Source organism: Sminthopsis crassicaudata, chromosome 6, assembly GCF_048593235.1.
Source record: "Sminthopsis crassicaudata isolate SCR6 chromosome 6, ASM4859323v1, whole genome shotgun sequence".
Taxonomy (NCBI): Eukaryota; Metazoa; Chordata; class Mammalia; order Dasyuromorphia; family Dasyuridae; genus Sminthopsis; species Sminthopsis crassicaudata.
Genome location: NC_133622.1, coordinates 15,571,224 through 15,715,402, shown reverse-complemented (window position 1 = coordinate 15,715,402; position 144,179 = coordinate 15,571,224). Strand labels below are relative to the sequence as shown.

Genomic DNA, 144,179 nt, shown 5'->3' with positions numbered 1-144,179 from the left:
AGACGCCTACCATGAGTGACTATTTTTGTCTGAGGAGGGATCGGCATGGTGACCAAAGACTCTGCCATATTGAATGTTTTAATGCTGGAATTATTTTAGCTTTGCTTCTTTAACTTGATGTATTTTTTCCTCTCTATCCTCCCATTGAATCCTACAAACATCAGCTATGCTTTTATGCTCTTCTGAGTAATGCTCTCTATTCTTCAGACCTTACCCTTTTTACCTTTTCCCTTTTTTTTTTCTGAGCATATCTAATAGCAAATACTTTAAGAGCCTGTTGACATCTCTTCAACAGTCACCTCTGACTCTACCCCCTTCAGTCTTCTCCAGCAGATTATCACCCCCATTTTCTCTAATTTTCAATCTTAGCCTTTCCAGCGGCTCTTTTCCTGCTAACTACGAATGCTTTGAATCTGACATCCCCATCAGTCACCTTCATATAGCTCTCCTCACCTTCTTGGCTAGAGTCTGTGAGAAAGTCACCTATCCTGGGTACCTTCACTCCCTCTCTTTTCAATCTCTTCTAAGTCTTTGACAATTTGGCTTCCAACTTCATAACTCAGTTGAACCTGTTCTCTTCATGGTTAATTGATGACAAATCTAATGGCCCCTTTTTTTTTTCACCGTCATCCTTCTTGACCTCTATGTTGCATTTGACACTATTGATCTTCTTCCAAATACCCCCCCCTTTAGATTTTTGTGACATTGCTCTCTCCTGCTTCTCTTCCTATCTGTCTGACCACTTTCCCCCAGTCTCTTTTATTGCATGAATATCCGTGTCTCACTCAATAATATAAGTGTACCATATATTGTATCTAGGATATTCTATAACATATTTAACATGTATAAGACTGCCTGCCATCTAGAGGAGGAGGTGGAGGGAGGGAAGAGAAAAATCGGAATAGAAGTAAGTGTAAGGGATAATGTTGTGAAAAATTACCCAGGCATATGTTCTGTCAATAAAAAGTTATAATAAAAAATAATAATATAAGTATACCCCAAGTTACAATTCTGTCTTCTCTTTTCCTTCTATATTATCTCACTTAGTGATCTCATCAGCATCTAGGGAATTCAGTTATTGCTGTACAGATGATTCCCAGATCGATCTATCTATATATCTAGAGAGAGAGAGAGAGAGAGAGAGAGAGAGAGAGAGAGAGAGAGAGCCTTTCTTTCTTTCTCTGTCTCTGTGATTGCATGTCTGTCTCTCTGTCTCTCCAACTATCTGTCTCTCTGTGTCTCTCTGTCTCTATCTCTGTCTTTGTCTCTTTATCTTTCCTGAGTTCTAATTCACTATATCAACTAAATCTTATCATCTTGAAGTAAATATCCTTTAGGCGTCTCACCCTCAAAACCAAACTTATTTCATCTTTCCTGGGACTATTTAGAAGTTCAGGAGCTCCAAATAGCATAGTGATATGATTTGATGTCATCATGATCTCAGTTCAAATCTTGTCTCAGGCATTTAGAAAGCTGGATGGCTAAGGGCAAGTCACTTAATCTCTCTTAATAGTTTCCTCCTCTGAAAAATGAGAAAAATAATAGCTAATAATAAATAATATAATAAATAATAGCTAATAATAAAGTAGACTTTACCAGGGTGCTATAAAGATCAAATGACTTAACTTATGTAAAGAACTTTCTCAGCATTAAAGTACTATTTAATATTACTTATTATTATTAATAATATGATTGATATAGAAGGCCTGTTACATATACTATTAATATCATCTCCATTAATGTAGACCTGACTTTATTCCTAAATTGTAAAGCATCTGGGAGGTTCCAAACATGGAGAACCTTCTATGCAAAGACAAGAAGATGGGTAATGGGATGTCTTGTGCCCATCTTGGGCCCCTCAGGTCAATGTAACGGGCTGATATCAGTCCTTCACAAGCCAAAGTGAGAACAAAATCATCTTTATTGACCAATACATCCACCACAACATCCCAAGAAGCATTGCACTCTCCTATGTGGGGTGCCGGTGACACAGAGGAACCAGCTGCCCCCCATTTCCCATTTAGAACCCAATATCCTGACTGAGTCAGCTGTACATGAATGGGAACATCCCAGAGAAGCACATAATACCATGTCAAACACCATAGTAATCCCTGGCACACCGTGATTGATCGTTAAAAGTGGGCACCATCCACTCTGCTCACAATGTTAAGCCGCCTCTATTTGACCCATCTCAGAGGTATAAAAATCCAGCTAATTTACTAGTTTAAAATATTTGCTCACCTATATATATTTTCTAAAAATATGGGTCTACCTACTTTACAGGGTGAACGAGTGAATGTATTACAAAATACTGGGAGCTCTTCAAAGGGAAGATGTTAGGCCAAATGTAAACTCCATTCAAGTCTACAAATATTTATCGAGCTTCTGCTCTGCTAAATGTCAGTGATAATGCAGCTAGCGATAGTAGGGTTGCTATCTGCAAGAGTAATAGGCAGATTTGCTTTCTATTACCTTCTATTTGGAGTGGGTTGAGAAATAGCTATTTGCAGTCCCAATAAGGCACTGAGCATTGGTTCTGGTAAGCCCTTTGACCTTTCTTTGAAATCCCACTTACACCTGGATACCTAGAAAGTGATAAATTGTTGGGGGAAAGGGCTCCGCCCAGGGCATATTTGGCTACATCCACCACAACATCACCGCCATAATTGTAATTAGTCCCCAATTTACAGAGGTCAAATTGCAAGCATCCATCACTACTACTACTGGGGACTTTGGACTTCTAAGTGTCAGTAAAATGGAGGTTTGTTCGTTGAGCATAGTATCCTTCGCTGGGCCTTTAAAACATCCCACACAGATGACCTGCTGTACTCATTAACAAGCCTCAAATATAAAGATGTGTTGATATAATTTTATAATAGAGTAGACTAAAAATATTTTTTATTCTCTAAAGAGATAGGAATTAAGGTTAGGAAAGGAAGGACAGAGTATGTCTGATGAGGGGTTTAAGTATCTGCTGTTAGCAGGACTTCTCATAATTTTTCCACTTGCAACCCCTTTTTGCCTGAGAAATGTTTATATGATCCTGGGTATATAGGTATAGAAAATAGGTATACAAATCAAAACTTTATTGCTAATAAATCATAATTTCATGATGCATTTACTAGACTCTATATAGGGCCATGAACCACCGTTTAAGAAGCTGGGTGTGAGGGCAATCACCAAAAGGGAAAGAGAAGGGATTTTGAAATTATAATAATCTGGAAAAAGGAAATATGCTCAGTCAATTTGGAAGTTTCTCTTCAAGTGCTCCCGGTGTTTCCTTCCCATGGTGGCCTGATGTTCTTCTCTCAAGGTTTTGAGAGAACTAGGTTCCGAACTCAGTTCTGACGCCCACTAGAAATGTGATTGTGCTAAGTAAGTTCTTTAATCACGGGGAGATTTACTTTCATAGCATCTTAGAATTACACTGAGATTTTGAGAGATCTTAGAGGCGAGCTCATCTGACCTTCTGATTTTAGAGTGGGCCGTAGGTCTTACGTAAATTGCCCAACGTCACCCAGATATTAAATGGCCGAGGATCCCTGACTCAAGATCAAGGTTCTTTCCTTATGTGAATAATCATGATAATCATATTTGTATTGACTACCTCACCAGAATTTTGTGAAGAAAAATCCTTGAAAACCTGAAAATGCTACATCAATCTGAATTTTGGTCATTATTTCAATTCACTCAGAAGAAAGGATCCAATATACCTTCATGGGAATTAAAGGCAGTGTCTCTTTCACTCCAACAATATTCTGCTCTAATATTTTATCATGAAAATAATGTGACAGGACCTACCAAGCTGGAAAGTGTTCAAAGGCCAACTTGAGCCAGATATTTGTCATCCTAGGACAAACTTAAAGGATAAAGGTGGGGAAGCTCCTCACAAGAGGGTTGGCAGCTAGTAATAAATATACTGCAATGGGAGGCTGCTAGGTGGCTCAGTGTATAGAGCACCAGCCCTGAAGTCAGGAGGACCTCAGATACTTAATACTTCTAGCCGTATGATCCTGGGCAAGTCACTTAACTCCAATTGCTTCAGCAATAAATGAATGAATGAATAAACATACTGCAACGGGGGGCTGCTATGTGGCTCAGTGTATAGAGCACCAGCCCTGAATTCAGGAGGACCCGAGTTCAAATTTGACCTCAGACTCTTAATACTTCTAGCTGTATGATCCTGGGCAAGTCACTTAACTCCAATTGCTTCAGCAATAAATGAATGAATGAATGAATAAGTGAATAAATGGATGAATGAATGAATAAATACACTGCAATTACTGTAGCTTTGACACTAAGGCAGAGTGGCATAGTGGATGAGGTCTGAAGTGAGAATCCAAGAATGATGAAGGCCTTAAGATAATGCCATGAGAGGCTGAAAGAAGGAGGGATGTTTAGTCTAGACATAAGACAACTTAGAGAGGAGCACCATAGCTGTGTAAATATTTGAAAGGCTGTCATCTGGAAAAGGGATTGATTTGAGCTTTTTGGTCCCAGGAGCATACAATTAAGAGGACCGGATAGAAGGGAGAATGATATAATTAGAGTAGGAAGGGGAGGCAATCAATAAAACATTGAAAAAAAGAGAGAAAAACAAGCAAGTTAATTCTGGAAAAGAGCTTAGTGGTTATCTCATTCCTCCCCATGATTTTATAGACAAGGGCACTGAAACCAGGCCAGAAGTGTGCAATCCAAGGTCACGTAGCCAAGTTTGGCCTCCAAGCTTCTGATTCCTCAAGTTTTCTTTCTAGTACCCTAGAACGGCAGTCCTAGAATGGTAATGCTGGAAGGAACTTGAGTAACGAACTGGTCAGACCCCCTCATTTTCTTTACTTTTTTCATAGTGTTATTATTGCTACAGTTGTTTTAAAATATAGAACTTTCATTTATTTTGAATTATTATTTTTGATGTGTTTTTACATCAAGGACATTTCCATTTACTACTTACCAACCCCCTCCACAAACACTCTCCCCTTTCCTGGCAAGAAAGAGTTAAAACCAACCTATCATAGCCGACAGTATATGCAACATATTATAATTGTAGTTTCCCACATTTCCAAGGAAGAAAAGCAATACTTCCTTATTTCTTATTGGGGAGGTCAAGACTGATCATTTTGTTACAGATCTTTATTATAAAATAAAACTTTGCAAATATAAGGCTAGTCTTTGGAAGAAACAGACTTTGAAATAAAAGTTTCTCCTGAAGTTTCCTGGCGTCCGATCTGACTTGTCAACTCCTCCTTGGATCTAGTTCCAAAGATAGCATTTCTTCCATCAAGAGAGGAGTATTTTGGTGGGGGTTTTGATGATATGGATTTGTTCTTGGAACTTTAGACTGAATTCATTGCAAATATGCCCAGTTCTCTCTTTCACATTCAAGGTGCAGAAGAGAGAAAATATTTCTTCTATCTTCCTCCTTCATCCTTCCCTTTGGTCATTGACCAAAAGGGAGAAATGTTTATCTACAGAAGACCCTTTGAAAATGAACTTGCAATACCCCTGCAAGAGTTCATAAGGGAACCAGAGGTTCTCTTTAGACTGTGTTCCCTGGTTTCCATACCTCCCCCTCCCAAATATAGCGAGTCGCCTTCCTTTCCAAGGCTGCAGGAACTAAACGCAAATCTGCAGGATGTCTCTGTACTCTGTACGCTGAGAGGAAAAGGAGGATTGCCATTCTCGTCGCTCAAATAAATGCTGGCACAGGATAGAACTATGTTTTAGGCTCACTTTCCTTCCTTCCCCCTGTAATACCATATCATCTCTTCTTCCTCCTCCTCTTCTTCCTCCATCATCAGCACTCTCTGCCTCACACATTATCATCGAATATATCAGAATGCTTTTGCGAATGCTCCAATCATTCCCAGAAAGCTTTGTTGGCATAGTAACATAGTAGACTGCTAGGAATGATGGGCACATTATTGGTCTTCTGATGTCTCCTGACGTCTGGGATTTCATTTCTTTGCAGGGTTTGGGAGAACACAAGTTGCGCGTCTGACCTTTATCTTACCCAACATGTAACTAAGGGGAAAGGGGAAGGGAAGATGTTTTCCTTTCGCAAGCATCAAAGTCAAGAACTTCTCATTCTGAGATCGAGTTAGAAAAAAGAGGGAAGGAGTTTGGAGGGTGGGGGTGGTAGGAGGGAAGGAAAGACAAAGGGAAAGATTTTCTAGTTTTACCTACTTGGAATTAAAATGAAACAATGATTGTTCTAAAAAAGAACTGGAACACCATTTTCCATAGTTCTACCTTGTTAGCTATCGTGTTCACATAGAGGCAAGAATCAAATTTCACAATTAGGCCATTAGGTGGGAAAGACTTTGCAGACCCTCAGATGTTTTTAACCAGCTTCATATAATGTCCCATAGATCTAGGATGTCTGGGAGGTCAATATCATCCTTAAAATGTGGGATGTAGGATTTCAAAGCTAGAAAGGACCTGCAAAATCAGTGAATCAGAGGATTATCATAGGTCAGACTTGGAAGGGATTGGAAAAGTCCCTTAGAGATAGGATTGTAGATTTGGGGCTGGAAGGGATCATAAATCTCCCTCATTTTACTGAGGAGAAAACCAAGCCCACCTACAAGGGCTAAGCGACTTGTCCAATAGTAGACAGACTATCAGTGGCTGAGCTGGCATTCAAACTCATGTCCCTAATGCCAAATCTAGTCCTCTCTACTAAACCAATGGTTCCCAACACTTTTTGTTTCTCTAAACGTTTTTAACAACAGCGGCAAAACTCCCATGGTAATTTAATAGACTATTCATCATGCTCTATTAGATTTACTTAATACTTCCAAAAATAATAACTTTTGCCCCCCAAAAGTTCCAAATTTAAACTTATATAATTATAAAATATAAACTTTAATGCTGTGTATAATTGTGAGAATTCTGAATGTTTATCAAATTATAAAACTATAATATTAACATTTTATTGGAGACATTCTTCAAGAATTAAAAGAAGTGATACAATAAGACTTCATGTGGTTACTATTACGTGTAAGAATTTACATTAAATTTCTAATTTTTATAAATTTTGTTTAATATAAATAATAGTTTAGTGAAATAAGTTATAACTTGGAAGATATTTAATATTATTTGATTATATATAAACTTAATTTCTGGACTTTTTTATTGAACAATAGGTTGGCAATATCTAGCTTAATACCAAAAATATTCTCTCTCTTTTTTATGAGGTTCTTGGTATAAAGTGACTTGCTCAGGGTCACACAGCTAGGAAGTATTAAGTATCTGAGGTCATATTTAAACCCAGATCCTCCTGATTCCAGGGCTGGTTCTCTATCCACCTTACCAACTACCTGCCCCCAAACACATTCTTAAATTTTAATCTGTATTGAGTTTGCTTCTGAATTTTTATTTAAAACAAGTAATGTAGTGAAAATGCTTACTCACATAAATAGATGAGAGAAAATGGTTGGAGAATTTTACAAACTCTCTTGCTGAAAAATAGAAATTCTTTTGTTTTTTAATTTTTAGCCAAATGAATATTGAATGATGATATAAAATCTTACTGTTCTGCTTAATGACAAGTGTTGTTATCAAGTGTTTTCAAGAAAGTGGTAGAAGTCCAGTTCCCTTCTAACATTTAAATATGAGTGGATAAAAGTGACCCTGGGCAACTCACTGTTTGCCTCAGTTTCCTCACCTGTAAAGTAAACTGGAGAAGAAAATGGCAAAACAATATCTTTGCCAAGAAAACCCCCCATTAAATAATTAATGTATATAAAATTCAACTTCCCACATTACATTATTTTAAACAATGATTATCTATAAACTAAACTTTTGAAAGAAAAAGTATCATATCAGACATGACTTTCTCCTCTTCTATTAACATACTAACTACTTTCTCACCAAAACTCTACTGAACTCTCCCCCCCCCCCCCCCCCCCGAGGCTGGGGTTAAGTGACTTGCCCAGGGTCACACAGCTAGGAAGTGTTAAGTGTCTGAGACCAGATTTGAACTCGGGTCCACCTGAATTCAAGGCTGGTGCTCTCTCCACTGCGCCACCTAGCTGCCCCTTATATTGAACTCTTGACCAGTATTGCTAATCAGTTCCTTTGAAAATCTACCAGATAGAAGAATAGTAACATAAGTGAGGAATAAGTTTAAATTAAATCTAGCCTTAATACAGCAATGAGAGCAATATAAAATTTATTTCTGTAGTACATTTCTGATGATATGTGAAAGGTTCAAGATGGTTTATAATACACATGCCCAGGGATTATGATTTTAAATTACTTGACACTTACCCTGGAAGAATCCAAACACTGGACCACCTTGATGATGTGAGGATACAACTAATAAGATACCATTATCAAGTAACAGAGGAGAACCTTTCTTTCTCTCTTTCTTTCTTTCTTTTTCTTTCTTTCCTTTCTTTCCTTCCTTCCTTCCTTCCTTCCTTCCTTTCCTTCCTTCCTTCCTTCCTTCCTTTCTTTCTTTCTCTTTCTTTCTTTCTTTCTTTCTTTCTTTCTTTCTTTCTTTCTTTCTTTCTTTCTTTCTTTCTTTCTTTCTTTCTTTCTTTCTTTCTTTCTTTCTTTCTTTCTTTCTTTCTTTCTTTCTTTCTTTCTTTCTTTCTTTCCTTTCTTTTCTTTCTTCCTTTCTTTCCTTTCTTTCTTTCTTTCCTTTCTTTTTTTTTCTTTCTTTCCTTTCTTTCTTTTCCTTCCTTCCTTCCTTCCTTCCTTCCTTCCTTCCTTCCTTCCTTCCTTCCTTCCTTCCTTCCTTCCTTCCTTCCTTCCTTCCTTCCTTCCTTCCTTCCTTCCTTCCTTCCTTCCTTCCTTCCTTCCTTCTTTCCTTCTTTCTTTTTTCCACGTGACCATCTTTAGGATGAGTTCTCTCCCAAATGTCCAATATTTAGGGCAGTTTAGAAACAATCTGATGACAGATTGAGAAATTGTAAGAACATGTTGCTTAGTCAGAAGTATCTAGAGTTTGATGTAATTGGTGGACAAACACCAAAATCATTATAATGATCATGGGCTCAAATTGCAGCAGAAATAAACCTTTAAAGCTTCAAATATGTACTGGATTGTTACCAAAGAGAAAATATCTTAGCAACGTAATTAGGCAATTATTTGCTGCTCAAGGTGCCATTAAAGAATTTTTAGCATCAGTCCCTTAGACCATGAGCATGAACCCTGGAAGGATTATGGAACTACTAAACTAGAACTAACTGGATTACAACCTCTGAGTTTACACTTCTGAGTCCTTCCCTACTCACATCACAAATGAAGAGCTGTGAGTAAATGACTTATCTTAGGCAATTTGGTGCAGTGGATGGAGCACTAGACTTGGAATTAGGAAGAGTCCAAATGTGGCCTCAGATACTCATTGAATTAAACTACTTAGTACATTTTTCAAGAAAGTGGTAGAAGTCCAGTTCCCTTCTAACATTTAAATATGAGTGGATAAAAGTGACCCTGGGCAAAGTTAGGTTCCTTACTAGGTGCTAAGTCAGTACTTAACAATTCTCTAGCTCAGAGTTCACACCTTTAGTTCAAACCTTTAAAGGAGTTTACACCTAGTAAGGAACCTAACAGGGCAACTCACTGTTTGCCTCAGTTTCCTCATCGTAAAATGAACTAGAGAAGAAAATGGCAAACCGCTCCAGTATCTTTGCCAAGAAAACCCCGATATGAGGTTACAAAGAAACTGAATGATTGAATAACACTAAGGACATGTAGCTACTTGGTGGCCTATAAAAAGTCACTTGGGGAGGACAAGACTTTTTTTTTAAGTACACCAAACTTACTGTAGACTGGGTAGAGACAGATAGCCCTGGTCCTATGTTTATGTACATCTGCTTGAATTTTGTATCCAAAATATAGGTTGTATTTTTAAAATACTCTACAGCCTTGTATTTCTCAAGCTCCATCTCCCTCGTCTACCTCACCCCACTCTTGATCCTTGGAGGGGGCAGGAGGAGGATGGTGCAGGAAGCACTTTTAAATGTGCTTTAAACGAGCAAGGACAGTTCAGAATAAATCCTTGTGTGCAGCTTGAAAATCCACCCCAGGTCACGTGTAACCCCATCACTGCTCTCACCCCCTGGCCTTTGCCAACCTTTGGTCACAACCTTGGCACAGCCTTGAATAAAATTAGAAAATAATAGCTTTTCCCCTACTCCCTTTGTCCTATTTTTCATTTGACTGACACTGATAGCTTTGCACCATTTTTAAATGGAGACTTTTTGAAGTTCCAGCAGGTGACCTCTATTTACTACAATAAAATTAGTGATTTATAGAAAGTCAGATTTCCACAATCCCCAGAACTCCTTTTATCCCTAACTACTATGTCAACAAAGCACCCAGCATCAAAGGTCTGGATTAGGTGGCAAAATAAATCACTTTGAAAATCCCAATAGTGATGTAGAGCATAAAAAAAAAAATCTTAACTGGAAATGTGTAAAGAGGAAGAGATCATATAGGAGAAGCAGATGCAGCCAACCTTGGCTGTGCTATATTACTCAAGTTGCTAAGGGGCAGAGAAGATTGGATATTTAATGTCAATGTTACTATAGAGGGGATAAAAAGCAAGAACTCCAAGACAAAATAAAAAAGGGAAATAGAACCTTTTGGACTCTGTAGACTCTAGCTCTCCTCTCGTCTCCCTCTGTTCTGCATTTCTCTCTCTTTTCATTCCTTCTCTTTTCTCCTTTTTCTCTCTACTTCTTTCCTTCTTCCCCTTCCCTATAGAAACAGATGTGAAATGATAGAAAAACTATTAGACAGTGTCAGAAAGCCTGAGTTTAACTCTTCACTTTGACATATATGAATTGTTTTTATCCTTAAGAAGGCAGTTAAGCTACCTGAGTCTGTTTTCTCTCTTTGTAAAAAGGAGATAACTTTTCATCCCCTACATCATGGGGTTAGATGGAGAAAAGCACTTTGTAAACCTTTAAAAATTATGTATGTGTATGTATACTTGTATAGTACATATGTGTGTATGTGTGTGTGTATGTGTGTGTGTGTGTGTGTGTGTGTGTGTGTGTGTGTGTTGGGAGTTTTTTTCCTTCCAAATGGTAGCAGACGCTTCCTTTTTTACTTTGTTTTCTTCCGTAGTCTTCATATTCATCTACAACCTAATTTTAAAGAATTGACTGAGGATCAACTAGTTAAATGCCAGAATTAGGATCTAAACTTAATCCACTTAGATTGGATCCAACATTTTTTACATTATAGACTCTCTAGTTTTTTCTACTACATGAGAACTTTTTTTTTTTTTAATTCTGGTGTCATTGAATTAAACCACTTAGTACATTTTTTCAAGGAACTGGCAAAAGTCCAATTCCCTTCTAACATTTAAATATGAGTGGATAAAAGTTCTAAACTTTGATCTGTTCTACTTGATATAATTTTAGGTAGCTATGTGGTGTGGGAAAGTGCTAGAGCTAGAATCAGAAATCAGGAAAACCGAGATTCCAATCTAGTCTGTGTAAGCCCAAGCAAAACACTTAGTCTCTGTAGGCCTCAGTTTGCTCATATGTTAAAATGGGGATAATAATAATGCTTATCTCCCTGGGTTGTTGTGAAAAATATTTTAAAGTCCTGTGAAAATCTAATGGTGCTATAAAAATGCCAGCTTATTACTATTAATTATATTATCTAATATTCAAAGCTAGAATTGTGATGACCTCATGCAGAAGGCTCTTCCACACTCAAGGAATGGACATCAGGTTTTTAATACCAAGGACTGCCCTGAAATTCAGAAATGGAGAAAAAGCCCAGAGAGACTACTTTTTTAGCCCCACATAATCCAGAGTTCCAGGTATCCATTTCTGAGTCTTGGAAGGGAAAATGATGAAGATGATGCATTTGACATGTCACAGGAACTGAGGATGGGCCACAGTTGGGACAATAGGAGTCTATTCATAAGAAGTAGGTAAAAAGACCTCTTCTTAGTGAGTTTCTACTTGGGGTTGGATGATTTAAGTCACTTCATATCCATCAACAATCTTGATGTGTAATCTCAGGTACGGGCTGGGGGTAACTTATTTGTACCTTTCAAGGCATTTCAAAATGGCCCCAGTAATGTCCTTGCTTGTGATGAAAGCCACACTGCCAGCTCTCTTCTTGATGTGGTTCTCATTCTCGTCTCCCATTTTTCAAAGTGGAAAACATTCACTTTCCAATTGGAGTTTTTGAGGGCAGATTTTTTTCTTCTTCTACACATTAGCCTACAAAGTTCATTTTTGTTCTATATAGTTCTCAATCAACAAATGTTAAACTAATTGAACCTTCTTTTTGGATAGTCTCTTTCATTTTATAATTTGTTCAGTTGTTTTCAGTGGTGTCCAACTCTCCATGAACCTGTTTGCAGTTTTCTTGGCAATGATGCTGAATCAGTTTGCCATTTCCTTGTCTGTCTCATTTTTCAGCTGAGGAAACTGAGGCAAGCAGACTTAAGTGACTTGCTTAGGGTCAGACAGCTAGTAAATGTCTGAGGCCTGGCCAGGTACTCTATCTACTTTGTCCCTTCCATCTTAAAATACATTTAATAAAAACATAATAGAATAATTGTATTAAAATGTTATAATAGTGCACATTCACCAAGCTTTCTATGCTTTACCAAGCTCCTTCCTCCCAGCACCTCTCTAAGACAGATGGCACAAGAATTTCTACCTCCATGAGAAATCTGATCAAGGCCCTTACCCAAAGTCACATGGCTCAAAAGGGCAGCAAGCTAGGATTCAAACCTACGTGTTCTAATTTTGAGATGAGTTATTTTGTAAACTACTCTATTTTGCTTCTCTCAATACAGTGTTTCATTATTCCTTACAAATTTTCCTGCTGTGGCAGGGGGACTTACTTAACCTGATCTGTGTCATGAATGAAGCCTATGGACTCTTCTTAGAATAATATTTTTAAACACAGACTATGTAGCACTGTGTCCTCTGGCTCCCCCATCTGCCCTTAGGCTTCCAGGGCATGTTTCAGGCTGTTTTTCTCCTCGATGGAGCAAAAAATTGGCTATGCTCTCCTTTTCCCTCCCCATTCTTAGATGCCAGTGACTATTTCTAATTTCCATTTGGATTTCTAGAAGAATAAGATTAAATTTTAGTTTAATTCCTACATGGTATTAACCCTACCAAATTCTCTGCTTCCAATGGCTTAGGTCCAGATTTTTGCTCCTCGAGATTTTTCATGGTGAGCTGGCTGTCACATTGAACTAGAACACAGATTCTAGAATGCTGAGATACTGATATGCTCTTTGGATATTTTAAATTCACAGGGTTGGAAAAAACTATTTTCCTTCCCTCTAGAATAGATAGATCAGACAAAAAGGGGAGGGAAATGAGGTCTGTTTATCAAGACCACATGGTCAGAGAAGGGAAAAACTCCTGAAACTCCCCTCTTTGCTGCAGGGATTCTCACCAGGCAGAGTAAGAGGATTGGTTCTACTGAAAAACAAAACAAAACTAAACTAAATGAGATGATAAAACAGAGTGAATTGAAGCCTGCTAAGCTCTTTTAAATGTTTCTGCGGCCAATCAGAAAGCCTCTTCTTCACCACGTGCCAGTTCTATGCGATCTTCACAATCCCTCCAAGATCCTTCCCTTAAACATCATCATGTTACTTCCCAGCATCCTCCATGGGGAGAGGTTGCATCAACTAAGAAAACTAATACAATCTGTTCCTCCACCAGATCCCCCCAGGATTACAAAGAAAGCCAATTACATCAAAGTACAGTTATAAAAATATTTATTAAAAACAAGTTCAAGGAATCCAGGTTAAAAATACTTATTCTATAGCTTCTTTTACAATTCTTTCTACCACATCCAAGAGATCTTTACTTCAACTCTTATGTAGAAGATAATTTCTATTAGGCACTGATTGGGTAGAATTCCTCTTGGAATCAGTGACTTTCTAGTCCCTAATACTCCAAGTATATGCTTTCATATATAAGATCAGAGTTCTTTTGCTATTCCTAGTTAAGCTGATGCAAGCAGCATCCTCTAATACAGCAAATATCTAGCTTCATCTGCTCCAGCAAAGGCAGAACAGCTGCAGAAAAGTCAATAGAAAACAAAGGCAGCTAAAATAATAAGCAACAGAACGATTCCCAACAATTCTCTATTCATAATCCACATTTAATTCAAAAATACAAAAGGATTTGTTTAGAGTCTGGCAGGTTTTTTAATGGCTCTTCTCTACAGCAGCATCTCTGAAGTGGTGGAGATGTCAAGCAATTTTTGACTCTTTACCAAAGTAAGGAATTAAACACACAAGAGAAACAAAGGGTAATGATACAGCAAATGGCAATGCGTCCCATTGTTTGGCGGTGTCTAGCAGGGTGCCACAGGGATCAGTTTTCATTCTGGTCTAATTTAACATCTTCATTAATGATCTGGAAGAGAAAGTAAACAGCACATTAATTATAATCACAGGCAATGCTAAATTAGGATTTACTGCATGCACCACAAAACAGGACGCAGAAAGGGCTTGCAATGGAAAGAAAAGAACAAAATGAGATTTAGCTTGGAAAATTATGAAATTAATATCCCAAGACAGAACCATGGAAAGAGTCACCTAGAAAGAAGTTATAATGCTAGACAATATATATTACATTAAAAAAAAGACTGCAAAGTGTTTTTACATCTATTATCACATTTGATTCATCAGAACCCAAGAAGAACTTCGATAGCATCAATTCCCTTCTTGGAAACCACAGTTATTTCCTCAAGATTACCCAGATAGGCAGCAAACAGAAGAGCTGAAAATCGAATTCAAGTGCTCTGCTTCCAAATACGTTCTGCTTTCAACTTCACTGCAAATTTGAGTCTCAGAGGTTAAGTTCCTTATCCAAAATGACATGGCATAGACCCGAGTCCAGAATGTGGGTCTCCCAATTCTTCTCTCTGGGCTTCCTTCATCACAAGAACACAGCTCACTACCTGAAACCCAGTAGAGTAATCCACAACATACAGAGACATTGGTGTATGTCCGGAGAGACAGATGGAGGAGGTAATTTGTAGCATGATATGTGGAAATATCCCTGAAGGCTCTAAGAAATTGCCCCCACTGAAAGTATTTCTCTTGCCTGCCTAAAGTTTCACCTTTAGCTCATTCTTAAATACATCATAAGAAGATGTATTTTTAAACTGGTTTAAGGTGTGGTGTTATTTGGTAGTTAAGCAAATACATCAGAGAGGAGAAGACAATGGCTAAAAAACTGGAGTGGGAATCAGAAAGATGTGGGTTCAAAGTCTGTTTCTGGCTGAAAAAGGGCAGATCATCTAATGAATCTCTCTGTGGTTCTTGATAACTTTCTAAACCTAGAGGTTTCTCAGATAGAATCAGATGAGCCCACAGAGGCCATCCAGCACAGCCTTTCATCTCCCAAATGAGGAAATGGAAGACAAAGGAAATTATGATTTCCCAAGTAAGAGGGAGTGTTAGAAGGAGGATTTGCACCCAGGTCTCCTGACCCTTGCACCAGAATTCTCGCCACTGAACCATGTTGCTGATTGCCTTCCTTGAATAGTTTCCACAGTAGGACTTCCCCATGCTGATGAAATCAGCAGTTCCACATCTGGACTGCCAGGAACAAAACAAAGATACCGGCTCCCAGTTAGGGAGAGTTAAGGGGGAGTAGGGAAGGGTATGATTGGCATTGTCCCAGTCTCGATTCAATGCTACATGGTCAGGCCGTGATCAACTAGATTGACCGGATGGTAGGTCGTCTTAGATGTCTGATGCAAGTGTCACAAGGTGGGACACTGGCATTGGTAGAAAAGCAATGGAAGTTCAGTATCTGGTGCATAGGAAGCACTTAATAAAGGTTTAATGATTGACGGATTGACTGACATCATGGTTCTGCCTTTGGCTGAGCCTGGAAATACGGTTATTTTTTCCTAAAGGAGAATGGGATTACACTGATCCATCCACACTTTGTCACCTGGTTCTTCTTGTAACTAATGGCATGCATTCACAAGACAGCTGGCAAGGGTGAGGGTTACAGTTCCGCAGTGGAACCCAAGACATCGAGAGATCAAGCCATGACCTTGGACACATTAGGGCTCCACTGGAAGCAACCGAGCAAACAAGGTCATGTAACTACAGTAGGCGTAATGGGATTAGAGGATGCTAAATTTAGACAGCAAAGACTTTCTAATGATGAATTCTGTTGCAGGGCATGGCAGCATGCTCCATGTAACCTTTGAAGCTGGTAATGGGTATTTCTCAAGCACAGAACCGAGAAAAGGCCCTTGGACTCTTCTCTTTGCCCAAATTGTGGATAGTTAGTTCAGCAATGGCAGAGAAGACCCTTGAGTTTGCTGCATGGGAGAGTGGGAAAGAATGCTGAAAGAAGGGAGCTGGGATGGTTGGGCAAAATTATAAACAGGCTGTTTGTTTCCAATGCCTTCCAAATTTCTCCCTCACTGAATCTGTAGTCCAGAAAGATCATGATCACAGATGACCGTCTAAGTCCTGCCCTAAGGATGGCTTCTATTATAATAAGGGAACGCCAAAGAGCTGTCAAGATATATAAGAATAAAGCTATAATGGTGGAATGACAGACACAGGGTGTTATCCAGTACCCCACCTTAATCTAGTCATGCATTAGGATTATCTCCTCCCTGAGATATTAAACTATTGAGTCTCTTCATTAATTTTTTTTAATCACTCACACTGAAAATCTTTAAAAATATTATATAACTCTTTAAGTGGAAAACAGGATTGTTCTATTATTTAATTTATAAGATGTTTTCATATCTATTTTAACACTGAAATAATCTTTGTACTTTTAGAATATAAGGACATAAAATCATAAAAGAAAATACAAAATTATATTGAATGTAAATTGAAAGATACAATAGCATATGAAATCCACTTTGATACTTCAAGAGATGTCCTTTTTAGGTGATGCAGTGGATAGCACAATGATCTAGGAGTCGGGAAGATCTGCATTCAAATCTTGCCTCAGATACTTACTAGTTGTGTGATCCGAAGTCACTTAACCTTTCTGTGTTTCAGTTTTTTCACCTTCAAAATAGGAGTAATGATCCCAGTGTGTTTGTAAAGATCAAAAGAGACAGCGACATTCTATTTGTTATAAACTGGAACCCTTCCATGCTTTCATATTCTGTGTGATTCTCAACTCCGTTCTTCCATAAGTTTTCTGTGAAAGACCTAGCAAACACCCTGAAAAACTTCATCTGGGCCTTTTACTATTGGGTACCAATATTCATGACATTCAAACTGACTTTCTGTTATCTTTTCTGCTCTCGATGCAGGACTAGGTCACCTTCTTTTCTTGTCACACATGGCATTGATGACATTTTTATGATAAAAAGGAATCATTGGTACAGTGCGGTGTCCTGCTTACATCCACAACCAATCAATTCATCAGTCAATATCATTTATTTATTAGGCACTTACTACATGCCAAGTCATGTGCCGAGCATTAAAGATACAAAGACACTAATGAAATAGTTGCCGCCTCAAAATTTACAAATCTATCTATATATTCATGAGTATGTGTGTTTATGTGTATACACAATATGTATGCAAAATAAATACAATATTGATTGCAAAGGTAGGATTCAGAAAAGGCGTTATGTAGAAGCTGATGCTAAAACTGATCTTTGAAGGAAAGTAGCAATTCTAAAAGTCAGAGGTGAAAACAGACACACAGACATATATATACTAGGTCTGGGCTCCAGTGTGTGCGAAGGGCGAGTGTCAGTGGCTTGTAAAAGAAACGGCAAAGGGCAGATTGGCTAGAACAGGCTTTATGTGAAGGGAAGTCATGCAGCAGTCTAGAAGGGTTGTGAAGGGTTTAAAATGCCAACAGAACAGTTTATATTTGAACTTAGAAGTAATAGGGAACCAGGGGAGTTTACTAAATAAAAATAATTTGGTCACACCCGAGCTTTGGGAATATCCCATTAGTGCCTGTCCTGTGATCTTTGGCAGTTCTGATTCTTCAGAGATCAAGGTATCCCTATGATTCCCAGTCATAAAACACCAGAAGGAAAATACTCCTATTAAGCAGGTGACCTTTGAATGCAATGCATACTAAAACCATACTAAATGCACTTCACATTCTCAAATGGGATCCCACCCTATAATTCTATTCTTGGCCCAGCTGATTATCCATGGACATTGCTTGACCAAAATTAATATATTGAGACTCATTAAATGGACTATTCACTCAGTTGCATAGAATATAAATGAAAGAAAAGAATGCGAGGAAATCTGACAATAATTAAATGAAATACAAAGTCTTGATGATTTAATGCCTTTCCTAAATTATTTAATAATTATAGTTTTGCATATTAGATATAACGCTATCAAAAAAAGAAGAGGAAAACAAAATACATAAAGCACATTAATGTAATAATAATTACTATTTTCCTTCAAAGATCAGTTCAAGCATCAACATCTACATGAGGCCTTTTCTGAATCCCACCTACCTTTCCAATCGACCTTGTATTTATTTTACTTTTATATTGTGTATACATACACACACACACATGAATATATATAGATAGATTTGTAAATTTTGATGCAGCAACTAATAAAATGAATCCATAACATTTTTAATCCAATTTATCACCAAATGGTGATCAGTACATATATGAAATTCTATAAAATCATAATATGGAAGTTAGTGAGCACTGTTTATACTTTCTGCTTAAATTTTAGCACAAAAACTTTTTAAAATGCTAAGATTTCTTTCTTATTGAATGAATCTTCCATTTTTCTCTGTGATGCTGCTAAAACTGTCATTCTACCTACTTTTGGACTGCTAGACACTGTGTCTGGGGGGAACCAAACTATTCTGATCTGTTCTCCCTGAAATCACAGGTTCTGTCTTCATCTTTCCCCTTTCCCCTCTCCATTCCCACAATCAAATCAATACTCTTATTACCTCTGGAAAGAGCATGTCCAGAAACTGTCCTATTGCTCCACTTATTAGTTTTGCCACTTTCCAAACTATAACTGCCTTCCTTAGCCACCTCTCCCTTCCCTGTGCAGTCTCCCTCATTAGATTATAAGCTTGTTGTGGTCAGGGAATGGCTCTCTTTTACTATATGGCCAGATCCTAGCCCAGATACTTAGCAAATAATATTTAATAAGTATTTTCCATTCATTCATGTGTTATAATTATAAAATATCTATATGAAGGCATAAACAGAACTAAGCTAGAGAAAATGAGAGTTATGTGGACAAAGGGGATCCATGACAATACAGAATATGGAAAGTGTAAGTAGCATAAGCGTGGCAACAATGTCTTATCTCCCCGTTTCCCCAGCTTCCACTGGGTCTTAGTAAAATTCTACTCTGATTCTGATGTTAGTGTCTTCCCTCTAAGATTATCTTTGATTTTCTTATTTATATCTTGTTTCTTGGATTTTAGGTTATTTTTGTTTATTGTTTTGTTTTGTTTTTGCATGTTGTCTCTTCTATTTCACTGTAAGCTCCTTGAGCATAGGACCAGTTTTTAACCTGTCATTGCATTCCCCAGAGCTCAGTGTAATATCTAGTAAACAGTATACAGTAGGTATTTAATAAATGCTTACTAAATTATGAGCCTAATAGCCTAGAAGAATGATGAAACTTTTAGCAGAAATAAGGAAGTTTGTGAGTTTGGGACAAAAGATAATAAATGCAGTTTTTAAATTGTGCTTGAACTGTATTTGGCACACCCAATTTGAAATGTCCAGTGGGCATTTAGTGATGGAAAATTCTCTCTTAGGAGAGAGACTAGAGCTAGATATGTATATCTTTGGACCATCTGCAAAGAGATGTTTATTAAACCCCTGAGAACTGATGAGGTCACTGAGCAATAGAGTATGGAGAGAGAAATCCCAGTAGTAATTCATGTTTGGCTTTTGAATTGGTGGAATTTGAATAGCAATGTGAAAGATAAATATGTATTTAGCTAGAAAAAAAAAAGGGAAGAAGGGCATTTCAAGTATAGGGAACAGTGTGATCAAAGGCTTGGAGGTAGGATAGGGAGTCTACTAATGAAGAATACCTGGAAGTGATTAATATGAGACAAGGGTGGAAAGACAGATGGCACCAATTTGTGGAGAGCTTTAAATGGCATGTAAATGAATCTGATTTTTACTTAATAGGCCATTGGGGGCCATTGAAGAGTTATAAGCAAAATTGTGTCTATATCTATGCATAAGGGAAATAATTGTAGGAGTGATAAGAAGACTAAATTGGAGAGAAGAGCAGCTAAAGGTAAGAAGGCCTGATAGAAAATTATTCCAGGAGTAAAAATAAGTACAAGGGTGGCAGTAAGAGAAAGAGAGAAGAAAGGATACAAAAGTAGAATTGATAGGACCTGATAGCTGATTGGATAGAGGAGTGAAGGGGAGAAGGATAAGATATAATACCAAGATCTTTAGCATCAGAAACTGACAGGAATAACAAATTAGGAAGAAAGAAAAAGCATCATGGAAAAATCCAGAGAAAGAATTAATGGAGTCTGAAAACAGATCAAAGCATACTTTTTAAACTTTCTTTAGTGTTTAGTTTGGTTTTCTATCTTTTCTTTTATTATATGTTTTCTATATTTTATTTTATAAAATAAATAATATAGAAATATGTTTTACATAACTACATAAATTAAATTTCTTGCCTTCTTAATGATAAGGATGGGAGGGTTGGAGAAAATTTGGAATTTGAAACACTTTAAATTAATGTTAAAATTGGTTTTACATGTCATTGGGAAAATAAAATATGAAATTAATAATTTTTAAAATATAAATATATATTTCATTTTGAATACATTAGATTTGAGGCTTTGGTAGGATATCTTCTTGGAGACATCCTGAAAAATTTTGGAGTCTAGAATTGAACTAAGAGGTTAAGACTGGAGATGTAGATATGGAAATCTTGAATATAAATAAGTCAGATTCATGGAAGTGAAGAAAATTGTGAAAGGATAAAGTGTGGTATGAGAAGGGACCAAGAATCAATATTAGGAGAGAGGTTTGGAAACTTAGGGTTCATGTATGGATAGATAGATAGATAGATAGATAGATAGATAGATAGATAGATAGATAGATAGATGATAGATAAAAAATAAATATACAGATACATAAGTATATAGATACATGGATACATACAGAAAGAGAGAGAGAGAAAAAGAGAGAAAGAGAGGTGGATACATAGATGATACATAATTATATTCTTCATATAATTGGTTTCCTCTATAATCTTATTAATTTTATTTTTTGCATTTAAAAACATTATTCTGGGAAGGGAGTCCATAGACTTCCCACGATATGAAGAAGCTTAAGAATTCTTTTAGAAGAATATATCCATCCTAAGAGATAATGAAGAGAAAGAAAAACCAGTGAAGGGAATAGAGAAAAAGCAATTTGAACAATAGTAGAAAAACCAGGCAAGTAGATTTTCTCAAAAGCCAAAGGAGAAGAAAATATCTTCATGTAATGACAGCTTTATCTTATACTTTTTCACCATCTATACTCCTATTCATACTTTCTAGTTAGAACATTTTTCTTCCTGACTCAAGAATATATTGTCACAATATTAAAAAGGAAAAAAGCAAATAAATATGGAAACATAAAAACAGGTGTGTAATATAATCTGAGTTGAAATGCAAGATTATGTGAGTTGTAAACATATCTTCAGTATTTATTTCTTTTTTTCTCTTTTACAATAGAAATTTATCATTTGAGAAGAGTCTTTCAAAAAATCATAATATCTGTAAGATGCTTCTTGGTCCCCATGAGATCTTTTCTTAAGAGACTTTATAAAGGCAAACTAAATGCTTCCTGGACAGTACCAGAGTTATTCATATATACAATGTAGAAAGCAAGGTAAGAAAGTACTAAAAAATATTTTATAGAGCCAGAAAAAATAAACAAAACTCATGTGGAAGAACAAAAAGTCAAAAATATCAAGGGAATCAGTATGAAAAATATAAGGGAAAGTGGCCTAACAACTATATCTCAAACTGTTTTATAAAGTGGTAATTATTAAAGCAATCTGGTACTGGCAAAGAAATAGAGTGATGGATCAGTGGGATACATTAGGTACACAATACATTGCAGTAAATGGCCATAGTAATTTAATATTGATAAACCCCCCAAACCAAGTTTTGAGAACAAAACCTCACTATTGAAAAATTTTGGGGGGAAACTAAAACAGTCTGGCAAAAATTAGGCTGAGTCACATTTATAAGAATACAAGACATTGCACAGTTGAAAAATGGTCAAAGGGTATGACTAGGCAATTTTTAGAGAAAGAAATAAAAACCAACTTTACTCACATGAAAAAAATAATCTTAATCACTATTGATTAAAGAAATTCAAATTTAAAAACTCTGAGGGTACTGCCTCACACTCTCAAATTGGATACTATGACAGAAAAGGAAAATTATAAATGTTGAAGGGACTATGGAAAACTGGGACATTGTTGATGGAATTGTGACCTGATCTAACCATTCTGAAGAACAAGTCTGAATTATGCCCAAAGGGCAACCAGGCTGTGCATACTCCTTGATCTAGCAGTACCACTATTAGGTCTATATTCCAAGATTTTTTTTAAAGAGAAAAAGAAATATTTATTGCAGCTCTTTTTGTGGTGACTAAGAATGGGAAATTAAGGGAATATCTTTTAATTAAGGGGAATGACTAAATGAATTGTGGTATATAATTGTGATGGGATATTACTATGCCAAAAGAAATGATCGACAGGATAATTTCAAAAAAATCTGCAAAGATGTACATCAACTGATGGAGAGTGAAGTGAATGGAACTGGGAGAACATTATATATAGTAACAACAACATTGTGTGATGATCAACTATGATAGACTTATCTCTTCTTAGCAATACAATGATTCAAGACAATCCCAAAGGATTGTCAGACAATCCTGAAAAATGCTACCCACCTCCACAGAAGAAACTGAATATTGACTAAAGCTATCCCCTCTCTCTCTCTCTCTCTCTCTCTCTCTCTCTCTCTCTCTCTCTCTCTCTCTCTCTCTCTCTCTCTCTCTCTCTCTCTCTTTGTCTCTCTCTCTTCTCTCTCTCTTCTCTCCTCTCTCTCTCTCTCTTTCTCTCTCTCTCTTCTCTCTCTCTTCTCTCTCTCTCTCTTCTCTCTCTTTCTCTCTCTATCTTTCTCTTTCTCTCTCTCTTTCTCTCTTCTCTCTCTTTATATATATGTGTGTGTATATACATATGCATATAAATATAAAATACATGAAATATACACACATATATATGTACTTCTTGCTCTCTTCGAGTCTTCTGCCCCCCAAAATGGAAATATGTTTTATTTTTTATATGATTGCACATGTATAATCCATATCAGATTGTCTACCATCTCAGGTAGGAGAAAAGGGAAAAAAGGAGTAATAGAATTTGGAACTTCCCAAAAATGTTAAAAAAAATTATTTTCACATATAATTGGGAAAAAATAAAAAACTATTGAAAAAAGAAAAAGAAAGTAAGGTAAGACTGAGTTAGATAAACTCAACTAAACAGAGCTTTAGCTCATCATCTAAACAATTGCAGTTCACAATCTTAAGGTAAACTAAACATCTTCTATCTCAAATAAAATTGATTAGGAGAGGTTTCTGGTAAAAAGAGATTTTCTTACCTTCTCTTTTGACAAAAAAGGTCTTATCCTAGGGCCCAGCAACTTTTAAAAATATATAGATAACTATTTGAATATAATTGGTTTCCTTTGTAACATGTAAAGTGCTTTACAAATCTCAAAGTGCTATATAAATGCTGTCTATTATAATTACTTTTTTTACTTCATTCTTTTCCCTTTTTAAAATTTTTTTGAAAAGAAAAAAGTTGCCATGTACATACAGAACATAAGAGAGGATTTAAAATACAAAGCAATAAATTTCTATTTCAAGAAAGCCTATATAATAAATACTACACATTGTGTTCAGAACTCTCCATCTTTTCTTTGCCTTCTTGTAGATTTTCTTTTTTCTGCTCTGCACTTTTTACTTTATTCTTTTTTTCCCTCTCCTCCTTTTTCTTCCTCCCCCACCAAAGAAAATTATAATTAAGCATGAATATATTTATATGTAATGTATATATACACTTATAAATATACATATATATATAATCCACATATATAGATATTTATAATCATACACACATATGCATTCATATGCATCTATTTAAGACTGTACTATGCTTTTTTTGTCTTCTGTTTCTCTGAAGGATGGATATCTTCCTTCATAGCTTCAACTCTTTCCATATTTTTCTAATTCCACCAGCTCATCATTTTCTGTTATCATTATTCTTATCACTATTGTTTAGTCCAAACATCAGCTATACCAGATAAGTAGATTTTTTTTCTTTTCAAAAGCAAGGTGCATATACATAAATCACAATTTGACTTTGTAGCTGGCAGTCCTGTTAATTAAGAAGCCTGTAATTGCAATATCTGAAGGATAAACTACCCCTGTGTTTGATTCCCTCATTTCCTCTCTGTCCTCTCTGAGTCTACCAACTATCTTATCTATCTCTCTAATTTTCATTTTTAGCTATCTTTATATGTTGGGTACCAGTGATTTGGAGATTTAATTATTTAAAGGTTCTCTGAGTTTAAAACTTCCTTATCTGAACTGGAAATGGGAAAAGTACTCAGCTATCAGGCTAACAGATTTAATGCAGATATGCTCCTGCCAAGGGAATTTGAAGGATCTAATTTGTTTATTGAAAATCCAGGAGTAAGAAGAGGATATTGGGGTTTTTTTTAATTGTTGAAAATCTTCTCTTTTCCCCCATCACATTTTATTTATTTTATGCACATTTGACCTTTTTTTTATCATTAAGGATCAATTTGTTATTAAGAAAAGCTCTATTATTTTCAATTAATACAATAATTCAGACATAAAAACAAATTTCCAAATCTCAAGTGTAGGTCAAAGAAGACTTGTAAAGAAATTTAAATGCCACAGACCATGGAAAATGCATAAATAGCCTTGGCACTTAGATTCTCCTCAAGATGTATGGTACAGGTGATTGTCTTGGTGGGGGTGACAATTTCAGATGATCTAATAAAAGCCTGATAAAAATGGGGATAAAATACAAAAAGAACTTGGAGAGTGGTATATTATACTGAGGAACAGCATTATTAAGATATAGGAGAGCAAAGAAATTCAATTCAACAACCATTTATTATAGACCTACTCTTCCAGGCATACGAGACAAGAAACTAAAGAAATCCAACCTCTATCCTGGAAGAGGTACCATCCTAATAATAAGATGCAATATGTACACAGACCCAAAATTTGATGAGCTAAAGCCCTTCTCTCAAGTGGGAAGAGGTAGGAGTAAGGGAGAAGGAAGAAGGAAAAGCTTCCTCTTGGAAAAAGCTAACCTAAGTTGCACCTTAAAGAAAGATGAGGATTCTAACAGGCAGAGAAAAGCAGGGAGTCCATTCCAGGTATGGAGGGAGAACCTAAAGTGCTTAGTTCTGGCCATTTAGTGTAATGTTCTGTGGACTCTCAATTATAATCCTTCTCGAGGGCAGCTAGGTGGCACAGTGGATAGAGTACCAGCCTGGAATTCAGGAGGACCCGAGTTCAAATCTGGTCTGAGACACTTAACACTTCCTAGCTGTGTGACCCTGGGCAAGTCACTTAACCCCAGACTCAGGGGGAAAAAAAAATTATAGTCCTTCTCTGGGAGGAGGTTTCTCTTCTGTAAATCCTTTTCTCTGGGAGCAGGTTTCTTGGGAGGCTTCTGGAGCCTCCAGCCAGAGCCAAGGTAGATATAAGAATGAAATCTTGACTCTGAATCTCCTAGAGTGTGGGAATCAGACTGCCTTCAAGAGTGTGGGAAGTCTTCTCCTTGACCTTCACCAGACTGACTCTTTCCAGACTGCCTTCTCCTTTTATCCTCCCAGAGAATGGGTTTGTGGGTACTCCCAGGAGCTTGTGGGAACTCCTATAACCAATGAACTTGCTCCTTTTAAAGGTGTAAACTCCTTTTCAGAAGTCTAAAGGTGTAACTCTTTTTGAAGGTGTGAACTAAAGGTATGAACCCTGAGCTAGAGAATTGTTAAGTACCAATTTAGCACCTAGTAAAAACCTAACAATTTAATAATAATAATAACACACATTTATATAGCACCTAATATGAGCCAGATTCTGTGCTGAGCACTTTGTAAATATCATCATTCGATCCTCACAAAAACTTGGTATTATGTTCATTTCACAGATGAGGAAACTGAGACAGAGAGTAAGTGACTTGCCCAGGGTCTCACAGCTAGTAAGTGTCTGAAGTTGACTTTGAATTTAGGTCTCCCTGACTTCAGATCCAATGCCCTGTTCACTGCGCTTAATGTCAGGAAGACCTGAATCTTGATCGAGTGAAGAAGATGTAAAGAGAAATAAATCAAAATTACTCTGGAAGGGTAGATGGGAGTCACAGCATGAACAACTTTAAATGACAGGCTAGAGTATTTGCATTTTATCCTAGAGGTAACCTTGAGCCATTGAAGATTCTGAGTAGGGAAGGGACCTGGTTGGACTTATGTTTTAGGAATATTAATTTAGGAGCTATGTGGAAGATAGATTAGGAGACCAGGAGCAAGGATACCAAGTCTGATAGGAATCCTATCTCCCAGGGTTCCCCCTGATGACCTCTGGCCAGATTGATGTGTCTTAGTGGCCAATTTAGGCCCATCCTCAGGGGATCAAGGCCCTTCAGCCTTGGGGGATGTCCAGAGGCCGTTCAATCATCACACACTTGTCTTGCACCTCAAGTGCTTCCAGGAGAGCAAAGTCTACTTGATTTCTTCAGTGCTACAGTATCCCACTTAAGTATCTTTTCCATGTTAGAGTTCTGAAACTTCCTTTTGGTGCCTATTAAATGAAAGAGGAGTCTCAGTTTATATTGTAAGATCTTGCTTTGAGATAGATCCACCCATTACACCAAGGAAACATTGTTTAGACAAAATAATATCTGGATTCACATTGATAACTAACAGAATGAGAGATTTTAGACTGATCATTGGTAATGTGAGGCATTTAGGTGGTTCGATTAGAGAGGGCCGGGCCTGGAGTCAGAGATGACTCAATGTCATGAGTTCAAGCCTGCCTTCAGATACTTAACCCGGTTTGCCTTAGTTTCCTTATCTGTAAAATGATCTGGAGAAGGAAATGGCAAACCACTCGAGTATGTTTGCTAAGAAAAACCCAAATGGGATCATGAAGAGTAGTCCAGTGAACAGGGCACTGGATCTGAAGTCAGGGAGACCTAAATTCAAAGTCACTTACTAGCTGTGAGACCCTGGGCAAGTTACTTAGTCTCTGTCTCAGTTTCCTCATCTGTGAAATGAACATAATACCAAGTTTTTGGGAGGATTGAATGATGATATTTACAAAGTGCTCAGCACTTTGATTGAAAATGTTTGAACAACAACAAATTACAGTAATATCCCCAGGGGAAATTCAATTGTCACCAGTTTAGAAAAGGTATCTTGTAAAGAGAGAGACTCAAATGAAAGGTAAAAAGCCCTGAGCATGATAATTGTATAAATACATATGCCTATATTGGATTTACATATATTTTTACTATTTTTAACTTATATTTGATTACTTACCATCTAGGAGAGGAGATGGGGAGAAGAGAAGGGAAATTTGAATACAAGGTTTTCCAAGGAGCAATGGTAAAAAATTATCCTTGTATATGTTTTGAAAATAAAAATCTTCAATAAAAAAATAAAATAAACAAAAAAAAAAGAAGTTGAACAAGGTATAAATGAGTTTTCTAAGAAAAAAATTCCCAGACCAGAGAGATTTGAAAGTTAATTATATGAATTAGTTAGTTAATGATATAATAAAAATAAAAATAAATAAAAACTAATTCTATTAAGCATTGATTAAAAAAAAAAAAAAAAAAAAAAAAAGCTGGGCTTGGACCAATCCTCTTGATGATGGCTATAGTAGTTTCTGAGGATTCCTTCTTGCTGCTCCTCAGCTCCAATACAATGGAACCTCAAAATCCTAAATTGCATTCAAGTCAGGAAATGTTCACTGTAATGGGCCAGAATTCTGGAGAAAGATGTTAACTCAGTGGAATTGATAAGACAATAGTTTAGCATGGTGATTAATGGTTCTCTAGTTAAGTACTTAGTACTTAATATAGTTCTACAAGATTGACACCTATTCTACAAGACTCACACCTAAGATGATGAAATTATAATAAGTGTATAAGCTGGGACAAACTCAGCCAGAGACATTCATTCCATGTGGCAGCTGGAGGCTAGAGCACGAGCCCTCAGACTCAGGACTTCAAGACAGAGACTGTCATGGTGGTCCTCCTGCCTCCCCCACAGAAACCAAGACACATTCTGGAGGACCTCCAGAAAGCTGTCCCGGGGCCCCAAGCAAAAAACCTAGACTTTGAAGGAGATAATAAAGAATTTGGACTTCATCCCTGGCTATTCTCGTGATGATTACTCTGCTGAAACAAAGGCTGCTCCAAAGACCTCCAGAAAACCAACCAGAACATTACAGTTCATCTCAGGATAAATAATCATTTAGCTATAAGATCATGAAAAGACAAACACAAAAGCCAAAAAAAAAACTTAATAACAGCCAAGGATTTAGGAACAAGCTCATCTAGAAGCTTCACTGTACTAGAAGTTCCACATGAGAGAGATTACCATGAAGCTAGAATGAAAAAAAAAAAAAAAAAAAAAAGGCCAGTTCTTCCTCACTGTTCCCAGGATTCTTATAATGCTGCTTGGAAAGAAAAAAAAAAAAAAGGCTAAATCAGAAGCTATTCCTTTTTTGTTGCTGTTGTTATTGTTGCTTATTTTATTTTTTATATTTATTTTTTATTGACCACTTGGGGTTTGCCACCAAAATACAAAATTCTTTTACTAATGAATCAATACATAGACAAAGAAGGTCCAAAAAGTTCTCATATAGTCCATAAGTATCAGGAAACCCATGTGCTTTGGGGTGAATCTTATAAGCCAATTTTTTGTACTTCAGAGAACAAGAAAGACCAGAACATATTTTAGCAAAAGGAAAGGAACTACTGGAAAAGAGATTGGGAATTTAAAAAAAAAAAAAAAAAAAAAAAAAAAAAGACAAGAGATTATTGTTGCAATAAGTTCCTGATAGAGGAAGCTGAGTAAATGGAATCAAGGAATATGTGGACAGGAAGCAAAGCCAAGGATGAAGGCTGCCTCTTCCTCTGAGATAAGAGAAAATGAGTTGAAGATGTAGACGTTTTTAGATGTGGAGGAGAGGAGTTGAGTGGATTTATTATGGATGGTCTCAATCTGCTCATTAAAGTAGGAAAAGAGGTATTTTTCTTAGTCGTGTCCATTTACCTGCCTTTTTCATATCCAAGAGTGAAAATATTATTTTAAAGAAAAAATTCTCAGGGGAAATATATTGTGTTTTTCCATAAGTAGAGAAAAAGCTACATTTAATGACTTCTCCCCTTTATAGGTATATAAAATTATTTATGTTGCCTCTGAAGTGGGGAAGCTCTAATGACATTACCCTTGAGGATATTCAAAAGTTAACAAACATGAAATCTGAAAACCCAAATTTACCTGGAATCCAAATTAGTTTGTCTTATTTCAACTCTGTTTTGCCCCATTTCATCCTATCTTTCTTTCTTTCTTGTAATATCAACGTATTTGTTAAGTACTTATTATGAGTAAGTCACTATGTGTTCTTTTTTAATATTCAGACTTTTAAACAAGCAATTGTGAAGAAATAATACTGCCACTTAATTTCTTTGGGTTTCAGTTATTTAATCCATAAAATGATAGAATTAGATTTCAGATGGCCTTTCAGGTTGAAGTTAAAAGAGACTATATGTTGCATGCACTTCCTCACTACTAACTGATTCAACTCTTGCAACCCACCAACCACAGGAAGAATAGTCACAATGCTAACAGAAAGAACACAGGACTTGGAGACAATGGAATGGGATTCAAATCCCAGCTCCAATATTCAAGGTCACACTACCAATGTTTGACCTCAAGTGATCACTCTTGGGGCAGCTAGGTGGCGCAGTGGATAGCGCACCAGCCTTGAATTCAGGAGGACCCGAGTTCAAATTTGGTCTGATACTTAACACTTCCTAGTTGTGTGACCCTGGGCAAGTCACTTAACCCCAGCCTCAGGAAAAAAAAAAAAAAGTGATCACTCTACTTGGTACTGGTTTTCTTGTCCATAACATGATGGTTAGAGTATAAAGTTTCTAAAATCCCTTCTAGCCTTAGCCATCATCATGAATGATGAATATCTATATTGGTTTATAGTTATAAAATGACTGAGCACTGGCTTAGAGTCAGGTACATTTTGGTTCCAGTCCTACACTCACTGGCTGTATGACTGGGCATATCACTTAACCTTTTGTGCCTTATTATTGTCATCAGTAAAAGGGGGAGAAGGGAATTAGATTTAGTGACTTCTATGGTGCCTTCCAGTTCCACATCTATGATCTATAATTTGTTTAGCCTTTACATAATCATTAGACAGGTAATTTGTTTCTAGTCATTTGTTATTACAAGTAGCTTTATCAGGAATGTTTTTGCATGGATTTTTAAAATCTAGTCAACAACTTCTTCTGGGTGTAGTCCTGGTAGCAATCTTTGGGTTAAATCCTGAAGTAAATTCTGGATTAAAAGCTCTGAAGAATATTATAAGAAAACATCTAGGATTATTTTGCTTTCTGATAAGATTGAACCAATCTACAATTTCATCAGCAATATAATAGTGAACCTATAGTCATATTTCTGCTGAGGGCATTTTATTATTTTTTTGTTTATCATTATCATCTTTGCCAAAATGACAGGTATAAGGTCCTATCTAAGTTATTTTTGGGGGAGGGCCCTAACTTTAGAGTTGCAAATCTATTTTAACATAGTTATTGATAATTTTGTTTCTTCTTAGAAGAATTCATATTCATTAATCACTTGCCTTTTGGTAAATGGCTCTTACTTTTATAAATTTGTATTATCTTATAATGATATTGATTGACATTGTATTAAATTGGTATATTAATGTTATAATGTTATTTTTTCTGCATAAATGACCTATCTGGTTATTAAATTTTCTTCAATTGATTAATTTCTCCATTATCTCTATGACAATTATCTTATAGTTGTCTTTATGTAGATTCTTTGCCAGCCTTATTAGGTTAATTCACAAGTAATTCATTTATATTTCTGTTGTTTTCTGTTGTTTGTAATATTGTTGATGTTTCCTTGAAGGGAAGGTAGATAACCTTATGTCCCATGATTTCTGAAACTTTTTTTTAAATCTGAAACTATAATTTTATTAGTGTAATTTATTCCCAATAAGAAAACTCCATCCACTAATAAATATCAGATAATGTTCTTCAACTTATAGTCTTAGATAAAGGTGCTTTGGGCACCGAGAGGTTGAGATTTGTTCAGAATCCCATAGTCAGTACATATTAAAGATAATATTTGAACTCACATTCCTGAATGAAGTCAATTCTTTAGTCATTATGTTGTGCCAACTGTTTCTGAAGTTATTACCTTTTTTAAAAATTTCTAATTAAATTTTAAAATTCATTTAAAAAGTGAGTTCCAAATTCTCCCTCCTATTTATCTCTTCCCCATCCATTGAGATGACAAGTAATATGATACTCATTGTACCTGTGAAGTCATGTAAAATATATATTAATATTTCCATAATAAAAAAGGAAAGAAAAAAATGAAAGTTAAAAAAAAATCATGTGAAGCTATTAATTTAATGGGTTTTTGAGTGTGTTGAATTCTGGGGGTTTTGCATATGAAACTACTTCATCCATAAATAGAAATATTTAGCTTCCTCTTTAATGATGCTAATTCTTTACTTTCATCTTCTTGCCTTATTCCTCTATCTAATATTTCTAGAATTATGTCAGATAGTAATTGTGAGCCAGGTGGTTCAGGCCAGTTCCAAAGGCCTTGTGATGGAGAGAGCCATCTGCACCCAGAGAGAGGACTATGGGGACTGAGTGTGGATCACAACATAGCATTCTCACTCTTTTTGTTGTGGTTTGTTTGCATTTTGTTTTCTTTCTCATTTTCCCCCTTTTTGATCTGATTTTTCTTGTGCAATATGATAATTGTAGAAAACTGTACAGAAAAATGATACATGTTTAAAATATATTGGATTACTTGCCACAAGGGGAGGGAGTGGAGGGAAAGGAGGGGAAAAATTAGAACTCAAGGTTTTGCAAAAAAAACTTTATTAAAAAAAAACAACAATTAGTAACTGTCAGAGTGAACAGCCTTGTCCTAGTCATGTTTTTATTAAGTTTCTAATGTTTCTCTGTTTCACAGAACATTACCTCTTAGACTCAAATAAATACTTTTTGACTTTTTCATGTAACAAATTCAGAGTTGGAGGCCAAGATGTGATATATTGCTGGGGAAAGTGGAATAGAGTTTCAGAATCCCCTAATTAACACAAATGTTGCTATTTTGCATAGAACAGAGGAGCTGCTTGGGGAAGTTAAAGATAGTTTCTTTACCACAATGTCCCAAAATCCCCTTTCCATTTGAAGAAATTGAGCACTGGGGAGATTTACCTCAGCTAAGGGTTGTGATAAGACCTGGAACTAAAATGAGCTTTGTTTTGTTTTGTTCTGTTTTATCTCATGTTGGCTGATAGTTAAATTGAGAAACCCAGGAGTGAAAGCAGAAGACAAGGCATTTAAAGGATAATTAAAAAAAAAAAAAAAACTTCACCAAAACACTTAAGAACCACTAAGGAGTATTGAAAGGGCAAACCTGAACTCAGTCTCAGCCTCTATAATTTCTGATGCAGCCTGGATGAAGAGAAGGGAGCTTCTAATCACCATTTAGTCCAAAGCTAAGCTGATTCCACTAAAGAGTAGAGAGCTTTAAAACCAGTGGCTAAAAATTCTGGCAGAGGAGAGCGATAGTCCTATCTGCCTATGACAGATCTGTCAAATGTAGCCCTTCCAAAGGGAGGACTGTGTAGCTTTGTAGATTGCATCTTACTGAGGGGCAAGCTGATGGGGTTATGGTCTCTCCTCTGCTTACAAACCAAAGGAGCTTTAACTGGGAGGGAGAGGTAACTAAGACAACTGGTAAAAGAATTATCCCCACTGCATCAGTGATGAATGCTGTATGAAGTATTAGGTGACACTGACTAAAATTGGAGCTGATGGATGACCAGCAATAGCGGAAAACAGTGTCCAGCAAAAAGCAGCTGAGAGCAATTCCTGGCTTAGAAGAGTGGAGAGTCAAACTTTGCAGGGAGTAGGGCTGGCAGAGAACAGCTCGGTGACATCAGCAGAAGACTTTAGCAGCTCTGCATTATTGGAGGCATGACTTATCACTAGGCTTACTTGACTGCTGACAGTTGATCAGTAGATGGTGAATTTATAATCCTCTCAGATGGATAGTCCTAACTTCAATGACTGACCTCATGTATTGACTTCTGCCCTGTTTAGAGGCTTGAAATCTGAAACCCCATTTCATGGCTTGTTGTCAAATGATCCTTGGGATAACCTGGTTTTGATTTGTGGGACCAACTGCTCTTTACCTTCTAGTTTATTTGGGTGACCTCTCTGTTTGATATTAGTTCTCCCTGTTGATCTCAAAACCAAAACCAAATTGGTTGATAATGTCTCTTAGCTAATGTCTCTAGCAAATACTTTTATCTAGGTCCTTGATAAAAATATGGAAAAGAACAGGACCAAGAACAGAAGAGAACTAAAGTTATCCCTCAAAGTTTATATTAGTCCATTTTTCAGGATTCTTTTAGGTCCAGTCAGTAAATCAGTTCTAAATCTACTATACCGTTCTACCATTTTTGTTGTCATTCAGTCATTTCATACAATTCCTTGTAACCCCATTTGGGTTTTTCTTGGTGAAGATACTGAAATTGCTTGTCATGCCCATCTCCAACTCTTACAAATTAGGAACTGAGACTAACAGTTTAAGTGAATTATCCAGTCACATGGCTAGTAAGTTACATCTAAACTCTTGATAATGACTTCCTGACTCCAAGATCCACTGAGTCACCTAGCTGCCACATCATCTACGTTAATCCGTATTGTCCACGAAATATTTTGGGCGAATTAGTTAAATGCCTTGTATATCCATAAAATTAATTTGATCTACCAGTTTAGTCATTCCTCTATCAGCTGAGTACAGTCAAACCTGAACATTGAACTGTTCAAAAGAAAAAATCAAAATTAAAATAAAACTAGAAGAAAAAGAGTGAAGAAAAGAGATGTTATATGATAGAAATAGCTCCAACTTGAACTTTTTGATCAAGTTATTAATAATGAAAAATAAGTAATGGTAGAAAGGATATCATCAGTGATTACAACAATTATATAAGATGTATGTGTAACAGATATAATTATCTGGGAAGCAGTTCTCTTTTTTTGTTTACACTTTTTGTGGAAGGAAGCCGGGATGGTGTCCTTCCCCCGCTCTGGCAATATGGCAGCTGCAAAAAGGTGAGCTGCTCCTGATCTTTGGTTGCCTTTTTTATTTTGTGTTTTATCTGAGAATAGGTGACTGAATGGGTAGCCTGATATGACCATTTCTCAGCCTTGGAAGCAAAGTGATGAGTTTAAGTGGTTGGAGTTTCTGGGACTTCCCAGGCTTAGTTGATTGGCAAAAGGAAGTTTCCATATGAAAGAGGATGACCACCAACAGGAGGCAGAGCCCAACTTGTGCCCTGGTTTATTGGAAGCTCTGGATGTGGAAGGAATTATCTAGATAGTGAAATTTGAATGCTAATTTAGCAGTGCTTTAAACTGTATAGAGGTATGCTCAAATGGAGTGCATATTTTTTTTCTGTCAATGTGCAGTTTTGAGTCCTTTGAATTAGAATTTATTTTTGTGTGTGAAGGAAATAAATAGCTATACCTGATTTCCATTTTCCATTTAGTACTTTCTATTCAGGTTAGTCAAAGGGCATTTAAGCACTGGCTTTACAAAGAAAGTTAAAATCAGTTTCTGCCCTCAAAGAGCTCACATTTTAATGGTGTATAGAAACAAGAAAAGAATGAGATACATAAAAGATATAAACAGAGCAAGATGAAAGGTAATCGCAGGTGAACACACTAGCAGTTTGAGGAACCAGGAAAGGTGTTCTATAGAAGGTCAGATCTGGAAGGAAGCCAGGAAAATTAGAAGTGAGTAAAGCATTCTAAGTATGGGGATACAAAGAAAGAAAGAAGGGAATTGGGGTGACGTGTGGGGAATGGCAAGTAGGCAACTATGACTGAATTGTAGTGTCCTTTTTTGAGAAGAACCTAGACATGAGCCAAACCTACTCTTTAAAGTAATTCGTGGATGGAATTCTGGGATAGGAGTGTAAAAAAACCAGCAAGTTCAAAGAGCATAACCCCTTGAATTAGAGGCCAGGATGTTCCCAACTGAAGTTGGTGTGCATGGGTCTAGGTTTGGAGGAAAACTGAGAGAAGAGTCCTCCTGGTTCCAGGAGCTGGGTTCTTGTTGCTACACACAAGTATCACTCAAAGAGGAAGGCAAAGACACATGGTGGGTATGAGCAGGCTGCAATATAAAACAACTGGGGATTTTTTAAGAACAGGAGTAAAGGATATGATCAGGCAAATGTATTCCAGGAGAACAAAATTTGTTAGACCTATTATGAGGGTGAGGGATGACAGATGAGAGTCTGGATGTCCAATGATATCTCTGCAATGTCAAGAGAAAGTAAGGAAGACCTCAGACATATTGGGTCAGTCCCCTTTGGAAAACTCATGAGAACACAGGACAAGTGGCACATAATTTAGGCAGACATGAATGGGTTTCAATCTGCATTGTTGTAGGTATTATACAGATTGACAACATCCCTAATCTGTTTGAGCATTTGAGAATACCATTCTAGGGAATATCTCCCAAAAAAGTGGATTGCTATGACTTTTCTTAATGAACCCATGGTCTGTAAAAGTAGACTTTAAAATGACAATTCCTGGTGATCATCACTTCCCTTTCCTCATAAACCATCTGTCTAATAACCCATTCTAGAGCTTTGCCTGGAATTGACATCAAGCTAATGGTGGTAGTATGGAGACATTCGATCTCCCTCTTGTCTCTCCCAACCCTTGCCCTTGTTCCAGCTGCTGTCGGGCTCAGAGGACATCTTCCAACACACTTCAGCCATGAGTCTCTAGACTAAACTAAAGCCAGTCTCATCTGTGGCTGCCAACAATCTGACTAACAGGATATGCGTCTGGATCCATCTACACTTGCTCAATATACATGTAAAAACAAAACACTGAAAAGGAATTCTACTTTCATAGAATTAGAGAATGTTAGAGCTCAAAGGGACTCGAAACTTAAATGAATTCCTTCCTTTTGCCAATGAGGAAATTGAGGCCCCATAATATAAGATGACTCACACAGGATTATTAGAGCCTGGAACTGGGCCAGCTCTAGAAGTCAAATGATCAGACTCAAAGTTTTGGTTTGTATTATGATTTTGGCCTACCTCTTAAAATCATAGACTTAGAACTAGAAGGGATTTTATAAATCATTTCTACACATCTTTTAAGTCACAAACACCATCCCAAATCCTCAGCAAGTGTTGTTCCATTTGAAGCCCTCCAGTATTAGGAACTCACTGTCTCTGGGAACAGACTACATTATTTGGCAGCAGCAGCACTTGGTTTTTTCCTTATGTCAAGTCAACATCTGCCTCCTTCTAATTTGTACTCAGTGACCTAATGCTCCTCTCCAGAACCTAGAAGAACTAACCTAATTCCTCATTCACATGGTGAAAAACCTACAAATACTTTGAGCAAAACATCATATTTCCAGGAAGTCTTCTGCAAACGAAATATCTCCAATTCCTTCAATTGATCCCCAGATGTTGTAGTTTTTAATTCCCTTTATCTTCTTAGTTATAACCTTCTGAATAAATTTCACTCTATTAATGTACTTTCTAAAATGTGGCATCCCAGACTGTACACAGTATTCAGAATAAGGCCTGAGCAGGGCAGAGCATAGAGTGGCTACTATCGCTTTCATTTTGGACAACATACTTTTATTAATAATACAGTCTAAGATCACGTCAGGTTTCTTGACTTCTGCCTCATATATTAAGGTTTTATTATAACATAGTGAATGAGATGAGGTGAGATCTTTCAAGACAGTTGTGAAAATCGAGTAAAGCTTCATCTACTTCTGTGTTTGAGTAGGCCTGAAGGACTCTGAACATCGAGTCAGATAATTGCGGTCCCCTCTCATGATATCTCCTCCCTATTTCAGCCAAATATGGGCAACTGTGTACTTATTGGTCAAATTCAATTTTGTGGGTAGTTCTCGAGTTTAGAATGTAAGACTCTCAGCCAATGAGGATGAGGGTCAGTGGTGGGAGGGGGTGTTTTGTGTTAGGGATTAAAGGTGCTGTCCTGCCCACAGGAGGCACTTCCTCTCTTAGATTGTCTCAAGAGAATGTACAATAAACTTTGCTTTTCTCTAGAGCTCTCTCCAGCTTTTTTATTAAATGGTGACCCCCTCACCATTTCCGTACCACACAATAGTGACTCTGAAAACATTTTAGCCACACGTTCCGCCATACATGCTCAGAAAATTGTAGGTTTTTTTTTTTTAACACAAAGAGAAAACTTTAAATTTCCTCCCCATTACATTTTATTTTGTTCTCTTACATTCATTCTTACAACCTGTCAAGATGTTTTTAGTGTCTGATATTTTCTATATTAAGATAAGTAATCATTCTCATTTTTGTATCATAGACAAATTTGACAAATAAACCATCTGTCTGTTTCAAAAATATCTTTTATTGATAACTTCTGTTTTCATACTGCCAGGTTTTGTTGCTGGATCTCCTTCTCTCTCTTGAAGAGTCAATCATATAACAAAGAGTTTTTTAATGGAAAAAAGAATTAGGAGGGAAAAACACACACAACAAACCAATCAATATATCCCCCCCCTAAAAAAAAATCTGAAATTCTATGGAATGTTCCATGTCTGTAAATTGTTCCACATCTCTGAATCTCCCCTACTCTGCAAAGGAGGAGCAGAAGTATCTATACATAGCCTATCTTTGGGGGCAAGCTTGTTCTTTAAATCTGCTGGGTTTGAACCTGTTCTATGTCTGCTAATAAATCATTGTTGCTCAGAAGAGACAATAGAACTGAGTGTATGGATCTGCATAGAGTTCATAATTGAGCCCATGGGAACTGATTAGATCACCAAGAAAGAGAATAGAGTAGAGAGAAGGTATAGGACAGAGTCTGGCAGTACACTAGGGGTTAAGACAGCTCTAACTCACTATCATATGGTTTGTAAAATTTACATTTCCTTTAAAAAAAAAACCCCAAAAAACTAGGATAAGACTTGTTCCCATTCTCCCAGACAGGGTACACCATTCCCCACACTCCCCTTTCTATCAGCAAGTCCATACTGTGGACTTCACATATCACAGATCTAGAATTGCTATCTCTCATCAGTTTCTCAAGTTTCTCTAATTTAGTGGGCCATGAATGTGAATGGCCCCAGTGTGACTAGTTTCAATACCTAGTTCCCCTTCCAAGATCAGGCTTATATTTTTAAAAGATTGGCTCTGATGTCAAATTCACATGACATGAATGGTGCAAGTATATTTTGGAGAATTTCCTAACTTCTCCAGCTCCAAGGCCCCAAACAGGAAAAGTGGTGAAATGTACAAATAGTGCTCTTCAGAATTCATAGACTGACTTAACTTGGATCCATACTTCTTGATATTTTTGAATCTTGTTACTATTATATAGGGGCCCTGAAATGAACTATTAAAATCACAGATGTATAAAAATCCTCACTCATTTATGTTCCTGTGTTTGAAGGCTCCTGTGGCAGGTCCCTCTCTAACCCTGACAGCATGCTTCAATTCTTCTAACCTTGGCTATTGCTCTGTAGTGGATGGAGAGACAAAAGGCAATCTTATTATTTTTTTTTTTCTGTTTCCTACCAATTTTCATATCTTTCTTCTTTTCTCTGGGTTCATGCTCCTGGCTCTTCTACTTAGAAAAGATCCCATCATGATATTACATTTTTATATGCTATGAACTGAGATTATCAACAAAAATTTGAAAAGCAAACAGGCATTTTTTGCACAGAAGCTTTTATAAGAGATCACATGTTGAAGGTCATACAATTGACTGAGAAATATAGACTATAAGATGTTGTCATGTTTATTATTAAAAGATTTTTTAAAAAATTAACTCAGGTAGCAGCTAGGTGGTGCAGTGGATAGAGCAGCACTGAAGTCAGCAGATCTGAGTTCAAATGTGACCTTAGTCACTTAATACTTCCTAATTGTATAACCCTAGGCAAGTCACTTAACCCCAATTGCCTCTGCAAAAATAAATAAATAACTCAGACAAAATGTATATAGGTTCTTTTTAGACAAGGTGTATCACAGATGTGTAGTATTTAAATTATATAATATTTTATGATACATCTACAGAGATAAATTAATTCACAGATCTCCTCAGGAGTGATAATCAAATGAGGTAAAAACAAAACAAAACAACAAAAACAAGCCCAGAGAGGCATGCTTATTTGAATCATTGAAATGATCATGAAAGCTTTGAAAAAAAAATGTTTTTAATTACAGATGATTTTAATTGAATCAACCTCTAGTACACTGAAAACACACACACACACACACACAATGAAAAACCTAGTAAGTAAAATTATATAGAGTACAAATTATCTGTATTTGGGGGAAAAGTGCTTGAAAAATATCTATTCATACAGCCGGATAGACAGTTTATCAATTTACAAATAGGTTCCAATTAGTGCGAATAATGAATCCTACAAAGCAGTTGCATTTATTTGAATTCACATGATTCCAAGTAATAATTATGTAAAATGTAGTAACTGGTTCCAGCTCAATGGAAATATGCAGTATGAATTTGAATAACCTACCATTTCACTGGATTCATTATTTTTTTTTTAATTAAGATTTAAGTTGTAGTGTTATTGATAGCTAGATGGCTCAGTGGATAAAGTGCTGGGCCAGGAGTCAGGAAGATCCTTCCTGCTCAAAGCTGGCCTCAAATACTTACTAGCAGCTACAGCTGACTAGCAGCATGTCACTTAATTCTGTTTGCCTCAGTTTCCTCATCTGTTAAATGAACTGGAGAAGGAAAGAGCAAACCACTTTAGTCTCTTGGCTGACAATACCCCAAATGAGGTCAGGAAGAGTCACACATGATTGAAACAACTAAGCAACAAAAAGAAGTTGTAGTCCACCAATAGGTAGATATACGACTGCTAGAATATGTTAGACTCAACTCCAAATACCCTCCCATCCCATTTACTCCTTTAGCTAGGAGAAGAGTAATCAAATAAAGCTTACTACTCACCCAACCAAAGCCCACTTTCCTGCTCATCACTCCCCTATATCTGATCCTTGAGGGCAGGGACCATCAAGCTTTTTGTCTTTGATCCCCTCAATGCTGGACAGATCAGATTGCAGATCACAGCTGGAAAATAAATCAGAGAGTATTTAATCCAACCCCTCCTTTATAGTTGGGGAAATGTCAGATCTAAAGAGATTAAGGGTGGTGCCCAAAGTCACACAGGTAATAAGTAGCAGCTCCAGTTTTCAAACTTGGGGCTTCTGATTCCAAATGCAGAACTTCTGTGCTGTGCCATGCTGCTGTCCCACTGAGAAAATGTTTAATCTAAAGCTAGATTGTAAAACAAGGTAAAGACCTTGGGGAAGCACAAGCAGGCTCCAGTATGTTATCTACTAGTATATCATATGTTATCATAGTATAGTGGAAAAATATTAGATTTAGAGTCAGAGTAAGTGAGGTTCAAATGCCCACTCAGCTACTTATTCCCTATGTCCTTGGACAAGTAGAAACAGCATCTGGAATCAGCAAGACCTGAGTTCAAATCCAGCCTCAAACACTTACTAACTGCCACTTAACTTGTTTGCCTCAGTTTCCTCATCTATAAAATAGGGTTAGTAATAGCATCTTCCTGCCAGGACTGTTGTGAAAATCAAATAAGGTAATAATTATAAAGCACTTAGCCTGCCCTGCCATCTGGCTCCTAATAAATGCTATATAAATGTTAGCATTATTCTTATTTCAACTCTTTGGACTTCAGTTTCTTCATCTCTCAGATGAGGGATTAAATTACTGCCAAGATCCAGCTATAAATTCAAGGATAGGCTGTATCCAGAAGTTGTGAGTCCCTTTTCTTAAATTTAGAAAGACAATAGAAGCACCATCTATATATTACAGGATTATATCCAAGTGACTACAAAGTCAAAGGAGGCCTCCAGCAGGCTGGGATTTGGGGAAAGAGATACAGACAAGACTTGCTCAGGATGAAAATTCAGGAAAGGTTTGAGATCCATCTAAGTGGGAGTGAAGGCCCATGTGACAAAATCATGGATGCTCCCAAGTACCAAAATACGCTGCCTCACAGAAGTATGGCCTGGGAAAATGAAATCAACTGCTGTACTTAGGTGCATCTGTGATCTCATCAGCATGATTGTTCCTTACAACATGTAGTACAACCTGGCTATCCTTCTCTTCTGCTGATATTCTTACTCACGTCCTTTAGTGGGTCCTCTCAATCGTTCTATATCTCTTGACATTTTGTGGATACCATGGTGGCTATCTCTTCCTCTTGCTATATGATCTGTTCACTCTTTTTCCAATAATACATCAAGGCTGTTTCTCCTGAACCTCTTCACTGGTTGTAAGTTGGTAATTGGTTGTGGGCTATGTGAAGTGCATGGTGACATGCACTTATTTATCATTCTTTGGGGGACCCTTGACTTTAATTCTTTAGCAACCTTGATATTTCAGGAATTGTAGCCATAAAGGAACACTGGAAGAACAATAGTGTTAAAAGAGGTGTTTATATTTCAGGCAAGGCACTCAGGGGCCATTAAAAGCAGTTTCCCAAATGTGATCAGGTTTGCCTCCTCTCTCCCCACTCCCATTCAATTCTGGGTCCAGTTCATCCTCCATTCATATAATATCTGTCCAAGATATATGTACTGATAATATAGCTCTAGGGTAATCCACACAACTGCATGTCAGAACCTGGATAATAAGCGTTCTCCAGCCACTTAGTCTTTCCTGTGTGGAGACTTAGGCTGAACTTTTTGATTCCGGATCTTCCATAAGAGACTCAGCAAAATGCTGGGCCTTGATGCTATCAAGAAAATACAGGTGACTATTAATGATCCATAAAAAATTCCTCTACCCATTTATGTTAGGATTCTTACAAGATGCTAAGTTACTGGCATGAATAGAGACAATAATTATCTCATTCAGCACGGTTCGGTAGGATTGATCTGATCCTACAAGGAGATGTTATGGGCCAGAACTTGAAACAAGGTACTGAGTGGAATTGAGACAATGGTTAAATCTCATTTAGCATTGATTTAATCCTACAACAAATAATGGTTTCTTTGATCTAATGATTGGTGTATACTCAGTGTGGAAGATATAAGCGAGAAGCTCTCAGAACTTCAGGGAACATCAGAGAACTTCAAGGAAGCTCCAGGATATTCAGAGTCAAGATTCATTCCCACTTCCAAGTTTGTGCTGGCTGGAGACATTGGGACAAGAGCTCTTGGGAACCAAGGGGAGAGGAAGGCCTCCAGAGAACTAGCTGAGCCCCAAGTGAAGGAGATGAGATTTTGGAAGAGATAATAAAGGAGTTGGACTTTAACTCCTGGCTGCATTTGAGGTGATTATTGAAACTGAACTGAAGCCAAGGCTGCCTCCAGAAGCTCCCCAAGAAATCTGCTCCCAGACAACGATTACAATTTAGAGAAGAGAACATTACACATTTAGTCTATGCAAGTGTACATACCCTGACAGTGGCAAACACGTTTGCTAAGTACACACCTCCTTATTTTATGTCTTTCTGGATATTAATAATCAAATAGTTTAGAAACAAAGTTATCTCTTTTGTTACATTTTTCAAGGAATCCTATGTACTTTTGACAGATAACAGAGGATACAAATCCTGTCAGAGGAAAGCCTTTAAGATAACATTTTATCCCCTAGAATCATGTTGTTTTCTTTTTTAAACAGTCAACAAACAATAAATCTAGTAGGATCTTAACTGAAAGGAGGACCTTTTCATCAGTTGTGAAAAAATAGGCTGCTTCCTCACTGCTCACAACCTCAACAAGGATTCCCTGGGAGGTAGGTGCAGAATATGCTCAGGAAGAATTGTAGTGGTGGAAAAGTAGGCCTTTAGATGAGCAGTCATTGAGATTTTTCTTAGTTATGTATTTTTGGTAATAATTTTCCCTCCCCGTTTGACACGGTCCCCTTTTTCAGCTATCTTGAGAGTCAGTCCCTCAATGTTCTCAAAATTGTGTTCCTTCTAATTTGAACCTCTTCCATGGATTCTTGGACTACCAGGTGGCACTGTTCTTCCCAACTTTGTTTTCCTTTGCACTTGCCATCTAATTCTAGTAATTAATGGAAATCAAAGGAAGTTTGGTCAAGAAGTCATAGAATCTCAGAGTGGGCAGGAACCTCAGAAGTGTGCTGGGAAGCATACCTGATAGGTGGTCATCCAGCCTTTGCTTCTAGGAGAGAGGTAAATAGCAATGCTCAAAGCATACATTAGAAGGAACTGACAACACAGACTCACTCAGCAGCATAGAAACAACTGAGTTTAATACTGATCTAGCAAGAATGGACTTAAAATAGGAAATCACCAAATGACCGGCTTACTGCTTTTCACTGCCACCCTCATCTCCAACCCAAACTCCAAAGTGATGCTTTCAGGGATCCAGGGTGCCAGCCAGCACAGAGACTTTTGTCCTGGAGTCTTTCTCCTGACTCCAACAAAATTTATTTTTAAAAAGCTCATTTGAGGGGGCAGCTAGGTGCGCAGTGGATAGAGCACCAGCCTTGAATTCAGGAGGACCCAAGTTCAAATCCGGTCTCAGACACTTAACACTTCCTAGCTGTGTGACCCTGGGCAAGTCACTTAACCCCAGCCTCAGGAAAAAGGAAAAAAAAAAAAAAAAAAGCTAATTTGAGGGCACATTTTGTGAAGCTTGCTTTAGGTCCCCAAATTGATAGTGTCAGGGGCTTGGCCTGGTCATACTCAGATTGCCCATCATGGAAGCATCCTGTGTTTTCACATAGTAATATGAGTAGACTTAGCCTCCTTTCATTGGCTCTGTAGTCAGAAAAGGCTGAATCTGATTGACACAAGGCAAGCGCTCCCAAGGTGGTCAGGAAAAGTGATACAAGGACTCTCAAGATCTGTTAGGAACTTTAGAATGCAAAGCAGAATTGAATTAACTCAGAAGAAATGCGAGATGCACAAGTTAGAGAAGCACCCCCAATGTTCAAAGAGACTATTTGTGGCCAACTTGTGACAGAGCATTCCTAGCTTATATCACTCTGATCCGCCACAACCAGACACACTGTAACTTGACTCTAACATAGTGATATCATTTTGGTCCTCTTCAACTACAAAGGACAACAGCCAATGACTCATTTTTTCCTGCTGTGTCCAAAAGTTGACCAAAGATTTGGACACAATGAACTTACCTAGAAAGAGGGAAAGGGGATATATTTTCCATTTATTCTAGTTTCAAGAAATAGGCCTAAGGTCTCTGTTCAGTATCATTTGTTTTTTTTTTTTTTTTTTTGGCTGAGACAATTGGGGTTAAGTGACTTGCCCAGGGTCCCACAGCTAGACAGTGTTAAGTGTCTGAGGTCAGATTTGAACTCAGGTCCTCCTGACTTCAAGGCTGGCGCTCTCTCCACTGCACCACTTAGATGCCCCCAATGTCATTTAGTCTTCTTGGTTGATTGTTGTCCTTCCTTCTCCAAGAAAACCAAAATGACATTAGTACTTTTGTCCAATTAGTGTGTCGGATTGTGGCTGATGAGACCGATCTGAGCTCCGAATGCTCTGCTGCAAGTCGGCCACAAAAGTCCCTGTGGACATTTAGAGTGAATTGTCTAACTTTTCACACTGCACATTTCTTCTGAGCCAATGATGATCCCTATTCGTGTGAGTGCTCAAGCCATAGTTACCCTGGAGCCAAGAGTCCAGTCAGCCTGGTAGGGAAAATCTGAGAAGCCAGGGCTGGGACTGGAGGCTGAAGCAGGTTTGGACTTGAAATTGGACTGTGCTTTACCGGAACTGAGCTAAGCTAGGAATCTAATCTCCTTCTCTCCCCCCTCTAGGAGGTGGTTCAAAGTGGAGTGGAGAATTGTTTTCTTCTTGTTGGAGAGCGTCTCTGTAGACTTGCTATTATACTTTGGAAGTAAATATTTCCTTATAATAGAAGACAAATCTGGTTGATATGTAATTAAATGGAATTGGGATACGGGGGATCAGCCACTGTGCTCGTGGAAATGCCATCGGTTGAGATTGGAGTCATTAGCCAGGAGGCTAAATGCCCTATACCTTTTTATTATTAATTATTTATTATTATTTTATTATTTAATTAAGTTATTGCTTAACTGATGCTGACGTAACATTCTTGGCCTTCAGGCCAGGACAGACAGTGTCACATTAGTAATAGTCTTTCTAAAGTACTTTAAGGTAAAAAAGCGTGGGAGGAAACAGCCAGAGCAGATCTCCTGTGCTCGTTGACAATAGATATGACGCGGGAATAGCAGTAGATACAACTGGTAATTCATTGGAGAAAGGGTCCGAGAAAAACGGAGCACCAGCACGGCTGCCCCGAGAGCAGGCCATGCCAGACTAACTTCATTTTCCTTTTGGGCAGGATTACTAGACGGGCAGATGCGGAAATACTTAGAGCATTTACATTTCTCCAAAGCATCTCAGCGAGTCTCTCCTCCACTTCCTATGGATGAGAGAGGAACCTGCTCTTTTCCACTTTATTAGATGTTCTTTCTTTTAATGTACTTTTAGGTTGTATGAGTATTTTGGGGGTTTGCACCTTATTTACAGATCTAACGTTCCTCTCTCAGAACTATTCCCTTTAAAAATTATCTTTTATTTTTACATCGCCTTCATGTTCAAACATCTCTTTTTACTCCTCTTCTCACAAAATTATTCTGTTACAAAAGAAGAAAAAACGCTCCAAACCCAGTTTTCCAAAACTAACACATTAACTGAGTCCGGCGGGATTTAAGCTCGTGGAGATAAAGGCTGCTTTTGCTGTTTTGCTTTTCCTTTGCCCCCGGGCCCTTAGCCCTGCTTAGAACAGATCAGCACTTAACAACGCCTCGTTAAGTGACTAAGAGTCCATCCGGATGATCCATGAACTCTCCCCTGAAGGAAGTCAGGCTGGGCCCTCACACTCAGAGCATTCGTTTCTTCTTTCTCGTTTTTGCAAACATTTTCACCTCCGTTGCCCCTTTACAGCCGTGAGGGATTGTTGTCCCCCTTAGAGTAGAGGGGGTGGGGACGGAGAGAGGCTGGTCCCCCCTCCGTCTCAGACCGCCCGTCCGGCTTTCCCTGACTTTCCGCCCGAAGCCGCTTCGCTCTTTCACTCTCCGCGAGGTCTTTTCCAGGTTCCGCTTCCTTCATTTTCCGTCGGGTAATTTAAAAGCTTCCGAGGTTTCTCTGTTCTTCCCGTCAACTCTTTGTGCACCAGGCCGTGTCCCACCGTTTGTAACTGCGTTTCCCGGATCAGAACGCCTCTGACGAGCTGGGGACCCCCCGGCAGACACTTCAGTCAGCACCGGAGGCCCCGCCCTTGGCAGTGGCCCGTCGGCAGCTGCACCCATTATGTAGAGGTGTGTGTAGCGGCCGTAGCCCCCACGTTTGTTTCCATCTACTGTCCACTTTTAGATGTCGGCTGGGGGTGACGTGACCCACTTATCACGAGTGACTTCTGGAACATGTTCATGCTTATTCGCAACTTTATTATTTTATTTTTCTTTTGGAGAGTCACTTCTCGGAGTAAGAGGGGGGGGAGGGGGAGGGGAAGGAGAGTGTCTGCTTGGTGAGCAATAAGTTGCCCATCCCCCAGCACACAGCAGGCGGCTAATAAGTGCTCGTTGATTTATTGGCTGGTACGTGAGGTCCTTTCCAATCGGGAGGTTCTAATGGAGGGGCACTGAGGCGTCTAGGGTTCCTACTCCCGGCAGCAGGGCCGGTGAGCCTGGGAAGGCCTTTCTTTCAGACCCACTCTGCACACCACGTGGGGCTCTGCTCCCGCCACTTCTCCAAGGTTTCCCCGCTCTTCGGGGGAGGGGGGAGGGGCAGCGGAGTAATCTTCCCAGCAGCCCTCTCGCGTGACGTGCACCATTACGCCGAGCCCAGAGGGCGGGTGACTTCTCGCCCCTCCCCCTCCTCGCCTTTCCCCAGCTAAAGGCGGGAGGGGCGTAGAGCGGGAGGACGGACGAATAAGCGAGGGAGAAACGGCGGGGAGCGGCGCGGCGCGCGCGCGTCTAGGCACGCACGCACGTAGCGGGGGCGCGCGCGCAGGCCCGGTCCTCGCCGCCGCCGCCATTTTACCTTCTGGTCCTGGCCGCACGGCGGAGGCTGTTGTAGGTGGGGGGGGCGCCCCGAGCCGAGGATCGCCCTTGTCCCGTCGCCGCCGGCCGCGCCTCGTCGCCTTCCCTCCCTCGCTGCCCACATCCCTTCCTCCGTCGCCGCGGCCTCAGCGCGACCATGTCCAAGCGGCACCGGCTGGACCTCGGGGAGGATTACCCCTCCGGCAAGAAGCGTGCGGGGACCGATGGGTGAGTGCGGTCGGGGCGGGCGGAGGGTCGGGCCCGGGGAGGCCCAGGGGAGCCCCGGGCGGGGAGGCCGCGGGGCCTGCCGGGGATGGCGGCCTCGTGGCTGGGGCAGCGGTGCTCGCGGAAGCGGGGAGGCCGCGTCCGGGAGGCTGAGGGCGGCGCGTGGGCCCGGGGAGGCCGCCGTGGGGGAGGGGCGCGCGCGTGGGCCCGCCGTGGGGGAGGGCCGGGCCGGGCCCAGGCCTTCCGAGATTCCCCGTGGGGATGGATGCTGGAGTAGGCGACTGGCGCTCCCGCGGGGCCGTAACCTTGGGCATCCCGGAGCCCCCACGGGAGGCGCCCCGCGTGGAGGTCATGCCGGCCCTGGCCGCTGGCTCCTCCTCTGTCTTGTGAAGCAAAGGGGAGCGGACTTGCCCTGGAACCCATTCCGACGTGTTTATTATACTTTGGGACTGGGGACTCAGGCCCTTGCGCTTTTCGGGCATTCATGTGCTCCTTGCACTTCCCGGGGACTCGTGCTCCTGCACTTCCCGGGGACTCAAGTGTGCCTTAAACTTTCCGGGGACTCGTGCTCTTGCACTTCTCAGGTTCTCAAGTGCTTCTTGCCCATCCTAGTTACCAGTGCTCTTTGTTCCTAAGGGACCCTTGAATGTAATAGATGGAAATGTTTGTGGGATGAATAGTAGTCTACATCCCAGAGCTAAGGTTGTCGGTACCGTTAAGACACCGAGTTACTCATCTGCTGGCTTTGGGGCCTACCTTTCTTCCCTCCCAAGTCTGCTGCTCTTCTCCCTGACTTCGGACAAGTTACTTGAGTCATTTCTTCAGCTTTAAAATAAGGGGTTTGTTCTCGGGTCTCTTCCAACTTTTAATCCTGTAAACGCCAAGGTTAATTACCCCCAATTAACTATTTCACCGAATTTAATTGCAGTTTAAGGCAGATTACACTTTTTCCTCCTCTGAGCTCACTGCAGGTTGATAGTAAGTAAGTAGATCTAAAGTGTAGAATGAAGTAGAGGGGGATTTCCTGCTCAAAAGTTTTTGCTACCCAGCTTTTTTGAATGTTAAAAACAGACTGTCACATTTAAATATTTTTCAGAAGTCTCACAACTCCAGACTAAATTTGCATGTCTTCCTAGTTTTTTTTTAATTATTTCTGAAAACTTAGTTTCTTAGAGGTCTATATCCTGAAGTTCTGAAATCTTAAGTTAGCTACAACTACAGCCATGAAGGAGAGCAGTAGGTTCTTAAATTCTTTAAAGCAGCACAAACTGCTTCTTTCATCTTGAGGGATGGAAGTGACTTTGTAAGGAGAAAGCCAGATATTGTTAAAGTATTTTAAGAAACTAAAACTAGCATTAGTTACAGCTGAGCTGAGTTTATATTAGAGGGAATGTTAAATTCACTTCCTCTTTATCTTTTAATTTTTTTTTTTTTTAGAGTGGTAAATGCATCAGCAGTTATGTCTTATGTCCATGTTGCTAAATTGTCTGATTGAGGTCGTACTTGGACAGTGAATTTTCAGAATTCAGCCTTAACATTGTTGCACTTGTAAGTTTGAGTTACTCAGAGTTAAGTTGTATATGTGTAAAAATTTAAGTTTTTAACTCTTGGGATCCAACTACATAGTAAATCTTTTGATCTGTGCAAACAGGATCTTTATGAAATGGTCTTATAACCCACATGTATATGTGACGTAACTGGAAGGGCTATCCAGTCTTACATTCACTTTGAAGAATTATGTAATATAGTCAATTGTATTTGAAACCAGAAGGCGTGGCTTTGAATCCTTCACCTACTAATTTTAACCTGAGTGATATTGGACCATGAAGTTGGAAAGCACCTATTATGCAACATGCACAGTTGTTACAAGTAGAAACCCCAAGTAGCTCCTTCCCTCAAGAAGCTTCTGTTCTATTGGTGGGAATAGCATACATACAAGTAAATTTATCATTGAGACGTAGTAAACACTGATTTTGGGAGTGAGGAAAGTCAGGAAACTTGTCTTGTAGGAGCCGGCGCTTGAGGTTTGAAGAAAATAGGAATAATCAGAGGTAGAACTGAGTGCATTCCACACTTGGGACATAGCTTACGGAGGAGAGGTTTAACCTCAAAGGCTCTGAAATAGGAGGTGGGATTAAGGCTGATAGTGAGAAGAGTTCTGGCTCTGATGTCACAAGCCCTGGGTTCAGATTTAGCTTCTAGTCTAAAGCTACAATCCAACATGATGTACAAGGGACCACAAGGAACCCGGTTGGACTGGAAAGTAAAGTGCACGTAGAGGAGTTGTACGAAATATGCTTATTAGGTAGGATAAAATCAGATTTTGGAAGGTTTCTAATAGGAGCTCCTCTAGAAGTATATGAACAGGAATGGGGTGTTGTGAAACCTGTGCTTATCTAAGAGCATGTTGGCTCCATGAACAGTGTTGATTAGAGAGAGATTGGATGTGAAGAGGCGGTGAAAATCATGTCCGACCCAGGTGATGGCTATGGAAATTGGGAGGAAGAGATACTAGAGGCTTTAGATAGTCAGAGTTGACTGGTGCCCAGTTAGAGGTGGGGAGTAAAGGAGAATGGAAAGTTGAGGATGACCCCAGGCTTACTAAGCTGGGTTCAGGAAGGATGGTGCCCTAGATGAAAAGAGCAATGGTAGGGAGAAAGACAGATCTGTTTTGGACATGCTGCTTTTTAATGGATTGCATACTTACTAAGGTCGTCCTGTGGGAAATGTCCAGTATGCAGCAGGTGATATGGGACTGAAACTGAGGGAAGACTTAGCTGAGTACTTAGATCGGAGCATCAGCTGTGTAGAGATTATAATGGAGCCCGAGAGAATTGAAGAGATCACTGGGAAGAGGGTATAGAGAAAGGATCTTGGGTATCACTGTGGACTGCTACCACATTTAAGAGGCTGAACTTGGGGGAAGGGAGCAGAGATCTAGTAAAAGAGACTTAAGGAGTCACCTGCTAGGTGTAATATACCGTGTTAGGCACTGAAGAACATAAAATATTAATATTCCCCTTGCCCAAGGATGCACTTTTATTATTCTTTCCTGGACAAATGATGAAAGCAGTTGTATTATTTTTCTATTGTGGCTGTCCAAAATATTCTAACTGGATTTTGTAATTTAAGGTGTCATTTCTGAAGCATCATGAGGAATTTTCTGAGGCAGTCATTTAACCTCTTTTAAACTCCATTTACATTCATAGTTAAAATGTGGAGTTGACCTTAAATGATTTTTAAGGCCCCTGAGTTCCATCTGTTTTCTTGGCTCTTTCCAGGGGAGTGGCAGCTTTTGTACATTGTCTGTTTACAGCCCTGTGATAGTGCTCAGGAACTTTTCATACTTGCTAATTGACTTAAATGCAAATCTGCAGGTTTGTTTTTAAATTCCTGGCTGTTGGTGAGTGAATTTTCTTTTTAATGGTTCCTACTTGGTAGCCTTGTGAATACCACTTCCAAAAGTCTCTGTCAAAATAGCTACAGGTACTATAGTTTTCTGTTTCTATGCCTGGCATCATAAGTTACTAATAGTAGATAATGTGTATTACATCCCCTTCTCTACCTCCACCTCTACCTCATCTGTTTAGAAACCCTTGGAACATAGAATTAGGAAGAAAGATTAAATATTTGAAATAATGTGCTATTGCAAACCAAAGAAACATTTTAAAAATCAGAGCTTATTAAGGAAATGTTGTTTGTCACTAGTTTGTCACTAGGCTTAAGACATAAAATGAGACGTAGCATTTATCTTTAAAAGAAAAAAAACAACTTAAAATTAAATTACTTTGAGAAAACTTTACATAGCATTGATTCTACTTGAGTAAATTCATAAAACACAACCTACCCTATTTTCAGTTCAGTAGTACTCATCACAATGCACGAGTAGAAACTTATAATTTCCACTGTAAAAGATAAAAAAATCTGAAGTATTTTATACTTGAATTAGTTGTTTGTAATTGCATAATAATGTGGGACAAGAAACTGCCCTGCTAGTTTGTATTAATTACAAATGCCCTTCCCACTGTGTTGTATATATGTTAGATGCTTAATGTTTGAAATTTCCTCTTTGACTAACTTAAGTCTTAAATACTTTCTAACTTTATATGTTGGGTAGTTATTAATATCTTCTGATCCCATCTACCATGCATTTTAGCATAAACCTTCACACAATTAAGCCATTTCCTTACTCCAAACCTGAGATTTGCCTAGACTAATCAATAAATTCCCTGAAAACCCTGCTTCTTCTTCTCTTCTTCCAATTAATTTTTTTTAAAGGAAAGAGAAATTTTTATTGGCTAAAAGGTTCAATGTGTTAGGAGTATTTGATATTCAATATCTGAAATGAAGCTTTATTTTTGACAGTTTCCAATTAAATTAGCCAATATGCTGCTATGAGCAAGTCACAACTCTTTTAATTGCTTATTCTCCACCAAATGTGTATGGTAATGTGTATAGTACCTAATTCACAATATTATTGTGAGCTAGCATGTGAAATAATATGTGTAAATAATTTTGTGAACTTTAAAAACACCGCGTAAAATATTAGTTATTAACACTCTAAATGCTCCCTGATTTTGAGATGTTAATGATTCTTCTAATTTTCTCCCATCTTTAAATTAATACAGACTTAATTCACAGTTGTTAACTTAGCTGAAGTCCTCTTTAGATACTCTTAATTTATTTACAAATTTTCTTGCACTCCTCAGAGCTAAGATTATTTGTAAAAATTTAAGCAGCCAAGATAGCCTACTCCTGCAGTGTAATGCTAGTCTGGATGTTTCAAATTAGCTGGGGTGGGTGGGTGGGTGGGTGGGTGTGTGTGTGTGTGTGTGTGTGTGTGTGGGTGTGTGTGTGTGTGGGTGTGTGTGTGTGTGTGTGGGTGTGTGTTGTTTCTTTCTGAAATTTGCTATTGAGCAACCTTAGACAGATGTTTAGCTTTTCTGGGCCTCAGTTTCCTCATCTATAAAATGAAGGGATTGGACTAGATAATCCCCAAGGTTCTTCCAGCTAAAAATTATGTCTCATTTAGATGCTTATTTTATAGGACTTTTGCTTAACCTGACTCTAGCTGATTCTGAGTCATTCAGGGAGCTAGCCCATACTTTATAAGAAATGATAATACTGAGAGAGTGAAAAGAGACCTCACTAACTAGAGTCCCTAGTTTTGAATCCTTGTTCTCTTACTTGCTGCTCATTTGATGTAGGGTGCAACTTTAGTTTTCTTCATCTCTAAAATGAAAGGATACCAAAAATTAAAAGGAGGTGAGTTGATTTGTACAGAAATATTTTTAGCAGCTCTTTGTGATAATTGTGATGGAATATTACTGTGCTTAAGAAATGATGAGCAGGATGGTTTCAGGAAAACTTGAAAAGACTTAGATGAACTGATGCAAAGTAAAGTGAGCAGAACCAGGAGAACATTGTGTATAGTAACAGCAATATTGTACAGTGAAGAATTGTGAATGACTTCCATTTCTCCACAATACACTAATCCAAGATAATCCCAAAGGACTCATTATGTTGATGCATGCTATCCACCAGTAGAGAAAAAAATGTACAAACTGAAGCACACTAATTTTCCCTTTACAATACAATGGAAACATACATGTTTTAACATGTTATTGAGGGAACATTTTATTTAAAAATAAAATGAGAGGATAGGAGTAGTTGATCTTGATGACTTCTTGCCATAATTCTTATGAATAAATTCCTTTTAGATTTGGTTTGAAAAAGGTTGGTTTGAAATGGAGTGCTTTAAGGTTTGCAAAACACTTTGCCTGTATTTTTTCATTTCTTTGTGCTTGAAGTTACTAATGAGTAGTAGGGGTGTTTTTTGAAGAAAAGGAAATGTCAAGGTGTTGTTTCTTAAATTTCTAAAGCACTTTCTAATTTGTATAAATTATTTTTGTGTTTAAATACTGTCATGCTGCAATTAACAGAACAATGCTCCTTTATAATGAAATTATTTGATTTGTTTTGTTTGAAGTACAAAATCTTTATCCTAGGGAGAAGGCTTTGCAGTTAAACAAACAATGTTGGCCCTCTTTTGTCCCTACTCTAACTCTAACCCTAACCCTAAATGCCTTTTCAAAAAGAGATAGGGGAGGATATTGCTGGGAAATAAAAAATTTGTCTTTGCCTCTTACAACTTTCTGGGCACCAATTCTTCAATGCTTTTATCTATCACAGTAGGAAAGGATCCCATGTCATTTATATTGATTGATTTTTATATCCTAAAAGAAAAAATGCAAGTAAAGGGTTTTGCAAACCTTAAAGAACTAAATTCTTATTAGTTATTTTTATTCTGTCCAGTGTCATGCAAATCAGAAAATTTTTATATGACTGCAAAAACTTAAGATCATAAATCTAGAATTGGAGGGGGACTCCAGAGCCCATCTAATCCAAACACTTCATTTTCTAGATGAGAAAACTGAGACCCAGAATGCAGAATTTCATTCTACCAAGGCTTCTGAATTCTTCAGAGCCATTCTTTCCATAGAAGGATATTGCTTTCAACCCTGTGATGATTTCTGATTGTGCTACTTTTGTGAAGTTGAACTCAAGCAAATCTCTTAACTTCTCCTAAGTTTATTCCAAGTATAAAATGAAGCAGTATGAGTTGGACAATATCAAGAGTTCCTAACCCAAGGAATTGTTGCAAGAGGTTCTCATTGAGTGATTTGGGGTAGTTAAAAATCAAGCCCATGTTCTGTGGACAAAGTGATACTGATATCTTGTACTTCTGTTAATTAACAATTATAGGTGCTTTATGTTTAGTTAAATATTCATTTGAAAGCATTATGAGCTCATAGGAATTTTTTGCCATTTTATAGTTTACTTAGGCGTTGTCTAGTAACAGAACAGCCATTAGTATCATGTTGAGGTCCTAAAAAGATTGCAGATTGTTTACTCCTTTTAAAGATTTAGTCTTTAGGTTAGGGTTGTACAACTATGTACAAATGAGGTATATAGCAAATGGGATTTTAGCTGAGACTTAAAGCTAGGAAGCAGAGGTGAAGAAGGAAGAACTTCCAGGCAAAGGGGACAATTAAGTGAGAATACTTAGCTAGCATCCGGAAATGGCTTGTGCTGTGGGAGGAATAGTGTGGCCAGGGACACTGGATTACAGAATACATGGAAAGTAGAAAAGTAGAACCAAACTAGAAAGTTTGGAAGAGGCCAAGCTAGGAAGAGGTGAACCAAGGATATATTTGCTCTTTGAATAGAGAGCTGGGGGGGGGGGGTTAGGGGGGAAGATGGTTTAGGAAGATCAGTTGATCAATTGAGACTCTAGATAAAGACACCCACCAGCAGGCTGTCACAGTCTGCATGTGAGGTGATAAAAGGTCCTAAATAAGGAGATGACAGTGTCAGAGGAGGAGGCATATATGAGAAATGCTATGGAATGTAGATGTACAACAGGCTTGACTGCTCATTAGATGGAAATGGTATAGAGAAGAAAAGAGGGCTCAGGACAAGTACCAGGTAAAGATCCAATAAAGATGGAGAAGTGGGTGATCAGCAGTGTCAAAATCTAACTCTCAGGCTGCCAGAGAGTTTAAGAAGGGTGAGGATTAAAAAACAAGCCATTAGATTTGGCAATTAAGAGTTAATTCCATACTTTGGAAAGAAGAGTTTCAATTGAAATATAAAGTTGGAAGAATCAAGGAATATAAAAGACACAGCATGAGAACAAATCACTTTGCTTGTTTTTTTAGAGAAATAAGGCTCATGGAGCTGAATCATGAGCTCTTTGAGAAAAGGGATTTTTTTGCCTTTTTTTCCCCAGCATTTAGTACAGTGTTTGGTAGATAGTAGGTGATTAATAAATGCTCACTGACTTATTGATTTCTTCATTCATGCTTTCTGTCTAGAAGATATTTGTCAGCCTTGTTGGAATTAGGAAAAATGTCCCTAATTAGGTGATACATACTGTAAGATCAGATAGATTTAACCATACTTTTAGATATTAGGCCTTTTTGCCTTTATTTGCAGAATGAAATATTGCATCTCCTAAAAAGGGAACCACAAGCCTGAACATGTCTGTGCAGCATCCTACATTCCTTCCTTAAATTTCTTTCAGTACTCTGTCCTGGAACAGGTTGGATTTTTACCACTTTTCTCCAGTCATTTTAGTTTTTGATTCATTAGTTTCTCTATTGAAACTCCTCTCAGTGTTTTGAAATTAAGTCCTATGCCATCTATATGATTTTCTTGCTCACTTAATGAACTTTGATATAAAACATGCTACTAGAGTTCTTCGTAGAACTGTGAATGTCTTCTTTCCCTAGGTGGAAATAGGGACTTAACATTTAATTTCTATTTTGTGAGAGAATAACCTTAACCTACTATGCATGCACAGTAAGAACTTCATAAATACTTTGTCAGTGTGTAATGAGCAGAGGACTATGAATTTGAAGATCAGAGCTCTAATGACTTCTCATTAACTTGCTATGTGACTTCTGTTTCTTCTCCAAAATGGATGAGTCAGACTCCAAAGATATTTAAGATTAACCCTTTCTACTATTTGATAGACTGTTGGATACATTTGTAAACATTAAATTACCATGTATATGTGACTTGTTATTTAGTTTTACAATCTCCTAGAACTCAAAAGTCTACTTTTGGAAACTTTTGGAAATTTGTAACAGTGGTAAAAACTTTCTGCTTGATTCAAAGGATGTCAGTCTGGCCAGGGATACTTGAAAATGTCAGGAGTGTGGCCTAGATGACCAAGCTTTTCCTTTGGCAATCTGATGTAAATTATATGAGATGTGGTTTTTAGATTTACCTTAACTTTTTACTCTGGTGTGCCTCCTTTTATTTATTTTTTGTGACTTTTAAGATGTCTAGATGTATTGAAGATAATAGCTCTTAGTGCTTATGACCTCAACTTGTACTGTCATTGTGTAGACTGAGTACTGAGGGTAGATATTCACTTTGCTTATGAAAATGAGTTATTCATTTTTTCCTTTTTTCTTTAACAATATTTTATTTCCCCAATTACATGTAAAAATAATTTTTAATATTCATTTAAAAATTTTTTGAGTTCCAAATTCCCTCTTCCCCCCCCCCCCTCACTGAGATGATAAGCAATTTGACATAGGTTATAGATGCATAATCATGCAAAACATTTCTATATTAGTTTGTGTTGTCATTGACCCCGTTCCCTTATCACTTTGCCATATCTTGTATTCTGGCTTTTGACAGAACTTCATTTTCAGAGGTACTTCATTTTCAGAGGTTACCCATATTCTCTTAATTGCCAAATCCAAGAGTTTTTTTTTTTTCCTCCCAGTACCTTTGTGATCTTTCTTAGCTGTAGGGTCACCCCTTTGTCCTGCATATTTTCTACCTCCCTTTATTTCTTTTTTTCATCATTTATTTAGCATTTTATTTTTCTCCATTTACATGTAAAATAATTCCTGATTGTTTTCCTTCTTCCCTCCCCACCACTGATTGAGAAGGCGCATATGAAGTCATGCAAAGTATTTCCATAGAAGTCGTTGTAAAGGAAAACGTAGGAATGAACCCCCCCCCCAAAAAAAAAAAAAAACCCAACCAGAAACAAAAAGCCTCAAGTAAAATAAAGTAATAAAAGTAGACTTCAATATGAATTTAGAAACAATCAGTTCTTTCTCTGGTTATGAGTAGCATTTTTCAGTATAAGTCCTTCAAGTTGTCTTGCTGAGATAGCGAAGTCATTCACAGCTGATCAACTTACAATATTGCTGTTACTTTGTATCAGCTCATGGAAGTCTTTGCAGGTTTTTCTGAGAACATCCTGCTCATTATTTTTTAAAATACAGTGGTATTTCATCATAATCACATATCACAATTTGTTCAACCATTTCCCACATGTTTGGGCATCCCTACACTTTCCAACTCTTTGCCCTGAGAAAAGAGTTCCTATGCATTTTTTTGTACATATAGTGGTATTTTTAGATCAGAGGGTATGCATGGTTTTATAGACCTTTGGGCTTAGTTTTAAATTTCTACAGAATGGTTGAATCAGTTCCACCAGCAATGCACTTATGTCTCGTTTTTCCTACATTCTCTCCAACATTTGTCATTTTTCCTTTCTCTCCTATTAGCCAGTATAATAGGTATGAGATAGTACTTCAGATTTGTTTTAATTTGCTGAAAATGGATTTCTTTTAGTGGTGTGTCAAGAGGGAGATATCCCTCCCCTTCCAATCTACTCCGCACACACTCTTCTCTCCCTCCCCAATAGAATTTTCAGCATCTTAGCTATAATGGCAAGAGAAAGAGAATACTTTCTACTTATATTTCCATCTAAACTCATCTCAGCCCCCATACTTTCATCCTTTAGCTGAAGAAAATGTAATCCCTAGCCCAGGTAGCTAGCCATAAGGAGGGAAATTCTGTGCCTTTCCATTCATTCCAGCTGTGTAATGAGGCTGTTTCCTCATTTAATTGACCTTCTAGGGCTCTCCTACCCTGAAACTGCCATGTAGTTCAGCAAATTCTGGCCTGAAACTCCCATATCTTATTACAGATTTGCCAGACATAAGAAAATAGGGTTGAAGTCTCATTTGGATAGATTAAATTTTGATTATCCTTACTAGTAATTCACCTTCATTTATGTGGATGAAAATTGAGTAAAAAAAGGTTTTTTATTAGAGCCTGTTTCATTTTATAGTTGACCATTATATATAGGTTTTTTAATAGTTCAAATTTACTCTATTAGAAAAATAGTACACGTCATCCCCTTTTTACAGATGAGGAAAGAGGTTGGATGATTTGATCAAGTTCACACCTAGTAATGGTCAATATAGAGTAAGCTTTACACTAACTCTTCTAAATCTAAGCCCCTTGCTGACCACTCTCATCACATGATCTTTTGTCAGATTCTACTCCTGGCCCATTACAAAGCTTGTCATTAAAACTAATTTAAGTATACTTCAGAGTTGTTCGAGCAGTATCAATTTGGAATAACATAATCTTAATCTTTAACTCATTGCTCCCTATAATATTGTTGGGCATAACATCCTTGATTTCTTGAAATTAATTAATTACAGTCGTATCAAATACATAATCTTATGATTGGAAGAGAAAACTTTATGGAAATGTATAGAATCCCTATTATTAGATGCATGTGTAGTCCACCCTAAAATGGAGTCTACAGAATGAGTAGTGAAAAGGTTAAGGTAACTTCATTAGAATGATATTGGAAGACTAGTGAGATGATTTTAAAATGCTACTTTATTTTTTTTTGCTGCCAGAGGATTGGCCAAAGTTAACCACTGGTTTCTCAGAAACAGACATGAAGGCAGTGTTAACTCACCATACAGATTCAAAGGCTTTTGTAAACATAGCAGAGTTTCTTAATGATAATTGATATATATTATGCTTTAAAGTTTGCAAGCACTTTCAGTATATTATCTCATTTGAACCTCACAACTACAGCTATCTCCATTTTACAAATGAGAAAATTGTACTATGTGCAGGATTTCAGCCCAGAACTATCTGATTAAATTAAATTCAGTGCTCTACACCTTGGATTTTGTAACTCTTATTTTTATGTCGTGGAATTAAAGATTCTCACTTCCATTAAGGGAATTTCACAAATGTCATGCTAGCAGGAAGATCTGGTGGTGGAACCTGAGGCAGGACACCCAAGTATGATTATAGTTCTTGTAGATTGGTTGGTGTACATAAAAATCCAGAAGGCTAGTTCAGTGTGCCTCAAGTCATCTCTCTCCCAGTGAGAACTTTTGGAGAGCTATTTCTGATGGATAAAGAAGCACTTTAAATGTAAAAAACTACTTGATTGTATTAATAATAATAATACCGTACACTTATATAAGTATTTTATCATATATTCTAGAGTATAGAATTGGTGAATTATATCTAATATTCATTATCTTCATTTTTCCCCCCAGAAGAAAATGTTTGTGGATTTTAACATGTGTACTATTTTTCTGATAGAGTAAGTTTTAACTATTAAAAAACCTATATATAATAGTCAACTATAAAATTTGGATTTGCCCAAAGTTGCATATGGACAAGTAGGGGTATAATGAATGGAGTTTAAAGTTAGGAAGACCTGAATTCAAATCCAGCCCCATTCACTTCCTGCTGTGTGACCCTGGACAATTCACTTACCTCTGCTTGTCTCAGTTCCTCATGTATAAATTGAGCTGGAGAAGAAAATGATGAACCATTATAGTACTTTTGCCAAGAAAACTGAATGGAGCCATGAAGAGTATGATAACACTGAAGCAGCTGCACAGCCACCAAAACAATATATATAGTTCCTTATTGCTTAAGAGCTTGAATTCCAGTCTAGCTCTTTATTCTTCATTAAAATCTATTTCTATTGTTGCTTATGCTTGGAAGCTATTCTAGTTTTTGCAGTCCATTTGGGATTTCTTCTCAAAACTAGTGGAGTGGTTTGCCATTTCCTTCTGTATCTAATTTTATAGGTAAGGAACTGAGGTAGACAGACAATTATGGTAAGTGACTTAACCAAAATCACCCGGCTAGTAAGTGTCTTATGGTCAGATTTGAACTCAAATGAGTCTTCCTAACTTCAGAATCAGCCCTCTCCACTGAGCCACCTACCTTTGAGCTGTATATGCACACTTCTGCGTACACACACACACACACACACACACACACACACACACACACACACACACTGGTATAAGTAAAAACTTATAGCATGTTGAATAATCTTTGTCACAAATGTTTCAAAATCTTTAAGCAGGAAGGGATTTTGTGAAATCATTTTCTCTATCATACAATGCTCCATTTCTTTATCTCTTTCCTTTTGCACCAGCTGCTCACCCTGTTCTCTTCAATGTGCTCACTTTTGCCTCATAGAATCTTTCTCCAAGATGCAGCTCAGACCATCTTCTGTCTGAAAGCTTTGCAGATCTTCTTTGTCTCTTCCCCCTCAAATAACTTTGTATACTTAACTACTTTGTATTTGTTCGTATTCTCTTTATCTTTATTCTGTAACTTCCTATATATGTCAGTCTTTGACCTATTATAAGTAGAAAGTGTTTCATGTATTTGTAACCTCAATGCCTAGTATAGAATGTAGGCTCTACACAAATAGGCAATGTTTTATTCATTGGATTTGTAGCCTAGTGTTTAGCATATGTTGGGCAACTTAATTCTGATTGATAGTCTTAAGAAATAACAGCAGCCCAGTCATATGCAGCTTTGAGTGGTAAAATGGTAAACAAAAGACCAATTTTTAGAATTTGCAAGGACCTTGTTAGCCATTTACCCACTTCTGCATCCTGAAAAAACAATGCTCACTATAGCTTACTCTACAAGAAGCTTGGTTATCCTAGGCTTTTCTTAAAGATCTCCACTGATGGGAAACTCCTTATGCCTATGAGCTGGTATAGATTCCATGGCGAATTTGAATTTTAAAAATATTTTATGATGATTGTATTTCAATATAATTGGTTTCCTTTGTAATCCCACTTCTTTTATTTTGTTCCTCTAAAAATATTTTGCCAGATATGAAAGTGTATGTTTAAAAGTACTGGGGAAATTGAATTTGACAGCTCTCTCAAGTTGGGAGTTTCTAAGTACAGTAAGAGAAGGCTATCAGGTGCTCAAACTAAGTTTGATATCACTAAGGAGCCACCACAGATTGCTTGTTGAGGGGCAACCTATTTCAAGTCATAAAGGAACACAGTAGTTCAAGTTCAATCTTTCAAGCTAGCAGAGCAGATTGCCCTGGGCAATAGGGAGATCCAGTCCTAAACAAAACAAAACAAAACAAAACAAAACAAAACAAAACAACAAATAAATAGAAACCTGAGAAAGATTTTGTAGGTATTACCAGATAGCCAAAACTAAAGGAGTCTGCGATTAAAAAAAAATAAATAAAATAAAGGTTAAGCACCCCTTATCTAGCTCAGCCCTTTTAAATTACAAATGAGAAAAAAAAAATAAATAAAGTTCTTCCTGTAACGAACCGTTGTCTCCAGGCAGTTGCTGTTAACTCTTGTCCAAAGAAGTGACTTCCCTTCCTGCAGAGAGCCCCGTCAGGCCTGATGTAATGCAGAGAGTCTTCTCCTTTCTCTGAGAGTCCTCTCTTTTATTCTCCCAGAGAATGGGCGTGGGATAATGCAAGGGCTTCTGGGAAGAACCACCCCAGCCAATGAGCTTGCCCCCTCTATCAAGTCAACCTGAGTTCTCACCTTGTAATTGTCCAGAAAACCTGAATTCTCACCTTGTCACTGTCCAGACAACCTCAGTTCTCACTTAGTAATCCTAACATAGTTCCATTGTTCAGAAGTATCATTCTTAATCAGCTGAAATTTTTTTAACCTATTTTCTTAACTAGACACAATATTTTGGGGGCGTTCATAGAACTCACTTTGGAGGACTGTGTTGAAGACTTTTAAAAAATTTTAGGGGCAGCTAGGTGGCGCAGTGGATAGAGTACCAGCCCTGAATTCAGGAGGACCTGAGTTCAAATTTGGTCTCAGACATTTAACACTTCCTAGCTGTGTGACCCTGGGCAAGTCACTTAACCCCAGCCTCAGGGAAAAAAATTTTTAATTTGTTGAATGGAAATGTCTAAGTATGTTACTTTTTTTGTTTGTTTTCAATCTTAGCAAATAAATATCTGATTTTTAAATTTTTATTTTTAGGAAGGATCGAGATCGGGACCGGGATCGTGAAGATCGTTCCAAAGATCGTGACAGAGAAACAGAGAGAAAGAGAGAAAGAGAAGGAAAAGGAATTGCGTGCCTCTACTAATGCTATGCTCATTAGAGAATCAGCACACTCAACACACTCAACACACTCAACACATTCAACACATTCTGCTCATTCAACACACACAGGACATGCAGGACACACATCACTTCCACAGTGTATTAATCCATTCACTAATCTACCCCACACCCCTCGTTACTATGACATTCTAAAGAAGCGGCTTCAGCTCCCTGTTTGGGAATATAAGGATAGGTTTACAGATATTCTTGTTAGGCATCAGTCCTTTGTACTAGTTGGTGAGACCGGCTCTGGTAAAACAACCCAGGTAAGGTTTTGCATTGTGTTGTTATATGCTGTGTGTGTGTGTGTGTGTGTGTGTGTGTGTGTGTGTGTGTGTGTGTGTGTGTGTGTGTGTGTGTGTGTGTGTATGTAAGAAAGACACACAGAAAGATAATGTTCAAATATCCCAAAGAGAATTTGTAAGTCTTTTCATGTTCCTCTGATACTTTATTTGTCATTTCTTATGACACGGTAACATTCCATCATGTCCGTATACCCTGTTTTGTTTAATCATTTCCCTACTTGATGTGTATTTAACTTGCATACAGTTTTTTGATAACCACAAACTGATGCTATGCATGCTTTCATTTATGCAGAATCTTTTCATCTTAGATGTCCATGGGGCTATCTGTTTAATATTTCATCCAAAAATGTTTAAAATACTTAAATACCCTAGTTGCTCCTTCTGGTCATTTGCTTTAGAATTTCTGGGGTAGTGTTTATATAACCGTTTGAGAGATGTGCTGGCTCTGCACCACTCCTGGTGGGAAAGCAGCCTCAGTTCTGTTGACATGGAGTTAAGGAGCCCTCCGGGAGGGTCAGAGGCCTACTTTATGTCTGGGAGCCTGGAGGGAAGATGGAGCTTTGTTGGGAAGAGCCTTAGTGAGAGGCAGGGGAATGAAGGAGAGAAAGCATTGGCTTGGAAGCACATAACTCCCATGAGCCACCTAGTAACCTGTGACCTTTAACAAATCATTAACATCTCTCGGGTTTCAGTTTTCTCTTCGGTATGATGTCACTTAAATGACCAAATTGGAATAGATTGTCTAGGTACTGATTTTTGAGGGATACATTTGCAAATAGTTTACCAAATAATTGTAGATTTACAACCTGTGGAAAATTGATTAAAAGTTAGGAACTGCTTCTGGTTTACAGTGTTGTGTTAGTATGCCAGAATTTTAAGATCTTCTGTACAATTATCAGCTTTAATAATTAATCACATATTTGGGAAAGTGTGTGCATACTGACAATATAGTAATTTTTATCCCTCTTGTTGATTGTTATCCTTATTCAGAAATTTGTTAAGATAATTATTAAATGCTCTGGGAAAAGAGAGAAAAAAGTAAAATAGAGACTTGGATTTAGATTTGTATTTTCTCTGTGTAATTTTGCAGTGTTCATTAAGGATATAAGAGGGAAGCTCAAATTAGAAATTGTATAGTCAAAGGTCTGTAGTCAAAAGTGACTCAACTAATGGGCCTGTTTTTGGCAGTCTTTCAAACTTGCTTTTTCTATTTGTACTTTGTCAGTCAGCCATCTTTAACCTTTTCATCTCAAATGTTCTTTGCCTTCCACCCACATATTACCATCTGCCTCCTGTACCCCAAAATGAATTCCAAAGGGGTTCCTTGCAATCACAAGGCTAAACTTGAGAAAAATCTTATAATAGCTTTAAAATAGGAATAAACTAATTTACTCTCATTCCTTTTAAAATAACATTATTCTGTATTCTAGATAGGGGATTTAAGTGGGCATTATGTAATTCACTTTTTTTTTTTTTGGTAGTGTACTACAACATTATTTCTTATTCTTTTCTCATTGTTTATCCCTTTGTTTTCTCCTAGGGAATCTCCCCCAACCCCCAAGCACCTGTCACTTTTTTAATAGTAAAGGGTACATGCACACTTAGATTGTTGGTACAGTTGCTTCTCCTACTAGCTCGCAATTGAGTTAATTGAAATGCATTGTTATCCTGAACCTTTTCTGCTTTTTGAAAAGCAAGTTCTTGCCACTAAGCCCTTCTTGGCCTACTGCTAGTGAGGTCAGGACAGTTTTTTAGTTTTGGCTGCACCACAATCTTGAGTTTGCCTTCCACATTTTACCTTTCACCAAAATGATGCACATTAGATAGACTGAACATATATTTGGAGAAAGGGAAGCAGGAGAGGAAGGATATTTTGATGTAAAGATCATTGAACCAGAAGTTTAAATCCTAACTTGATACTAACTAGTGAGTAACTTGGAAACCTGTTTCTTAATTGTCTTATTAAATCACTTGATTTTAAGGTTCCTTTCTGGAGTCAGAATGAAGGAAGACTAGAATTGTGACAAGCCACAAGTGTTGGCAAGAAAAGCTTGATTAGGATGTAAAAGAGACGATTTAGTCTGAGCTAGCGAGTCTGGATAGATGAGTGAACTAGTTTGAAGAACAAAACATTGATCTACAAAACAACTAGGGGAGTTAAGGAATTGCACACAAGGAAATATGGCCTATCTTCTCTTACATTTTCCCTCCCTCTCCTGTCTCATGTAATAGAGCTTTTTGGGTTTTGATTTTAAACATTTTTGGCATTGTAGAATGCACAGAAGGATTGGAAGACCATCTAAAAAGATCTGGTTGGGAAGGCCTTTTAAGCGGTGAATAATAGCTGACTCACCAAAGGATTTTTTGGAATAGTTTTCTAAATATGGTCCTTAGTAATTCTGTATTGTCTATGACAATTTCTTGTGATATACAGAATTCTATAAAATTGGGGTGTGGGGGAGTGTAGAGTTAACCAGCTTTAGTGAAGACTTAGCTACTGGCTCCCTGTGGCTCTCCATCATTATGTTAATTTTCTAATCAACCCACTTCATGGTTCTGTGAAAGGGAAGAAATGCACTGTCATTCTCTTGTATTTTTATCCCCTTAAAATTGTGTTCTTCTGTAGATGTATAGTTGCAACTCTAGACCTTACCTGAAGCAAATGCAATACTTAGAGATCCAGTCCTCTACCTTGCTGACAACAGCAGGGTTATTCTGGTTATTCTCAGAGAAAGAGAGATGTTGTCTGGCTGGAAGGATGGCTGGCTGCATAAGTTTGGTTGAAGTCTTCTGAGACAATTTCTATTATGTTGTAACTGAATCCGAATAAAAAGAAGTTCTAGGACAGTTGTACAATTTATAACTTTGTGCTGTTCACAGAATGGAGACAAAATATTTTAATGCTCATGGAGTTAAATTATTAATTGAAAGAGGATTCTTAACCCCATGTTATCCTTTCATTTAATTTAAAATCATATTCTTGGAACATGATTAAATGTTTAACAAATGTTAAAACATTTGTTTTAAAATGTTAAAACATTTGTTTTAAAATGTTAAAGCAAAGAACTTGTGTGAAATTTCATTTACTGTGTATGTAGAGTGAACCAGTATTGTGGTGTGAACCTGAAAATGTTTTTGATAGATCCCTCAGTGGTGTGTTGAATACATGCGCTCCTTACCCGGCCCCAAGAGAGGAGTGGCCTGCACACAGCCCAGGAGAGTTGCTGCAATGAGTGTGGCTCAGAGAGTTGCTGATGAAATGGATGTGATGTTGGGCCAGGAAGTCGGGTACTCCATTCGATTTGAAGACTGCAGTAGTGCAAAAACTATTCTCAAGTAAGTGCTGTCATTCTCCTTTGAACTGTGAACTTTGATTACAGGGATTTTCTGCCACTTAGAAGTCTATTTCTACAAATAAAATGTAAAATGGATGACTAGTGAAGGTTTCCAGTTTCTTGAATGGAACTTTATCTGGTGATAATGCTAATTATTCTCTTTGTTGTAGATTCTATGAGCCTACAGTTTATTAATGTACTCTGTCCTAGACTCTGTGTTTGCTATGGAAACTTCCAGTGAGATAATATAGTTTGCTGCTTTTAAGAGTTTGTCTACAGTAAATTTCAACTGTTGATACACTGATACACCTACTTAAAAACTAAAGGTGAATTTTTAGTATACATTCTAGTCATTAGGAGACAGAGCGGTGAATGTATATTGCATTATCATGACAGTCCCTTGCCATTTCCAATATTTAATCGGCTAAATGCTGGGATGAAAAACCAAAATGTATGTGGAAGTTAGATGAATAACATGGTTTGCTGCTGCAAATGTATAATTGAAAGTTGTGCAGTTATCCTAATGATTACAATCACTTACTCTTTGTTCAAGGTGATCTCTAGAATGCTTCTAAACTTAAATGATTTACTTCTTAAAGCTTAATTTTTCTGCTATTAAAATAAGTTGTTTTTCATTTTTAATAGTATTTGTGACATTTGCTTCAGCAGTCTCAGTTGAGAATTGTCCACAATGACTAAGACAGAAATTTAGTAGTATTAGTATTTCTAACTCTTTGCTGTTTCCCATTCCTTACAATTTTTAGACATATGATGTCTTCTGGTTTTATATATATATATACACACACACACATTACTATAAAATTTCAGGAGGTCTCAATTAGAACAGACATCTAGATGTAAGATTTAATGTTTTTTGGTTGTGTCTTACAGACAAAATAGTGTTGTTAATGGTAGGTCTATTTATATTACGAAACAGAGCAAGTATAAAGCCATACTTGTTTAGGGGTAAAAATTGAGCTTCCAAGTGATCAGTTGATGCTGACTTGATTTCTTTGATCTGTGAAATATGTTGAGGGAAAGAGAGGCTTTGTTATTTTACATTTGTCATTCTGTACTTGAAGACTAGCCACTCCCACAGACTAGCTCTGACTATGGACAAACCACTTACCCCCTGTGAACCTTTTTCTTTGCCTGCTAAATGGGGATAATAATGACTGTTACTTAATTCAGATGGGAATGATTAAATGAGAAGTGGTTTGTAAATCTTAAAAGTGCTACATTAGTGTTATTTATTAATGATGGTTTGATGAGGGAGAAGATGACCTTTTTTTCTTTTACTTACATGTACTTTCCTCATGTTCCTTATTCCTCTTTACTGAAGCAAGAAGCACATTTGATTTATTTACAAATTTGCTATAGCTTTGCTTCTTTAAAACAAGGTTCTCAATCATCTGCTTCATTTAGTATTGCCACTTTTACTAGTGTCATATATAATGGTCATCAGCAAAACCTAGCAGGCTCTTTGTGGCTCTTATTCCATGCCCATTTCATTTCTTTGGTGCATTGTGATAAATGTCTTGTTAAAGATTTTCAAAGACAATTTTGTAATATTGCCTCAAAGTTAGTATATCGATTGTAGCCTCAGATATTAAAGTAGATATTTGTGATTTCCATTGATAACTAATGTTGAAATGAGAGGTCTATAATTTTTATTTCATTCATTTTAAAAATGTTATGTGCTTGTTATTTCACAATATACTTGATGTCATGTTAAAAGCAATTAGAATCACTGCATATTTTAATCTCATAGTGTAGTAAAGTGTAATACAATCCAGGTTTGATAATTCAACAGTTCTTTAGCTCTGTGATGTTACCTAAATTCATCACATTACGATTATAATTACTCTAGAAAATAAGACTGCTGATAGGGTTTATTCTTTAATTTAATTAATAATTTAATTTCAGGGATTTGGAGACAGTATAGAAAGAACATTTGACCCTGGTCAGGACTCAGGCAATTTTGAAAAAATAGAACCATCTACACATGTTGGCAGTTCTAAATAGGTCTCAGCTTTTACACATTTTTCTTACTGGGCTCATGATTTTGTGAAATGTAATTCTCAACAAAATTTGGAGGTTGGGATGGTTTGTAAATAATTTTTAAAAGGTAAGTTTCAGATCAAGATTTTTTTGTGTGTGAAAAGTGAAAGATTCTTTTGAGTTTAATTATCCAGGTCCCTGGTTTTTGACAAACGGGTTTCTGATTTGCACTACTCCTATAGGTATCAGTCTTGTTGCAGAATGCTATCTCCTCTGTGAAACCCTGGTCATTCATTGTTAGTTCAAGAGCAACCTTTGTGGGTCTACATGTAGTACTAGCTCAAAGTTAGGAAGAAGGTAGACTGCTCTTCAAATGTTTTGAAGGACATTATTTTTGAGTTTCTAAACCTTCATTTCTTAAGACTAAAGCCTTAATAGGTCTGAAGTGAATGCTAACTTTTGGACCCTGAGGAAAATCTTTTCTTTTTTGTTAATTGTAAGATGAAAAAATATTTATTAGCCAACCAGTTGAGGTAATGAAGTACAGTGGAAAGAGTGCTGGAATATCAAAGACCAGAGTTCAAATGTAACTCCAAATATTTAAGTAGCTGTGTTATGTTGGGCAAGTCATTTAATCCTTCTCTGCATAATAAGAAAATATTTTATTGAAATCTTACCCTATCACAAAATTCTTCTTTGTATCCCTTATGTTGTCCCCTTCCAGATAGCTATCCTATATAACAAATATTTTTAAAGAAGGAAAATCAGTCAAAATGGTTGATATATTTTTTAAAAATTCTTGACTATATGCATTGTACCATACTTGTGGACCTCTTAGATTTTTGCAAATAGTGGAGTGGATTGTTTTTTCATAATCTTCTTTGGAACTGTGCTATTTTGTAGCTTTCCAACTTTCATTTATCCTTTTCTTCCCTCCCTCCTTCCTTCCCCCTTCCTTTCTGCAAGGCAGATGAGGTTAAGTGACTTGCTTACAATCATAAAGCCAGTTGTATTAAGTGTCAGAGGTCATATTTGTACTCAGATCCTTCTAACTTGAGGGCCATTGTTCTGTCTATTACTCCATCTAGCTATCCCTTGATTGTCTTTCTATTTATGTTGGAATCACTGTATATATTGTTTTCTCGACTACTTATTTGACCATGTAAGGTCTTTTCATAAATCTTTACCTATTTCTCTTTATTCTTGTGCATCCTTACAGAACTTTAATATCTCATTATATTCATGTACCATAGGTTAATTAACCATTTCCCATTTGATGGTTTTCTATTCTATTCTTTGCTGTCACAAAACTGCTACTTTAAAGGACAGTGTTCATCTGAGTTGTACTCTCTTCACTTTCAGTCCCAAAAAATCTTCCCAGACTTTTCTGAAACTATCCTGCCCATAATTTTTATAATACGATAATATTCCATCCTAATTACATACTACCGTTTGTTTAGCCATTTTCCAAATGATGGGCATCCCCTTAATTTCCAGTTCTTTGCCATCACACACCAAAAAATAACTTCAATAAATACTTTTGTACATAAAGGTCTTTTTCCTTTTATTTTTTTTTTGATCCCTTTATTATGGACACTTTGCTGTGGTATTGCTGGGTATGCAGTTTTTTATAGCCTTTTGGGTATAGTTCAGAATTGATTTTTATTTTGGTTGGACCAGTTCACAACTCTACCAATACTTCATTAATATATTTATTTTTTCACATTTCCAGCGTTTTTCTTTTCTTGTCATATTAGTTGAACTAATAAATGTTGGCATTTTGAGTTGTGTTGGTTTTCATTTCTCTCAATAATAATTTAGAGCATTTAAAAAAAATGCAATTGTTGATAGCTTTGATGTCTTCAGAAAATTGCCTGGTTGTATCCCTTGAACATTTCTCAATTGGGGATTGGCTCTTAAGAAATCTGACCTGGTTTCATTTTATCCCAGTTTCCTGTTGTTTTCCCAATTTTGTCTGCATTGATTTTGTTTACATAAAAAACTTTAAAATGTCATGTAATCAAAACCCATTTTACTTCCTGTTATCTTTAGCTCTCATTTTGTACATAAGTTCTTCCCTTATCCATAAATCTGACAGGAAAATTTTTCATAGTTTTCAAATTTACTTAAATTTCAATCTTTACTCAAAATTTCATTTTTTAGGGTTTAATCAAAGTGGGTATTCCTTATAAGTTCATTCACTTCTCTGTTATGATACGGGAGCCACCTGCCAGTGGCTGCTGTAGGTCTAACTCAGACCTTTAGAATGGATCTCTTCATGTGAGAGGATGATGATGATACAAGGAGACTAAGAGGCAGTTGTATTCTCTGACCTCTCTCCTCTTCCTGCCAATTTATTTCATTCCCAATCCACAGGAACATCTGCAAGGCTGCTTTGTAACTCCTTCAAGTGTTTATGATTCATACCTGTGGAGGCTCTTAGAGAATTCTGCCCCTTCACTTAGGCATAGTCTTTAACACTTCTCTCTCCCTCCCTTGATAGTGAGTATCTTTTTTCTAAACATGTTAATCCCCTTCATATTTTTTTAATTGGATTGCTATCTTTTGTTTTATTATCATCTATGTTTTCTACTATATCTTACCCTTCTGCCAGAGACCTAGCTCTTGATTTACCAGAAAGTTAGAAAGCTACCATACATCTCTCTTGTGGCTCATTCTTGTAAATGCTGTTCATTAGATGCTCCATTTTTTGCCAGCATTCTAAAGATGTGAGTCATCTTAAAATTGGCAAAGGGCAAAGAGGTCCTTTTAAAAAAATTTCTGCATTGAGAACCAGAGGTTAACACCGTTCATATAATTTTTGCATTTTATGAATACTTAATATTTTAAATATATTTTTAGTAAGCTTAAGCTTAAATATCTTTAATCACTTTTAAGGTTGGTCTTGTAGAGGGCCCACCCTCATTAAAATAATTTCTTGGTGAAACTTATTCTAGGCTGTCCTGGTAAGAACAGCATGTTTGAACATTTTGATTAGGAAACACAAACAAAAAAGAAGAGTCAGGCATCATTAATGAAGTAGTAGAATCGATCAAAGCAGTGTAGCACATTGGATGTGTCTGAAATATGTGCCTCACTCTGCAAATAGAATTTACCATTTCTCTAGCTGTGAGAAGTGAAATAAATGCTTCACTTATACTTCTCTGAAGTCACAGCTTATAATTGCAGCTATCAGGTTTCTATATTAGGTATCACGTTGTGCTATTTGATATTAAATTGTGCTTTTATTTATGTTACAAGACAATCTGGGTTATGTGAGACTAGTATAGACAGCCACCATATCTGGAAATGTTAATAATTTTAATATAATACAATAATATTAATAAGTTAATAAAGCTTCCATTTGCTATTTGTATATATTTTTTCCAAAATGTGCCTCATAAAGTTGGCACAGCTTGGATCTTTTAGAGCTGAGGTGATGAAAGTAAATAAATTCTAAAAATGTTGGGGAAAGAGAAAATTGACAAAAAGAACAGTTCATTAAGTCATCATTGTCTATATGGTTTTTAACTTCTGGAGGAAGCTGATTAAGAATATTAAAATTGTTTACAAAGTTTTTCCAAGAGGAGTTGATGAACTTTGTTGTCACTTAGGGAGTCTGGTGCCTTTGTATTTTCTACTCTTTTACCACTGCACCTTCAACCTAGTGTCCTTTTCTTTCTTCTGAAGGAATGTTGCTGTCCCGGGCTGTATGGTCTTTTTTCCACTCTCTGGTTGCTTTTTCCTTGCAAGTGACTTTCCATCTTTTCTCTCATTTTCTCTGTCTCTGCCTCTCTCTGTTTCTCTTTGTCTCTCTGTGTGTATGTGTATGTGCATATGTGTGCCAATTCCTGGCATATAATAAGTACTGAATAAATGCTTGCTTGCCTCTTGCTTCTTATCTGAATGCTTTAAATCAGGTTTGCTCCCCTCAAATTCTTAGCCTTTCTCAATTTTGTAGGTCTTAATAAGCAGTGCTGTTCTAAACCCTGTTCTTTTTCTTTTGAATAAAGGCATACTTCTGGTCTTGAGCCATATTTAACAAGAATCAGTAATACTTATATAGCTAAATTGACCCCTCTATTTTGAGACTGTTGGCTCGTTCAGCTATTGTTTTATACCTGCCACTCTAATAATACCAAGCTTGATGAATTTAAGGAACAATTTTCTCCTTCACTCACTTTTTTTAGTTTAAATCTGTCATGATCAAATTCAGAAAACTAGGTACAGATATTTTTTAGTGATCCTCTTCAGGTGTACTTCATTTCTTGACAACAGTAGAATCATTAAATACTGCATTGGATGAAGATGAGCTGAAAAGGCATATTTGAGTTAATAGAATTGAAACATTTTAGATAGATCATTAAGGTGTGAGTAGTAAGAGCAAATGACAGTCGAAAGTGTAAAAAAGTAATTTATTCTTAGTTTTTTTTTTTTTTTAGTAGAGCTAGAAACAATGAATTTATGTAGTAGAGTACAAAGGTAGAACAGTTTTGTCAGATTGTGTGGAATTCAACATCATAGACGAGGCCTTTTAAGCAATAATTTCTAGGAACAGGATGAAAGATTCCATGTAAGGAAGGCAATAGCTTTTATTTATTTATGACTTATATTCATTTAAGTGGGTTAAAATGTACATTCATTCTTCACTGTAAGTAGAGGATCATTTAGCATGTTGAAAGAACAATTTGTTTAATATTTAATGTGCCTCCTAAAGTACCTTATTAACCAAAAAATAGCTTGCTCACCTCAAGGGACTTGCTTCTCTACATAGTATTTGAATTTATAAACAATCCAAAGTTGAAGTCTTTCTTAGCTTCCATTTTATAAGATTTTATTTTTTAAATTAAATAATAGATTTTTAATTTTCAAAATACATGCAAAGATAGTTTTCAGCATTCACCCCTGCAAAACTTTGTTCCATGTTTTTTTCTTTCCCTTCCTCCTCTTCTCCTCCCTGGATAGCAAGCAATTCAGTGTAGATTAAACATGTACAATTCTTCCAAACACATTTCCTCATTTATCATGCTGCACAAGAAAAATCAGATCAAAAAGGGGAAAAAAAATGAGGGGGGGGGGAAGGCAAGAAAACAAGAAAAAAAAAGTGAAAATACTAGGTTTTGATCCTCATTTAGTTCCCAGAGTCCTCTTCTCTTTCCATCACAAGTCTATTGGCCTGAATCACCTCATTGTTGAAGAGCCATGTCCATCACAGTTGATCTTGACATAATCTCATTGTTGTTCACAATTGTATGCAGTGAACAATTCTACTCATTTTACTCAGCATTGGTTCATATAAGTCTCTCCAGGACTCTTCTAAAATCATCCTGCTGATCATTTCTTATAGAACAATAATATTCCATAACATTCATATACCATAACTTATTCAGCCATTTTCCAGTTCCTTGTCATTACTAAAAGGGCATTTTTGCATGTGTGGGTCCCTTTACCTTTTGATGGTAAGATCTTATTTTTGAGTGAAAAGATGAACTTCAGATACTAGGCATAAAAAGACAAAAGTAAAACAGTCCCTCTACTCAAAAAAAAAAAACTACTACCATGTTGTACGTTTATTTTTGCTTCTTTGGGAGCATGTTGTATGTGTAGGTACTGTGTAGCAGAAGAACAGTTGCCTTTTTGAATTCCTGTTGTCAAGAAGTAGAAGAAAAATCTGCAGTATTTTTTTTCCTCATGAACTATATAGTATTTGTCTGGGTAAATTTACCTATTTATGAACATTTCTCTGTTCTTTTGTCTAATTTTATTAGGTACTGGTGGATAATGTTTTGTTTATATTTTACTAACATTTTAATACATAAGTTAGATATGTTATATTAGGTTTAAGGAAATAGAATTAAGATCTCATTTTTTTCAAAGTGGCTATATTTTGTTTGACCTTAGACCAGGTAGCACTTTGTTAATGTGATTGGTCATTTATCATATTTTCCCCTATTCTTTGGTACTGATTCTTTATACCAAAAATATTTATTGGTCTGACGCCAAAAAGAACTAAGCTTAAAACTGCATTAAGAATTTTGGAGCATTATAGATAATGAAGTAATTGTAGCAACGTAGATAAAACAACAAAACCATATGCTACTAATCTAGTTACTTGGAACATAGATTCATTTTCTTACTGCTTCAGATGTAGAGGTTTTTTGGTTTTGTTTCATGGTAAATAAGCAAGAACTTCAAGAAATAGTGATTAAAATGACTGCTAGAGTCAAGGAGAAAGAGTATCAAAATAGATTTTAAATAATTTGCATTGTTGACTCATAAAGCATTAAAGTGCTTTGTTGGGGACTAGCCTAATGGAGATTGTTGAAGTTACTGCAGCCAATGAAACAAAGACAAAATGGCTTCAGTATTCTGCCTCCCTCACAATTGTGTAGTAATAATGGCAGAAAAGAAAGTAGAGGTTTAATTTTTATAAAGCCTATGGACTTTAATCCAGGTTTTGATGTTCTCTTAAGTGTGAAATCTATAACCAATGACCACCAAAGTAACATGCTGCCAGAGGAATAGAATCATATTAGTTTTAACATTTGCTGCAAAACACATGAAGCCAAATAGATGATTCGGAGATTCTCCTTGGGAGTAGTTGATAACACTATTGTCAAATAAGGGTCCAAGGACATTAAGTAGTGTATAATATTATTAGACAGTGTATTATCTTATGATAAATATTTACAAGAAGTGAAGTTTGTATATCAGGATATTGAGGATGAAGAGGTAGATAATTTTAAGAAGAATACACTTTACTCAATTCAATACAAAGGTACTAGTCCAACCATCCTGGAGAACAATTTGGAATTATGCCTGAAGGGCTATACAAATTTTCATTCTCATTTTTACCCAGCAATACCACTACTAGGTCTATGCCCATAGCAAAAGAGTTCAAAAAAGAATATGGACTTATTTGTACAAAAATATTTATAACAGTTGTTAATGTTTTGTGTGTGATGGTGCTGAAAACAATGGAATAACATTATTAATGAAATATTGTGTTGTAAGATGTTGAGGCATTTTTGAAGAAATCTGGAAGGAGTTGTATGAACTGATACAAAGTGAATTGAATAGAACAAATGATACAATAATATTATAAAGAGAAACAAGTTAGAAAGATTAAAGATCTCTGATCAGTGGTATGACCAAGCATAATTCCGGAAGATTTGTAACAAAACATGCTACTCGTCCCCGGTCTGAGTGTGGGAATTTGTTTTTCCTGACTCTCTGGTTGATTCAAGGTTTAGTTTTGTTTCCTATTTGGGAAGAAGATGTGAGGAAAAGGAGGGTTGGGAAATAAAGTATCCAGGAACAAAAAGAAGGTCATGGACAAAAGAGAAGAGCAGAAAGAAACAAAGTTTGGAATTCATTTACTCATTTATTTGTCTGTGCATATATGCTCTTTCAGGTACTATGTTTATGATACTTTCCAGTATGGTACTCAGGTGCAAATGACTATCATGTAATTGGAGATATCAAATTGGCCCTCAGGAAAAAGATGAGGGCTATTGATATTATATCTGGATCTCATCTGCATAGAAATGCTATTTGAAAACACAGGCACTAATGAAATCCTCTAGAACAGTCTTAATTTTTGATTTTTTTTTTTTTTTTTTTTTTTTTTTTTTTGCTGAGGCAATTGGGGTTAAGTGATTTGCCCAGGATCACACAGCTAGGAAGTGTTAAGTGTCTCTAAGGCCAAATTTGAACTCAGGTCCTCCAGACTTCAGGGCTAGTGCTCTATAGCTGCCCCTAGTCCTAATTTTTATGTTTTTAAGGGACAAGATGGGAAAAGTCACCTAACAAAAGAGATGGAGAAAGAACAATTATACAGGAAAATCAGAAAAAAAAAAACACCACCATTAAAATCTAGGAAGGAAAAAGTGGTGTCAGATGTCACATAGAGGTCACAAAGGACAAAGACTTAGAAAAAGGCATTGGTTTTTTCAGTTACAAGATTTTTGGTAACTTTGAAAAGAAGTTCTGAATAGGAGGAATAGAAAAGGCCAGGTTCTTGTTGTTGGGAGATAAATGGGTAGTAAGGAAATGAACAAGGAAATGGTCATTCTTATACTATTTTAGCTCCACATCTGTTTGATGGAATCCCTCATTTTATGTTGCAGCTCTATCACTTCCTTTCTTGATCCCCTGGAGTTCTTAATCTGTGGGAATCCTTCTCAGAGTACCATTTTTAAATTCTAAAAATAAAACCAATTATATTGAAATAAAGTTTGCAAGATACCTATTAAAAGCAACTTGACACAGACCTCAAGTTAAACTACTTTATTTGCTAATGCATTTCCTTTCAACCTGGCTTATATTCATTCTTCAGACTGCTACATCAAGAATAATGTAAATTTTTCCTGGGTCTCAGGGGAGGGATAAAGTCTGAAAAGGGCACTTGTGGAGCCCTGGGAGGTGGGGGCAGCTCGCAGTTCAAGGATACATTGGGGCCTGGGACAAAGAAGAAAAACTAGGAGGAGAAGTACCCAAGGGTTGATGATGACAAAATCCAGGTAGTACCTGAGTGAGGACAGAAACCATACAGGACCCTCTTGATGAGTGGGGCAGGATAGGGCAAGACAAGCATCTCCTCTTCCAGTGCCAGCGTTCTCAAGCCAAGTCCTGATCTAGTGGTGGTGATGGCAGTCTTTGTGGACATCTTTACTTCTTTCATTTAATATGTAATCTCCTCATAGGGAATTACAGAACTGATATCCCCCCTACCCTTACACAATGCTTGATACATAGGTATTTGATGGAGCATGTTCTTGTTAAGTATGGATTACTTTGGCTTCCCTATGAAATTCCTTTAAACTTTGAGCTTCCGTTTTTGTTTTTAAAAAATGACCCTTCTGTTTTCAAATTTTTAATCAAATTTTTTATATCAAATGACACAGTGACTTGATTAGCCTCTACTTCTTTTCAAATTCAGATATATGACAGATGGAATGTTACTTCGAGAAGCTATGAATGATCCCCTTCTAGAGCGCTATGGTGTTATAATCCTTGATGAAGCTCATGAAAGGACCTTGGCCACAGACATTCTCATGGGAGTTCTGAAGGAAGTTGTGAGGCAGAGATCAGATTTAAAGGTAAGGTCCACGGGCCATTTACAAAATCTTGCATTTCAAAAGCATTCTGAATTGCCTTGATTGGTTTTGGACATTTAAAGGAAATCTTTAACAGTTTATTATAAGCATGAAGCTTTTTCTCTTTAATTTCTCTTAATTTTTCTCATCATCTTCTTTATTGACTTTTGAAATAGAGATAAAAAGAAATTTCAGAGCTCTCCAAATAAAATTTCTAGCTCTTATATTGCTATTCTTTGCTTTCATCCATTTGGGATTTTGGTTTTGAGTTTCTGGTGTTGTACTTCCTACCATTTAAAAAAATTTTTTTAAATGATCTTAAATTTACACAGTCTAGGCCTTTTTAGGGTGCTATAGGGTCAGAACATTGTTGTGTTCTAGATCACTTTTTATCTTAATAAGTGGGGGTGGCTCTTTCTTGCTAACCTTTCAACCTCAGATACTCAAAAATATTGTCATGCTTTTTAAAAAATAAGATGAGTAACATGCTTGCTAAGCTTCCCATTTTCCTTTTGTGCAATCCCTCTTTTCTACTTGCAGTCATTGTTACCTGTAATATTTTGGGTATTTAAGGCATTGATATTGCTACTGTTTTATAAAATGTTGACATGGTACAGTTCCCTTCTGATACAAATGAGGGGAGTTTCTTTGTTTTTGGAGGTAAAATTAGCCTCCACGGTGTAAGTGTCTCTTATATTAATTGTATGACCCTGGCAAATTCAATGATGTCTCTGGTGAGCTCTCTTAAGACTAAAATTTACAACAGTATCTTTAATGATAGTTTTTTAGTGGAATTTGCCAGCACCAATGAAATCACAAGGTTCGGTTCTTTACCCTTACATTATACCTGATGTGTTTTTAAACCTAGCAACATCAAGGAGAAGAATGAATATATGTGCTTCCCAACTTTCAGAAAAATCCTTTTAAGATAATACTAAAGATAATGTGGAATAGTAAGAACATTTTTTGTACTTTAGTATTTAACATTGTTTCTCAGAATGTAAAACAAGTAGCTAGAGCCATTTTCTTCAAGGAGTTTATAGTAACAGGTGGGAGGAAACATTCCTTATTTATGAAATGACTCTATAACTACATACATTGGAGTGATACGAGAGGGAAAAGCTTCAATGGAGAACTTGCAACTTGAATTAGCGTTGAAAGGCAGAGGCATTTTTTGCAATGCCACTATCACAAGCACCACCTTTTTGAGAAGGTTATAGCATAGAGCTCAAGTGTGGTGGCAAAAAAAAAATTGATTCTAGAGATTGAGGGGAAAATGATCAGTAGTAGTTGATATTTCTGTTAAAAAACTTCAAAAATAACAGCATTCTAAGTTAAAAGTACATTGCTAAGGTAAGAGAATGAAGTATTGAGAGAAAGTTTAAGAAATAAAATGTTGATAGATAACATTTTAATTCCTTAAGAGATCAAATCCTGAAGCTGCAGGAAATCCCATCTAATTAACATTGGCAACTAGGATAGAAAATAAACTCAAGCTTTATATGATAGAACTTTTCCATTTTCAGCTATTCTACGACTTTTGGGAGGGTCTGTCTAGCTTTATATTCTCACCTCCCTTCTATAGTTCCAATCCCAGATCTGAAGAGTGACTGATAGACTTTCTTCATGCTGGCAACTTTAAAATAGAAAAGAGGCAAGGATTAGACTTCGGCCAGGGGAACAGAACTGAGCTCTAGGCGACAACTCCCAAATAGATTTAGAAAAAACTCTAGATTGAATCTCTACTGAGAAATTGGAGAAACTGCACCAGAGCAAGAAGACGTCCTTGGAACATACCAGCCTAAGCATGGAAGAACAAGTGCCCACTGACAGTTCTTTGCCTCATTATCCAATCTTAGGTACAGATGCAGAGTAGACAGAGACCTATAACTAGTGTTGTAATTTCAGGGTGAGGAGCAAGCCAGGTTCAAGTTCAAGATTGGCTTTGTAGTTGATTTCAGGAATAAAGCCAGGTCTCAGTTTCTAGCTTATTTTGAAGTCTTCAGCAGAGTAAAAAGAACAAGGATCCCAGGCCAAAGCAAACCTCAGCCAGGGAGGCAACAATCAAACTTTGCCCTATATCATGCAATTTTGGGGAACGGGTTTCTAGTTTGAGCTGACCCTACAATCCTGAAATAACATAACACTCAGCACTTTAAGAAAACAATAATATGAACAGCCTCTGTTCCCACCAGAAGTGTGCAGAGTCTAGCTGTTACACCAACAAGTAAACTGGAAGAACAACTTAAAAGGATTCCCCCTCCCCCCAAAAAAAGGCTGTTATAGTGACAGGGATGCTCAAGACACAAACTCACAAGAAAAGAAAGAATGTCTCCAAAATATCTAAAAAGCTTCAAAGGGAAAAAAAAACCTGTTGAGTGCTAAACCTATTGGAATTTTTGAAAGAGATTAAATAAGAATTTTTTTTTGAATAGTTAAATGTTATGATTGAAATAAGAATGCTAAGGAAAAATGACTAGAATGATGGAAGAAAGAATTGGCAAGGGAATTTAACAGCTTGATACAAGAGCTACAACATCTTGATTAAAGAAGAAAATGATTTCATGAAACAAATATTAAAGGCAAAAATAACTGACCTGGGAAACAGTGGGAATCATTGGACTCCCTATGTAAGCCCTGATCCCAAAGAAGACCTAACTATCAAATTTCAGGAAATCATGAGGGAAAAATTCTGAGATCCACTAGAACCAGAGGGTAATTGATTAGATTAACAAGGAAAGGATTAGTCTAAGCATATACAAAAATATTTCTAGTCATTCTTTTTGTTAATATCAAAGAATTAGCAATACAAGGAATCCTCAGCAATTGGAGAACCACTGAACAAATTACAATATATATTGTTCTTTTAAAAATGATTCAGGGAATGATTTCAAAAAAGCCCCTTGATATAAAGGTGATAGGCAAAACTGGGAAAACAGTTTTCACAGTGAAAACAATACTATTAAGATTGGAAAGCTTAGGAATTCTCATCAATACGATGATCAGCCTGGTTTCCAGAGTACTCATAATAGAGTATGCTCCTTACCTCCTAATAGAAAGTACTTAATATGGAATGGGTTATTTTATTGGACATTGCCAAGACACAATTCTCTTTTACTTATTTATACAGGTGTTTAATTTTTCTTGTTCAATGAAGGTAGGGGGTGGAGGAAGAGAAAGGGAGAAAAGGAAAGAGGATTTTTGCTGATTGAAAATAATTTAAATCACTAAACATAGATGGACTATTTAAAAAGAGGAAGTCAGGGTCAGTATTGGGAAACTTTTTTCGGTTTAAGAAGCACATTATAGGAGATGATACATAAAGTAGGGCTGAGCCAAAATTTATGAATGTTTAATATGAATACTATTACTTAAGCAACCTGTAGAAAAAGTAACATAGATTGCCTTTTGCTAAGTATATATTAAGAAGACCATTGAAGAAGAATAGCTATCCAGGAAACTTAATCCAAAAATTTCCATTTGAATTTATTCAACTATTTCTTATTTAGTCAGGATTATTATGAACTTAAACAACCAAAATAAATGGCAGTATCTAGAGTTATACTTGAAAAATATTAAAATTGCATTCATATATTATACCTCAATATACTTTTAATTTTTTTTCCTTTCAGGTTATTGTTATGAGTGCTACTTTAGATGCGGGGAAATTTCAAATTTACTTTGATAATTGTCCCCTTTTAACTATCCCTGGCCGTACACATCCTGTTGAGATTTTTTATACTCCAGAACCAGAGAGAGATTACCTTGAAGCAGCAATTCGAACTGTGATTCAAATTCATATGTGTGAAGAGGAGGAAGGAGATCTTCTTCTTTTTCTTACTGGACAAGAGGTATTTTTATTCTCTTTATTTTATGAAACTAGTAATTTGTTATTAGAATATTTTTTGGAGCATGTTTTTTATCATTTTACAGTAGTTGCCATTCATAATGGTGTGTGAATGAATATATATATATATATATATATATATATATATATATATTTTTTTTTTTTCATATATGACCTTAGTAGATATTGAACAGAAATTTCCTTATTTAATTATAAATATATATTGTTATATTTCCTTTTCCAGATTTAACTTAAAGACTCCATATTTCATCATGTAGTGCTAAGATCCTAGAATCAGACCTGTAGCTTTAAATAATCCTTGAGACTTCCAATTTAAAAGTTTTTTTTTTTTTTTTTGTTTTTTTTTCCCCTTTAAGGCCAAGGTCACATAGACAGGTAGGAAATGTCCAAAACTGTAGGAGAACATGAGTGCTCTGACTTGGAACCACTAGATTCACATTCTTGTTTCTCATGACTATTGCTTGGTCTTATTTTGAATTTGGAGAAGACATAAGTGATGGACTTCCAATTCATCCATCTCCAGAATGCCTCCTTTGCATTCTCTGCTTAACTAGAATTTGAGTTCACATGTTCTTTTAAAATGAAAGCATTTCTTAAAGGGAAAATTTCTGATTTTTAGTGCTCTGAGCTCTAAACATCTTTTTTTTTTATTCATCTCATCTAATCTCCAAGTTTCCTATTTCTTTTGAAGAGATATAATCATTTTCTATTTATGAATTTCATTCCATTATGGCTCAATAATACCTCACACTAAAACCTGTTTCAATTGTTGCTTAATGGGTGGACATTTGATTAAAGATATCTTAATGAGTTTCTTCACTGGATTTTTCCCCTTTTTTGTTTTGAATTTATGGATATCTTAATTTTTCTTCATAATAACTGTCCTCTATAATTTACTTGTATATAAAGTTATATCCTCTTCCTGCATGCATCCTTTTTAGTCCTTTTATCTAGTTAGACTAGAAACCAAATAAATACTTTTTTTTTTTTTTTAAAGAAATAATATTCTTGGTAGGAATCTATCATTCTTACACTTTTAGCTAATTCACAGAAATATAAATTACATTGTAACACTAACTTCTCTGTCTGCATTTAGCCTATAATTGACTTTTTCCTTCTTCATCACTTGCAAAAAGGGTAGGAAATTTAGGGAAATTTCTTCTCTGTCCCAGTGGATCCTCATTTTCTTTCTCAAGGTGGTGACTTTTGCCAATATTTTCTGAACTTATTCTAGTAGTATCACTGTTGCTCATGTGAATAATTAAAAATGGGTAGTGGTCTTCCCTTTTGACAGGTCTTGAAAAATCCCTTGGTATTTGTTGATATTGTGTCTAAGGAAGACTAAGATCTTCCAGATAATTATGTCAACAAATAATTATCTTAGTAGTTACTTATCCTCTTAACCTCTCTCCTGATAGTTTTCTTGGCTCTGCTTGATAATTCCTTGGAGAGCAAGAAGTTATTTCCTCCTCAGAGCATCTAGTTGTTTCAGAAAGAACTTCAATTGTTGTTTTTGGTTTTTTTGTTTGTTTTTCTTCAAGAAATACTTCATTTTCCCCTAGTAAATCTCAAAACCCTTTGCCTTCTCTCCTTGGAGTATGGTGATGATTGGATTGGTGATTTATGTTTTGTTTTTTAAAAATCTTCCAAAAGAATACATCAGCTATTTGAAATACCATTGTAATTTGGTCTTAATTTTAGAACCTGTTGTTTAAAGGGACCTGAAAAATGTATATACAATATACAAATTCACTGCTACAGTATCCCAGCGATCTAACTTGTATTTGATTACTATCAGTGATGGGGAATGGATTATGTCATGGAGAAAGTGACCTATGCTGGTCTGTTCTAATCTTTCTTTGAGGACTTGCTATTATATATTATTAACGGTCATTTATTTCAATAACTTCTGTGTATCAGGAGCCGTTCTAGGAGTTGGGTGATTTTGGAGCACAAAATTCTAGTTTGTATTGAGCAAGGGAGTTATGTATTTGAACTGGTTAAAATCATATGTAAAAAAATATTTAATAGATTCTTCATGAGTATATAAGTAAGCTTTTGGTTATTGACTATTGTGATAACTCTTCCTGCAAAGATGCCTTTTTGTATTCTAGGTCTCAGTTATGTTTTGGAAGAGTAAAATTGCTTGGGGAAGAGGCTTAAAAGAAACTTGAGAGTACTTTTATGCCTTCAATGTGTGTGTGTGTTTCCATTAAGTTTTAGTCATGTATTTTAATAAAATCTCATATTGGACAAGTCACCAAATTTTTTTAGAAAAGTCAAATCCTGTGAGTTGTAGACTAAATGCTAAATGTTTCCAAAAAATGATGATTCTGTTACTAAAGTACATATGATAGAACTAGTTTGAAGTTTTGCTTATTATAGTTCCTTTGGAGAACTGCTTTAGATAAGAATAATTAGAATAATGCTGTTAATGCATTTGTAAAGTTCTTGGAGAGATTTGAGCATTTCTCATCTTGGATGGCATTCTACTTGAAATCATTGAATTTCTTATCTAGTGTTCCTCCCATATCATTTGCTATGTCCAACTAATGCTCTTTTTTCTTGACGGAGATAGTGTAGTGTTTTGCCATTTCCTTCTGTGGCTCAATTGGCAGTTGAGGTAAACATGTTTATGAGTTGCCCAGGGTCATCTACCTAGTAAGTGTTGAACAGAGGTGAACTCAGGGAGATGAGACTTCCTGATTCCAATCCTAGGACCCTTTCCACTGGGTCATCTGGTTTCCTGAAAGACTTAATCAACCAAATTAGAAGATAAATATATTGACATTTGTGGCAGGATGGATGGAATATTTGCATACTACTAAACCAGTAGGGGGCACTCAACTCAAGGTTTTTGAAGATGCTTTTTTTTTTTAAGTTTACTATTGAGAAGTAGCTGCATTCTAGCAGAAATAATTGGCTTAATTTATTTAATTCTATTGTAAGTATAATTAGTGTGCCATTGGAGAATTTTCTTAGAATTATTGATAAAAGTTTGAGGGGAGTGCTAACATTTCCCCAAATTCTCCCATCTATTTAGAAAAAAAGCAACAAAAAATCCAATCACTTTTCCATTGTAGCTAAGATGTGAGGAAGCAAAGCAACAATATTGATGATGACTAATAATAGATGCTTCATGCTGTATCCATAATCTGTCATCTTCTTTAATGTGAGGGGAGATGTATATTTTTATCCTGGAGTCAGGATTGATCATTGTGTTGACATAAATTCTGGTGTCCTTTAGTGTTGTTTTCCTTTAGATTATCATGGTTTTATTCTTGGTTCTGCTGAATTGGTTCTTCCTTAATTCAAATGTTTTTGTAAAATTTCTCTCAGTACTTCATATTATTCCTTTCCCACACCACATTATTTTCATAGATTAACATCTGAATTCAATTTCATAAACAGTTTCTACTACATTACAGATAAAAGAAAGTCTCTGCCTTTAAAGAGGATGATTACATAAAAAGTAGGGATGGCAGTGAGGTAAAACTTGGTGGGCTGGCTCAGGTTTTCTGTTCTTATATGGAGCAGGATTTAAGATAGATAACTCTAGTTTTTGTTTTTGTTATGAGACATTTTTTCTTTTACCTTCTTAAGATATATTCTCAGGAATGGTATCTTATGAGTCAGAGTATAAACAAGTGGTTAGATCTATTAAAAGTTCCTTCCCTGGTATAGTAGTTTGTCCTCTCTTTTCTAATAACTCATGTTCAAACTTTGTGAAAGCCATGATCCATGATTATTACAAATACTGTTCATGAGCATAAATCTTCTGTTTGTATTCAGCTCCTTTTACAAGATCTTTATAATTTACATTAGAATTCTTTCTTTCTATAGGAAAACTTTTGAAGATTTTCTGTTAAATTGAACCAAATAGTTCTTTGTAATCAGTATTCTTCACTATAAAATTTTCAAATGCATGACAATTAAAATATACTATGTGCTTTAATTAATAATTTTCAGAAATCCTGCCTTATTTGCTCTTATTTTCATTAAGCATTTTCTTGATATGTATATGTCATTGTTGTAAAGATTCTCTAAATATAACAAAGGCACAAAAGTTAGTAATTATTGATGATATCTTACAATTTCTTGATGCTTTTAAGATTATATTGCCTATGACTGGTATAGTTCTTCCTATAATCTTGAAATTGTTCAATAAGAATTTGGAAGAAGGATAGATATAGGCATTTTATGTGGGAATTGACTTCAGTTATTTTTTAAAACTGCTAAATTGTGGATTACTTAAATGTTTTAATAAAAATTAAATTGACATTTCCTATCTTTAAAAATGCTTGAGAAAAATAAGGAAATTTTCATTATCATTAGCAAATCACAATATTTAACTGCACATCTGATCATTTATTTGTTTACCTTCTCCTTTGGTATTTGAAGAATCTTTCAATATATTAACAATAAAAACCATAGTATTAAAATGTATGTTCTAATTGAATCTGTATACATACCATTTCAAGTATCTCAATTTATAATAGCTTTCCTTATGGTAAAATTTTAGCAAAACTTTTAACAATAATTTTAGACACTGTATTTAGCCTCATTTTTGACTATCCATGTTGATGCTATAAAGGTGTTTATTCTCATTATGTACAATAAAGCAAATCTTCCATATAATTGCATTAGTGATACGTGACATTAAAGCTTAATTGGTTTATTTAAAATATCTTGCCCATCAATTTCTTTTAGATTGTGAAAATTGAAAAGGTCATGAGTACAGTTTAATATTCCTGGGTGAGAGATTTCAATTTTAGCACAATTTGTTGAGAATTAATTAGGAAATCCAACTTGAAGGAAAAGGGGTGTTGAATGCAAATAAGGCCATTTAGATGTTCATTAGAAAATGGAAATTTTAGCTTCTTGGGATTGTTGTAAAAAACAATTGGTGTTCGCTAGATTAGTTTAAGTTACTAAATTGAGAATATCCATGAAGATAAAATGTGCTGGCATACACAAAATAAACTTTGCATAGAACTTGATTATCATAAGTACTTGAAAAATATTTAAATTCATGTTGGTTTTGTTTACTTGAAACTTTTTTGGTAGGAAATTGATGAAGCCTGTAAGAGAATAAAGCGTGAAGTTGATGATTTAGGTCCAGAAGTTGGTGACATTAAAATCATTCCTTTGTATTCCACACTTCCACCTCAACAACAACAGAGGATTTTTGAACCTCCTCCTCCAAAAAAGCAAAATGGAGCAATAGGACGAAAGGTAACAAATAAAAGATTTATGTTTTATATTTTGTTGCAGCTAGACATATGACATGACAATCATCATAATTACAGTTGTTTTTACATTTAAAGATCCCCAAAAATATTTTCTTTACAACAACTCTAAGTAGGAAGCACAAATGTTATTATCTCCACAACCGAGGTGCAGAGAAGTCCAAGAGCAGCTATGAAGTGTCAGGGCTGGAATAGAGATAAAGTTGCAGATGATTAGAAAAAGCAGTTAGATATTACTAGATAAACCACATAAGAAATGCTTAGTACAGTATTCAGTTTATTGAATGAATTTCTGAATTCTTTGGAGACTATTAGGCCAGGTAATTTGGGAATAAATTTGATTTCATTTAGAAATTTCAAATTCTTGTTCTTAAAGAAAAATTAATTAGCATTTTTATTGGTATTCTTCAAGTTTAAAACTTGTGAATACATGGTTTCCAATAAAAATGGATTGTAATAGGATTTTGCTTTCTAATTTGGAGAACCCTTATAATTAGAAGAACGAAGATTCCAGGGGATATACAGTATTTATGACTGAAAAAAATTATTTTGGTGGTATTTGTTTTTTGTCTCAGTTTCTGAATATTACTTTTGGCTATAATTAAAAGTTGAATCATTTTTAGCACAGTTAACATAAATGAGAACACTACCACAACTCTTTGCTTTTGTGACATACATTCTATTCTCACCTTTACCCCAATTTTATTTTGACTTAAAACTGACTTAGTTTTATCCTGGAGGATCACTTATCCTGGAGGATTGCTAATTGACTCAGGTAAAATTGCATAGTGTTCAATAAGGAGGGAAAATGGGCCCTCAAGTTGAGGAAGCCAATAACATCCTTCCTGAATTGTTGAATTTAACATCTTTGCAACTGGTGTCGTTCTTATTCAGAAAGGATATCTAATTAGTGAATCTTTAAAGAAATTAATTCAGGCTGTTCACTGGAAGATCAGTTACTAAAACTGAAGCTTAAATATTCTGGCCACATAATAAGACTGGACTCATTGGGAAAGATTGAAGAATGGAGAAGGGACAGCAGAGGATGAGATGTATAGAGAATATCATGGAAACAATGAACATAAACTTGGACAGACTTCAAGAGATAATGAAGGAGAGAAGGGCCTTAGAGTGACAAAGAGTTGGACATAATTGAACAACAACACAAAGCAGAATCTTGGGGACTAAGAAAATAAGCTGGTTTAACCTTAGTGCATTATGATTTTGAGACAGTAAAAAGATGAATCAACTGAAACATGACTGGGCTAATCCTACACTTAAAAGTGAATAACTGAACGCTGTCCCAAGTGGATTATTCTTAGATCTCAGCATTCCACTTCTCGTCTTCCTTTCTGGAGGATGATCTCTATACATTGTAGGCATTTTTCTTCTCAACTTTTCTTCAAAAATCTCAATCAGAGATAAAAGGCACTTGAGAGCATTTAGTTCAAACCCTTCATTTGGCAGGTTGCCCAGGCTTGTGTTGGTATTTGATGGTAAAGGCTCCAGATTATTCCAAGCAAAGGTACCTTGACTGTCTTTCTACTCTGTCCTTTCCCCTTCATCCTTCACTTAGATCATGGTCCAGCTTTGTTGCATTTGGGGGAGGGAAGAGTTTTCTGTGTTTTTTCCTACTCACTTATATTTACATGCATATTCCCAGTAAAATGTAAACTTCTTGAGGGCAGGCAACATTTTTTTCATTTTGTCTTTATATTTTCCAGTACCTAGTACAGTGCTTTCTTTCTATATAGTAGCTTGCATCAAGCTATCCCTGGTATTCATGTTAACTAGTCCCTGAATTATTTAATCTGAGCTAAGACCATTTCTCTCTCATTCCCTTTTTATTACCATTTCCCTAGCTTTGGCTCAGTTATCTGTTCTCTCTCTTAAACTGTTGCAAAATGGGTTTTCACAGTTATTATTCCCACCTCTGAACCTCAGTGTATTTTTGTTGAGGACTTGGAAAAAATCCTGACTCATGAAGATGCTTATTTACTTAATAGAAAGACTTGTTAGTCAGGTCTTCTAACAGTTGATTCCATAATGAACCTTTTAATGTTTACCCCTAAAGGATGTTGTTTCAATCCCTGATTTCATGGATGTGATGAGCTCTATTCCTCAGCAGCTCTGCAATTACCAAGACCATCTCCTCCTCATGACAGCCTGAGGAAATGGGGTTTGGGTATCTATTCTTACAGGTTTTACAGGGGACCCAGGAAAAAAAGTCCTTCCCTAAATCATTTGTTGTAACATTAGAAATAGGTATCATTTTATCAGGAGAAATGAATTAAAGAAAAATTAAAAAGTTTTTCAGAAGTTACCAAAAATTACCAAAGTTTATCACCATACTCTTAAGAATGAGAATTTTCCACCTGGTTTGGAGCTGAAAACTGAGTGTGTGTGTTGATTTCATTCATTATGATTTGATCTTCAAGTTCTTCATTTAATTCTTTAAAAACCAGGTTAACATTTTACATTTATTTGTTTTATTGGGTCTGATTGCCTGGACCTTTGTGATACTTCTTTCTTCTTTCTCTCGCCCCCCCTCCCTCGATGCTGTTCTGATTATAGTGGTGTCATGTCATTGGGAACGATGGTAGTATCAAAAGGAATTTAAGTGTATTTCTAATATTTGACAGTCTTGCAACTCTGCTCTCCCCCTCGCCCCTTAGATCATTACTGGTCTAATATAAAACCTGCTACCATGAAAGTTGTTATTCTTGTTCTACTAAAAATTATGCATGGAATTTTCCCGTATATGTGGAAATCATAGGGATTAGCAACAGACTGAAAGAAACCCCTTTTGCACAAACATTTCTATTCTTGAAGTGCATAACACCAACAAAATCTTGTTCTCCCTCCTTTAATTTGTTCTGTAGGAGGTGATTTTAGTAGGATTTATTGAAAGGAAAGCATTTCTTTTGGATACAGATTTGCCTTGTAAATATTATTGATCATTAAATCAGAAATAATTTTTCCCCCCAAGTCCACATTGCAAAGTTGTGGCAGAACAAGACCTAGAGCTTATACTTCTTGACCATGTTAGCCTGTATTTTTCCACACCAGTTTCCATTGGTTCATAATTGTATGCTCCTGAAACAGAAGTGGAGGTCCACTATTGGGTGCATTTAGGTTATGTAAAATCAACACTAGTGGGGCTGCTATTGTTTATATCACCTATTGGATGGATATACCACAAACAAAGCTACTGCCATTATCTATAATTTGTCTCTCTTCTCCAGCTCCTTATAATGCCTCTAATGAGGTATATATGAGGCTTTGACCTCATAATGAAGATTCATTATCATCGAATCTCTTGTTTTGATTTCCACGTCTGAAAATAGTGGTTTTGTGTCATAGCCAGGCAAACATGTGTGATCTACTTCCAAGAGAATGTGAATTCCAGTAGATACAAATTGGAAAAAACTCTCCCAAACACCTATCCTCCTGAAACTGAAATGAGCCTTTCTTCCTTATTCCTTTTCCCAAAATAAATTGCACCTCCATTCACAATAAGATTGAAGTTAATTTTCTAGCACTATCAGTAGAAGCTGTGTTTTTCTATTATTTATTAGGTAAGCAGCTCCATGATGGGGAAGAGATAGATATACATTCTCTGGGCCATTGGCCATAGCTACCGACCCACTGTGACTCAACTGTACTGTTTTCCCTCACGCTGTAACAGAACCATCCTTTTCAAGGAATTCAGCTCCAATACAAGCTCATTGTATTGTGAACCATTTAGTTTGTCTCTTGTCTGTTACTCTCTAGCTCTCTTCATCATGGTTCCAGAGTTGGGAATACCTTGATAGGAATTCTTAATTACTAAGAGTCAACATGAAACAGATTTGCAGCAACCATCATAGCTAATAAATATCCCCCTCCTGAAGTTGATGTTTTCTATGCCTCGTGTGACTCAACAAGTGTCACTCTTTATCTCTTTCCCAGTGACACTCAATGAAGGTCCAAGATACCCAACTAAGATTTGTGTAGGAAATGGTGCTTACATTGTAAATGCCTCATCAGTGTGAGATGATAGGTTCTTTTATTTTTGATAGGACTCTTCAGGGAAATATCAAAGGGGGGTATTTCTCTGCTGATGCAAAATTTAATGGTCATCTCTATGCTAAGAATTCTTGTTTTTCCGTAGTGATATTTTTTGAGACAAAATGATTGCAAAAAATTAAGGTGACCATGACCAGATATTTTTAGAACTTTTGATATTTTTCAGCTTCCAGAGTTAAATTCTGAAATGTAGGCTGTTTTCCAAATCACATCCCTTCCCTTTTCCTTACTTCTAGCTTAATCCCTGTGTAACCTTAGTATTATAGGAGAGGCAGGGATGGTAGTGGCTAGTGACCTGTCTGTGGAATCTGGAAGGAGTGTGTTCCTCTCCTTCCTTTGACATAAACTGGCTGCATGACTCAGAACAGGTTGCTTAGCAGCTTTGTGCTCTGATCATCTAAGACTAATTTGCAGAGAAACTTTATCCGTGTGCTGGTAGAAAGTTCCATGATGATAGAAGAAATTCTGCACAGATAGAAGCTATTATATGCTGGTAGGAGTTGTTCTACACTGGCAGAAGAAATTCTATGCTATAGAAATTGTTCCATCATTCCATGGAAGAAATAATGCACTAGTAGAAGTTGTTCCACTCTAGTAGAAGAAATTCTATGTTGTAGAAGTTGTTCTATGCTGTGGAAGAAATTCTGCACTAGTAGTTTCACCCTGGTAGAGGAAATTCCATCAAGCTCTTGATACTTACCTAAATACAGAGCTCTGTGGTAGGTTTTGGGAAAATTGCCTTGTTTAGTTCTCTTTTGTAAGAAAAAATTAATTTATTTGCTGAAAAATAATTCTCAATTACATGTTAAAAAAATTTAAGTTCCAAATTCTGTCTCTCCCTTCCACTCTCACCTCCTTTGAGAAAGCAAACAATTTGATAGTAATTATACCTAATATAGCCCCCTTTAATGGAATTACTATGTAATAAAATACATTTAAAATATCAATGTAAAAAACTAAAACAGTTGTAAAAATACATCTAATTATTTTCCTTGGATTACTAATGTTTTAAATTATTAGTTCTCTGATGGGCTATTGCAAGTGAGAATAATTTATTCTCAAAGTGTAAATTATTAATAATTTTTATTTGTGGGGTTAAGTACGGTAAAAACCTCATTAGGATCACACAAGTGTTCATAACTACCATGAAGAAGCTATGTGGTACAGTGAAAAAGATTGCTTTGGCCTTATCTCCCATTTGAATGACTTTCAGTGAAGTTGCTTATTTTCTGTAAGCTCTTCATTCCTTTGCAGTTCTTATTCTATGATCTTAGGAAAACAGGTTGTCATTTTAGTAAAAATTTGTTTAAAGAATGAACTGTTCTGAGGATTTTATGAATTTTTTAAAAAATTGTTTTTGTTCAACATAGGCCCAGAACTTGAATATGTTTTTAAGCACTTGAATTATTTAGGAAAAACCTACAATTAAGATTAAGGAGACCAGGTTGTATTATTCAATTTGATTAAAAATAATTTTGGATTAAATAAGCAAAGAGAAAGAATTACTTAAACTTGTGTAATTGCTAGAAAATACTTTATATTTACTGTAATTTATTGTGCTTTATAACTGATTTGTTTCAGTCGTACTGTATAGTCATTTAATTTTTTTATTATATATGATGTTTGTCTTATAGGTAGTAGTGTCAACCAATATTGCAGAGACATCACTAACAATAGATGGTGTTGTGTTTGTCATTGACCCTGGATTTGCAAAACAAAAGGTAACTTGGTTTCACAGCTTACTCTAAAATAATTTAGGTTTTCCACAAATCATCTTTTACATATTCATTTAACACACTAATAAGAGTGTCATGTTTGAACAGTAGGAACTAAAATGGACAGAAGAAACTGTTTTTCAAGTTGGTAGGCATCAGTAACTTTCCTTGAATTGAGAGGACTATCCTGAGATCTTTGGGACTGGATTGTTTCTTCCTTTTTTATTTTAACAGAGTTGGATAGTAGTGAATGTTGAAAATATTTCAAAATTATTCCAAAGACCAAAATCTGTCCCTCTTTGACTAACTTTCTCCCTCAAAATCCCTCATAATTTTTTTTTCCAACTGGAAAATTTTTTTGAATATCTAGAATATTTTTATCACTAGAATGGCTGCTTTAACATACAATTCCTGTTATTTTGCTAATCCTAGTAGAGTTAAGACTCCTGGAGAAATAAGGTAAGCTGAAAGTTCTTGAAGTTAGGCTTAGGCTTTAAGAATTTAGAGAGCCACATTGGTAATTTCCATAAACAAGTCAAGGCATAAGCATATATAATTCTTGCTTTGTTGCCATATCTTTCACCCCTGGTCAGGTATCATGAATGTCCCAAAGATTGCAGTGTTTATGTTTTATGGGATAGTGTGAGTCATCAGGAGTCTTTGTCAGAGTATATATGTTTAAGTGGAAGAAGTAACTTTGGTTTGACCTGATATTTCCATTAGGTATATAATCCTCGAATCAGAGTGGAGTCTCTTTTGGTGACAGCAATCAGCAAAGCTTCTGCCCAGCAAAGAGCTGGTCGAGCTGGTCGTACAAGGCCTGGAAAATGTTTTAGACTTTATACAGAGAAAGCCTATAAAACTGAAATGCAGGTAAGAGTTTCATTTCCTGTATTGACCTTTCTGGGTACCATAAACTGATGATTTGCTTAAATTTACTAAGTTTTTAAGCTGTCAGAAAGCAGCACTGGCAATTTAAAGACTCCTTTTCATAAAGATCTATGATGTAGATTTAAAATAAAACATATATAGCAGATTTCTTCATTCTTCAGTCCATTTTTGGCTTACTTGACTTTGTGTTGTTCTGATAGGATAGGCAGGGGTAAGAATATGCCATTTCCTGGGGAAATGAGATGAGAGTAAATGCAAACAATCAAAGGTAAATCTTAACCCAGTCCTGTGCTTTTTTCTTCTAGGATAATACTTATCCTGAAATTTTGAGGTCTAATTTGGGTTCAGTGGTGTTACAATTGAAGAAACTTGGTATAGATGACTTGGTACACTTTGATTTTATGGATCCACCAGGTAAGGTTCTTATCTTAGTGAAATTTTCCATGTTAATTTCCTTTAGATGAAGGCTTCTTAGTGATGAAACTCAATAAGGATATGTTAATTTTTCTCCCTAAATGATTTTTGTGAAAGACTTTCATATTTTTTTATGAATGACCTATATTTCATATGTATGTATGTGAGTGTGTATGTATGTATATATATATGTATACCATTTGGGGACCTTTTTAAAAACGTGGCCATTAGCATGTAAATTTCTACTTAAATTTGTAGGAAAAAAACATTAATCGTTTTAAACAAATCTTTTTACTTTCTCTTTCACAGTTAAAGGAGATGACAACTCTGACCTAATTAGGCTAATGTTTTCTATTAGTCAGATTTATGCTGAATCATTTAAATTTTAGAACATCATAGGAGTTAGATTGAGTTCCATACATATATAAAATTATTATAGCATTTATTGACAACTCCTTGTTTTCTAACTTGAATCTCAAAAGTTGATAAGCCTGTCACTTGTAATTTAGAATATATTTATTCATCTTTCCAAAGGTAGGAAATGTTGCAATATTGGTAAGATTCAGTGATCAGTTACTTGATTAGATAGGTTACATGGACTGAATGCTGGAAATTGGAGTATTAGGAACAAATACCCAAGTCATGTAGGAAATAGAAGGGAGGTAAATGAAGATGTTTTCTGAGCTTTCTTTTCTGCAACATTGACCTTCTCCAAAATGTTTAAATGGTTAGAGCTTGTATTTCTTGTTTATCCCATCTCCCAACTTCTTTTCTTAGTCATTTATTTGGAATTTCCATCTTTTCTTTATGTCTCTAGCACTTAGCATAATATAATGCCTAGCATTTAATAAGTGCTTGTTAATTTATTGAGGTCACTCATAGATTAAACTAACTTGTCCTTTTTTCCCCACATACCTGATAATTATAATAGGATAAATTTAGAGCTGGAAAGGACTTCAGAGGCCATCAAGTCCAAACCACTTATTTTACAAATAGGCCCAGAAAGATTTAGAAGGTCCCATTTGTAAGTGAGATAGGATCTGATGCCATAGAACCATCTTCATCTTCATTTTTTCAGTGAGATCCCTTATCAGCCTTTGAATAGCTCTGTTGTCCATTATTCCAAATGAAAACATTTATTCTTTTCAGATGATTTTAGGATTAGATTATTTGATTGAATTAATCACATAATGATTAAGGATGAAAAACCTTGAACCCTTAGAAGAGGTGTTTGCATTTTTTAAAAGGCTGAGTATTACCCCAAAACAACTGACAGTTAGAAAATTATTATTACAGGTGTAGCAATGAAATAAAAATATTGCAGGTTTGCTTGAGAGATTGTCATGCGATCATTCTTCCCCTTTTCCCAATACCTGGTTTTATGAGCTTTTTGTGTAGTTCAAACTCACAGAACTTTGATTTTCTCCCTGGCTGATATTAACATGCTAGCTGCTGAAAATTTCCCGAGTTACTTGCCAGCACACAAGCCACTTTGTCCAAAAATTTCATATGTAAATCACTTGTTAGTTGGAGTGCATTTTCCCAGCTTCTCTGTGGTGATCACTGCTTAAGAAACCAGTCTTCTGGTCTGAATTCTACGGCAAAATAGCTGTGTGACCAAGAGATAGTAGTTTGCCTCTTTTGGCCTCAGTTTTCACAGCTGTAAAAGAGGTAGTCAAACTACATATTTTCTAAGGTCTCTATTAGCTTCTAAGTTCTATAATAGCCTGAATCCATGAACAGTAGTCTCTAAGACTGGGGATGTTTGTGTGTGTATGCGTGCATTTTGGCTGGATATCACTTCCATTGGTATTTTTAAGAATAAAGAGCCTTATCTTTCTTTGGGAAATAATATGTTTAGTGTAAAATTTGTAACATGGTATTCATTGGTTAGCAAATTATCTGACCCTTTTAGAAGAAAAACTCTTGACTTTTAAACGCTTTAGCAAACTTTGAGATTTTGGGTGATTCATTGGTTGCAGGATTCCTATAATTGAATTTGATGACAGCTTGAATTCTGAATTTGGCCCACTGTAGAATGAAAAATGAGTTTGCTTATAATAGTTTGTACTTTGTCACATTTTTGCTTACTAAAGGCAGCTTGACTAATAGAGTATTTTTTCTTCCAGCTCCTGAAACTCTGATGAGAGCCCTAGAGCTTTTGAATTACCTAGCTGCTTTAAATGACGACGGAGACTTGACTGAATTGGGATCCATGATGGCAGAATTTCCATTGGATCCACAACTCGCTAAAATGGTTATTGCAAGTTGTGACTACAACTGTTCTAATGAGGTCCTATCTATTACTGCTATGTTGTCAGGTAATGGAGGGAAAAAGCCACCCTCATCCTTCCCCCCTCTCCCTTGGCCCCCTCCATTTCTTGCCTCCCCTCCTCAAAAAGCCCAGTTTGGGTGGACATCACTTAGTTTTTTTCTAACATACAATAGTTTGATGTATATTCTTAAAAAGAACAAATGCTGTATATATGAAAATAATGACTGAAATTGAAGAATAAAATCTTCACAAAATTTATAAAAAGCAAAATTTGTTGTATCAAACATTAAAAATAATCAACTCTGAAATACTGCTAAAACTTAGATTGCCAAATTGTAAAGAAAAGAATACTGGTACCTCACTATAACAGTAAATGTTATCCCATAATTCAGAATTTTGAACAAGGTGGGTCATTACCTCCCTAGGTTTTTCATTAGTCCCAGAAGGACCTTGTTTTGAACACTGTTATAGTGATCCTCTTGACTGTGTACAAATATGCCAGTGAAAAGAACATCAATTAAAAACTGTCACTGAAAGAATAAAAATAGTAACCAAAAGTCTCCAATCTAACTTAGTCTGTTTAAATGGCTATAACTCATGATGGTAGAAACATTTACAAGGCATATAAAAGTCTAAATTTCAAAGCTGGACATTGATTCAAGAGAGAAACATCCATTTGAGTAAAGCTTAATCTTTGAAATGATATCAGCTTGGATATAAATATTCCAAAAGCAAGAAAGGAAATACCAGTAAAGAAATTCAAATTGAGCTTTACAGCTACAAATTGCTGATGTGGTAGTTGAGTAAAATTTCCAGTAGAAAAATAACTCAATGGGATGAGATTTTGTACAGAATATAACTGACCTATAATTAAGGTGCTCGTGCATTTATAGATTGAGATACTGAGGAGAATGGACTTTATGTCTAAAAACACCTGCTCACTGTTGTAATCAGGATGTTTATTTATGTTGGTTTTAAATATTTAAAAGCCTTATGCAATGTAAACCCTCTCCTGATTACTTCTAAATTTGTTAAAAAAAGAGAACTGGAAAATGTTTTATAAAGTTATGGCCTAGTTCAGTCTTGTGGCATATATTAATGGTGTGAAATTTTTTTTTTTTTTAATTTATGAACTAGCTAAAATGTTTTTTTTTTGCAGAGTTATAATTGATCAGACTCAGAGCAGATGGGCAGGGCAGAATCTAATCATTTAACTAAATTGTAGTCTTAATTGCGGAGGTGGTGGTAGGTTGTTGTCTGCCTTTCTTATTTGTTGTTTTTATTAGTTTCTTCAGTGAGTTTCATCTTTCCCCAGATTTAAGAGAATTTGTGGTTGCAAACATCAACAGGTTATTTTTATGCTTCACCTGCCTTTCCCCTGTCATTTTCAACCTTTGCTGCCTGTTTGTTTTCTCAGGTTTTCCCCTTTTTGGAAACTAGTTTAAGAGTTGATATGAAAGTTTTAGTTCTTTAAGGAAATTACTATTTGGATTCATTCGAAATCTTCCAGCTTGTTTTAATTTCCCTTCTTTTCATGGTCCTGGTCAGTAATAGATATTCTGCAGGAAATGATGGTTTAGTGACGCTACATAGTTCACCATAGAAATCACAAAATTTGAGCTCACTTGAAGCAATACATGGACAGGCCATTTGGGAAGAAATGAATAAACTAACACAGAGGGCCCATTGAACATGAATAACTTGCCATGCTTCTCCTGCTTTATTTTCCATCTTAAGTTTTAAGTTTCCGAATTTTGAGGTCCTGACATAAACTGTACAAAAAACAAGGGCCTTCTTTTTATATAATGCTGTTTCTTCACTATTCCTTAGTTATTATGTTGACCAGTTTTCCACACTAACTTTCTGATACATAGGCACAGCAAAGTGAATTTTTTTGTGCTTCAATGACTTGACTTGCTTCTAATATTTTAAGTCAGACCTCTAATATTTACTATGAATGTGTCTTTATTTTCTGTTGGCTATTTGACATCCTTTTAAGTTATTTTTTAAGGTTATGGGAAAGAGTAATTCATTTGACTGTGTATTCGGTCTACAAGTCTGCTAGTTTCACTTCCATCTGAATTGATCACTTTTGATATTTCCATTGATAATCAAGAGTTGAAAAGCTTTGCTTTTAAAATGTGTTGAAAAAGGTCCCAATTTGTTAAATATTTAATTTTTTATCTTCTCATGAATATGGAATTGCTAAAGTGGTTTAAGGAAAGTTGTATTTTTTTTTTTTAATGCAGTGTACAAAAACACCTTGTATTGATTATAGCCTTATTTGAATTAAGATTGGGGCTTCATATAAATACATGCTGGGCTTAACCTTACTGGCGATCTTGATGACCCTTGAAATAATGAATGTCATGGGCTCACAGTGTCCACTTTTCTATTATCGAGTGTTGGTTTTTATTTGGGGATATTGATTCAAATACCATTTAAAAAAATCTTCATTTAGGACTCTCAATTTATTGGTCCTTTGAGATTTTGAAAGAATAGGCTGAATTCCCCCAGCCTTTTAATTGCATTTCCTTAATTTAAATAATAGTAAAGGGCGGTTTAACCTTCCACCACTACTGCTACCATCAAAACCCAAGTTTCCCTAATACTTTCTTGTTCACATATGCTTCTCTGCACACCGGTGCTTATAGTAATGCCTACCAGTGGTGACAGCCACAACATTTTTAGATCTTTCTTATTTAATTGTGGTAAATAGGACTAGTTGTAAAAATTGATTATAACCACAGCAGTGGTGAAGTACAGTTTTTTAAATTACTTGTGCTATTCAATGGACTTCTTACTTGAAGAGATATATTTAGCTAAAAGGCTGTTGTCACCATAATTCTGGTTATTGGTAGAGCTATCAGCACTGGTTTTTGAAATAAGTTCTATTGAGCCCTCCTTGTATACTTTTAGCAATCTTGATGGCCTTCAGAATAGCCGTTTTGATGCCTACTTTTAGTTCTAGTCAAAATAATCAGGTACTCTGTAGCTTTGAAACCCTCTTGTCTTACAGATGTGGTTAGGTGTTGATGTACCAAATCAAGGTAGTAAACAGTCCAAGATGCAGTTGGAGGCCATCCTGCCCTGCCCTATGCTCTGTGAACTGACCTAGCTAGGCCTTGTTCCTCTGTCTGTGAATGCGTGACTCATCGATATGGGCGTTTGTGTTGGGCCCATACCAACCTTGTTTAGTCCCACAGTGTTTTGTTCGCCCCACGGAGGCCAAGAAAGCAGCAGATGAAGCCAAGATGAGGTTTGCCCACATAGATGGAGATCATCTGACACTGCTGAACGTTTACCACGCTTTTAAACAAAGTAAGTTTGAATTGTTAAATTTCCACTTTTACGTAAATGTCAAATAACAATATTGATTTCTTTCTCATTTGATTTTTATTCATTTTTGTGTTTGTGTATTTGTTATTAATGAGACTTTGCATTAAATGTAGATCACTATTTAAATAAAATTGATTGGGATAAAAAATGTAGATCTTATTCTGGCTAACTATATTTTATTCTAAGAATAAAGCTGCGTCTTAAGTATTTATTGAATAGCAGCATTTTATCCTGATGATTTTTTAAATTGCTGAGTCTTGTGACAGATATTTGTAAGAAAATGCTTTTATTATATTTTTGCCTTTATAAAGCCCTTCATCAGAGATAATCATTTAATTTCAGAGATATCATATAATGCTAGAATAGTGAATATATCAAAATCATAAAATAATCTAAAAATAAAGCATGCATTTTGTAGAACTTGCATAATACCAGATTTTGATCATGCTGATTTTTGATCAGTAGACTGAAGACTGAATTTTTCCTAAGATGTTACTAATATAGAATTGCTGCTATACAAGTTTCTGATTATATAAAAGGTAGTTCATTCAGAAGTCTTTAAAACTTTTTTTGCTTTTGGCTCTAATTGTTTTGGAAACTATAACAGTAGCTTTTTTATACCATTTTGTTCCAGTGAGATAGCGATGCAATTTTTCCATTGCTGCTCAGTAAGGAAATTGGATCAATAATTCAACTTTTTTGACTACTTTTACCTACATGTTCTGAATCGGGCATGCTGATATTCGATTTCTCACCTCGGTGAGGGACTGCAATTAATTTTACTTTTCTCTTTTTTATGGGTGTTTGTTTTGTTTTTTCTTATGTCAAGGCCTTTATATATATTTGTAGACTTAAGAACAATTTAATATTTTCTGATCTTTAGGCAAGGGAAGGCGTCTGGCCCTATAATTTCAGGCTTAGGAAACTTCTGTAGCTACAGATCAGTAGCTGCCCCTTAAAAAGTTGCCTGGGAGGTTAATGACTTGCCCTTAGTCTCGCAGCTAGTTGTGTCAGAAACAGGACTTGAACCTGGTTTTGCCTGATGTCTATGTTCTGCCATTTTTCATAATAAGGAATATTCCAATGAAAATAGTTTGAGGTACAGTGAAACAGTTAAAGCATCTAGCTTTTCTAATTTCAGTTATCAGTTGTTTCCTCAGAATAAATAAGCCAATATGAGCACTTGTGGAATTAGTCATTTTTGTGTTTGTGTATTTGTTTTAGTCTGTTACTTAGCTTAGTATTTAACTGTTTTAGCCTTTACTTGTTTTCACCGGGACATGAACATGTGTAAAGTGCTACTTTAGGCAGAGTTTCTTTGTTAAAGTTAGTTTATAATCTCCTTTACCTCTTGAGTAGGCCTTTGGGAGTTTAAATGAGATTTTTGTTTTTAAAGGGAATCTTAAACTTATAATTTCAGGGTTGTTTTGTTTTGTTTTTGGCTTAATGTCAACAAATTAATTACCTAAACAGAAGTAATGTTGCAAAGGAAAAAAAAAAATTGCTGCAGACAAGTTCTTAAGGGAATAATAAAAATTTGATTCCATTTTGGTTTTTAAGCTGTATTCTCTCTACTTTAGCACAGCCAGTTTTCCTAAATGGTATGAACATATACCTTTTTGAAGGTAGAACCTCAAGCATATAACTCAATATGTGTATGTAGGAGAAATGGGATGTAGCTTTATATTCCTTGAGTATGCCAGAGAAAATTTGCTTCTATCACATTTTGCAAGGAATAGTCTTGTCAAATGGAAGTTTAAACACACAAATAGTGTTTTTGATACAAAGTCCTTATAAATAAAAAGTAATGCAAGAAGTTACTGTTAAAGATGCTTTGCAGTAAAGGCTATTTGTGAATAATCTGTGGGGCTTCCAAATGCCACGTGAAACAATATCTGCTTGTAACTAAAGACTAAAGAAACTTTTTGTCGTAGTGAACCTCATTGGTCACTATGAAATTCTCCCGCCCCCCCCCCCCCAATCTAAATATAAATGGGGGAGAGAAGATAAGGCATCAAGACACAATGTTACATCAATGCACAGGCATTGTCTAGATAAGGGGAAGACAGCATGACCTACTAGAATGATCTGTAGGACAAGGAGGCTTTAGAAATCAGTGTGGGTTGGGAGAAAGTCCTGGACAAGAAGTCAGGAAAAGCCTGAGATTGACTCCTGCCATTCATTAGCTCCTTGAACATGAATTAGTCATTCTCCCCCCAAGTCTTTAGTTTCCTTAATTATAACAGGAGAAGACTAGATGGGTTTCTCAGTTTCCTTCCTGTGATAAATCTATGATCTTTTGATCTTTTGAAGTAAATTATTAGAACACTTCTAATTTAAAATCTAAAGTTAGATAAAATCATAAAGGTTTATGTAGATTTAATTCCATTACAACTAAATCACAGTTTAAAAATAAAAACAAATTTCTTGGTCCTGGATTTTATTCCATTGAATTTAAGCAAAAAAAATTTTTTTTTTTATTAAGGGAATCATTCAAAATGTCAGCTTAGATATTTATAAATGGAAGCTGGAGGGCACATTAGAAGTTTTTTCAGCTAATCCCCTTCATTTTATGGGTGGGGAAAGTGAGTCTTGAAGACATCAAGTTCCTGAGGTCACATTGGTAGTGGCAAAGACTGAATCTGAGTTTAGATCTTCTATACCCTTGGTAAAGTCTTGCAGGGAGGGAGTAGGGTTTGAAGAACTCAATCAATTGTTTTTAAAATTGTATTTCATCTCTATTTTGACTCACTAAGAGTTTCATGGTACATCTAATTTTAAATGACATGACAGTTATAGAGAGGAAAGTCTAGAAAAGTATATAAAATAGCTTTATTTTTCTGGTTTGACAATTTATATATTTTTAAATTAGGTGAATTGTTTGGATGATATATATCCTTTTTATTTTTTCTTTTTTTTTTTTTAAACATTGCAGATCATGAGTCGGTTCAGTGGTGTTATGACAACTTCATTAACTACAGGTCCCTGATGTCTGCAGACAATGTACGCCAGCAGCTGTCGCGAATCATGGACAGATTTAATTTGCCTCGTAGAAGTACAGATTTCACAAGCAGAGACTATTACATTAATATAAGAAAAGCTTTGGTTACTGGGTATTTTATGCAGGTATGTGAAGAAAATAGGGTAAAAGTCCACTGTTCACATTGGTATTCTTTGCTTTTCTCTAATTGGCCTTTAATTCTTCAAATGTAAAATGAATTTAAGAAACCTAGTGAAAATTGCTCTTAAAAGGTTGTTTAGTCAGGATGTCTCAGAGGGGCTTTTATTAAGAAATTTAATATGTCTGAGAATGTGTAACCAATTAACCCAGTAAATGGCAAAGTTGGCATCGCAAATCATGCATACTTAAATTTTAGTTTTATTAATGTAATCTCAATTGTATCAAATGGCCAATTTGGTCATTATGAAGCGATATAACTGACATTTATTACTTTAAAAGTATAAAAAGAAAGCATTAATTCCTCAAATGATTTTTTTTTTTCTCCAACTAAATTTTTCTTAATCTAAACAACCACAAAAATCACATAACTGATATTGGCTATACAACTATAGATTATTATTAATTATCAATAGTCATGTAATGATGATCCCGAGATGCCAAAGTATACTTTGAATTATTCTTTCTTAGGCTTAACTAGTTTAATTTTATAACTAGAAGCCAACTTTGAGCTTTTCATCAACTGTTGAACACAGGAAAGTCTAAAGGTTTAATGAGAGATTCTACCCATTCCAGTGCTTTATGTGCCTCTTCAAGAGCCACATAATTCCTGCAACTGGCTCCCTGAGCATTGTTTATAATTAGACTAGTGGAGATTTACAAGCTGATCTTCATTCTGTTTTGCTTTAGGAGGAGTTACTTGTACCCATGTAGAAAATGTCACTATTTTTGCAAGGTCAAACAAGAAATGACTTTCAAGAAAACTTTGTAGTTTTAAATTCTTTCTCCATTCTTTAGGAGCTCTTAAAAGTCCAATGATCTCAGCTATTATTCTCCCTCACAGCCAGTTAATTGTTAAGTTCAATTGATTCTCCTTCCAAAGTATTTTTTACATTAATGCTCTCAACTTCATAGTAGCATGTTGATTTAAATTTGTTGACTTCATACATAAATTGATAGCTAGAATGAGCTAGCTCTTCTCAAATGGCCCTTATCTCCAGATTTCTATAACCGTTTTTTCTCTTTTACTTTTCCAAACTTCCCACCATGTGCTTTTCCCTCTCAGAAAAATTATTGTAACATGTTTCCTTTACTAGAATGAAAACAGGGCTTATGTCTATCTTGGTATTCCCCATTCTCAGGACAATGCCCATAGTAAGAGCTAAATAAGTTTGTTTACCTACTATTTCCCTGACTTTTAAAGCCTTCCTTTAATCTATCCTGAGATATGGCCATGCCTCTCCCATGCTTGAAATTTTGAATTATTGCCTGGATAAATAAAAATCCTTAACCTGGCATTAAATGTTTTCTCCTTTAAACATTGCTCATTTACATATTCCATTTTGGCTAAACTTGGACTAATAGCTGTTCCTCAATCTCATTATGCCCTCTCCTGGCCATCTCCCATGACTAGAATATTCTTCCTCCACATCTCTACCTATTAACATACATTATCTCTGAGTCCTAGCCACTTTTCTAGCTACTTTTCTTGATCTGCTTCCATAAGTATCCTTCAGAGCATTTTAGGCATCTCCTTATATCATAGCACCCCCTGTGTTATACTTACTTTCACATGTGCCTTACCCTTTCTTTGGTATTCTGATAGACTTTTCTGTGTGTCTGTCAGTTGATGATGGTGCTTCTCTTATATATAATCTGTATTGCCAAATCATTGCAAAAGACACATTAATAGCAGAGATGTTAAGGAAGACAAATCCTTTGCTTTGTGAGAATGAACTAAATAGAGAAAAAGATGTTGTGGGGGTTTTTTTTGTTGTTGTTTGTTTGTTTGTTTGTTTTTTGGTTTTGTTTTTTGTCATAGAAGAATTGTAGAAAATAGTTGATTGCATAAAGTTTTTGCATTTTTGTCACTAGAATTATCTGGAACTGTACATGTACTTTTATTAACCCTGTTGTTTTCTCTTTGTTCTGTGATTTTACTGATTATACTAAGTGAATAAGACTATTTGAACATTGTATATCTAGTCTGTTTTAGAATGATCTACTCTACTACAAACCCATTGCAATAGAAAGGCAAGAACCATCTTGGAAGAGTTGATTTTCTTTGTATTTTTATGAAATAAGACCCACAAGTGCTCATATTTTCCCATTCCTTTATTTCATTAACTCCTTAAAAATTATTTTAAATTTTAATTATTTCCATCAGTAATTTCCTCTAATATTAGTTGTAGGAGAAATCTTTTTTTTTTTTTTTTTTTTTTTTAAGTTATCTTCTATGAAAGATCTGTATTTCGATGATTTTATTTGTATCTCCTTACCTTTTTTTTTTCTCCAAGTTAAAAACATGTCTTTAAAAGTATTAAATAAGTCCTGTTAAACTATAGTAGAGTGCTTATATAGAATAATTCCAAAGTAAATTAAAAGCTGTACAAAGTTATTTTATCTTTTTTACTCCATTTCTAATAATACTTGATGAGAAAGGAAATGGCTGCAACTGGAGCTCATCCATTTGCTTTTATATCCAGTTGAATCTCTTTCAATACAGCATGTCCAAAGATGAAGCTGGGGAATGAAGATAAACTCACTTCATCCTCGCCCCACTTAATTTTTAACTTTTATCTTGGTAGTTTTCTATACTTAAAATGCCACTGATTTTTCAAAAGTAGCATTTTCAGAAAATGAGAAGAAAAATTATGAGAAAATTTCTTATTTCAAAGTATTTTTTCCTTAAAGATTTTATATTCTTTAGCTTGCTTTTCTCCCAAAGTATTATAAATTAAGTAATATTAACATAACACTACAGCTTTTAAAGTGTATTTAAAATTTTGAGTGGTATGGTTTATCAAACAAATAAGTAATCTGTTCATTTGGAATGTGATCCTAGAATCTCTTCAGAGATGAATCTTAATTCATCCAGTTCTAACCTTCTTTTATAGAAGAGAAAGACCTGAGAGATGAGCTGACTTTGTCTCATGTGCTGGCCTAATTCTCCCACTATTATGTGACCTGGGTCAACTCATTCAACTTTTGTGATTTTTTTTTTTTTTTTTTTTTTTTTTTTTTTAAAGTGAGGCACTTGATTTGATATATAGTGTTTTATTTAGCCATTACCGTATTTCAGAACCTAGTCTGAATTTGGGAGAGTTAGTTCCCCATCTTTAAGTTGTATAATCACTACTGTACATTATCATTTTGTCAGTGAGAACTAGAAAATTCGCTTTGTAGGGCATTAAGGCATTTGTAAATCTTCACTAAATATTATGAAATAGATTGAGAGGGCAGTATTATCTCATGGGCAAAGCTCAGGATTTGGATCCCCAAGATCTGAGAAGAAAATTAGATGTCATGTCACTGACATGTCACTAGCAGAGTTGATCCTTACTTATAGCATCTGTGAAATGAGGATGCTAGCTGTCTCACAGCATTGTTTTAGACAAACTGCTTTGCAAACTACAAGGTCTTATGATTAATATTGTAGAGATCCATGTGCTTGATGAGAAGAGCAATATTAATGCTGGGGGAAGTTCTTGATGCTCTGAATGTGACATTATATGCAATGATCTTGAAGAAAGGTGTCTTCTCATCTTTTTGTTGAAATTCAAGGATACTCACTTTGTAGCATATGGTTTTTCTTTTGGGGGGCAGGGTTGTTTCCCTATTTATATTTTTTAAATCATTTTATATTTTTCTGCTTCTGCCTACTTGTTTTGCATCATGTTATACTTTTTTGTATTTATGATATCCATAATTTCTTACAGTATTGTAGCATTCTGTTCTATTTATTAACGACGTTTTGTTTAGGCAGTCCTCAATCAAGGGATATTTATTTGACTCTTTTTTTATTTTTTCCTACTGCAAAAAGTGCTGATGTAATCTGTATGCATGGGGGCTATTTTTACAGACTCCATCTTAAACAATTTTATTTCTGAGGTAATTGAATCTAATAACTAGAATCTACCAATAGTACCAAACTTATAAGGAAGAGAGGTCTTCAATTTTTGTGTATTTTGGAGAATTGAAGCTTTTCCCTTGTGATTACTGATTTTTTTAAATAAATCATTTTGTTAGAAAGTATTTTTTAAATATATACTTCCCTGAACATAAGGAAAAGTGAAATCTTTTCTCCCTCCTCATTCTTCTTGACCTCTCTGTTGAGTGGATCTCTTCTAAGAAACTCTTCTCTGAGACCCCGTAAGAGTGTTGTTTGCTCATTTTTCCTCCCCCTTTCTCACTGACTCCTTTGCTAGATACTTATCTAGATTTCATCTCCATTTGAGGGTATATTGCATAGCTGTCCTGCGCACTCTTCCTCCTCCCCTGCCTCCTTTGAACATTTTCTTGGTCTCTAATTAGTTCTCATGAATTCAGATATTTCTGTCAGTGACACCCAGATTTACACATCTTAGTCTCAACTTCCTCTTGAGGCCCCAGTCTTGCTTCTCACTGCTTGGTAAATATTTCCTCCTGGGTGTCCCATAGACATTGACTTACTTTAGACATCATTTGTTAACTGCTGTGGCCCCAGATGCTATCCTCAGTCTGCCAGTGAGCTGGAAAGCCAAGTTTCTTAGTTTTGGATCAGTTCAGTAATTTGAATAAGCATCTATTATGTGCTGGTCCTCTTTCTTCTTTGGTGAGAATTGGTTATAAAATAACATCACTGCTGCTTTTTATGAGCTCTAAAATTCGAGGTTCTAGAAGTATAAGATTTCATGCAAGAAAGGACCCTTAGAGAGGTTGTTTTACAAACTAGAAAATCAAAGCTTAGAGGAGTGAGGTCAAAATCACCCAGAGAGTGATTTTGGGTTTAGTATCCACTGACTCCATATTCATTGATCTGTGAGTTGTATTCTAGGAAACTGCCTGTAAAAGGGGCATCACACAGAGCCAAATTTTATATGTTCTAATACTGTTCAAAGCCAAAAGAGAGGGCCAAAAGGAAAGCATAAAATTTAGCCTTCAGCAAGTACTTCACTTATATGTGGGAGGAGTGAAATCCAAAGCCACAGAAATGGGAGGCGATAGTTATGCTTCATTAAATAAGTGTCTCTTAAAACACTTTTAACTTCCCAGTTGATGCATCACAGTATTAATTTAGTTTGGTTTTAATTTTAGGTGGCACATTTGGAACGGACAGGGCATTACTTAACTGTAAAGGATAACCAAGTAGTGCAGCTACATCCTTCAACTGTTCTGGATCACAAGCCAGAATGGGTGCTTTACAATGAATTTGTCCTGACAACAAAGAATTATATCCGGACATGTACAGATATCAAACCGGAATGGTAAGCAGATGGTTTTCTTTGAAATGTTCCATTTTTCCTTAAGAAATCATGTGGTAGAAAAGTAATTGATACTGTATGAATATGCTGAGTGAATGTGCTGATTGAATATAGCTAACCATTAATCAGTTCATGGATTAACAAAATGAATGAAGGATTTGTGTCTGTAGTATTGTGTGGTATGGGATTTTCTCGCAATTATTGGACAATTGATATTTGACTTAACAGACCTGGAAAATTGACCCAGACTCTGCTTGTCTTATTCCCAGTATGTAAGTGTTTGACACACAGTGATGAAAGCGTTCATATTTGCGGTCTCCATAATTAAGTTCTGCTGGCTCACTAACCAAGGGACTTCAACCTCAATGTTTTTCATTTATATGGAAATAGAAACATGCTTGTTTCAAATAAGGCTAATATATTTAGCCATCCAATAAGAATCCTAAATCACATTGGTAGGAGGCAAATGGTGTTCACCATCTAGGGCCAACAAGCTGCTCAATCCTGTTTAGGATTAACACTTAGAGCTTGTGATTCCAGGGCACTTTCTGCAATACCTTAGGTGCTAACATAACATGGACTGCCATGGAGCCTTTCACAAGATACAGGGTTGTTCTTTGACTTGGAAAAGTTTGGTGGTGGCGGTTTTTAGATAAACAAATAGAAGATCTTTAGCTCCATATCTTAGTTTTCACTTTTCTCAAAGCCTTCTGGGTTCATTACCATGCCTAAAGGCTTCAATTACGTGACTTGTTTTCACTCTGTCCACTCAGATATCAAGGACTCAGAGCAGTTGAAGAGGTGAGGGGAGAGTGGAATCTGAAAGCCAAAAAGTAAAGAAAGGTGGTCTGAATAGAGGACATAGTATATTGTATGGTTAGAGAAATCCCAACAGAGTGCTGTCCTGATTGTACTGGTTACTAACTAAAGCCCATGTTATCTCCTGCCTTGTCTGTGCCAGGATCTTCCCATCCCAGCGACAAATAGATGTCTCTTCTTCATTTCCTTTTGCTTTCATGATTAGATTTATCTAGGTCTAAAGGGGGTACTTTGAAGTCTCCCACTAATATATTTTTGCTTTCTTTTTCTTCTTTTAACTCACTTCCTGTTTTCCTTAAAGAATTTGGGTGCAATGCCATTTGATACATTCATTCTACTTTCCACTAGACCTGTGATTTGGTTGCTGTGGGGTCTCCCAGTGCAGATTGGCATATATATTAAAAAACATAGAATTCTTTCTTGGTGAAATACAGATTTGAAACAATTTATTATGTCCCTTATTTTTTTTCTCTATTCCATCTTAGTAACAGAGAAATTTATGTTTTGTGGAGGTGTATTTAAGTTGATTTCTATGATAATTCAGACAGAAACTTGATTAACATCATAATTGGTAGCAGTGTTGGCAAAAATCTGTTGTACAAATGCAACCAGTGCTGGTTGTTTCACTGTAGAGGTGTGCTACCTCTCCCTCATTATTTATTAGCAGAATTCACTTTGGGATGGATGACACCATTTTTGTCCAACACAGTTGAGCCACTTGGTATTTCTTTGCTTCTTCTTGTGTGGAGTTTCTTCCTCTTCATGATAAAGGGTGTTTGAAACCTGAAAACATGAAACATTGCTGTCTTAACATAAAGAATTGACTAAATAAATTGCCAGTAAGTCATCCCTAATACTTAAAAGTAATTGATTTCCTAGGATAGAGTATGATTTGTACAATTATTTAAAAGTAGAATTGAAGTTGAGTAGAATAATCTGAATAGTCAGTAGTGTATATTCTCCTTAAGATACTAAGAAATGTTATGTGTCTCAGGTCCCCTTACTAAATTTAGTAATGTGAAGAGTTTTTTTTTTTTTTTATTAAAGTCATGTGGAGATATCCTTTAGAACTATATTTGAGAAGGTGAAAAATTTAAACTTGTTATTAATTTTGAGATTAACAATGGAATATTTGGCATGTATTTTTATTCATGAGTTGGGATTTGCAGATTTTATTGTGTTCATTAGTATCATAATTGGTAACCATTGTTCAGCCAACAAGTATTGCTTAACAGTATTTTAATCACATAGAAATATTGTAATTTTTTGATTTTTGTTGACAGGTTGGTGAAAATTGCCCCTCAATATTATGATATGAGCAATTTCCCACAGTGTGAAGCGAAGAGACAGTTGGACCGCATCATTGCCAAACTCCAGTCCAAGGAGTACTCACAGTACTGAAGCAAGCGCGTGGAGCTGAGACGAATGAACTCAAAGCTCAAGTTGTGCTCTTCACGTTGGTTCAATAATGGCCTTTATTTGAAAGCTTTTTAATTTTTCTTTACAGTAAATATTCCATTCTGATTTCATAAATTAAACATTTATGCCTCCCTTTTGTGTTGACACTGTAGCTCATACTGGAAAAGTCGATCAATGTTTTGCAGTTTATTGAAAGTAGTTCTATATATATAACAATGTTATAAGCATTTCTTTAGAAATGGTTGAAAATGCTTCTAAAATGTGATTATCGACCATGGTATGCATGATCGTTGTAATTGTTGACATTCCTTTTAGAAGTTGTGAAATGTTACAACTTGTGCTTATGTAGACACAATCTTCGGTCTCAGTACAGAGGCAATGACTTCAATAAAGTCTATTTATACTAATTTTGGCCAGAGTACTTCAGTATCTTTGTTCTGGTCTCAGAATGGATAGATTTCTTTTCCTTTCCTCTCAGTGTAAGTGCTAAAGTAATGATAAATGTAACATTTGTGATATGAGGAAAAAGGTTTACATATTATATATATCATATAAACTCAGGTCTATTCACTTTTCTCTACAATAACTTCTTCATAGAAATTAATCAAATTTTTCATTCAAAAAGCCTATCCTGGAGTCTTGGTATGTTAAATAAGATGTAATATAATTGGAGAAAAGGAGTGCTAGGACATGGTTTTCATCCAAAATAAAAATTCAAGAAGAAAGGCTATATAGTAATAATCTTTACTCTAACCTTCCCCCCCCTCCCCCCCCAAATACATAGAATACATTTCTTTTCCTCCCTCTCTCATCCTCCCCTTTTGTAGGCCACTTATCCTGTCTCATGTTACAGGCAACTTAATTTAATTAGACCCTTAAGTTGCAAAAGTGTTGCTAACCTACATCAGTAGACAGAATTTCCTTCACTAATGAAGTCACAGGCTTTAATCGCTGTCCCATCACATAATACACTGATCCACCTCCAGAAAGGAAATAAAGTTGTATTACTAAATATGCTTTAGAGATCATCCTTTTCCTGGGTAGTTTAAAAGAAAGCTGCTTCTTGTTGGTTTATGAATGTATCACAATAGAACCTGAGTGTTGAATGTCCCGGGCTAGGCAGCAGCATACATTTGAAAAGGTAAAAAAGGAATTGAAGTTTTGCTTGGCAATTAGATTAAGAAAACTAGCACCACAAGTCAAAAATATAGGCCATTTTTGTCTCGAGGTGTATGTGTGTGGGGAGTTTCTATTTGTTTTCTGGATCTCAAGTAAACGGACTTTTTCTCAACTGTAGGTTTAAGGTATTAAAATGAATGTGCTATTAAATAATGCTTCATTTTATCAATTTCTAAAGGTAAATTTGTAGGTGTATATTGTCTTTCAAAAGTACATTTAGTAGTTGATTTTTAGGATTTGGTCCTACTTTGTTACATTTGCCACTAAGGCCTTTCATAATGGTCGTTGTCATTTACTAAATAGTCCCCTAGTGACCTTGAAGAGACTAATATACGTGATGTTTCCAAAGAATAATTTCTACATTAGAAGAATATGCCTGATTACATTTGGAATACATTTATAGATCAATTTTAAAACTCATTGCACTTGAGTCCTTTGGCTACATTACCTGCTAGGGGTCAATGTGGTTCTTTTTCTTTTTATGTTTTTTTCCCCTTTTTAAAGGCTACGCTTAATAAAAGTGACCTACTGGCACTTGACTCAAACTGTTTTCATGGGAAAGTATCGTCAAAGGAATACACTTTTTAAAAATGACCTCTTTAAGATCTATGCTACAAATGTACAATTTCTGGGTCATTGTAAATATCAATTGGAGCCTTTATAGATTTCAGTGTGGCTTACTTTAAATGGAGTAATCTGAACTTTAAATTTGATGCTTCAAAGCTATGCATTTCAGTTGATGTCAAGCAAAGTTTAGCAAAGTTTCTAGGAAAAGTAACAGCAGTCTAATAATAGGTATACTTCTTGTTAATAAGAGAGTTACTATGAGGAGGCAGTAGGTCTAGGCAACTTCCCTGCCTTCATCATGTTTAATGTTATTTTCACTCAAAAAGGGACCTGACCAAAGCTTAGGCATTCTAAGGATTGAAAAACATTTGTATGTGACATTATGTGCCATGTCTTTTTAAAAGATTGCCAATTCCTACTTTAGAATTAAATTTTGATTAATATGTTCAATTGTTTTGCATTTTACTTTCCCCAGTAAGGAATTTGAGGGTAATTTTCATTGAAAAGGGCAATTGTTAATTAAATGTTCATTGTATCCTTTAAATGACTTGATTTAGGGAATAAGCAGTGTCATAGAATTTTGGATGAGGAGACTTGAGGTCCAGTGGCCAGTTAATTACAGTTGTATTTAAAAAAACAAAACAAAACAGATTTTTATTTCAAAAGGGAGAAGGATTGGTTTTCTTGAGTTAGGGAATATTTAAAGCTTTTTTAAAATTAGGTTCTCTTATTTCTTAAAGTATTAGCAACTGCTATGAGGATAGTATGAGGAAAAGAGAAATTTAAGAGAGAGACATGACTAAAAGGTTGATGTCTAGGGTGTAAAAACAGAATTTTACAAGACTTTTACAAGATTTGGATGGCACTAAGACTTCTTAACAATCTATATCATTCAATGAAAAATACTCCCCAAATCATCATAACCAGCCATTGCTTAAATACCTCAATTCATGTCTCCTTTTATGTAATTTTCAGACATTTCACCTTTCTGCTTGTGTTTTCTTGGCTTGATTGGGTTTGTCAGAATTTCAAGGTTGTACATATAGCTGACCCTTGTATGGGGTTCCAGATGTAGTCTGTAGGACCACTTCAGAGAGGTGTTGATAGGCTCAACTGGATTGCTATTCAAGTTCCTTCCAGCTTGTGGATTCTGTGCTTATTCAGTTCATTTGTCTAAAGTATGGATTAAACTTGCACATGATTCCATCTCTCAAATTCTCTGATTCTGTTGTACACAAAAGATGAAAGCATTTTGGGTTATTGTGAGTTGTTTTGGTAACTACAGTGATTTTTATCATCTTTAACAAGATCAGTTTATTTCAATTTTTTTTCACAGCCATTCTTCATACTGTAGTTGACTTTGAATTTCTAAGTTCATTTTAAAATTATAAAGTTACCTAGTAGCAAAAAAAAATGTTTTCTGGAAACCTTAATATAGTTAATTTTTGAGTCCTTCACGGTATTATAAGGGTGCTTTTAAAAATTGTATCTTGGTTTATAGTTTGTATAACAAAGTGCTCTTTCTAGGGTAGTGTTAATGCTGCTAGAACTAAGCTGAGAATTCAGTTAGTCATGTTAATCTTGTACCATTATAATCAGAGATTTATTCAATATGTAAGTGTAAAAAGAAGGTTTGTATATTTGATTTTTTTTTTTTTTAATTGTCCCATGGAACAATTAGATTGTGTTCCTAAAAGTGTGCAAATAACAAATGTGGCCAAATTTAGTCATTCAGCATATATTGTTTTGAATGCTCTGTGTTCATAGTAATGTCCTAGAATTAAGGTAGTTATTAAAATAGAAGGTGCCTCTCCAGCTCCCTCCTTTCAGGGACTTAAACTCTAAATAGGAGAGATCTGATGGACATTACTTCACAATGGAATATGATCAGTACAATAAGAAAAGATAAAAAGTGTTGTGGAAGTTCTAAGGGGAGAAAGCTCACATCCAAGCAGAAAAGCTTCATTGAGGAAGAGATGGGATTTTTATCTGATGGCTGGAAGAGAGTTAGGATTTTAGGCCGCAGGTGTTCCTGGGAGATAACAGTGTGCCAGACTTGTAGGAAAGAGTTCAGCCACAGGAAGTTTGGACAGAGAGGTGTTCAGTGTCCTAAAAGAAATACAAGTTTCTAGAAATGGAAGATGAATATGAAGAAGAGCTCATAGAGATGTGATGATTTAAAACTAAGAGGAGTTACTTTTACTGGTTTTAGGGAATTTTTTAATAATATGAACTTGGAGGTGATTTGAACAGAATAATGGTAAAGTGTAATACTCTTGGAAAGTTTTTTTGTTTTTTAATATTAGAAAGTTTGAATGTGTTTTCAAGCTGAGAGGGAAAATGTGAAGATCAAGAGGGAGATGGAATTAAACACAGATGAAAAGGCCAGCCTTTGAGGACAAGGAAGAATGAATCGTAATGCAGAGATTTTAGAAGTTTTAGATAACTCGTTTGCTTAGAATGGAATCAAGCTTGTTTGGGAACATTAAGAAATGTGGAAAAAAAACTTTAGGCAGCTGTATGTCATAAAATAAATGTAAAGGGCAAAAGGTTTGCTGAGCAGCTTGCCAGCCGAGGTTTGATTCTGTCAGTTAAGCCTAAATGTGTAGAAAATGGTTAAGGATTGGAAAGGCCAGTCCTTTGGAATTCAAGATTGGGGAATGATGTGGGTTGGTGTTCAGGATTCAAAAACCCTGACGATTTGAGGATCTTTTTTAGAAATCATAAAATGCTTTTATTTTTTTTAAATTGGCCTTAACATCTTTCACTATGTCTTAAACATATATATATGAGATAAACAATAGTGACAGTTCTCTCTTAGTTTATGCAAATTATTTACAAGATTGAACAGTTGTTCACAAGTTATTTGAAATAAGGAATTTTAGCTCACTTCTATATATTAGACATGCCTGATACCTGAGGAATTAGCAGAAGAAAGTTAAGGCGGCTGCTCTTACTGAAAGCAATTTGTTACATGAAGTTCTATAAAACGTCATTATGTGGGGAGAGCTATTTCTTAATGGTTGTGTTTTGTTAATAATGTTGTGAATTGTACAGTGGAATAACAACACTAAAGACACTCAAACTTTATGGCGCTAGTGCATACTTAATACCTCATCAAAAAGCCCAAAGGCTTTATGCAGGTAGCCTCTACCAGTGCTATTCCTGTTCTTAATTAAATAAGGGAAGATTTTAATTTTAAAAGGTCACTGAAAGTAATGTGAGCTATTAGTAGACAGCATGAATAAGATTTCATCTGTGTATTATGATGATGGTGGGTGTTTGAGATTGCTTCTAGTATATTTGCTTTATGTGTTTGTATGCAATCAGAGTTATGCTTATCAGCAGTAAAAGATATAAAACAAGTTATTGGAAAGATTATATATTGTAAAAAAGTTAATGAAAAAATTTTAAAACTTTATTTTGACAGTTTTGTCTGTGTACTTCCTAAGATTAAATACATTACCAGAATGTATTTGTTTCTTAGATAATGACATATGGTTTATATTACACCTGCATTACTGTATTTTATATTTTCTTGCATTTTTGACTAAACCGTCCAATCTCATGTGTTCTGATGTACTAAAATTTCCTAAAGTTTATTATTCATTTTTTCCTTATAGATGCAAAATAAATGTCAATTGTTGATGAACTTTCAATAAAGTGCTGCTCTGGTGCCTCATGGAGGTAACCCTGGATTCTCAAAGGCTATGCCAATAAATTATAAGCTTGAAAAGGTCCCACAAAGAGAAAACTATGATAGACCTAAAAGCAGTGGATAGGATATGCCAAAGAGGCTGATTTTATTTAAGGGAAAAAAAAAAAAAAACTTCCTTGTAATTAGAGCCATCCCAAAGTTGAACATAACTGCTTTGGGAAATAGTCTATTCATACACTGCAGAGGTCGTTAGGCAAAGGCTGCTGGAAAGCCATTTGTAATTTATTTTAGAAGATTTTTGTTTAGGGACAATTTATATTGAGGTTCTTTCCTACTTTTGATTTCTGTGAAGTTGCAGAAAAGCACATTTTAGCTCAATGTAAGGGAAAGCTTCAGTTACCTTGCTTCGTAAGAGACTGAACACTGCAACGTGTTGGCCTGTAGTCTTTTTGGCTACGCCAGCTTAAAAATTGCCTGTAAATTTTTGGAATGATTGGAGTTTGTTAGTGTTAGGAATTCTCACACTGAATGAAATGTATCCTCAGTGTTGAAGTTGATACTGAAACTAATCTTGATAAGGGGAACAGGTTCTGCAGATGAATTCTTTGCACCTTTTTTAGAGGTGAGTACTTGTACTTCCTCTAGAGATGAAATGTCTTCACTGTGGGGGATACAACAATTCCTGCACAAGATTGGGAGTATGGGATGTATACTATCCTTTAAGGCATTGAAACACTCTGTTTTACATGTGACCAGCAATATCCTGTTTAATTTATTAATTTCCCCAACATTATGTTTTGATTGCCAAAAATGTTGAAGGGCAATTTTACTATAATGATTTTTCCCATAAAAGATTTTCCAGTTTTATAGAAATTCAGCATTGGAAAGCTAATATTTGATTTTGTACTGCCCACTAATTAACTGATTTGATTTTCATTTCCCTATAAAGAGGGGCAAACACCATTCTGGCCTTTGTACAAATAACAAAACTAGACTAGAGACCGATTTGTCGAGGTGCGACTCATACAGGTTTTCTGACTCTAAACTCGGCTACTTCCACTGTAAGATGCTATTATCTCCCTTTTTAATTTATGAGTGCTGCAAGGAATAAAGCATGTAGAACTAGTCATGTAGGTCACATTTCTGGCATCTCCCACCCAGCCATTCTGTGCTCTTTAGAACATTTACCCCCTTGCCATTTAGGAGTCCTCAAGCTGATTGCAGCCTTTCCCAGGTTTATTGTGAGAAAGTACTGAGATTAATTTTCAGTGGAGTGCCTTTTCTCAGAAACGCTCAACTGGCTCTTCCTAACAGGGACTGCTTATGCTTACTTGCTGATTGGTGGATCCTGAGGCTGCTCCTTTCTGCTTTTAGTCACATCACAATTCAGTTGATCATTCCATGAGAATTTTCTTTGTGTTAAGCTCTTGAGCTATACTAATAGAGTAAAGCAATGATGTGGATAATGTGGAATAGATGATTATGTTTTGAAATTTATATTTGGTTTTATAATAGTTAGTAGCACCTCTTCCACAAAAGTGAATTTTCCAGATTATTGATGCTTATCCTTGTGAGTGCTAGATTTTTTTTTTTATTATTGTTTTTAACTGTTTTAGATGGAAGTCTTTTTAAAATGCATTACCCACAATTATCTTTTATTAAGCAGGGGATATGGAATATAATTTAACCTTTTCTTGATGACAGCTTCATTATGAACGACAATTCTAGTATTCCATAATAATCCAGTGTTGGACTCATGAGCTGTTGCAGAATGGGACAAGCCTTGGGTGCTCTTAATTGAATGGCCCCAGATGACTCTGCTTTGATAGTTCTTGCTTCTGCCTTGCACGATTTTGTCATTGTCTTTGCTTTTCTCAGTGTTCCTACCTCCAGTGCTCCCACATGGCTGATCTCTGGTACTTCAATTGAGATGGTTTAAAAATAGTTAACTGAATCAATGAGTAATTTAGACCCAAGTACATGACTTTTTATATTACTTTTTTTTTTTTTTTTCCAGCTCTTGTTTTGTCTGTTCAGGGTTCCTTTGTCCTTAGCACCTAGTTCTTATCAATATTCCTTAAGGTCATCAGATTATATGGTCTTTGGCTTAGTGAGGAATATGTATGGATTGCACCCCTTTCTTTGCTTTAACATTGGGGGAATTGGGGTGACATAGTTTTAATAAATATGTGACCTTGGGGTTCTGAAGTCCTGGGTGAATTTCTGCTGGGCAAACTACTAAACCTCTCCATGCAATTCAAAGACTACATAAGTTGCATAAATGGGTAGTCATAAGTCAATACTAAAAGTAAATAAAGGCAAGATCCGGTATCAAACTAATGATTGAGCACTGTTGGTTTACTAGCATTGTGTTGAATATGTTCATCCTGCATTTTAAATTAGCTACCCCATTAGTAATTTTTTAAGGATATATTGTACTCTAAGCTTTTTTATCTCTTAACTATGTCTTTTCACAAATATGTCGCTTTCACCATTCAGTGTGGTAGGAGCTTTCCTTTAATTCCCATGACATCTTGATATCAAAATAGCATGTAAGCTAACCATTGGTTATTTCTTGCCATGTAACTCAATTTTTTTTTTTTTTTCAATTCATTTCTTTGACATCCCTTAATACTTGTTTTCTTATATAATTTCTCATTTGGAATATGTTGTATCCTGCTCACATACACTCTTGCCCTTAATTCTGTATTCCTTAGAGAATTTGGGAACAATCTTTAACATAAAATCTATTAATGTTAAATTGATTATTAAGTTGAGTTATGACATTATTTTTGGAACAAGTATATTTGAATGAAGCAAGACCAAAATGAGACCCTGTTTTTTGGCCTTCCCAAACTATTTTCAGTCTACCTCAGATCTGCAACAAGTAGGACAGCAAGCATGGACCTGGTTGAACACCCAAGTGCCAACAAACCTCGTGTGTCTGTGAATAAGTATTTAGGCCTCACTTCATTACATTTTTCTTTCATATATGTAATTATAAAATTAGCTTCATTGTTCTCATATTAAAAAGTCATGCTCATCTGAGTTTTATTCTGATAGGAAATTCTGAAAAATATTATAGTGGAATATTTTCACATGAGAATCTCATTTATTTTTGCCAAATTTTAACCTTGTTTCTCAAAATTTGTAAACAATGTACAAGTTTGACAAGGTTCATCACCACTTAATTGCAATGTCTAGTTTGTGCTTATGTATGTACATATTAGATACAAGTTTATTGTTAGTAGAAACAAACTAGTCAGACATGGTTACAAAGTACTTAAATTCTGTAAAGAAATTTAAAATATTGGCAATCATTGGCCATCCTGTTTCATAGAATCTCTAGAACTGCTAGATTTATTTTTCTACCATTTGTATAATATTTAAAGTCTTACGGGCTTTTTTAATCTTTTATTGAAAATTGGAAACTATTAAGGACAGATATGTGGCAGTTTATCACTTTTTTCCCCTTTTATTTCCAATTCATCTTTCCATTTCTGTATATGGCAGTAGCAGCCCAGATTTTCGACTCTTCGGCACTAATGCATTTGAGATAAGTCCATAGTATTGAGGAAATCCTGACTCCTAGTGCCAGCAGGTTAAAAGAAATTCAGTGACAGGCAGAGAAATAGTGTTGTCATAACTTATCAGTGGCCTGTAAATAGGTAGTTTCATCCTGACACCATTTTGACTGAAGGTGGTTTAATTGTGTTGCCTGCGTTTAGATAAGCCTCTGGGACCCACAGTAAGAGCATGTGAATGCTATGGTTAAAGTGTTTCCATTCTATAAAATTTGATTTTTGAAAAGATTTTTATAACTGTTCCACTTTACATCAAAAGTTCTACAGAAAAGTCTTTCACTATATATATGTAACACACACAGACATCTGTTACCAAGGCACATAGTGAGTAAAACCAAAATTAGGTGTCCCATAATTGTTGATCATTTTAAACTGATTAAACTATCATGTGACTCATTTGTCATTTTTAGTTGTCTCATTTCTTAATGAAAAGCATTTCTTACCCATTTGATTTTCTAGGCATAATACCTCAAAAGTCTTTGACCCTACTCTGCCACCAGCAGCATAAACAGTGCGTAAATCAGGCACAATTTAGACGGGTACACATAGTGAAAGGTTATATATTGAGAAGCTACTTTTTGACATGCTTTTGTCAATTCACATTTTCTACTGAATTGAAAAATCCGCTTTGGGTTGTAATGGCAGTGGGTTTCATCCTCCAGTGAGTCAACCATTTTCCATTTTTGAAGGTATTGTTTTAACCTCTGAAGTCATGTACCATTTCAGAATGCAAAACAAAAATGTGATTTCTTGGTTCCTTAGATGGTAGTGTGTGTAGTGAATGTGGAATGAGTAAGGCCGAACTCACGAGCCATGTGGAAACGCAGCCATGGACTGTTAGGACCTTAGAGATGGTCTGGTCCAAAGGGTGCTGAGCTTGGAGGCAGAAACCTCCGAGTGTGAACGCTACTCCGACTAGCATGCCTAAGGATGACTTGTCTGCCATCAGCCCATGAGAAATGGGATAGTCGCAAGGCACTTAGGCTCAATCAAGGTATGTTAAAACACGGGTTGTAAGTCCTAAGTGAGGTAACCTTTGTACACTTTATAAGTAGTAGAACCATAATGGCTTCCCTGGGTCTTGCATCTCTTGTTGTCAGAGATATTAGGGCCTTGGCTCTTCTCATTTTTAGAGCAGGCTCTTTCTAATAAGCTTGTGTCATTTGCAGGTTGAAAAAAAAAGTCCAAATGTTGTTTTTAAGTCATTTTTCTGAACTGATTTTTCTAAATATGATAGGAATTTAGGGCAAAAATTTTCAAAGTGGGTAATATTGGCTAAGTGGTTCATTAGGTCAGGGAGGAAATTATAAATCATTGCCAATGAAATCATTTGACTATAAGGATCGTGATCAAATATGGGACTTTTAAAGTGACTCCTCAATTATTCAAAGAAAATTGAGATTTCTTTTCACTTTTCATTAAACATGGATAGAGTTTGTTCTTGGTAAAGTTTGTAAGAAAATTTCTTGAGCAATACATACATACATACATACATACACAGAGAGAGAGGAAAATGGAAAATGCTCATTTTCAATCTTGATTTTACCCTTTACATCTTAATCCCTAAAACCACAGTATTGTTCACAGAGGATAACAATTCGTGTTTATACAGCACTTTCTAGTTTTCCAGAGTTCTTTCACATTACCCCTGTGAGGTCAGCCGTGGAAGTAATTGGCTGAGTCTCAGATGTCTAAGCTCCATGCCAGGTACGCTGGCTCCATTGCCCTTTCCCTCTACACCAGGAGGCTCAAAGTCGGATCTTTTACTTGTGATGCATTATCTTAATACAGAGAGAGTTAAGTATTTATTGATGCAGCCAGATGATCACAGTCTTAAGGTAGGCTCTCCTTGACATTACAATCAGCTCTGATTCTGAGTTCCCTAGCAAACCTTGCTTTCCAAGTTATATTGACATAATTAAGCAGTTGACACAATTAACTATGTCTTGTTTATTTTATTTCCCCATGGAGCCTGGCACCCAGCAGGAGGTCTTTTAAACCAAAGCACTCAATTACCTCCTCTAACCAAGGGAAGGTGTGAAAAACAAAGACAGCCTGAGCATATCCACTGGTTGCAGCCCAATCCTTTGTGACAGCCGTAGCCGGTACCCTTTTTCCCTCCAGGTCACCAGAGCAGCACCTTGGAATCCCTTCTCTGAGAAGGCCCCTTTCTCCACCCCCTTTAAAAGTCTCTAGTCAGCTGCTCCAGCTCTAAGGAGACTCCCTTTATTCACCTCTGTCTTTTCCCCCAAACTCCCTCCCTCTGGCCGCAGGGTTACTGGACTGTTTCATCCTTTGAACTCACATCAAAAATGATGCAAAAGTGCTGCTTAAACATTTGGGAATTCCTTAGCACTTTCCCATTTGAACCTCATGACCATCTGAATAAGCTATCCCCATTTTACAGATGAGCACTTTTGTCAGCTAAAGAACATGTAGCATGTCTTGAGGCCGAGTGCAGCATTTTAGTATGAATCCACCCTGTCACCTTGCGCTGTCTTATTTCTCTGGGATCTGAATTGGAGACTTGTTTGTAAAGTATCCAAATCTTCCGTCCTTCTCACTCCCACAATAACTCCCTCTTCTAGGACCAGATAATAAACTTCTGATTGGCAGGTAGAGCTTTTTTCACAATATGTCTGTATCATACCTTTTCAGCCTTTTATAACAATATCCCCTTAAGTAAACTCTGGTCCAGCCATATTGTTTTTCTTGTTTTTCACCCATAACATTGCATCTCCTAACTCGATTTGTTTGTCCTGGTCATCTTATTACAAGAATCTCCCTATCTTTACCTCCATCTCTTAGAATAATGAGTATCCTTCAAGACGGCTCAAACACCATTTTCTATATAAAGTCTTTCCTGTGTCCTTCCCTTACCTGTCGTCTTAATGCCTTCCTTGCTAATGTTGACTTGTATGTATTTTGTATCAATACATATTGATACATATGCATGCATTTTCTCCAATAAAAGGTAAGTTGTTTGAAGGGAGACTAAATTCTTGGTTTTTTGATTGGTGACTATCTAGACAATAAGCTATTTTTTTCCTCACATGGATTTTTGATCCGATTTCTCTTGAGTAGATGTAGATGTCTTGTAGTATGTAGTTTGCTGTCAACACTTCTCACAATCCCAGTAAGTTGCTTCTGGACTTCCCAACATCTCACTTTAAAATGAATGACTGTTTGAAATAATAACGAGGAATAATGCACCAGAAGCTCATTATCTTTCATAAACTTTCCAGGTTCAAAATCTCCATGTTACAAATACAACCTTCAAAAATTTCTCAAGAACACAACCAAAAAACTGAAACGAAGCCCAGTCATTATTACTGACAAAAACAACACAAAACCATATACAAAGACCTAGTTAGAAATCAAACTCATGAAAAGGGGGTAAGGATCATGTTGTCCTTGTCATCCTGTCTGCCTCTCTAGTAACTAGGATGCTTCCAGAAAGCTTCAGAGGGCAATTTAACCTATCCTTTACTTATATCCAAATCTAATGTAATCTGCCACCTAATATAGAAGTACCACTAAGAGAACTTAACCTGGGCTTACCTTGATCACCTTAAATGAAAGCACTCTTCAGTCCCTCCCATCCTCCTATGATTGACTGCAAAAAGGCTACTCTTTTAAAAGGGTGTATTTCTCTCTCCTACTCTTTCCTAAATGTTCTTTCCTGCTCTGTCTGCATTCTTTCCTCAGCAACTTAATGTATTTTGGATTCTTCTTGTCCTATCCCTGCTCAAAAAGTCCTCAATGATTCTGTTATTTCTAACAGCAATTCTCAAAGGGTAGTTTGAAACTCAAGTGGTCTGAAAAGTTAAAAGCTATTTCACCCTATAATTATCCCTTCAACATAGAGTGTTAAGTGCAGGGTTTTGTGGAAAACCCAGGTAAAATTTTTTGGTCCTCCATTTGTCCCAATTTTTGTTTTCTTTTTCTTCTATGGGATGTTTATGGTACCTTATGGGAAAATCTAAGTATTTGGCCATAGGCTGCCTTACACAACATTAAACATATATTTGATATATTTTTTAGTTTCTAAACTTTTTCTGTGTCATCTGCTGGCCTTTGCATGTCATTACAGCTTCCGCAAAATTTCCCCCAAGTTCCCATTTAACTTTCTTTGCCAACCTATGGTATATCAAAATCTTAATAGGGAAAATTTCAATGTGAAAGGAATAAACTGCAATACCAAGACAGCATTTGGGTTTGTTTTTTTTTTTTTTTTTTTTTTTTTTTTTTGGGGGGTTTTTTTTGTTTTTTTCTTCTTATTCTCCCAAGTGTAGTTTTCCAGAAGCACATGATTTGTGAATTAAAGATTTAGCTACAAACATGAAGGAAGACTGAGTTAACATCTGCAGAATTGTCCTCTTGCCTTACAAATGGATGCATCTCTTATCTGCACAGACAGATCATTGAAGAAGATTCTGCATTTGCCTAAGTACTTGGCAACAAATCCAAGTGGCCCTGAAATACTCAAAACATTAAATGCATTTTTTGTTTCTCATGATTTACCCAGGAGCAAGTGTGTTGACATTTGTACCAAAGTTGGGTAAAACTGATGATGACTTAGCAGGAATCTAGGCTGTGGAAATCAAACTCTAGCTGTGGTCATTCTTCTTCACTGCCACAGAAAATAAAATGCCAGTTTCACTTGAGAATATCCTTGATGAAGCAATAAAAGTAATTAATTTTATTAAATCTTGACCTTTCAGTACACTTTTTTATATTCTATTTGATTAAATGGGAAGTATGCATAAAGTATGCCTGCTGCATACCAAAGTGCCATCATTGTCTTGAGGAAAAGCTCTTGTGTGATTGAGTTATGAGCTGAACTAGCTGCTTTTTTTCATGGAACACCATTGTTAACTTGAAAGAGCAACTGGGAGATAAACTATGCTTCAGATTTGGGCATTTGGCAGACAGTTCTTGAAAATGAATGAAGTCAGCCTGTCACTTTAAGGAAAACAATTGACAGTGTTCATTGGCAATGATAAAATTTGAGCTTTCAGTGAAAATTAGAATTTTGGAAAACTTGTATCTGTCACCGTGAACTTGACAGCTTCCCAATACTTCATGGCTTTTCTGATGAGAAGGTGTAGGGGAAAAGCAGTTGATACTAACAAATGTGATTTTTGGATATTGCATAATGATATCACCATTTGGAAGATCTACGTAACTGAAAGAACTTATTATTTTCCAAATGACCACTACGTGATGTTTATGATATCGTGTATGGGTAAATGATACATTCAAATTACAAGGCAGAAGAACAATGGATTTTAAAGCAACTGAGTTCAAAAAGTTCATACATTCATATTGTTTCAGATTCATGTTACAACTGAGTTTTAAGAAGGTACCACTTCTCAGCAAAGTTTTAATATCAAAGAATAATATTCACAATTACCTGAAAACTATTAAAATACTCTTCCTCTTACCAGCTATATATATCTGTACAAGGCCAGATTTTCTTTCATATACTTCAACCAAAACAATATCCCAACAGATTGAATGCAGAATCAGAAATGATCATCCAGCTGTCTTCTATTGAACCAAACATTAAAGAAACTTGCAAAAAATGTACAACAGTGCCACTCTTGTCAGCAAATGTTTTTTTTTTGTTTTGTTTTAGAAAATATGCTTTTTTTTCCCCATAAAATATGTGATTGGCTTATTTTATTAAGATGCATTAATTTTTTTCCATTTTAATGTCTAATATGATGTGTCAGTATGCATAATCTTGCGGAACAAAAGTTCTTTGGGTTCCTCAATGATTTTTACTTAATAGTATAAAGGGTCCTGAGATTTAAAAATTCGAGAATTTTTGGATTAAACAGAAAATCTTTAGTCAGAATTTAAAGTCCTCCACAATGTGGTTTCAAGCTACCTTTTCAGATTTATTTACTTCCTTTCATCCATTCTATGTAACAGGCAAACTGAATTACTAAATTCAAGTATTCAAAATTCACTATTTTCTCCCCTAAAACTACCCCTCCTCCAGAATTCTATGTATTTGTTAGAACATCACCATCGCAAGAGCAAGTTGGAAACATCAGTCATCCTCAACTCTTTCTAATTCAATCTGAATATTGAATCATTTGCCAAATCTTGATTTTGCCTCCACTACATCCTGTATTCATCTCTCTACTGACCTAGCTCTACCCCAGCTCAGTCCTCATTCCCTCTTCTCTAGACTATTGCAATTATAACCTAATTGTTCTCTGCTTCTTTTTCTTTCTCTAAAGTCTCTACTCAGCATTCAAAATAACACCCTTAAGGCAAAGGTCTGACCATGTCATTCCTCATCTTAATTGTTTTTTATTGTCTCTAGCATAAAATATAAACTTCCACCTGGCATTTAAAGTAAACCACAATCTGACTTCTAACTTTCCAGTCCAGTATTATTTCTTATTCCCTTTTATACACTCTATCTAGGTTTGAGCCCAAATGAATTTTCTCTCCCTAAATTCAGCATTCTGTCTTTCATATATTGCTTTTGCATGGGGCTAGAATATATTTGCCAGTGCCTCTTAGCTTCTTAGCTTCCTTCAACACTCAGATCAATGCCACCCAGTAGTTTCTCTTGATTTTTGCCAGTTGTAAATCTTCTCTTCCTCCTCATATTATTTTATACTAATCTTTTTGTCTGTCTATCTAGCTAATCTGTCCATCTAATAGCAGACAGGTATGTATATGTATATATACTAATATGTTTATAGTGTGTATATGCTATATTGTATATACATATATATTTGATGGGTGTATATGTATGTACAGACTTGTTTTTGTCTTTGCATCTTTGATTCCCTTCCCATAATATATACTTAGTATATATTTGTTAAATTGCATATGTGTGTATGCATATATATGATGTATGTATGTAAATAATCCTTTTAGGGACTTATTTTTGTTTTTATATCTCTAGTTCCACCCTAAATGCCTCTTGACTCTAACCTTAAATATTTGTTGAATTGAATTAAATTATTAAGTCTCTCCTTGTTGAATATAAAGTTGCAGTAAGCACATAAAACTTTGCCAAAAAATCAGCTTATTTGACAGATAAAACTTTTATGAAACACTTCTGTGTGGTACCTACTATATCCATTGGACAGTATAGGGAAAATGCACAAAATGATAAAGAGAAATGATAAAGAATAAACCAAAAGAAACAGCTTTACCAGAAGCCTTGTTTTCCAGTACCATCATTGCTTAAGTCATCTTTATTTTGCTAGATACCCATGAATTTTTTTTGCAGATAACAAACTGCAAGAAATTTCTTTTAAAACAAATACAACAATTAAGTGTTTATTGATGTCTTTTTAAATAAATTTTTATTGATGTCTTGTTTCTTTTTACTTTACCATCATTTCCCCCAGCATTCCTTCTCCTCCCCCTCCAGAAAACCATTTCACATAATAAATAGTATTTTTAAAGATGGAAAAAGAGAAATTAGCATGACCAATCAATACATCAAGAAAGTCTAAAAATATTTGTCACACATGCAGACATCAGTTGGTTTTTGTTCAGTTGTTTCAGTCATGACTGACTTTTTGTAACTCCATTTTCTTGGCAAATAGAGTGGTTTTCCATTTTCTCCTCAAGTTCATTTTATAGATGGGGAAACTGAGGCAAACAATTCAATGAACAGTTAAGCTAGGAAGTGTCTGAGCCAGGATTTGAATGCAAGAAGTTGAGTCTCCCTTACTCCAGGTGGGGCAGTCTGCACTATGCTGTCCTCTCAGACACCCCATCTCTCCAAGGGAAGACTCTCGGAGCACTTTATAATTCCACAATCTTTATTTTGGATTTTTTTCCCCATGTGGTGGTGTGCTTTCTATTTACAGCTTTGTAACATTTTTTCCTTGACTGTTTACTTCACTCTGCATTAGTTCATGTGGATCCTTCTTTCCTTCTCTGTATGTCACGTGGTTCATCTCATACAGTATAGTAATAGTCCATTACATTTATGTATCACAATTTGTTCAGCCATTCCCTAATCAATGATTTACTTTTCCCCCAATTCTTTGCTATTATGAAAAGCGCTGAATAAATGTTTTCGTTTATATTAATTCCTTTGCTTTTATCAGCAACCTCCTTGAAGTTCCCATAATGGGACATCTGGGTCAAAAGGGAGTTTAATAATTTTATTTACATAAATACCAAATTGTTTTTACAAAATGTATTTCACAGCTCCATCAAAAATACCCACAAACCTGTTTTCCCACAACTTTTTCAGCAACGATTGTTTTTGATATCTTTGATATCTGGCTGGGTGGGAAGTGAAAGCTCAAGCTTGTTTTGATTTATGTCCTTGTATTATTAGTAATTTGGAGAACTTTTTCATAGGGTTGTTAATAGTTTTTAATTCTTCTGAGAACAGGTAATGCTTGTTGACTACTTAACCTTTGAGAATTTTTTATTATTGTACACATACACACTCGTCTGTGTGTATAATAAAAAATAATGATTTTATCTTTTGAAATTGCTACTAACCTTTTGGTTAAGAATAGATATCTACCCATAGGGGTGAGAGGTATATGATCTGCTTCTCTTTCAACTTTTTTTATACAATCTGTAATTATTAGATCATTTATGCATTTATAATTCTTTGTGGAATATAGTATTGATCACTGGTATTACATAGGAACATTAAATGCTGTATAAGGATCCCTGCAGCTGACATATTAACTTAGTTTTTAAATGTAATATTATTTGTGTTTCATTGTATTTTTATTTGTTTCATTATCTGTTTCCCAATTACAATTAAATCTGGTTTAGAAAACAATTAGTAGTTGTAACATGCCGTCCTAGCAGTTACTATTACCAGTCTGTCCTGAGCCCAACAGTACCTTTGACCACTGACCTTTGCAGTGTCAACTCTACCCAGCTCGCCTCCTCTGAGGCCTTCAAAGGTCTCTGGCCACGATTTCTTGAATAGTAGTTTAATAACCAATAACACGCTCAAGAACAGCCACGTGTAAACTTAAAAGCCTTGATGCCCTGACTTGTTGGTTTCCTAGTGAACACCTGGTCTGAAGACCCACGTGTTCACTACCAAACTCCTTACCTCTCTCAGATATCCATCAGCTTGGCTCGGCTACCCCAAGCTAGGGAGCCAGGTTAAAGAGAGAGACTGCTGTCTGCAGTGGGCTTATAAAGGGCCTGTGAGGTCACACACACAGCCAACCAGCGAGAGAGTCACCCATTTTGAAGCTATCTCAATATGGCCAGGATCCCACCCACAGGGAAGTCCTATATCCACAGAGATTACTTCTGGGCCACTCAATCTGTTGCACTGTGGCTGCCCATTTAAAGGGCCCTTACAAGTAGTGTTGTAGGCCCCATATAGGCTGAATGGTTGTACTTTGTCTAGTGCAGAGAATTGGTCTAAGCCTAATTTCTGCCTTACTGCTCTCTTGCCAAAGAGAGTTCTTTCCTAACTAATTCATATTTTCTGATTTATCCAAAACTAACTTATTAACTTCTGTTGTTTCTAATTCCCTTTTGTCTAGTCTGTTCCCTTGACTTACCTTTCTATTTTTTAATCAGTACTAGATAGTTTTGATGACTATTGCCTTGTAATATATTTAAGGCGTGGACTTGCTATCCCTCCTTCATTCCTATCTTTTATTCCCACCATTTCCCTTGATATTAAAGATCTTTTGTTTTTCCAAATGTATTATTACTTTACCAAAATTGTCATTAACTTTCCAAAACCGTTAATTACTTTACCAAGTTGTACAAAATTTCTGATTTGATTTGCATAAGTATAAAAATGTAAATAAATTTCATAGTGTTTTTTTTTTTTTCTTATATTGGCATGGCCCAGCCATGAGCACTGAATATTTCTCTAGCTGCATAAGTTCTTTATTCCTTTAAAGAGCCAGACTGTGTAATTAAATCTATACAAGCCTTTTGTGTATTTTGGTAAGCAAGGAGTTTCTTTAAAACAGAACAAAAAATTGACTAGGTTACCAAATTAAAAGTGAATCCACTGTTTTGAAGAAATAGAAATTCTAAGAGGATCAATTATACATTCAGTCACACTCAAATTTAAAAAAGAAAAATTCCAAACGTATTTTTTAAATGAGTGCTATTTATCCTTCATCGTCCCTACCTTTAAAGTTGAATTAGTAAAGATAGACAGTTATATTCAAAGTTGGCAATATTTGATTGCTTAGAAATGTTAATATATCCCTTGTAAAGTCTTCTTTTCCTTTTTTTTCCTTTTTTTGTTTTTAAAGTATAGCATGGCACTGTAGCAGGAGGGCAAGAAATGGCGACAAAGGTCCAAGAATTGAATACAAAGTCATTTACAGAGTAAAAGTCATTGTGTTAATGTACTAGATTGCAAACTAGATTCTGTCACCTCCAAAGCTCCTGGTTATGTGACTGGGCAGTCCCTGAGCCTCTCAGTGCCTTAGGCAATGCTCTGATACCATCAGCTGTAGCAGTGGTGATAAGCTCCTCTTCATATACTGGTGATATCAGAGATCTGATCTCTATCTGTGACTTAATAGCAAGGTCATCTTGGCCAAGTGATATTTCTATTCTGGGCCTTAGTTTCTTTATCTGTGAGAATATTCAAGTAGATGAGCTACAGGCTCTTGATAGCTCTGAATCTTATGAATTCAGCTAATTCCTGTACATTAAGATGCTAGAGAAGGGGGGAAATTAGCTTTTATATTGTCTTTATCTAATTTATTTGAGGGATCCTGCATAGTTGGAAATATCTGTATTTCCCATACAGACTGAAGCATACTATTTTCACTTTTCCTCCCTCCCTTCCTTACTTCCTTTCTCCTTTCCTCCCTTCTTCCCTTCTTCCTTCCTTCTCTCTCTCCCTCCCTCCCTCCTGTATAATCTATATCTGATTGCTTATCATTTTAGGGAAAGGAGAGTAAAGGGAGAAAGGGATAGAATTTGGACCTCAAAACTTAGAGAAAGTTTTTTTTAAATGTTTTTAACATTTAATCGAGGGAGGGGAGGAGATAAAATACCAGTAAAAAGAAATGTCAACTTATTTACATTTGATAACATCTCCTTAAATTAGCAGATAGACTTCAGATAGTCACCTTCAAAAACATAATATAAAAACATCATAAACTCATGTACCCTGGGGTTATTATTTTCAAAGCTCCAGCAGTAAAGTTTGCATTCAGGCAACATTGCTTCTCAGAGCAAGGGCTCTTGGTTCTGTGATTGCTTGTTTCTAAGCCATAATTTAGGTGGCCTGATGTTCTATTAGACTGGAATCGACAGGGTTCACAGTGGACATATACTTCTAATGGTGATTGCAAAGATGGCTCAGTTCATCCACAAACTGGTTGAAAATCCCATTCCCACTGACTTAGGGGAATGGATATGAGATTTCCCCCATACCCTGCTCCTCTTTAAAAAATGTTTTTGCCTTGTGGTATAGAGTGAAAAATGAGTTGGGCATATAATCCCTTAAACAATTATTGAATACATCTCTATTTTGTGCCGAGGGCATCACCATCTGCCCTCACTGTCTGCCCTGGTATTTTTTCTGGGCCAGATGATTTTGTTTGTGAATCCTGGGAACACATTATTGGTCTTCTCTTTGTCACCTACCTTTTTGGCTTTTTTCACTACTCATTAGCATCTCCACTAGAGGGTAGACAAGAGAAATAAAAAATTAAATTCAATCAGTTTGATTATTTTTTAGAAAAGGATTTGGGCAAAGGCAATCAATGTATCATTAGTGTTATAAATTATTAGAATTTTTCTTTTCCCACACCCATCCTAGTGGAATTAGTTAGTATAGAACTAATTGGCCATATAAAGTTAAGTGTGGCTTTCAGACAATAGGTGTGTTTATAGATGTTGAATACTTGTATTTCGTCGAGGGAACTTGCTATTTAAAGACAGTTGTTTTTTGTTTTGTTTTGTTTTTTTGTGTGTGAGAACCCTCCCCACTCACCCAAGTCCCTTATAAATCTTAGGGTTTTAGAGGTGGAAGATCCTCAGAGAACTTCTATCCAACTCTTGCCTAAGAAAGAATCCCTTTACACCTTCTCCAATTCAGCCTTTGCTTGAAGAATCTGAGTAATAAAGACCCATTTCCAATGTTAAATAGTTCTTACTGTTGAAATGTGTTTCCTTATCTAATTCTTAGACTGTGGATTTTTCATTCTTTGGCCCCTACTTAGCAATCCTATATCCTAGGATTTTTGTGGGTCCAGATCCTCTCCAAATCATTGCAATGAGCCTCCCCCCCACCATGTTTCTTTTATCATTCTCATTATTGTTTTGTTTCAGATCCTGGTTTGTGATTTCATTTTAAAAAATATTTTATAGTAAAACAATTTTTAACATTAAAAAAAAAGTTTTGATTCCCAAATTCTGTATTTCCTTTACCCCTTTCTAAGATGGTTATTTTTACCAGTGATTCCCCTGAAACACTCAATTCATGGCAAAGGCATTTTAAATAGGAATATAAAGTAACAGTACAACATTTTGCTCATGAACCTTTAACTTTTCTTCTACAAGTAGCATTTGAAAGACTGCCCCATGCATGAGGAACATTTGTGGTCTGGACACTACTTATATCCAGAACTTGTGTAACCAGGGCACATGCATAGAAAGAGGGACAACTCCCAAGTCCAGTAATTCAAAGTTGCTACTGTTTACTACTGCTGCACATCATTTGCTGGGTGCTGCTCTCTCAAATATTCACCTCCAATTCATCTTCACCTCTGGCTATTATCAGGGTCCCTGAAACAAGCATCCACTGGGGGTGCTATGGTCACAGTACCAACTAACTCTTCTCATGATTTTTTATCATGAGTCCTTTGGAATTGCCATGGATCACTATATTGATCAACATTGTTTAGTCTTTATCAGGTGATTATTGTTTTTTTTTTTTTTTTTTTTTTTTTTAGGCTGGGGTTAAGTGACTTGCCCAGGGTCACACAGCTAGGAAGTGTTAAGTGTCTGAGACCAGATTTGAACTCGGGTCCTCCTGAATTCAAGGCTGGTGCTCCATCCACTGCGCCACCTAGCTGCCCCTCAGGTGATTATTGTTACTATATTAATGTGTACCTTGTTCTCCTGGTCCTGCTCACTTCACTTTATATCAGTTCATATAAGTCTTCCCAAGTTTTTTCATCAATTATTTTTAGCACAATATTCCTTTATCATCTCTTTAAAAACAATAATATTCCATCACATTCATATATTCTAATTTATCAATTCACTTTCCAATCCATAGAAACTTAAGGCACAGTTTCTTTGCCACAATAAAAAGTTGCTAGAAGTTCTTTTCTACATTTGGGGCCTTTTCCTCTTTCTTTGATCACATGGGTATATAGACAGCATATATATACAGAGAGAGAGAGTATAGATAGTCTTGTTTATATATATATATATGTATGTGTGTGTCTATCTATATATATATATATAAATATACACATTATGTGTAATATATGGAGTATAGTCTCTTTTATATAGATATATAGCTATATAGTATAGATAATTTTAACTTAACCTGAACTGCTCTCTTCCCAGTCTTTCTGTTTGACTGTTTCCTAACATGTTTGAAAACCATTTTTAGAATCTATCCCCTGGATAAGGCAAATCTTCCCTGGACTTTGCTGCCCTGGACAAAAAAAGGGAGTGAAACAAAGTATAACTTTTTAAACTCCAGTAGTCCCTCTGTTCTATGCAAAACAGTAAATTTGGCCATAAAATTCTAAAAAGCTGTTCTGTACAAATAGTGACTTCTGATCTTTCTCCCACTTCTCCTGTACTCCAGCTTGGTCCATCTCTGACATTTATGCACTTAATTTAAGCTTTATGGCATCTCTTCATCTTCCATCCATTCCTCCTAATTTTGTCCTCAGGAAACAAGCAGAATGAGTTCAGTCCTTCCATGTTGGCAGATCATCAAATATTCAAAGACAAATTTCACATTCCCCTCCCCCAAGTTTTCTCCAAACTAAATTTTCCCATCTTCTTTAACTAGATTTCATATGGATCCTCATATGAATGGCGAAATCTTGAGGACTTTTACTATCTAGTTTTCTTCAGTCAGAATTCTCCATCTTATTAATGTCCATTTCAAAATGTAATGCACTGAAGTGAGGGCATATTCCAACTGTGAACTGATAAGATAGAGTACAGAGTACTCTTTCTTAGTCCCAGACATCACATTGCTTTTCTGGTAACCTAAGATTGCATGCTATGATGTCCTGAAATTTTTTTTTTCCAATTGCATATAAAAACATATTTTAACATTCATTTTCAAAAGTTTGAGTTCCAAATTTCCTCTCTCCCTGTGGAGTCTATAAGCTTCCAGTTGTCCTTTTCTAATTTTTGAAGATTTATTTTCTTCAATGAAGTTTTATGCCTCTTTTTCCATTTGGCCAGTTCTATTTCTTAAGGAGTTTTTTTTTTTTTAGTGAATTTTTTAAATTTTTTTCATTTGGCTAATTCTGCTTCTTAAGATGTTATTTCAGTGTTTTTGTGCTTCCTTTACTAAGTTGACTCTTAAAAATTATTATTCTTTCATTACTCTCATTTGTTTTACCATTTTTTCCTCCAGCTATCTTCTTTGATTTTTAAAAATCCTTTCTGAGCTTTTCCAGAAATTCTTTCTGAGTCTGAGAGCAATTCTCATTTTTCTTTGAAACTTTGCAGGTGGCTCTTTTGATGTTGTTGTCTGGGTTTGTGTTTTGATCTTCCCTATCACTATAAGACTTTCTGTGATTAGGTTCTGTTTGTTATTGGTGCTGTTGATGATGTTGATGATGATCCTGGCTTACTTTTCCAGCCAGTTGATTTTTAACTTTATGTTGAGCTCTGCTCCTGAGGCAGAGGGAGCACTATCCCAAGATTCAGATTTTTCATGCTGTTATTTACAGAATTATTTCTAGGGGCCTGTAAATATTCAGTTCTTCTAAGGTGGTAGGATCTAAGGAGAGGCGGGGTCACTGCTTTCCTGGCCTGGCTTTTTGTCTCATAGACCTCATAGTCTATGGGCTGGGATCTCTGAAATCCAAGAAACCACATTGTCCCAGAGTCAGTTGTTCCCCAAGGCCTGTTGCCTGCTGGTCCTGGGTGGTCTGCACTGCACTGTGTTTCATTCTCACTCCAGTGATACAGTCTTTTACCCACAACCTTCTAAGTGGTTTTGGGCTGTAGAATTGTTTTGTCCCATAATTCTTTGGCTCTGCAGCTGCAGAATTCATTTTGAGGAGTTATTTTAATATTTTGGGGAGGAAGATTTGAGAGAGCTCAGGTGAGCTGCTGCCTTTATTCTACTATCTTGGCTCCGCCTCCACCCCACAGACCCCAGCCTCTGGCCTGCCTGCCTTACTGATTGCAAATTCAGATTGTTGAATTTATGGTCTGCTTGTACCTCAGTCCAACTCTGTCCACGATTTCACTGACATCCCTTTGCTCAGAACATCAGTTGAATGGGAATGAGAGCTAAATCACAGTAAAAGCTGCTTTTTCTAAAGTACTTTGTAGTTTCCAAATCGCCTTTTCTCTCAACAGCACTGAGAGGTATTTGGAAGCACAGAACCCTTCAAATGTATTCGTAGCTGACATAAATTCAGAACTTAATTCAATGTTGCAAATGAGAAAAAAAAATATAGTACCAAACCAGGAACATTTCAAAACAGTAATTATTGTGATTTGAACTGTTGTGCTATGTAGAGGGCAAATGTAAAAACTATTATCTTGATAAAACTGCTCTCAGCTATACATGGGGAATGCTAACAGACTTGAAGGGGAGTCAGATTGTGTGTGTGAATGTGAGTGTGTGAGTATGTGTATGTGTACTTGTGCCCACCTCACTAAGCTGATTTTAGCATAATGCTTAATCTGAATCGAGAATCAAAGAATAATAGATCCAGAAGGGAAAGATCATCTGAGCCAGTAAATATCTAAAGCCTGCTTTTACTATTTCTATCATCTCACCCCCAACTCAAAAATCCCATCTCTCCACAGTAATTGCAATTACATTTAAATGATGTGATTATATGATGTGATAATGTCCAAACTCCTTAATTCTGGACCTGGAATCATGGAGATCTGAATTTATCTAGCCTTAGATACATACTGATTGTGTGACCGTAAGCAAATCTCTTATTCTCTGGAACCCTCAGTTATAACATGGAGATTTTTTTTTTTAATTATGGCTTTTTATTTACAAGATATATGCATGGGTAATTTTTCAACATTGACCCTTGCAAAACCTTCTGTTCCAGCTTTTCCCCTCCTTCCTCCCACTCCCTCCCCTAGATGACAGATAGACCCATACAATAACATGGAGATATTAATAGCCAATGCCTGGCACAGAGTAGGCACATTAATGCTTATATCCTTGCTTCCTTAGCATAAAGACCCTTTACAACCTGACTCCTTCCTAGATTTTCAATCATACCTTTCACAGTTCCCCACAGAGATTGATGTTTCACATTAGGACTTTTTCCTCTATTTGTTTGACCCAGGATTAGGTTAGTGGGTTATATAATTTCACTGAAGCTGATTCTTTCTCCATACCAGTGTCTATTGCATTCATCCAATGTTTCCCAATCTTCTGGAGTCTGAAGAATCTTTTTAAACAACAAAAATGATTCAGATTTTTACATAATAACAATAATCCTAGGAAGATTCTGGGAAGATGGCAGAGTAGGTTGGTACTGATTTCCCCCACAAATAAAACAAATTTGTGCCTTAGGGGGAATATAGACTGGTGAAAAATCAAAAAGATTTGGGCAGAAGAGGGGGGTCCTCCTGGTACAACTAGAAAAGAGCACGGTGTGAAGTGCAAATGTCTGGGCTAGCTGGGTGTGGCTGGAGCCTCAGCAGGAACAACAGAGATCTTCACCTCCTGAACATCATGTGGAGTCTGTCCGAATCCAGGCAGAGTGAGGGGACTTTGGCTGATTAGGAACAAAAGGCCCAGCTGTGATGCAGAGCCTTGGCCCTGGGTGAGAGGGAACAAGCCTACTAGAGAGGCAGAGGAGCGGGGAGACTGCTGGCTGCAGACACTTGCAGGAGTGGGGAGCTCTTGGTTTGGGGTTCCTGGTCATGGGACGGCTGAAGTGAAGCCAGAAATATCATCCCCCCCCAACTCCATTATTCAAAGTGCTTACACCAATACCTCTTATTTAAAAAAAAAAATCGTCAAAGAAGAAAGAACCCTACCCTTAAAACATATTATGGAAATGGGGAAAATCAGGTTTCATCTTCAGAGGAGGACACCAAAGTAAAAAAAAAAAATAAAAGCTTCTACTCCAAAGAGTAACATGAAATGGCTCTCTGCCCAGAGAGAAATCAAATGAGAGACATTGAGGAAAAACTAAAAATAAAAACCATCCAAGAAAAATAAGATTATGAAAAAAAATTAACCAACTAGAAAAGGAGATACAGAGCCTCAAAGATGAAAATAAATCTTTGAAAATTAGAATTGGGCAAGAGGAAGCCAATGAAACTATAAAAGACTAAGAAATAACAAAACAGGATTATAAAGAATGAAAAAATAGAACAGAAACATAAGAAAAACTATCAACAGATCAAGAAAAGAAAATATGAGAATAATTGGACTGCCTGTAAAAAACCTTGATTCAATAATGCAAAAAATAATCCAAGAAAATTGTCCTGGAGTGATAAAACAGGAGGGGAAAGTAAAAATAGAAAAAATCCACCCATTACCACCTCAATGAGATCCTTTGTCAAATTTTAAAATCCGTAGATCAAAGAGAAAATTTTGCAAGAAACAATAAAACAATTCAAGTACACTGGAGTTACAATTAGAATTGTACAGCACTTAGTAGCAGCCACAATAAAAGACCACAGGTCCTGGAATCATATCGACAATCAAAAGAACTAGCCCTGTGGCCAAAAATATCATATCCAGTAAAATTATCTATAATATTGAGTATCACTGTCCTCTACTCTTTCTAGTTCACCAAAGAAGATAGCTAATATGTCATAAGTATGATGACATTTCCAGCTAGTATATAGTTTACTAAAACTGTATCAAAGCCTTTTTTGGATGCTATTTGTAGATGCCTTGCAATGGGGCCACTTAATAATGTCATATTTGAGATATGTCAGGAGCTAAATCCCCATGGAGAGTCTTAAAAATGGGAACAAATTCCACTGGTTGTGAAAACAGGTTCTAGCCAGGTGTCAGTATTAGTATAGACTGATTTTGTAATAAGTCCATTTTCAGTTATTGGAACAGCAAATGAAAATGTTCTCTTCTCCCCAGGGATTGCTTTCTTCGATGATGGCTGTGAGGCTCAGGTTGGAAGAAGAGCTGGTCATCTGGAGGACACTATTATTCCCAAAGGTCTTGAGTTCAAGATTCTGGCGTATCTCTTTTAAGGTCTAAAGGGAATTGGTGATTGAGGTGGTAACAGTTCATTTAGAACATCTCTCTCTCAGGGTGGGTGCCTTGCCTGAGAAGAAGAACCCTTTAAGAAAATGAAGCATGAATTAGTTCATTGATTCCTATTTCCTTAGGTAAACAAGAGAAACAGTGCTAGAAAGAAAGGAAATAAGCATAATTGAAAGCTAGAAGATACCTTAGAGGTCATCTAAATTGAAAACTCTTCTTTTTAAGGAATTTGTTATAAAATTCACAGGAGGGTCAGAACTTAGCTTAGGACAGCCAGCTGGTGAGCCGTGCCTACTATTGGTCCATTTGGGCTCATTCCTGCACTAAAGACAGCCATGTGTACGCCAGCTGGCTGCTTCCCTGGCTTCTGCCAAATATGGTACTGATCTCATGAATCTGGGCTGTGGCGCCAGACATTTTTCATAACACTCCAATTCATGACAACTGAGCAATATCAAAGCCCTCTTGGCTACCGCCAGCAAACACTACAACTGTATAAATAAGTTTGTGTTCCCCTTGTTCGAGATAAAACGACATCAGGGACAGTCTGGATAACTCCATGCATTTAAGCACGTGGTTTCCCTGGAATTTTGAGCCAATGTACCAAATGGCTCATTCCTTGACTTTGAAATGATTTTTTTTTTTGACATATACCCAAAGTCTTGGTATTCCTTAATTCATTGGTCTAAAAACCTTTTATTATGTATTTTCTATGTGTATCCATATTTGTGTCCTATCCCAGACCCTCAGCCTGGTACAAAGGTGATAAGGGATTCCATTAAGGTCCGCCAGCAAAGCGTTAGCTGTTGTGGGTCCTGTCAAGCCTACAAGTTTGAGTCCAGGTCTGATTAGAGTGAGGGAATTCACATTTCCGGAAGATCATATCAAAATGTGCACATTACCTGAGAGTAAAAGTGACCAGTGGAACAGGAAGGACTCCAGGACTTTCCTATGTACGTCTTTCTGTCACTTAAGAACCAGTCTAACTAAGTAGAAGGCACTCATCAGCTGATTAGCCATAGGGCAAAGGATCTTTTTGACCACAACAACTCTTGATAATTTAAGTTGTAGAGGGATTTTGATTTTCATCATTGAAGAAAATATCTACATGGAAGAAATCATAGATTCTTAAAGTATGGAAGTGGGAGGTAAGTTCAGATAAGATACAGGGGGGCTCCTTTAGCATGCAAACTTTGAATAGTAGGACCAGGTAGACCAATCATTTTCTATGTTCTATTGGAGGACTCACGTGATCATGGATGAAGAATGGGTAGAAATGTTAAAGGATAACCATCAATTCTACCACCTTCATTGAGATGGAATGGTTTGCTCAGTCACACAGGAAACAGGCCAGGATTTGAAATCAGGCCTTTGGACTATAATTTTAGAGAAGGAAAGAGCCATGTGGTTTAATGTTCTCATTTTACAGATGAAAACTAAGACTAAGGATGCTGAAATATCTCACTCAAGTTCACCCAGGGAGGACCTCAAATCTAACACCTATTCTAATATACACCACTGCTTCCAATTAGTTCCCCCATAAATCTAAAGTCCAAGTAATACTAAATTAAATCACAATGGAGCTTAGTGCCTCACACATAGTAGATACCCAAGAAATATTTATTAATCAAGCCAGCAAATTATTTGTTAAATAGCTATTACGTGTCTACCACTGCAGTAAACTCTGTGGACTATATCAAAGAAGTAAGCATCTGTTTGCTGACAATAGTTGTTGCACAATTAGTTTTAACTACTTAATAAAGGGTAAAATCCTTAAGGAATAGCATTAATGATGAAACTTAAAAGGGCAAAAATGTTTAAATATGAAAAAAATCATCTAATAGCATACTGAAGGGCAAAAGCTTAAAAAAAAGCAAACCATGGAAAATCAACCTGAAAATATATAAGACCAAAAGCCATTCCCTAGCAGATGAGTGGACAAAGAGTATGTAAAAACATTTTTCAAAAGGAATCACAAATTATTCACAGAAATATGAAAGAATGAGCCAGATCATTAATAATCAAATCAAAATAACCCTGAGGTTTCACTTCCTATTCAGAAAAGATCACAAAAGCTGAAAATAATTTATTTTTGAGGGGTTATATAAAGATGGCACAATAATATTGGAACTTTGAATTGGTACAATAATTCTGGAAAGCAATTTGGAATTATGCAAAGAAAATGATTAAAATATCCATACTCTTTAACCAAGAGATTTCAAGAGTTCACTGCTAGGTCTATATCCCAAAGAGGTTGCTGACAGAAGAAGGAGGAGGAGGAGGAAAAGATGGATGAAGAAGAAGAAATCAAAATATTTAGAGTAATACTTTTTTTTGTGGCAGCAAAAAACTGGAAACAGATGTCTATCAATTAGGGAATGTTTTTTTCATATTTCATATTTCCTTTTTTTATTCCTCATTTCATGACATAGCTTTCTCAGAAGGGGTAGGAGTAGAAAAACAGTGAGAAATGTAGATGATATTTTAAAAAGCCACAAAAGATATGAATGAAAAATAAATTAAAAAAGAAAATCAACCTAAATACTATTTAATAGAATTCCACTAGTGAAATGTATGACTTGTATATCTGGGAGCAGGAAAATAAAAAAAGGCATGACAAGAAGTCTTCTTGAGTAAATTAAGTCTAGAAGTTCATTAAGGCTATTTAAAAGTGTTAAAAGTAGAAATCTTGCCTTAACAGCACCAGTGGATGGTAACATAAACCATGTCAGGTAAGTGAAAATCAGAAAGAAAAAATACAAAAGCATGATCTGAAGGATAAATTTCTAAAACAATCAGATAAATAATAAATTGTTAAATATGTTAAAAGCTAAAAGGATTTTTTGTGGGTAAGACTCTTAATTCAAGTAAAAAATGCCCAAGATTGAGTTGTTGTAGGAAGGTAACATACAGAAAGAGTTAAAGAGACAGAGTCAGAGAGCAGTGAAGACTGCCCAAAAAGAGAGAGGCATAGAGTTGGAAAGGAACTCAGGAAGGGAGGGAGAAAGGATGTCTTCCCTAGCCCTCTCATATTAGCTTATTATAATCAGATTAGAGTTATGATATTTTATAGCTCGAATGGAACCTTAGAAATTATTTAGTTAGTATAACTCCTTAATTTTAGCCATAAGGAAATAGTCTCATAATTTTGGCCATTTAGTATGTGTCAAATATGTCATGTGTTCACCTTAAGAGAAACAAAAGCAAATAAACATAGCAAACCTTTCATAGATATGTAGATGAATGTAAATCTACATATATGTGCATGATTATCAATATCTATATGTGTATATATTTAAATATATCTGTACTTAACTAGAGCCTACTTGGGGGAGGTGGAAGGGAAGAAAAGGGAAAAAAGAAAAACATTTAAAACTGCACAGCAGAGAACCAAAAAAACCTACCAGGAAGCAAAGAAGATATGGATAGTTCTGAATACAATAAATAGCATTTATTATATGCATTTTCTTGAAATGGACATTTATTGTTTTGTATTTTGAATTCTCTCAAGTTCTGCTGAGCATGACAATTGTTTTTTTTTCCTACTTAAGTTTTAAGTAAATATATTTTTAAAAATATGTAAAATATAATTTTATTAGTATTTTTTGGTTGTTAAGTGAGTTTAAAATCATATCTTTGCATAGATGCCCCTCCAAAGTTTTACATTTATTTAATTCCCAGGAATTGCCTCTAAAATTAAGACACTAAAGAAAAGGAATATTTAAGTGTATGTGGAGCATACACATCTGATGTTTGGTTTTTTAAAGCTGGTAAGATGTCAGTTAATAATGCTTACCTACCTATTGAATATCTCACGTTGGCCAATACCAAGTTTTTTATTCACCAAGGATTGTCTATCACATTCTCCATAATTATTCTAAACTTTCTCAGACTTTCCACACCCTTTCCTCCAATTTCTCTCCACAGTGCAGCACTGTTCTTCATATGTTACTATCAAAACGTTGAAACCTGAAAGGTCACAAAGCCCATGTTTCCACATATGAAAATTCTTCTTCATCAGGGGATTGTTTCAAGGAAGCCATGTAAGAATTGATACATAGCAAAGTGATCAGAATCAGGAGAACCATTTATACCTTAACAACACCATAAAGACAAAAAGCTCTTAAAAACTTAGGATCTCTGAACAATACAAAAGCCAACCCCAGTTCCAGAAAACTCATAATATCCAGTCTACCTCCTGATAGAAAGGTTACACTTAGTGCCGAATGAAATTTTTTTTTCTCATTGTCAATGAGGGGATTTATTTTACTTGATTAAACAAATGTTTAACAGGATTTCCTTTTTTCTTTTTCACTCCATTAGGTGAAAAGTAGAAGGAGGAGGAGTTGGATTTTTGCTGATTAAAAAAATAAAATAAAATAAAAAATTCTCTACCACCTTTCCATTTTCTTCTCCACTGCCTTAGTTTCTGATTAGTTTAGTGATTGAATTGTTGATGCTGTCCCCTTCTGCCTTCTCTGAAAGCTTACTCCTTCCAACATTCCTCTCACCTTCAAAATATCCAGATCTATTTGCTCCTTTTTCATAGTCAAAGTTTCCGACCTTTAAAAACCCTTTACTTGATGCTGCCATTCCTCAAAGTTACCATTTTACATCCTTTCTTCCTTTCTCAGCCCAAAGACTCCTTGCCTCCCCTTCCTCACTTCCTACTCACTTGTAGTCCAAAGAAATTATTCTCTCCAAGATGACCAAAACCTCTTAATTGACAAATCCAAAGGCCTTCCTACTTCTTCCTCATCTCTCTATACCTGTTGACTACTATGTCCTCTTGGATATTTTCTCTTTAGTTTTTGTGATGTTGCTCTATTTTATTCTTTGTTGAATCACTCTTTTCATCTCTTTTGCTTAATCACCATGTCATGCAGTCGAACTGTGGATATAACCCGAAAGGTTCTATTCTGGGATTTTTTTTCTTTTTTATCTCTACTTTGGTGAGCTCATCAATTCCTGAGGATTCAATCACTATCTTTAAGAAGATGGTTTCCAAACCAATGTCTCCAGCCTTAATCTTTCTTCTGAACTACAGAATGTGGCATTGTAGCCATTATGGATTTCATGGATAATATGGAGCCCATATTATCAAGTGTTTATTCAATGAGTCTACCTGAAGATCCCATAAACATTTCAAGATGGATGTGTCCAAAATGGCACTCATATTCTCCGTTCCCACTCCTATTCCTTATTCAACTTCCCCATTTTTTATTTGATGATATCATCTTTCTAATCACCCAAGTTTCATTTCAGAATCATTTTTGACACTTTCCCCCATCCAATTAGCTGCAAGTCTAATCTTACCTCCAGGCATCCAGGCTCTCTAACTTATAACTTTATCTTATAACTTTATAAGATCCTTATAACAGGCTCTCTAACTTATAACTTTATCTTATAACTTTATAAGGTCCTTATAACTTTATCCCAGGATGATTGCAGTGACCTCCTAATTAGTCTTCCTGCAAGTCTCTCCCATTTTCAACCTATCCTCACATAGCTGCCAAACTGACCTTATCACCCCACTTCCCCATTCATTTCCACAATTTACCTTGTATGATAGTAGTTTATGAAAGCAGCAGGGGAGTTAGGAAGATGTCCCCTCAAGATTTGCCATTGACACATAGGACCATAGTGTCAAAAATTTAGGGCTGAAAAAGACATTAGAGGTCATAGTAGCTGAGTGATTATACTCAAGTCACTTAACCTCTCAGTTCCCCAAGCACCTCTTTAAAGTGGTAAGTTTAAAATTAGCTGCATTGATAGAGGCCTTTCTTGATTATTCCAATTATCACTTCTAAATTTTTGTAATAGTTTTGCATTTACTTGCCCATGTATATGCTGTTCCTCAGTAGAAGGTAAGCTCCTTGAGGGCAAGGAGTCTTTCATTTTTGTCTTTCTATCTCAAGTGATTAAGCAGAGTATTTAGCATATGGTAGGAATTTACAATGCTTAAATTGAATGTGGAGAAGTTTCCCCACAGAGATGTCTCCACACTAATAAAATCTCTGGTCCAGATCAAAAGTAAAAAGAAGAAGGAGAAAGAAGAAAAAAAAAAAGGAGGAGGAGGAGAAGAAAGAAGAAAAAGGAGGAGGAGGAGAAGGAAAAAAAAGAAGCAAGAAGAAAAAGAAGAAGGAAGAAGCAAAGGAAGGAGAAGGAGAAGAAAGAAGAAGAAAAGCAAAAGAAGAAGATAGAAGAAATAGGAGAAGAAGAAAAGAAATAAGAAAAAAAGAAGCAAAAGAAGAAGAAGAAAGAAGAGGAGGAAAAGGAAGAAGAGGAGGGAGGAGGAAAGAGAGGAAATTATTGATTTAAATAACGTTTTAATTTAACTTAATTTGTTTAAATAACTTTAAACAAATTACTTTCACTGCTTCCTTTCTTTTCCTTCCCATTTTCTTCCCTGATGCTAGACTGTAAATATTATGGGGGCAGGAGCTGTGTCTTACTTATCCTTACACCTCCCACAGTTCAGAGAACAGCACTTTCAATCAATCAAGCTTCTTAAGTATTCACAATATGTTAGGGATAGACAGGTGGAGGATAGGCAGGAAAGGCTTCCTGCAGAAGGCAAGGCTTGGGCTGAACTTTGAAGGAAGGTAGAGGATTTCTAAGAGATAAAAATGAGGAGGATTTACATCCTAAGCATAAGGAGCCAGAAGTATAAAGGCACGGGGGCTGTGCCATTTATGAGACGCATGCAGAAGGCCAGTTCCAAAAGCAGCAGTTCTTCAATGAAATGGGATTGTTTTAATGTAGGAGGATCTTGGCACAATTGCTTGGCTCCAGGAGGCTTGGGTGTGCTTACCTGTGGATTTAAAATACTGTGATATCTGTGCCCAAAAGTTCTCCAACAGAATATTTTTGTGATGTAAAGGGGAAAACTGTAACCTCTGTCCCACTGACGCTTTAATCTGCTTTGGGTACCTTTTTTCCAAGATTCTAATAGGGACCGGCAAAGAGAAATGAACATGGTGGGATCTGGGTTTCCATGTGACAAGGGAATTCAGACATAAGGATTGTTTGGCTCAGAAAGGACAGCCAGGGAGAACTTCCTTGAGGTGTTTAATCATGCAGGATATGGTGGAAGCCATCTTTCCTTTCCTCCCTGTCCCATAACAAGAGGCTCATAGGT

The 144,179-nt window shown here is 36.1% G+C and overlaps 1 protein-coding gene across 1 annotated transcript; it reads left to right on the top strand.

The window, feature by feature from the left end:
- Positions 1–47,469: 47,469 nt before the first annotated feature.
- On the top strand, positions 47,470–110,069 carry DHX15 (DEAH-box helicase 15). The gene is given in 15 exon segments (XM_074274309.1): positions 47,470–47,674; positions 62,320–62,376; positions 62,378–62,711; positions 65,893–66,086; positions 77,028–77,187; positions 80,817–81,035; positions 86,120–86,287; positions 92,004–92,090; positions 92,808–92,957; positions 93,281–93,389; positions 95,519–95,710; positions 98,863–98,985; positions 101,939–102,129; positions 107,258–107,427; positions 109,527–110,069. Coding segments are annotated over 15 exon segments (2,343 nt in total). The 5' UTR covers positions 47,470–47,603; the 3' UTR covers positions 109,645–110,069.
- The last annotated feature ends 34,110 nt before the right edge of the window (positions 110,070–144,179 follow it).